Genomic DNA, 137,903 nt, shown 5'->3' on the forward strand with positions numbered 1-137,903 from the left:
TGCACTCCTGGGGCTTAGTGTGACCAGAAGCTCTCAGAGCTCCTGCGGGAGGGCTTGGCCAACTTCGGGAGAGGCGTGGGGTAGGGGCATCACTGGCTCTTAGAGGCCTGACCCCGCCAGGCTCAGGCACGGCTCGACCCAGCGCCTGCACGGAGCAGCTAAGGGTGGAGGTGACAAAAGCGACCACAGTTCCCAGCCTGGCACCAGTGGGATGCCTGGGAGGGAGGAGAGGCCTCGAGGAGTTTGGGACAGGTGTGCACAGGGGCTCCTGGCCTCTCAGGGCACTTGATTCAGGCAACCCCTGAGATGGGGAACCGGAAGGCACATCCCACATTAGTTCTGAGAAAGGTGGGGGGACGGGAGCGCCCCGAGGATGACATCCAAGGCACCAAGAAGGTGATGCAGCCTCCTCCCACCCCTCCCCACAGTTTGTCAAACTGGCCCCTAGGCTGGGGCCAGGTGCAGCAGGGCTGGCTTCAGTATCCTTGGGGGACGTGAGCCCTGCTCTCCAGGTCGGCAGGGGCTTCTGGAGAGTCAATCGTCTGGTAGGCACTGTGATCCTGTGAAGGTCCGAGGAAAGCTAGGGGGCGGGGGAGATGGGGGGAAAGAAAAACTGAAGGGTGAGGACTTAGGACATTCCACAAGGCCAAACCAACATCCCCCTACCCCTTGACCAGAAAGGCCAGAGCTGGGCATCCCAGCACCCAGGAGTGACAGTGGCAGCAGCCCCAGGCATCAAGCCTTTAGCATATATTATTTATTCAATCCTCCTGTAACCCTACAGAGGTTTTTTATTGTCCCCACTTTACAGATGAGGAAACTGAGGGTCACAGAGATGAACTGACTCGCCTGAGATTATAAAGCTTGAAGCAGAGGACACCAGGGTTCAGACCTAAGCAGCACGACCCCAAGGACAGGGCTCGTAGCCATTATGCCTCAGTGGTTCTCTGAGCAGCACATGCTCAGGAATCTGGCCAAGGGACGCCCAGCCCTGGGCCCACAGGCTCCTCTCCGGCTCCTCTCCCGGACAGAGCGGATACAGCGTGACTGTTTCCAGAAGGCCCCAGAGCTGGCACAGATGCAGAGCCCAGAGGGTGCAAGGTAGGCGGTAGGGCTCTCAGTGCCACACCCCTCACTCCCATCTGCACTCTGCACAACTGTCCTGAGCTCCTGAACGGGCCCCAAGGGCCCTGGGCCTCAGTTTCTTCATCTGTCTAATGGAGGAACGTCACTGGCTCCTCCCCGCCCCCGGGCAGGCCTGGGCAGTGCTGAGGTTGCCCAGGGTGGGCAGCCTCGGGCCATTCCGGCCCTTAGCCCAGCAGCTCTCCCAGCGGGTCACGGGCCACTCTGGACCTCTCTTCTCAGAAGTGAAAGGTGGAAGACCACACCTCTCTCCACTTCTCTCAGAGAGAGAGAAAGGAGGTGAGAATGTGCATCAGAGAGGGCAGGGGAAGGGCCACCACGAGAAGGGGTACAGCTCAGAGAGGCCGTGGGAGCGGGCAGCAGGTCTGGGCTAAGGGAAAGCACCTGCAGTTCAGGGCTGGCTTTGGCCGGGGCCCCCACGGCCTAGGCCACAGCACCACCCCTCCCTTGGCCACCCAGACCCCGTATGTGGCAGGAGACGGGGGTTCCAGCAATGGGGCTGGAGGGAGCTGAGAGGGGAAGCTGGCCCTGCAGGTGCCTACAAGCCTCGGGCCACAGACTGCCCAGAACCGCCTGGGGCACTGGATCACGCCCAAAGCTGCACCCATGTCTGAGCTGACAGGGGAACCTAGCACTGTAGCCTGGTGCCAGGGAAAGGTCATAACAGGTGGGGGCGGCCGGGGGCCCCGAAACTTGCACACGGTCCAGCCTGGCTCCCAGAGCCCACGCCAAGCCCCGCCCTGCACCTCGAGCCCTTCTCTCAGGGGGCAAGGTTGGCTCCCTGGGGCCGGGGGCTGGGGGGCGGGCAAGGTGGAGACCAGGGAGAGGTGGGGAGATGGCAGCGTGCCAGCACCTGGGCCAGCGAGAGGGGAGTCGGGGAGCTGGCGGGAGGCGCTGGCCTCACCAGTGTGGAGGAGGTGCTCACCCCTGCGCTCCCGGTGCATTTGGTAGACGAAGCAGCAGGAGACCGGCTTGAGGAGCGCGCTGACGATGGCCATGCCAGCGCTGAAGCGCTCTGTGTCCAAGAGGCTGGTCCTTGGGTAGAAGATGCTGATGTGGATGATGTCCAGGAAGATGGTGACCACCAAGCCACCCAGAAACTGCAAGACAGGCCGGGCGCAGGGCCCAGGGGCGACCACGTGTCATCCGGGTTTACGAGCCCGCTGCCCCCCTGTCCCACCCCCTCACTCTCCCACCATATACACCAGGCCGGAAGCTCCACTTGTGCCCTACTGTGTCCTTGGGGTTTGCTGGACAACAGATCAAGCCAGCAGCCAGGACTCTGTGGATGAGATGCCCGACTGGGGGCTGTGAGGCCGCGAGCAGTGGTGTGGGGCCAGAGCACCTTCCCCCACCTCCTCTCATGCTGAGGCCACGACGAGGTACAAGACTTGGGTCCAGAGCCTCTGAGATGGAAGGTCCCTCAGAATTCACTTGCTCCATCTTCACCACCAGAGAAATCCCTTCTCAGCCATCCCGAGAGGCCGGTCGGGTGCTCACAGCCATCTGGGTCTGAGCGGGTGTCGGGAAGCTCCCCCGTGGGACAGTTCAGCCAGACGGTGTCCACTCTGACCTCACAAGGTGGTGGAGTTCCCTCTTCACAGGCCTCCCGGCCACATCCCTCCCTATTAGGAGGGCCCTAGAGGTGGGTTACTGGCGTGTGCTCCACTGCCCTCGGGGAAGGGCCAGTCTGGGACACCGGTGGGAGCCCACGCCATGCCCCTCTTGGGGAAAAAATGAGCAGACTCCGGGCTCTCTGAGCCAGGCAGGCAGGGAAGCAGGCCAGACTAGTGAAGGTGCACGTGGGCTGGTAGCCTGGGTGGGCTTACTTAGCAGAAAGTGGAAAATGGGGAAAAAAGAAGGGAGAGGAGATTGGACGAGTGAAGGGGAAGACGGAGCCGGGCCCACGATCACCCTCAAGCCAGTTCTCCCCCAGCTCACCATACTTATGGCGTCGATGGAGTCCCGCTGCGCGACGGCCCACACGCCCAAAGCCAGGATGGTGAAGTTGGACCACGCGTAGGCGCCCGGGAACACGATGCAGCCCCTGCGGGAGAAGGAGGCATCTGAGTCAAGTCAGGAGGTGGCCGCCGCACAGGTGCCCACCCCTCCCACAGGTCACCTCCTAAGGCTCTCAGGTCTCAGGGCCCCTACGAGCAGAGGCCACAGTCCATGGCCTTGTTCCTTCCCCCCACGCCCCCATGCTCCAGAAATGTCAGCACTCTGCCTCCGCTCTGCCTCCGCGGAGGCAAATGCCACCGCTCTGCCTCCCAAACGGATCCGGAATCTGGCCACGTCCCTCCAGGTCCAAACCACCATCCTCTCCTACTAGCCTCTCCCCACTGGTCTCCGTACTTCCACTCCTGCCCGCTCCTGGCCATTCATAAACAGCAACCAGTTAGGTAAATCGGGGACGTCACTCTGCTAAAAGTTCTCCAATAGTTCTCTTGGAATAAAATTCAGATTCTTGACCATGGCCTATGGGGCCCTGTGGGATCTGGTGACACAGTCCAGCCTATACCTCCCATTCATTGCCTTGCTGTCCCCTCTACCCTGAACACTCGGTCCCTTTTTGTCATTTTAGCCTCACCTCAACTGTTAACTCCGAGACTCCTTCTCTGACTGCCCCATTTCAAGTACCACCTCACCGCTTTCTAACACAATGCCCACCCTCTTTTATTTTGTAGGGTATTGCTACTAACTCAACTGTTTACTTGTTTGTTAACTCAAAGAAAATAATAGTTAACCCAGAGCCCTTACTAGTACCTGGCACAGTTATAAGTGCTTTAAATTCGCTCATTTATGTGCATTTGTCTTAACAACCCCAGTAAGGAGGCACTATTGCTATCCTCATTTTACAGATGAGGAGAGAGAGGCACAGAGAGGTCAAGTAACTTGCTGAAGGTCACACAGCTGCTAAGTGGCAAAGCTGGGATTTAAACCCAGGCAGTCTGGCTCAAGAGGCTGCGCTCTTATCCACCGTATTCGCTCAGCTTGGATGGCCCCAGCACGCAGTGGGGTGCCTCACGAATTTAAATGGCGTTCCCTGAAGTGTACCGTACAGAAAACATGTGCAAAGTACTTAAGCGTAGGGCACAACGAGGCTTACTCAGAATAAGTAATCTCATTTTTTGGTTCTGGAAAGCAGGCCTCACCAGCTCAATCTTGGGGAGCGTCACTGAGAAATCTGGATTTTGACTCTGCTCCTCGAGGTCATTAACCATGATTATCACTGTTCCCATTATTCACACCCGTTAACGTGTGCACTGCACTTCCACAGCTGCAAAACGCACACGTGAGCTCAATGGTCTCCAGTCTCGGTTTGGCAGACAAATCTCCCCAGAAACTCAACAGCTAAAGCAGACGGTCATGATGAAAATCAATCCTGAGTCCTCAGGCCTCCCTTGGGCAGGCCTGGGCAGTGTCCGGTGAGCAGAGCATCGCCATGCTTCTCTCTCACAGCTCCTGAGTGGCGTGCTTCCTTGTACCCATTTTACAGATGGAAACCAAGGTCCCAAGAAGTGGAGTCACTTGGTCAAGGTGACCTGGCTGGAATATAGCAGAGCCAGGACCTGAACAGGGTCAGTCTGAATCCTGAGCCTGCCGTCTCTGGGCAGGGGGTGTGAAGTGAGAGTGAGGGTCCACCCCTGAGCAAGTGACCTCACCCCTGTGTCAGGCGTCTACTTGCTGAGCAGCTGAGCTAACCCCCAGAAGGCGACCAGCCTGGCAGCTGGCCTCTGGACACCCTCAATGGAGGTTAGCAGTTTTACAGTTTCAGAAGTTACGCTTTCACCTTCCGATGACCTTACAGGACAAGTGGGAGGGTCAGTAATGCTCTCACTTTATAGGTGAGAAAATGACTTAGGGGGTTTAAGTGACTCACCCAAGGTCACAGACACACAGAGCTCTACCTGACATCCACCCCAGCACTGTATAAGAGACCGGCCCCCAGGCTTCAGCACCTCAGACCCCCCAGATGTGAAGGCCTCGGGGAAGAACTAGAGGGGTGACAAGCCCAAAGGGCTCGGGCAGTGTCTGGAGGAAGGTTGAGCGGTTGGTACTGCCCTGGGCTGTTGCCTCCCTGAGGATGAGGGCTCGAAGCTCCTAGGGCAGTGATGGCAAAGGCCTCTGGGTACTGCCTGCCCCTCTGACATCCTTGGAACATGGGGAGCTTGCTGGTGATGTTCCTGACAAGGTGCTATTCAGTCTTGGAACGGGCTGGGAGACGTGGACAAGGCCCGTGAGACACATGGATGCAGACCCAGGACACACATGGACAAGACCCCAAGGAGACACGTGGACCCAGATCCTGGGAGACAGGTGGACACAGAACAGGACACTCAGAGAGTCACTCACCAGATCGCCAGCAGCCAGTGAACCAGGAGGATCGCCTGTGACACACAAAGAAGAGGGAGTGGGTGGAGAGGAGATCTGTGAATGTGACCACCATGGCGGCAGGGGGGTGGGCAAGAAAGCTTATGGAGCCAGAAAACACCGGAAGCCCCCGCCTAGCCCCTAAGAGGGCTTCAGCAGTGTCTGTTGAAATGAAACACCACCAACAGTGACAGAAGAGAAGGTAGAGAAGGAGGAAGAGCACAGGCCAGGCGACGCTGCCACGTTGCCCTCCCCACTCCCTCGGGGCAGCTGACACCTACAGGCCTTCCTGCTTCCAAAGGCGGGAGGCTCCTTTGGGGAACCTGGGAATCTGCTCTGGAATCAGAGGAGCCTCAATGGGAAACTGGGGTGGGGGGGAGCTCAAATGAGGCTGATTTCTTAGGACACTGGAGCTGGGGTGCCGTGTGGGGACGGGGGGATGCCGGGTGCGTCCAGGGAATGGGAGAGCAGCCCAGTGGCAGAAGACCAGAGGGGAGAGGTGGGCCTTGAGGGCCTCCGCAAGGAGCATGGATTTCAGCCCAAGTGCACTGAGGGCTTTTCTGCAGGAAGGTAACACGCTATGATTTGTTAAGAAAAGAAATCCCCCTGGCCTTTTTCTAGAGTTCTGCGCTATCCCACCCTTTTTGTTGCCCCATATGTCCTTCAAAGACAGCCCTCTTTACTGGAGCTGGTCTCTATTCCTGGTAATCCAAAGGGCCCTGATTGCAAAGCAAGTAAAGAAGGAAGGAACAGATGCTACAGGGAGGACAGGGCAGCTGCCAGCTAGAGCTTCCAAAGAAGCAGGGAACTCGGAGCTGGTGCTAAAGGGGACGCAGGGACCAGCCAGGCAAAGGAGAGGGAGAGCGGGGCGTCCCAAAGTGGACACCCGGAAGCACAGGCAGGGACGCGGGACCCAGAGCCCCGAGGAGGGGGGGGCGCTGAGGCTGCGGGAGGCCAAGAGCCCCAAGTCGGGAGCTTCAGTGGGGCCTGGTGGTCGGTGGGGGCCCTTGAGGGGGTTTGCTCCCGGCACTGAGCAGTCAAGTTGGGAAGGGGAAGCCAAGAGCCGGGGGCGGGGACGGCATGCTGGGCCCAGAGAGCAAGGGCGCACGGCCAGGATTGCAGTGGTTTCTGGTCTGGTGCAGTGGTTTCTGGTCTGGTGCAAGGGGCTCTGGCTGCGTTTCTAGAAGGGTTACTATTTATGGCACATTCCAGGTCCTGGGCCCAGCGCCCCACGTGACCTTCTCTGGGCCTCACAACAGCCTCTGGAGCAGATACTAGAATCATTCCCATTTTACAGTCAAGGAAACTAGGCTCAGAGGTAAATTAAGTTGATCGTGATTCCACTGATGGCAAGACTCAAATGAAACTGTAAGTATGACTCCAGAACCAGGGCTCCTCGCCTTCACGCCGGGGGCACGGCCTTCAGCGGAGGGGAGCTATTTGGGCTTGCTTGAGACAGACGCAGACGTTTTCCACATGGGGGGCAGGTGACATCCGGGGCAGACGCCCGGGATACCCCACCTTCACCCCCAGTGCTCAGTGAAGTGAACAAAGCCCAGAGTACGGTCCACGGCGCCCGAAGAATCCCTCTTCCGGCTACAGAGGACTAGATCGATTCTGTAAGGACCAATGCACCTGGCCTTACACAGGTCTTGAGACTCCGAAAAAGTTGAGTCTACATGACAGCAGGCTAGCTCTGGAAGGAATCTTTGCCATCACCTTCCCTCGTTTATGACCGAGTGCCTCCCACGCGTCAGGCAGCATTCTGAGATTTTTGTGCATAGGAACGCATTTCATCCTTACAATCCTCTGAGGTACAATTTTCCCCATTTTACAGTTGAGAAAACTGAGGCTCAGAGGTAAGTACCTTGCCCCAGGTCGCACAGCTGAGCCACGTTTCAAACCTGACTTAGCCAGGTGTTGTCCGACCCAGGGCCTGGGCAGATGTGCCCTCCCGTTACAAAGATGGGGAAACTGAGGCAGAGGAGGCCTAATCTTCTGAGGGTTTCTCTTCCCAGGGGCTGAAGGGGAGGGATCACACAGCGCTAAGTTTCTGAAACACGTACAGTTTAAGCCGGCATCGCTGGCACCTGCTTGGCCTCCACCCTGGGGATTCAAAGGCGAGCAAGGCAGATGCAACACTGGGCTGCCCTCCCAGACCTGACACCTAGGGTGGGCGGGAAACTGTGAACTAGGCCATCACCTTAGGAGTGTGGATTTCCAATGAGACAGCCTGCTGTGAAGGAAGTTACAGCAAAGGAGAAGGAACCTCACCCTGCGTCAAGGGAGAGGCGCTTAGGAGGCTTCTCTGAGGGACGAAGGGGGTGAGCAGGGGTTAACCAGGGGCAGAGGGGAAAGAAGAGCATTTCAAGCGAAGGGACAGCACCTGCAAAGGCTCTGTGGCAGAAGGGAGCATGGAACATTCTGGAAACGGAAAAGAAGCCAGTGTGGCTGGAGTGGAAGAGGAGAGTGGAGAGGAGGGACAGGAAGCTGGGGGTGGGGCAGGGCTGGGCCTGGAGGGTGTGGGGAGAAATCCTGATCTTTATCTTAAGAGCAAAACACTGTCCCCCTCTGTCTAATAGGAAACCCTGCCCGCAGAGGGGAAGGGACCTGTCAGAGGCCATGACACGCGGCCAGCCACGGTGGTCCTGGTGTCGGGTTTTTAACTAAGACAAGACACCAAGGAAGGAGCCACAGGGGAGGCAGCTCACGTCGCCACTCTGGAAAATCAACACCAAATCCAGCCCTCCCTTGACTTCTATTTCAGAAACGGCCTTCATTTCCAAGGGCTCTGGTTCCCACCTCTAGACTGTGCACACTGCAGGTCTTTAATAAAGGGGTGCTCTTGGCCTGCAGAGCCCAGCTTTACCATGGTAAGAGGAAAGGCTGAGACCCAGGGAAGCCTGTGGGGAAACCATTCTGTTTAACCTGTGGGATAAAGTTTTTCCTGGAGCCAGAAAAGCTTGTACTATGGAGTGAGCACCTGCTAAGGTCCAAAACTAGGCCCTCTCTTTTGGGCAGAACAGAGTATAATCTGGAAATCCTGCAGACCTTTAGCAGACACACATCCCCTCGGTGTGACATCACTTTTGTTTTCTAAATATTTAGGAAACATAGCATTAGTGGATCACTTCTCTTCAGCCCTGGGAAAAGAAACCCACAAAGACGAAGCCTCCTCTGCCTCAGTTTCCCCACCTTTGTAATGGGCGGGCGCACCCACCCAGGCCCAGAGGGGTCTAATGTGCAGGAAAACTCCAACAAGAAACCCAGCCAAGATTCTAAAAAAGAGTGGCTATATGTGTATGTATAACTGATTCACTTTGCTGTACACCTGAAACTAACGCAACACTGTAAATCAACTATATGCCAATAAAAATAAAGAAAAGAAAAAGAAACCCAGCCAAGCTGGCTCTGCCCTTCCTGACAGCCCTCATCTCAGCACAAAAGAACTGTCTGCTGACTCTGGGGGAGGTTTCTGGTAACCAAGGGGATACTGGGGATACCCAGGTACTGCCATAGAGAATGAGGGAGGGAGGGGCCTGAGAATGTGCCTGGGCAGCCTGACCGTTCTGACTGGGCAAGAGGAAACAGACTTGAGCTCCTGGACTCTTCCTATAGACTCGGCCCAGGGGGGCTGCCCCGCCCTTTCCACCGCAGAGACAGGCATCTGACGGTCACTGGATGTACCTACTTACTAACCGTAAGTACTGTTATGGAACAGACATCCAGAAACAGTGTCAACCACATCAATCCCTGCTACTGAGGAAGATCTGCCTGTCACGTGTCTACGCTACCCTGAACACTCGGCCCACGTCATCCTTATAACCGTCTGGCGTAGAGTTTTAATCCTGTTTTACTTATGAAGAAACTGAAGCTGTGAGAGATTAAGTAAATTGGCCCAAACGGTAATGCTTATAAACAAGAGAGCCCAGATGCTAATCTCAGGTCTATCTGGTCTGAGTTTTCCTGCTAATAAAAATGTGATGAAGGGGCTTCCCTGGTGGCGCAGTGGTTGAGAGTCCACCTGCCGATGCAGGGGACACAGGTTCGTGCCCTGGTCCGGGAAGATCCCACATGCCGTGGAGCGGCTGGGCCCGTGAGCCATGGCCGCTGAGCCTGCGCGTCCGGAGCCTGTGCTCCGCAACGGGAGAGGCCGCAACAGTGAGAGGCCCGCGTAACGCAAAAAAAAAAAAAAAAAAAGTGATGCTACACCACCTCCAGGACCACTAGATCCTCCCCTTATCACCCTAGAAGGTAGGGTCTAATTTTATGCTCTTTTTATGGTGAGGAAACTGATACTCAGAGAGGTTTAGAAATCTGCTCCAGGTCACACAGCTAGTAAGCAGCAGAGTCTGGCTTTGGACAGAAATCTCTCTGGCCCCAAAGCCTGTGCTCTATCCACTGTGCTGGAAGAGCAAGGGAAGGGTGGATGGAAATGAGGAGGTTTGACCTTGAGAAGAGAAGGCTAAGGGGGAAACCGCAGGGTCCTGCGGACCAGGACTTAGACCCTTCGTTTGCCACTAGAGGGCCCACGGGGGTGGGGGTGGGACTTCCCAGACGGGTGGTAGACAGACCTGAGGTCACCGTACAGTTTTGTATTTTTTCAGCTTGCAGGATTGAACCTGTGCCCTGGGCAGTGAAAGCACTGGGTCCTAACCACTGGACCGCCAGGGAATTCCCAGGAAAAATATATTCTCTATATTAATCTGTATGGAGGGAATTCCCTGGCGGTCCAGTGGTTAGGACTCTGCACTTTCACTGCCGAGGGCGCGGGTTCAATCCCTGGTAAGGGAACTAAGATCCCACAAACCGCACGGCACGACCAAAAAAAACCATAAACAAACAAAAACAAAAACACCCAGAATATATTTTCCTGGTCCTGTGCAAACACTCGGTGGCCTGTTGCACGAGCAGCAAGATCCCCGAGGACCCCCGAGGGCTGAGGCTAGGGGACAGCGCTCAGGGCTGCTGGAGAGCAGAGGCAGAGGCGGGCAGCGGTTAATGGGGTGGGCATTGCAGCCACATATGTGGATTGGACCCCAGCTCTGTGACTCAGAGCTGTGTGACCTTGGGCCGCTCACCTGAGCTCTCAGAACTGCTGCTTGCTCTTCTATAAAGTGGGACTATAATGTTTCACAGGGGTGTTGTGTGGCTACAGAGAGGTGGAGGGATGTGCGAAACATTCAATGCAATGCCTGCCAGGTAGTCAGCCCCCCAGGCGTGGCCATCCTCATTACTACTACACAGCCAGCTTCCAGAGTTCTTAACCCTCATGCTACACTACCCCCTGCACCCTCCTCCAAAGGGCCTTTCTCCCAAGACCTCACGAACCCTAGCCTATTGCCTTCGAAACTTGTCACAGTGACATTCCTCCAGCTCAGGACTTGCCTCACGGGTGGGGCTGGGTTAGCGACTGCCCAGAGGGCCTGGGGCACTTGCTTCTGCTCACCTGGCACCACTGCCCACTCCAGCTGGGCTGGGCACAAGCAGGCATTGAGCCAATGCCCAAGGAATGTGTGAAATAAGGGAGGGGGTAGTGCAGGACCACAGGGGTGCATTGCCCCCGCTCCCAAGGGGCTCTGGTCTCAGAACACCCCACTCAGACGGCGGTGAACAAGCACCAACAGCTCTCTCCACAGGGTGGCCAGGTTTAACAGCAAAAACACAGAGCACCCGGTTAGTTTTCAATTTCAGATAATGAATAATTTGCTAGAATGTCCCAAACATTGCCTGGGATATACTTATACTAAAAAATTATTTATTGTTGATATGAAATTCAAATTCAACTGGATGTCCTGTATGTTACCTAGCAACCCTAGCTGCTCAGGCCCTCCCAGCACTTAGTTGTCTCTGATTGGTATCAGTTAAGACCCTCTGAGATATGATGTTTTATTTCCCAAGTCAAGGGAAGGACCAGACATTTCATTCCGGGCACCCAAAGCCAGCACAGCTCACACCTGGGGTCGTGTGTGGCCTGTCCCACCCATGAAGTTGCTCCAAAAAAAAGCCCCAAACAGACTAAGCCCTCCCCGTGGACAGAAAATGTCAAGGCAGAAGTCAGTCCTAACTAATTGGTGGCCAGGAAAGGACACAGCTTTGAAGTCTGACCCTGATGGATTCAAACCCTGACTCTGCCACTAAATCTCTGTGGGACCTTGGCAAGTTACTTACCTGGTCTGAGCTGAAGTTTGCTCATCTGTCAAAATCTCAGAAGGTTGATGTGATTAAATAAATAACCTGGCACCCCACAGATGCCCCCCAAATGCGGGCTCTCTCCCCTCTCAATTCCTGTGGCTCTGTCCCTCATTTCATTCCCTCTTAGCAATTATTTTAGGCAAATCTCTAATTAGAGAAAAGGCGGTCAACATTAACCCCACACAGGCTGGAACAGAGTATCGACACCAACAAACCTTAGTTGCCCTCATGTAAATTTCTTCCCAGCTAAACCCTCAATCCAAGTCCATTCCCTTGTTCCAGCCAACTCTCCGCCTAGCCGTTGACTGAAAGCTTCGGGGAGGTTTACTGAAGCAAGTATTAAGGAAAGTATCAAGGGACGTCTTCCCACATGAAGTCACAGCACAGACGGTGTCTAATAATCCAAATATGGATAATGTATTGTGCTGTAGTCATCTCTTAGATTCCTTCAGTACCAGACACCACGGGTGCTAAATTCTTTGTCATGCGTGAGTAAAAGGCCATTCCTGGATACTACAGTCTCGAAGGAAACTGCACTGAGACCCAAAATGGCAGGTTTGGTCCAAGGTTCATACGTTCCTGACCAAAGTTAAAGGCTTCAGCCTCTCAGTGGCAAACAGAGCCAAGAAGCACTGGGCTGGTGGGGCGGGGAGGAAAAAAAAGAACAGCCGCTGGCATCCTGACAGCTGAGGACACGGCTCAGGAAATGAAGACACCCCAGGAAGCTCCAGTGTTTCCCTAAATGCGCAAAGTTGGCGTTCTCTGCTTTTAAGTAACTTCTATTGGTGTCTGTGCTGCTTACGAAATAAAGACGTTGAATTCATAAACTTTGAAAAACCACTCGTCCGGGATCACAGCTTCGTCTGCCAACAAAGGAGGCTACCAGGTTGGTGTCGGGGGTGCAGGTGAAAGGTTTAGCCCCTCTCTCGGTGAAGGGGAGGTGGGCCGCCTCTAAGTCCCCCTCGGGCTCTCGGTGGGCCCCCCGCCCCGCGCCTTCCTCTTTCCCCAGGGGAATTCTGGGCGCGCAGGCCAAAGCGAGCCTCGGGGGCCCGGCGCTCCCAGCTGGGCCGGTCTGACTCCGGGAAGAGGGGGCCTCTTCCCTCCCTTCCCTCCTCCAGTTTCCTCTCGGTCTTTCCTGCTGGCCTTCTGTATCCCTCTCCTTGCTACGGTCTATCCACCCACCTCCTTCTCAGCTGGACTCTGTACGTTCTCTTTCTCCCTACCACCCCTCTTTCCCCAAACGCTCGGTCCTCTCACCTCTAAATTCCTACTTTAAAAGCGCAAACGCCCAGCACGCTCGGGGAGACCCGCCCCGCGCCCGCCCGCCCGCCAGCCCGCCAGCCCGCCAACCCCAGCGGCTGGGCCACCCCCGCCCCGCCCCGCCCCGCCTATTGCCACCTTCAGGTTCACGGCGGGCAGCTCCATCTCGACGAAGCTGGAGGGAACCTGCGCGACAACCGCGGGGGCTCCTGGTCTACGAACTCGGGAAACAAACTTGCCCGGCTCCGCCCCGCCCGCGGCCCCGGCTCCACCCCCCCCGGGGGGGATGGGCACGTGGGTTGGGTCACGTGACTGTTGCCCGGTTGCTAGGCGACGGCGTCCGGCTGCTAGCGCCTTAGTCCCGCAACTGCCCAGGTAGTTCCCGGCACCGCTGGAGAACATTCAGATTTGCGTCGCAAAGGGCACAATATCTCGCCGAGTTGAAGTTCCTGCAAGTGGGCTGATGGGAGAACTTGGGAGAACGTCCAGGTACAAACTGCAGATGCGGCAACAGCTGTGTCTCATCCCAGAGGGCACCCTCTCTCCTCCCTCCTTCTCCGGTGAAAGTGGAGACAGTTGCGGACCTCAGAGGATCCTTGTGAGGATAAATGAACTAATTCATGTTGAAGAAAAAATGATTCTGACACTTGCTAAAATGGTAAGGAAAACTTATTCAAGACTACTGGGGCAGGGGTTACACAATAGGGAAGGGAGAGTTCAAGCCCAACTCGGAGAACCCCAAGGATAAGTGGGGGTTTATAGGCAAGCAGCAGAGTGAAGGGTCAGTGGATGGCAAAAGTATTACTACGAAGAAACATCAAGGCTAGGGTGATTCTTGCTAACCTGACCTAACAGGATTCTTGCTAAAGGTAGGCCAAAGGCAGACCTCAAAAGTGGGGAATGGGGAACTTGATCAGATATGGAGGGTGATCAGATATCAAGGGTCGGAGGGATTCTTGCTAAACTGACTTAGCAGGATTCTTGCTAAAACTGGGCTGTGCAGGATGCAGAAGGCTGGGTTGAGGCCTAGTCAAGAAGAGGGCTCAGAGGAGCCTAACTACAGTTTGGTTAAAGATACAGTCTTTGTCCGGACTTCCCTGGTGGTCCAGTGGGTAAGACCCCGTGCTCCCAGTGCAGGGGGCTGGGGTTTGATCCCATGTCAGGGAACCAGATCCCGCAGGCATGCCGCAACTAAGAAGTACTCAGGCCGCAACTAAAAAAAGATCCCACGTGCCACAACTAAGACCCGGTGCAAACAAAATAATAAATAACTCAATAAATATTAAAAAAAAAAAAAAGATAGAGTCTTTGTGAACATAACGTGCCCAGAACAAATGCCTGGCACTTAGTAAGTGGGCAAAATACATAAAATATTGTTCTTATCAATGCACGAGGGGCCTATGGTTGGAGCCTTCTTGAGCTAACATACTTAAAGCTTCAGAAAAATCCACCTGGAAGACCAGCAGAAAACCTATAGTCACACTTGTCTCCAGAAGGAAGAGGACTCGAGAAGATTCTATCAAGACACTGTCTGCCCACCCCTGCTATGAATGGAAGGGATGGAGGGAAGAAAGGGCTCTCCCTCCTGGCATCTCTCTTAAAGATCGTTGCCCTCCAAAGAGTCCCTCCATCCTCCTCCCCAGCCCATCCTCCACCCATAACCAGAGAACACTTTCATTTGGATAACTCCAGCTTTCATTTAGAGGGTCCGCCTGAGTCTGTCTGAGTGTTTATTCTTATTTCCAGGAGGGGAGAGACCACGTGGAAACTTGAAAAACTGCCTGGGTGGGTCCTGAGATCATATCAAGACACATACTCTCTCCAGATACAAAGAAGGACTTTTCTAGTGAGTGTGGGAACTTTTGCAGGGCTGCAGGGTCCGCTGGCCTAATTTAATGCCCCTTTTGGAGACACAGTCATCCAGCCGGGGGGCAGAACAGCACAACATCTGCCAGAGTAACCGAGAGCTGGTAAGCTTTAGAGACCAGACACTGGGTAGGATTGTTCGGGATTCAGAGCCCAGGGGACGAGCTGGACCAGAGTAGCAAGAGTTTGAGTCCTATCCTTGTCCACTTACTGGTTCAACTTGAGTAAGTCACTTTGCCTCTCTATGCTTCAGTTTTCTGATCTGTAAAATGAGGATAATAATAGTATCTTCCTCAACGGGTTGTTAGGATTTGTTAATACACAAAAATGTTTAGAGCATTGCCCGGCAGACAGTAAGCACTCAATCAGGATTTGCTTCTATTTTGTTGTTCATTATTAGTTAATTATCATTAATTATTGCTACCGGCATAGTACCTAGAAAAGAGGAATTCCTCAATAACTGATGGGTATTATCACATTATTATCATATTATTTCCTTCTAAGAGATGTTCCCCATCCACCCCAGATCCTGGAGATGTTTAATCCAGACCTGCAGGTGTGTAACAAAACCGTGATCACCTCGTAAGGAGAAAATGCAAACCAACTCCTGGGATTAGCGCTGACATTTAGTAAGTACTGTTTTGTGGCAGACAGTGTGAAGAGTGCTCATGATAAATGTTCACGACGGCTGTGGCGTGGGTGCCATTCTCCTCCTGATTTACAGTAAGATGACCGAGGCTAAGAGGAGTTAAGACGCTTGCCCAAAGGCACATCACTAGTTGGTATGAAACTGGGCTGGGGACCAAGGAGGTCTGGTTCCACGGCTGTGACATTCAGCCACTCAGCTCCACAGCCCACATCACAGGAAAATACAGCCCAGGCTGAGATGCAAAGGATGAAGCAAGGCAAGGAGGGGAAGACAGATTGGAGCCAGATGAAGCACAAGGCTGGGCCTGTGGAATGTCCCTGCAGCTCACACAGTGACCCTGCATTCACCCCGACCAGCTGGGGCCAGAGGCACTCCGGGACGGGGGTGGGGCAGAGTGCGAGCAGACCCAGCAGGGGTGGGGAGGGAGCCCACAGGGAAAAAGGAAAGTGAAACTGTTCTTAAAGCCAGAGTTCCTGCCATGATGTATCCTGACTGTGGAAAGACAAGGGGACCCCCACAAGGCACATCCCACAAGGCTTTGGGGTCATATTTTTAAGGAGTACACTTCTGGAAGTCAAGTTTAAATTTTTCATGTCCCTCACCAATCCTGTCTGTCTCAGCCGAGTTTTATCTTCATACCTTCAGCAAAGAAAATGACATCACACAACAATGTGAATGTACTTGACATTACTGAACTGTACACTTTAAAATGGTTGGGATGGTAAATTTTATGTTATGTACTTTTTTTTTTACCATAATTGAAAACAAAACAAAAAACTGACATGCAGAATAGATTCATTCATTTATTCATTCAGTCATTAAGGGAATAGTTATTGAACACCTACTTGGGTGAATATCTAGGAATGGAATGGCTGGACCACACGGCACGTGTATACTTAAATTTTTAAGAAATCGTCAAACCGTTTTCCAAGGCCGTGGTGCCGTCCTATTTTTTCTTCGTAGCACTTATCAATCCGTGACGGTGTTGCCCTATCAGTTTACTTGTCACCTTGTTTATTGTCTGTCCCCCCATCTAGACTGCAAGCCCGAGGAGGGGCTTGCAACCTTGACACTCGCCTGGTGCATAGCAGGAGCTCAGGGAATACACCAGCTGAACCAGTAAGTGTGCACCACTTCCTCCCATCACGGGCACCAGGGAAGACCTGCCACCCAACTCTCCGCTTGTCCTCAGGGTGCCACTGATATAGTCCAGGTTCTGCCCTGGAAGCCACTCAGTCAGTGTTGTTGGTTATGCAAATGGCCGATGAAGCAACCACTGCCGTTTCTTCCCCATAGTTGCTTGTGTCCTTCAGATAAAGATATTATTTGGATCCCTGCTCTGCCTCGCCTCCTCCTAGCAGAGTGATCTTAAAGCTCAGGGTGATGGTGGGGATCCTGTGAGATAGTTTACACAGCATGCCTGGCACAGCTCCTGGCACTTTGTAAATGCTCAGTGAGCAAATAGCTGCCCTGCTACTATGAAAAAACCACAGCATCTTCCAGGGTCTCTCGGGATCTCCTGGCCCCTGATAAACGCCTGCTGAATTGGAGCAGCAGAGAAAGGCCCCTTGGATGGGGAGGAGACGCCCATAGCCCTTTCCTATGAGCAAAGCCTGGGAGATGGACCTCAGTGTTTCAGCATGCTGCCGCCTTCCCAACCTTGACCCCCTCAGCACTGCCACTCTGTATCTATGTGACCTTGGGTTAGTTGCTTAATCTCTCTGAATTTTTTTCTGCATCTAGAAAATGGGGACAGTGATAGTCAGTCCCCAGGCAGTGTGAGGCACAAAGGAGGCACTGAATATGAAAAGGCTTTGAAATGATTTCCAACTGTCCTTTGGTCCACAGTGTACTAGACACCCAACAATTCTGATGTGATCCGGCCACTTCCTTCCCTGAGTGGGTACATCAAACTGGAAGAAACAGAGCAGAGAAAATAACCCAAACACCGTCTGAAAGTCACAGGCACCTGTGAGAGAGCAGGCCCTCCATAGGAAGCTCATCAGAGAGGGGCCTAGAAGGCAGAGCCGTGGACCCTGGGTGCCACCAGGATTCATGCTGGATCGGGATTCGATCTGGAGACCTTGCCTCCAGTGCTTCTTGGCTTGACCCAGACACACTGGCTCTGTGTTTCCTGGCCTAAGGTCTGGCAGGATGGGGGAAAGCCCGGGTGTTGTTGGTCAGGGTTGTTCCTTGTATCTGAGGATGTGATCTTTTCTCTTTCTGAGCAAAGACAGCAGGAAAGGAGGAGCAGAAGTGAAGGAACCGAGTGGAACCCTGTAGGGTTAGTGTCGGGGCATCTCTCTTAGGCTCTCAGATCCTGCAGCCCGTTCTCTGGTTGATGCCAAAATTCTGAAAGTATCGGAGATCATTATGACTTGTCAGTAAGATCGGCCGTGTCCACACATCATTCACTCGGAGCCAGGCAAGGGATGTGATCCTGCGGAAGCACATGCCCGGGGGGGCGTTAGGGTGGGCGATTCTGCTCCTTTCCTCTTCCTGGGTTTTCTGGAGGAGCTTGGACATTGCTGGGAGGTGTGAGAGCCCCCTCTCCAGAGAGGCATTTGTTTGTGTGACTGGTCAAAAGCGGGGGGGGGGGGCTGATTCTGAAATACTTGTCCCGCCGGCACAGAATTGGAACTGATGGCAGCGTCCACCGCTGACTTTTATAGGCCACAGTCAGGCTCCTCAAATACTCCTCCTTGAGCCTTAAAACACAGCCAATAATTCCTAATGTTCCTGTTGCTTTGCCGCCTCATCAGGGTCCTATGAAAATCACTGCTGGGTGAGCCCCATCCTGGGACGGCCTCACCGAACACTTAATGATATTACCCTGTCCCTCCAGAGGCCGGTGTGCTCAAGTCAGCCATCAGAGAACCCATCGGAATGCCCTGTGGACCCCTTGGTGAGCGTGGAAAAGGCAGAAAGGAAATTGCCTGTGCCCTGCCGTGTCCCAGGAAACAGTGGTCATGTTAGACACCAGCCAGAAAGAAAGCGATAGAAGTGGATGTTGCCAAGGACAAAGCCAGCCCCCCCGCTGCACTCTAATTCTCTGTCCTGTGGCATTTTCTTCATCCATACTCCAGCAATCCTCTGTATTTTTATTGAAGTATAGTTGATTTACAATGTTGTGTTAATTTCTGCTGTACAGCAAAGTGATTCAATTATATGTTCAATTATACATATATATACACATTCTTTTCCATGTTCTTTTCTATTATGGTTTATCACAGCATGCTGAGTATAGTTGCCTGTGCTCTGCAGCAGGAGCTTCTTGTTCATCCATCCTGTATATAGGGATTTGCATCTGCGGATCCCAAACTCCCAATCCAGCAATGCTCTCATGTCACCGTGTGTATGCATGTGTGTGTGTGCGCGCGCACACGCACGAGTGAGCTCCCAGGCCGTCACTAAATGTGTGTTGACTGCCTCTCGCCTCCGCCTGCCTGTCCCGGTTCTGTCCCTCTGTCCCGGTTCTGTCCCTCTGTCCCGGTTCTGTCCGGAGTTCAGGCTGCTGCCTCCTCTCCTCTGTCGGGCCTCGCATCTCTCCACATGGGTAGGTTGGAATTCCAAAGGAGGCATCTGAGGGCTCCGGCCGCGCCTTAATGATCGCTCAGAAGCCCAGACAAGGCCAGTTATGGCTGCTGAGGCCTGCGGCCCCCAAGATACCTGTCTGCAGTGGGGTTTATCTTGGTGTTTGCTTTCACCCGCTGCCCGCCGCTGGCTCACCGCCGATGGCCTTCAGTCTCTGCGGCAGGCAGGAGAGATAAGAGAAGAATGAGGACGCCGTGGTGGGGCTGGGCAGGGTGCCTCCATGGTTCCACCAGTTGGAAAGCCCCTGGGAGGAATCCCGAACTCTTTCCTCTCTGAAGAGTCCCCCAGGAGGCGGCCTGAAGGTGAGTGCGTGACCTTCGGCTCAGGCAGCCCAGGGCTGGGACCTGCCGGCAAAGCTCCTGCCCACCCCGCCAGATGGCCCTGACAGCAGCCTTGATGGTCCTGGGTGAGCTGCACAGTCCTGTGATGGGCGGAGTGGTGTGGTTGGGGGCAGGGGTGAGGATCGGTGACCCACTCCCAGTAGGTGCTCAGTGAACTGCTGGCCTTTGAGAGGAACGTGGGGTTGGTGAACATAATCAGGTTTCAGACTCACAGAGGCTCGGGCAGGGTCCCTGGCACTGCCACTAAGTAACTGTGTCACTTTGGACAAGTGGCCTTTGTTTCTTAGTGCCTTAGTTTTCCTCCTCTGCAGAATGGGCTCTAACAATTTCTGGCTACACCAGAGGATGGGTGCCCCATGCAGGGGACTCAGCTCAATAAACAGAGGTCGGGGTTTTCTTTGGATGAATGCATTTCCTCTCTAACCCTGGATTTCACTCTGTGCTGGGCGCTGACACAAGGTCAAGGCTGGGAACACAGCGGGACAGTTCGGGACCACAATGTGCAGAACTGACTAACCTGCCCTGCTGCTCTGACCAGTCACCAGTGTGGAAGGAGCCCGGGTGTCCTGAGGCTGGTCCAGTGGCACAAACAGGTGGGTTTTGGGATAAACCATTGTGAGGGGTGTGATGAATGGAAGGGGCGCCTCTGTTAGCCACTTGCTTACATGGGTCCACTCACACCACCCTACCCCGCCCTATGCATCCCGACCAGAACTTCACGTCCAGACACTCCTCCGGGCACAGCAAAGCACCCATGCCCACATACGTGACAGATGGTGGCCGCTGCTGCCACCTGAGGCTGAGGCTAGCAAACAGACTGTGGAAGCCCAGTGCTTCGTGACACCCCACAGACAATGCTACCACACACCCAGGTGTTGTGATCCAGATCTGGAGCTGGGGAGCCCAGCACCAGGAGCCTTCCTGTGATGGTGAGTTTTCTCTGTCAACTTGGCCAGGCTGTCGTACCCAAGGATTTAATCACACACTGATCTGGGTGCTGCCGTGAAGGCATTTTGCAGATGTGGTCAACATCGACAAGCAGTTGACTTCAAGTAAAGGAGATGGACGTGCCAGAATGTGGGTGGGCCTCACCCAATCAGGTGAACGCCATCAGAGCAAAAACTGCGGTCTTAGGGAACAAGAAATGTGACCTTGGGGCTTCCCTGGTGGCGCAGTGGTTGGGAGTCCGCCTGCCGATGCAGGGGACACGGGTTCGTGCCCCGGTCCGGGAAGATCCCACATGCCGCGGAGCGGCTGGGCCCGTGAGCCATGGCCGCTGAACCTGCGCATCCGGAGCCTGTGCTCCGCAGCGGGAGAGGCCACAACGGTGAGAGGCCCGCGTACCAAAAAAAAAAAAGAAAGAAATGTGACCTCAAGTGTGCAACATCAACCTCTGCCTGAGCTTCTGGCCTGCTGGCTGGCCCTGCAGATTTCAGACTTGCTGGCCCTACAATAGCATGAGCCAATTCCTTAAAATATATCTATACAAATACATATATAAAGAAGAGATAAATACATAGACACATAAAGATACATAAATATATTGGGACTTCCCTGGTGGCGCAGTGGTTAAGGATCCACCTGCCAATGCAGGGGACACAGGTTCGAGCCCTGGTTCCAGGAAGATCCCACATGCCACAGAGCAACTAAGTCCGTGCGCCACAACTACTGAGCCTGTGCGCCTAGAGCCCGTGCTCGGCAGCAAGAGAAACCACAGCAATGAGAAGCCCGCACACTGCAACGAAGAGTAACTCCCCATCGCCGCAACTAGAGAAAGCCTGCGAGCGGCAACGAAGACCCAGTGCAGCCAAAAATAAATAAATTTTTAAAAGAAGATACATAAATATAAATATTCTATTTGTTCTGTTTCTCTGGAGAACTCTGAGACACCCCCAATCCAGCCACCTGATCCCCTGAGGGGCAGCACCCACGCTGCCAGGAAAAGCATCAAAGTGACTGTCGCCTCGGGTTCAACAGGTCTTGACTTTTCACTTCAGACTGCTCTGACTCTCGTTAGCAGAAATGGGTTTGAGTTGACATCCCACGACAGAAGGGGTTTTTAGAAGCCCAGCGTGCTTTCTGCAACCACTGACCCCGGGATCAGCAGTATAGACTAGGGGTTGGCAAACTACAGACCGATGGCAGATCCAGGCCGCTGCCCTTTGGTGTAAATAAAGTTTGGTTGGAATACAACCGTGCTCATTCATTTGTGCTCATCTATTTCCGTGTTGTCTATGGGGGCTTTTGCACTACAACGGCCAGGTTGAGCAATTGGGACAGAGAGGGTGCGACTTGCGATGCCTATATGAAGGGGGACCTTCTGGGCTTGATTCCTGAGACCCATCCCCAGTGGGAGGTTTGCCAGCTGCCTGGGGCCTAAGCAGGGAGGAAAGTGAGTTCTCAGGAAGGTTTGGTGCCGTAGTGCTCAGACCTGGGGGATGAGGGGGTGGTTATCAATCATGCAGGTTCCCAAGCCCGCCTCTGGAGATTCTGAGTCAGAGGCCCGGGTAGGCTCAGAAACCTGGGTCTGCTCCCCAGAGGAGCCTGATGCTGGTACCCCAGGCCCGTGTTATAGGAAACCCTGGATTAGGGGGGTTTCCCTGTCCCGGCTGTAGGAGCCAGTCCCTCAGTGGTGCCTGGGCATGGAGATCCCCACAGGTACACTAGGCCTTTAAGGGCTTCCCACACCTTGGTTACCCTGGCCCCCAGGAGAGTCTGGACCCTACCTTGGCTTTAGGATGCAGAGCTGCTGAGAGCCATGACATAGCCTTGCTCTGATCAGATAGGCTTAGGGGGGTCTGGTCTGCAGAGCTGGGTGGTGCTGCCCGGAGCTGCTGGCTGGAGATAAGGGACGTCTTCCCTGGTGCTAAGCCAGGCTGCGCGTCGCCAGTTCACACCCTTTCCCAAGACGGCATCTGAGCCTGCCCAGGCCTGGCCTCAGGCGGTGGTGCTTTGTTCTTCTGCGGTCTGCCCAAGCTGGCATCTGCTTGTCTCTGCAGTCTGCCTGGAATGAGCCTGCCAGCCTTGTATGTGGCCAGCCTTGGAATCTCTTTGGGACCTTAGCTGCCCCAACTCTAAAATGGGAGAGAAAAATATGAAACTCCCACCCAGGAGGTCTGGTTAAAGGACCATGATGCAGTCCAGGTGAGGGCAGAGACCCTGTCTGCCTGTTTACTGCTCAGCCCTGAGCGAATGCTCAATCCAAGGTGTGGAGTGAATGAGTAAGTAGCTGGAGAAATGCCAGGCTCAGAGTCCCCTCCAAACACCCTGACGGTGCTCCCTGCCTGCACATCTCTGGAGGGGCAGAGAGAGACGACACGGCAGCTTATTAATCATCATCTCTTTATTTACAGCTCAAGAGAGCGCATGCAACACGCCATCACAGGACTACAAGGGCATAGCACCTCCCCCCTCCCCTGCTGCCCCAACACCTTAAAGAGGAACGACAGCCCCCCCCCACCCAGGGAAGTTCCCAAGAGTCAGAAAACCCAATGACTGAGGCCCCAGGCCCAGGTGCTTCAATTCATTTCCTCTAAAAGTAAAGGCCAGTTCCAGCGCGGGAGACAGGGCCTCAGAGCCTGCGAGGTGGTCATTGCTGGTTACTAACTAGGCAAACTGGATCTCATATTTGCCAACTCACACCTGAATGCAAACCCCCCAAATCATCCAAATGTCCGTGACCGTCTGACAGTCCTGTCTCCCCCTCTGCATCCTCGGCCAATGTCTCTGAATCTTTATTGTGCACAAGCACGGCCTGGAGAACTTGTGGTTCAGCAGGTCCCGGCGGGACATTTCTGCCAAGCTCCCAGGTCTTCGTTCCTTTTCCCACAAGAATGTGGAATGGACATTGACAGTGGGGAATTGTAATAGGAAAGAGCCTTTTGTATCCTATTACAAGTTAATCACTGAAGGGATGTTGCCTATAAACTCAAATTGTACACAATGGCCCATCTCTGGGAACCCTGCTTCCCAGATAATGTGGATTAAGCTAAAATACCTTTGTTTAGCTCACAAGAAACATTCTGACCAGGCCCATCTGTGAATGACTGCAGGGAGGAAGAAATTAACACATCCCTTCTGGAGGCTGATAGGAACCAGGAAGTGTTTGACTTTACTCGCTCCCCTTTTCATATAAAAGGAGCCTGAATTCTAACTCTGGCAAGATGGTTCTTTGGGGCACGCACTCACCATCTTCTCGTTTGCTGGCTTCTCAATTAAAGTCATTAGTCCTTGCCCCAGCAACAGCAACAACAACAAAAAAGGATGGAGGGACCAGAAAGCCTCTTGCTTCCAGAAGAGGCTGCTTATCCTCCATCAGACTTAGGATTCAGAAAATACACTCCCTGCAATGGAAGCCCCTGGCTCTTCAGATTGGCAAATCCTGTCACCCCTCCCCAGCACACACCCTGTTGTCTCCCATAGGAGTGAAGGTCATCTCAAAGGTCATGGTGCACCTTTCAAGCCCATGAAACCCCCCATGAGTAGCCTAAATGGTTTGATCTTCCTGCCCCTTCCCGCCGTCTCTTCCAGCACGTATTTTTTCCCTGCTGTTCTGTTGTCTTATAAACATGTTCCTTGCAGGTTGCATATATGTTCACTGTCTCTCCAGCTGCAAAGCGGATCCCCTTCCAGGGAGCTGATGCCCACCATCTTGACATCAGATTTTATTGGATGCGTTGCATATGGCTTCCAGTAAGCATCCACTTGCTGCTTCTCAGTGGTGGAAGGGATCGTGGCTTTGGGAGGTGACTCGTGGCTCCGTGACTCCACAAGGGGCAGGTAAAGCTGTCACGTTCCCACGTGGCGTGGCTCTCACGTCCTCTGACCCTTCACTCATTCCCAGCAGGCTCAGGAGCCCCTCTTGGCATTGGCAGACAAATCCCAGAAAGGCAGCCTCATGGGAACGGTGGGTATCTCTGGGGAGTGGCTGGAAGACTCCCGCAGGAGGAATGCAGGGGTCACAGGTGACCGTCCCTGCAGCTATTGGTTTCCACTTGGCCTCCTGCTCGGCTCTGCCCGGCCCCGGGGTGGGGGGTGGGGGGTGGGGTGGGTATTTTTAGAAAGCTCCGATCTTGTTGTTATTGCAAAGCCAGTGACACCTGCAGCTCTGCCTCAGTGGCCAGAATCTGTACATGCTGCCTCGGGCTGAGTCCAGAGCAGTTTTCCAAACCTCTTTGACCCAGAACCCCATCCCCTCTCTCCTAATGGAGCATCTCACGGCCCCCGTGTTCCAGGGGACACGCCTTGGGAAAGGAGCCTGAATGGTGATCTCTGAGTATGTGACGGATTATCTCAAAAAACAGAACACCTACTAAAATCATCCTAAAAAATAAATTAGCTAACACTGAGGGCTTATTACGTGCTGGACACTGTTCTAAGCATGTTACCAGGATTTTGTGTTTACATCTCACAGCACCCCTATGAAGGAAGATTTATTATCCCTATTTTACAGATAAAGAAATCAAGGCACAGAGATCTTAACTAAGTTTCCTAAGGTCACCGAGGTGGCGAGCGGTGTAGTAGGCCGTTTGTCGGCAGCTGTACCTGAGCAGTCAGCAGGGCGAGGGAAGGGTCTCGGGCCCAGTGTACATCAGAGTCACCTGGACGCTTTGCAAACGCACGAAGCCCAGAGACAACCCAGACCGATTAAACCAGCATCTTCGCAGGTGGGCTCGGGCGTTGGTACATTTGCAAGTTCCCCAGACTGTTCTAATGTGCAGCCCAGGTTGAGACCAGCAGATTAGAGCAGCGATCTGCTAACTGTGGCCCGGGGGCCAAATCCAACCCACGGCCTGTTTTTGTGTAGTCTGCAAGTTGAGAGGTTTTTGCATTTTAGAAAATCAAAAGAAGAAGAATGGGTCTGTGACAAGTAACAATTACATGAAATTCTGTGTCCATAAACCATTTCATCGGAACACAGCCTAAAATATTTATCTGGCCCTTTACAGTAACAGTTTGTTGAACCCTGGATTAGAAGAAATTGGCTTATGTCCCAGCAAGAGAAATTTAAGATAGACCAAGGAAGAACTTCCTGGTAGAGAGGTCTGTTAAACACACAGGGGGCTCTGGGATCCCTGACTCTGGATTTATGAGGATTCCACCCACCCTGCCTTTGCAAATGCAAAATGCAAGTAGCTAGGGCAAAGAGATAGGCCTTGACTTTCTAGCTATGGAGCTCCCTTGGTAGTCAGTGGTAGTTCTGTGGGGCCTTTCAGCTTTGTCCTGATCGGTGTTTTCCATCGTTGATGGCCCAGGGCTAGCCTAACCGCTGCCCTCCAGACAAAAGCAATTCTGGGTTCCCCGCCTGCAGCCACCCCTGCTAGGGTTCTATCACTATCTCGAATCTGCCACTCCATGTGAGGCACACAGTGTGGGCCTTGTCTGGTCTTGAACAGACAAAACTGCCAGTGGATTCAGTTTACAAACAGCCGGCTTTGATCTCTTGCAGTCCCCCTTCTCCCCAAGATTCCCATGCCCGTCGAACTTGAATAGGGCAAAAAGAGCCAGTGTATTTGGTTTCTCCTAGATCTGTCTGCTTTCCTTGGTGCCGGACCCTTGACCCCCGACTGATTTTCCCAGTGGAGTAAACAGCCCTGGCATCTTGTGGGCGTGGTCCCCCGGCTGGGGTCCAGGCCAGCAAGGACTCTGGATGGAGAAGGCTTGCAACCGTCTTTGCCCTGGACCTGAAGGTCCTGAGTGAGATGCCAGGTGGGGGGATTTAAGTGGCTCTCCTGAGGTGGTCACTAGAGTCACATCTGCTCAGAGAGGTGTTTGGGGTAGGCATCGTGAGTCTGGCCTGTGGGGAGCTGTTAGGAGAGGTGCCCCAACTCCTCAGTGGGCTCTGCTGCCGAAGTGTAGGCTGGGGGTCCTGGGATGGTCTCTGGGGGGCCTGGGAACCACTAAGACGTATGCAAAGTGGGTGCACACGGGCAATGTGCATACTTTTTGAGTCCATGCTTGCATTAGATTCTCAAAGGACATGAACTACAAAAGCCAAAGAACCCCCCTGGGGTGGCAGCTTTCAGGCAACTCCAAAGTGCATGTCCCAGGACGGGGTGAGCGGGGCCATAGAAATAAGAGACAGCTTTACTGTCTACCCCAAACACTTCATGTCTCAGAATACCAGCTCCCAGAGGGCAGGGGTCAATCTGCCCAAATCATGCCTTATAGGCAAGCAGGTGTTTAATGCACATTTTCTCTTGTTTTTTAAATGATATACCTTTGTCCAGGGAAAGAAGAGAAGAGTCGGTTATTCCAGCCTTCACCACAGTGAAAGGAACAACTAGAGAACACGACTCTCTCACCGAAAGCCGTGGAGAACCTGAAATGCGTCCTTAGTTGTGGAGGAGCAAAGACGTGGGCCTTGGAGCTGGTCGGACCCAGGTTCAGATGCCAGATTCACCCTGACACTTCAGGACCTGGTGTTTTCAGTGGGATCTTGGGTCCAGCAGCATTGGCATGCCCTGAAGCTTGTTAGAAATGCAGAATCGACTGAATTGGAATCTGCATTTTAACCAGATCCCTGGGGATTCTTACACAGGTGAAGGTTTGAGGAGAATTGATGTGGGACCCTGGACAAGTCATAAAACCTTGCCTCAGTTTCCTCCCCTGTAAAATGGTGATTATGCCTACTTTAAAGGGCCATGTGACAAATGAGATAATGTATGCCCTTCATTTAGCACAGTGCCTGGTACATAGGAGGTGCTTCGTACTCGTCTCCCAGGGAGTTTCCATTCTTTCCCAGCTCGAAAACCTCTTCCTTTTTAAACTTGAAACAATTGCAGTGCTGCGGTCGGAGGCTAGAGGGCGCTCTCGACATTGCCATCGCGGAGAACGCGGACACCGGGATGCGCTGGCGGTGTGGGTCTCCCATTGGCCGGGTGGTGGCTGCAGGTGTGCTGCTGCTTGGCTCCTGGGCGGGGGCAGTTCGCCCAGGGCTCCCCTCCTGGGGCTGAGTGTCCTGGGTCTGAGCCTGCAGCCTCAGTCATCTGCCTCCCCAGTTGATCTGCCACCGCGAGTTATAAACAAACTGCCCGGCTTCTCCAAGCCTCCCGCGCTCAGTCCCCTGGCCGGTAGGGAGGCGCCTCACGCGGCCCGCTAGACGTTGATGAAAGATCCCTGGTCGCCGTCGGCCGTTTCGGGCTCCACGCAGCGCCCCTTTCTCCGGGTGACCCTGCGGTTCCGGTGGAATTTGACGTAGCAGCGCAGCCCTGGGTGAAGGGAGGCAAGGGGGTCAGGGATGTGACCAGCCAGACCCCTCCGCGCCCTCTGGAACCCCCTGCATCCTCTCACCACCACCCCCTTCTTTTTTCTGTCCTACAACCAACCCATCCCCCGCAGAGCAGCCTGAATGGGCTTAAAAAAGCGAATCACAGATGGAGAAGGCAAGAGTGAACAGATGGAGCACAGGGGATATTTAGGGCCACGAAACTATTCTGTGTGATACTATAATGGGGGGTACATGTCTGCACATTTGTCAAAACGCATAGAATGTGCAACACGAAGAGTGAACCCCTAATGTAAATTATGGACTTTAGTGAATAATGTATCACTATTGGTTCATCAGTTGTAAAAAGTGCACCACACTAGAGTAGGATAATAGGGGAAACTGTGTGTTTGGGGGGCATGTGAGAACTCTGCTGTTTGGGGGGGCATGTGAGAACTCTGCTGTTTGGGGGGGCATGTGAGAACTCTGCCGTTTGGGGGGCATGTGAGAACTCTGCTGTTTGGGGGGGCATGTGAGAACTCTGCTGTTTGGGGGGCATGTGAGAACTCTGCTGTTTGGGGGGGCATGTGAGAACTCTGCTGTTTGGGGGGCATGTGAGAACTCTGCTGTTGGGGGGGCATGTGAGAACTCTGCTGTTTGGGGGGGCATGTGAGAACTCTGCTGTTTGGGGGGCATGTGAGAACTCTGCTGTTTGGGGGGCATGTGAGAACTCTGCTGTTTGGGGGGGCATGTGAGAACTCTGCTGTTTGGGGGGGCATGTGAGAACTCTGCTGTTTGGGGGGCATGTGAGAACTCTGCTGTTTGGGGGGCATGTGAGAACTCTGCTGTTTGGGGGGGCATGTGAGAACTCTGCTGTTTGGGGGGGCATGTGAGAACTCTGCTGTTTGGGGGGGCATGTGAGAACTCTGCTGTTTGGGGGGGCATGTGAGAACTCTGCTGTTTGGGGGGGCATGTGAGAACTCTGCTGTTTGGGGGGGCATGTGAGAACTCTGCTGTTTGGGGGGGCATGTGAGAACTCTGCTGTTTGGGGGGGCATGTGAGAACTCTGCTGTTTGGGGGGGCATGTGAGAACTCTGCTGTTTGGGGGGCATGTGAGAACTCTGCTGTTTGGGGGGGCATGTGAGAACTCTGCTGTTTGGGGGGGCATGTGAGAACTCTGCTGTTTGGGGGGCATGTGAGAACTCTGCTGTTTGGGGGGGCATGTGAGAACTCTGCTGTTTGGGGGGGCATGTGAGAACTCTGCTGTTTGGGGGGCATGTGAGAACTCTGCTGTTTGGGGGGGCATGTGAGAACTCTGCTGTTTGGGGGGGCATGTGAGAACTCTGCTGTTTGGGGGGCATGTGAGAACTCTGCTGTTTGGGGGGGCATGTGAGAACTCTGCTGTTTGGGGGAGCATGTGAGAACTCTGCTGTTTGGGGGGGCATGTGAGAACTCTGCTGTTTGGGGGCATGTGAGAACTCTGCTGTTTGGGGGGCATGTGAGAACTCTGCTGTTTGGGGGGCATGTGAGAACTCTGCTGTTTGGGGGGGCATGTGAGAACTCTGCATTTTTTGCACGATCTTTCTGTAAACCTAAAACTGCTCTTAAAAAATAGTCCAACATATGGGAACACATGTATAACTGATTCACTTTGTTATAAAGCAGAAACTAACACACCATTGTAAAGCAATTATACCCCAATAAAGATGTTAAAAAAAAATAGTCCATTAAAAACCTTTCGTTAAAGGGATGCAGATTCTGCCCTCCCCTATAAAACCTCCCACGACTCCCCACTGTACTCAAAAGGAGATCCAAACTTCCTACCCTGGCTTATAAGACCCTCTGGGACCTGGACCTGCCTCCTGTCTGCTCTCTTCACCTCCCACTCCCCTCCTCACTCTCTAACTCCAGCCACACCCAGTTTTCTTGCTTTTCCTCATACACCCATTCATTTTTGGCTCCAGGGCCTTTGCACTTGCTGTTCTCACAGCCAGAAATGCCTTCCTGAAGTTCTTGGCATAGCTGGCTCCTTCACAGCCTTCAGGTCTCAAAGGGACCCTCCCTGACCACCCCAATTAAAGTAGTCGTGGCCCTCCTGGCCCACCAGTGGGAGGGGTTCTGTGGCTCTATCGTAACCACATGTCAGGCATCCCCTGACATACATGGGTAGACATGTTTTTCATTTAAGGCCACAGAAGGCCACATCCTCCTGAAGGGGGGTGGGAGGGTTAGGGGAAGAGATTGCTCAGTGTGGCCTGAGCAATCCCTACATTTCAGTTTAGGAGTGACCACAGGGAGACAGGAGGACATCACCTGCTTAAGATCTGCTTACGTCACTGTCAAGAGAATAAAGGAGTTGCTGTGAAGTTTGTGCTTTGGGGTCTAGAATTGACACCTGGATCGCAGCTTTCAGACCTGTGGCCACACAAAATACACTTAGGAGGGGGGCAGTGGATTATAAGCAGGAGTGGTCGGTAGCCACAGAAGCCCTTCTGGAACCCTCCGGAATCCAGGCTGGCCTAGACTGCTGGACTTCATCCCTGGAACCTGAGTTCACCATTCTGGGATTTCTCAGAAGCCCTCAGGACTCTTGGTCCTCAGAGGGTTCCTGACAGCCTCTTCCTGGACCATCTTTAATGAGCTGTCATTTCTACTCAATTTTTTTTTTTTCTGGAGCCTGAGTCTCCACGGAGGAAGCAAGAATTTTGGTGGGACCGACTGGGGTGGGAGAGACCGCGGGAAACGAGAGATGGGCTTTTGCCTGCACACATATCTTTTGGATGCCTGAAAAGCGACCCCCTCCTACCTGAGGCCCTGGGGAGGAAGGAAGGACGCCTTCCTGGGCAGAGGGGCTGGGCACCAGCTGGGTGTGTGAACTCAGTCGGGCCACGTCCCCCTCACGTGGGCAGGATGGACCTGGAGGCCCTGGCGCTATTCCGGGCTTCCTGGACCTCCGGGCCATTCTGCACCTCAGTCTCCTCCTCTGCGAAATGGGCCGCCAGCCCTGCACACGGGTAACAGAAGGCAGCTCCCCGGCATCTCCACCCCTGCCTTCCTCCATCCCCTCACCTCCCAGCTGGTCCTCTGTGTCTCCACTCCTGCCCCCAACAGTACTGCGGCCAGAGTGAGCTGTTACACTCGTAAGTCAGACCAGGTCACTCCCCTGCTTAAAACCTGCCGACACCTTCCCATTATAACTCAAAGTCCTGCACGATCCTCCCCGCCAGCTTCTCCTACTTCCCCTTCTGCCACCTTCCCCGTTGGCTACTGTGTGCCAGGCGCCCTCAAACATGCCAGCCTCATTCCTGCCCGAGGCCCTTGGCTTTGCTCTGCCGCTTGCCTGGGACTCTCTCTCCCTCCCCCCACCCCTCATTTTCAGGTGGCTGGTTCTGCAGTCCGCTCCTGCCCACCCTTTCTAAAACACCTCCCAGACTGCTCACCAGGCCAGTCTGGATTATTTTCTTCACAGCCCCTATCCCTTTCTAAAGACATCTTGTCTACTTATTTGCTTATTGTCGTTCATCTCACTAGAATGGAATCCATGGGCGCAGAACTTGCTGGCTCTCTTTGCTGCTGAATCCCCAATGTCCTCATCAGAGCCCAACACATAGTAGGCACTCAATAAATATTTCTTGACAGACTGGATGAATGAATAATTGGACCTAAGCAGCTTTATCGCTCTCACAGCAGATAATTTTTGAGGCTAATGTGAGAAAAAATTGGGCATGTATCTCAGAATGGTCAACAGAGGGACTGAGACCAAATCCCTTCACTCAGGAAAATGTGAGCCCTGGATGTGGGATGACACTGAGTAATTATTGCGCATTTTTGGTATTTTGTTTTTAAAAGAGCACTTATCTCTTAGATGTGTATACTGAAATATTCACAGATGAAATAGCTACACTTCCAGGAGTGGCTTCAAAATCCTATTGCAGGGACGTCCCTGGCGGTCCAGTGGTTAAGACTCTGCGTTCCCACTGCAGGGGGCGCAGGTTTGATCCCTGGTCGGGGTAAGATCCCACATGCTGCGCAGCGTGGCCAAAAAAAAGATTTAAAAAATCCTATTGCAACGGGGGAATCAGATGGGAGGGGAGACAGCACAGATTGGCCATGAGGGAGCATTACTGAAGCTGGGTGACGGGAAATGGGAGTTCATTATACTATCCTGACGACTTTAATATATGTTTGAAATTTTTCAGAATACAAAATTTAAAATGTTCTCCCACTTTTCTAGCTATGTAGGTTTGGGCAAGTGGCTTAACCTTTCTGTGCCTCAGTTTGCTCTTGGGTAAAATGGGGAGAACAATAGCTCCCTTCCTGGGATGGTTGGGAGGATTACGGAGATAATGGGTAAAGGGCTTAGCACAGAGCCGGGTACACCTGGGCCCACCTGGGCAGGAGGGCACATACCGCTCCACGTGGGAGCTCCGAGGAGTTAAAGAGGGAGCCAGCTGGGCAAGTGCATCCTTCCCTGGGACAGTGCTGGGAAATCCACCCCCCACCCCTTGTTATCACGCTTGGAATGTCTCCCCTGGGATAGAATTCCGGTATGAAAACACCAGGCTTCTCAGGTTTGATCTTATTTTAAAAGATACGCTCCTCTCTCCTCCCCTCTCCCGCCTCCAGATCATGGGAGATCATGCCAGCTTGTATTTCAAGAGGTGAGAAAAGCAAATTTGACCAACGATGCCAGGAATCGAGACTAAATGAGTTCACAGATTGTGGGCGCCGAGCAAAGCTGCCCCTGCTCGTGTCTTCAGCCCCCCGAGGGGTTCTCCCACCCCCTTCTCCGCCCACCCCAGCTTGGAGGAGAAAGGGAGGTTGCGAGGTCTCCGCACCGAGGGAGCCCCCGATGTCGGGCTCACCTTCCACACACATGCAGTCGTCAAAGCATTTGTTGTTCAGGCCTCGGTTGTGGGGCGTGCAGAGGTGCTCCCGGAGGTCGCAGCAGGTCCCTGCCCACACAGCAAAAGCACACGCGGTCAGCCACGCCGAGTGGACCCTCCCTGTGCCCTGCACACGCTCCCACTGGACAAGAGATACATCATCTCCATGGTGGGGCCATCCCGGGCAGGATGGACCATCTGGTGCGCAAGGCTCCCAGCTGGAACCACTGACGAATGTCACGGCCGAGGCCCCTGGGGGTGGGCGGCAGAGACCCCAGACGCCCCAGATGGGCAATTGATTGATCATGGGAGGAGCGAGGGCGCTGTGGGATTCCCTCCCCCCCCCCCCGGTGGAACGGCTGGGGGCTGTCAGGTGTGAAGTTAGCATGGAGCTGGGAGGGGCCTCAGTGATCATGGAGCCAACGTCCTCTTTGGACAGATGGGGAAACAGAAGCCCCCGAGAGGCAGGCCCTAGGCACGGCCTCGCCCACCATGGAGCCAACTCTCAGAGCCACTGTTCAGTTGGCCCAAACTTGAGCCTTTTCTTTCTGCTCAGGGTGACAACAATGGTTTGGAAAGAAAACAGCCTTTCAGGGAGCTGGCAGTCTGGCTTATCCGATGCCAAATGGCTTGTTGGGTTGCTGTTTTGTAGAATATTCTGGTCACTGAATTAACGAGCATCGTGGAGGTGTGCAACTCAGATGTCCCTCCGGAAGGCACTTGCCATCCATCGGCCAGGAGAGCAGTTAGCTGCCAGCCTCCAGCTGTTAACACCTGCAGGAGCCTCCTGAGCCAATGTCACACTGTTCCGGAGCAGAACGGCCCAGGCAGTCACTGGCTCAGCGGGGGTGCCAGGGCCCGGCTACCTGCCCAGCAGGGACCTCTTCTAACAGGGAATCTTTGCTCTGGAGCTCCCCGCTGGGCTGGCAGGCGACTGCATCACAGTCTCCTGTCCATTCCTCCTTCGTTCCACTTTTATCGTTCACAGGCCTTACCCTACCCCCCACCCCCAGAAACCTCCTGCCCTTCTAACTCCCCCTTGCTATCGTCTTCTCAGAAGTTCCGACTGACCCAATCAAGGGCCAGCAGTTTAGACCATCAATCAAAACCCCAGGCCTTAGGGCTTCCCTGGTGGTGCAGTGGTTGAGAGTCCGCCTGCCGATGCAGGGGACAAGTGTTCGTGCCCCGGTCCGGGAAGATCTCACATGCCGCGGAGTGGCTGAGCCAGCGAGCCATGGCCGCTGAGCCTGCGCGTCCGGAGCCTGTGCTCCGCAACGGGAGAGGCCACAACAGTGAGAGGCCCGCGTACCACAAAACAAACAAACAAACAAAACTCCAGGCCTCTGTTTTCAGACTGTCTTAATGGGCTCAGCTGCTGGACAGGTCAGGATGTCATCAAAGTATCCCGAGAAGCCCAGCAGTGTCATGATGGGACAAGGACAGAATTAAGCCCAAAAAGACGTTAGGAGAGAGAAGTCGAGAGAAGGGTCATCATTGATTTAAGGCAGCGTGGGGCAGCGGTTCAGAACCAGGCAGACTCAGGTTTGAGCCACTTCCTAGCTGTGTGACCTCGGCTGAAACACTTAGCCTCTCTGAGCCTCAATTTCCTTGCCTGAAAATGGGGAATGATAGGGTCTCTTTCTCTGGGTTGCTGTGAGGATTAAATAGAACAAAGTATGACAGCAACTCTCAGTAAAGTGGGAGCTGTGGTTGTTATTATTTACCATCCCTAAAGAGTCCTGCTCATGTGTCTGGGAACACCCGCCCCCATCCCTACGCAGGTTCCCCCAGCGCCTGGCCTAGTGCCTTGAACACGATGCTGGTTCGGTACCTGGCAGGCAGTCCTGGTGATGGTCGCAGGGCTCCCCTTCAGCCGGTGATGTTTCATTCCCATCACTGGAGAGTTTGCCCCGGTGTTTCTCTGGGGAAAACAGGATCTGTGGTCAGAGGCTGAGGCCCAGCAGGGCAGAGAGATTAAGCACAGAACACCAGGGTGAGAGCGCTCACACCGCCACTCCCACAGTGTGGCTTGGATAAGACACAATACCTCTCTCTGCCTCAGTTTTCTCTTCTCTAAAGTGGGATCAACAGCAGAACAGACCTAACATTTTTTTTTTTTTTAAGGTTAAGTGAGTAGCTACGTGGAAAGCGTTTGCCGTGCGATGAGCACTTGAGAGCACCAAGTCCATTTCAGCTGTCCGCGCCATTATAGACTCCAGGCCCCCTATCCCACCTTGGACATATGTAGGTCAGGCTGGGGTCACCGAGGCCCCTACCCCAATGGATGGTGGGAGAGGGGAGGGAGCCCAGCAAGGGGGTGGCGGGGTGGGTAGACATACCTTTCTTCTTCGTAGACGGCCAGACCTCAGGCTTTAAGTCTTCATAATCGGTCCAGTCAAACAAGGCCATGTCCAGTGTGGGCATCACCTCCCCGTCGGGCCTGGGATGAGCCTGCAGAAGAGGGTAGAGCGGAGGGAGCTTGAAGAGCCCAACAGGTGAAAGAAGAAACGTGGGGCCCCAGGACCAGAGAGCAAAGGAGGGGCTCCTCAGAGGCCAGCTCACCCTGTGCTGGACAGCCTGCAATCCCAGCCCGGGGGCATCGAGAGGGCCGCCCAGAGCAGCCACCCCCAGTGTGGGACGGTGCCTACAGGCAGCTGATGTAGTCGGGCAAGTGGTCCACCAGGCCCTCTGGGGGAGGCGGGGGGAGGCAGCTGTGTCCGCTCAGGAGGAAGCCCAGCTGCGTGTTCCCCTGCCCCTTCTCTCCCCTGCAGACGGCATCAGCTCTCTGTGGCACTGTTGAGGCCACGGCCGTGGCTCAGTTCCACTCACAGCCCTGGCCACAGTAGGATGTGAACCCACCTTCAAGGGCTGGGTTCTCAACACATGGGCCTCAGGGGCCCTGCGACAGCACGGGTAACCATGAATTCGTCGGAAATGGCCCATAGTCTTATCAGAATCTCAGGGGGGTGTAAGACCCAGAAAGAGAATAAGAAAGATCTACTGCTAAAAAAAAGTTTTATTTCTTCTACACATATATTTATTTTTGATCATTTTTAATGATTTTATTTTGAAACAAATTCCAAAGCCCCAGAAGAGGTGCAGTGATGCACCTCACGTTAATTGCAACAAGTACCCTCCCTCTAGACTCACCAATGGTCGGTGTATTTGCCACGTTTGCTGGCCTGCTCCCTCTCTGTGTATCTTTTTGTTTCTGTTCTTGTTTTCTTTGTCTGTGCCACGCGGCATGTGGGACCTTAGTTCCCCGACCGGGGATCGAACCCACACCCCCTGCAGTGGAAGCGCGGAGTCTTAACCACTGGACCTCCAGGGAAGTCCCTTCCATATATCCTTTTTAAAGGTCTGAAGCAGATGGGTCAAAGTGTTAACTAAAGCTTGTTAATTCTGGATCATGGGGACATGGTTTTAAAGATTATCATTCTCTGTACTTTTCAGCATGTATGAAATTCTTCCCCAAAGGCCCTGCCCTTCCAGATGCAGAGACCAGTGTGCTGAGCCGACACTTGCTTCCTTGGCATTCCCTAGAGTGAGCCCCCAGGACCACTGCCTGGACAGTGGCAGCCCTCCCTGGCCAGTGGGCCCACTGGCCTGAGCTGGGCTGGACGGGCATCGGGAGACCTGGATTCCATCCAGCCCCGCCGGCCTGGACCAGCTCCTTCCTGCCACTGTGCCTCAGTCTCCCTAAATGTACTAAGAGGGCTTTGCATGACATCATCTCAAGGACCCTTCCATCTCCGAGGCCGCCCCGGGCCCCTTACCTGGGGCCACAGGGATGTGACGGGCAGGATCAGGGACTCTTCTGTGGCAGGTGCTGCCTTAAAGGTGGTGAGGTAGAGTATGGTGGGGGCCAGGCTGGTGGAGGATTCCTCCATCGCGGCATCTGGGGCCTGGTCTTCTGACAGCTCCACCTTCTTCATCAGGGAGCTGGGACCTCTGACCAAGGCTCGGCCTGAGACAAGGAGCAGGAAACACAGCAACTGTATCTGCTTGCCACCCACCACCCCGTATCGGCCCACAGCTGGACCCACATTTCCTGCTGCGAACAGGGGGGCGGCAGGAACCATATGACAAGCTATTGGCTCAGCCGACATCGCTGCTGCCCACCCTCCTGCGGGGGTGGAAGCAGGAATCTGGGGGCAGGACGAGGGGGGAAAGTCTTGGATGAATTTGCAGTGTTGCTGGGGAGATGGCCCAGGATTCTTGCTCTAAAGCAATATTCCAGCAAGTTGCAGCCAGCAGTGTAAGTGCAACGAATGGAACTTAGTAGGATTAACCATGGAAGCCTTCCTGGAGGAGAGTAAGTTTGAGTAGGAGATGAGGCCGAGAGGCATTGCAGGGAGGCAGAGGCCTTTGAGAAGGCTGGGAGGTGAGAGCTCCCTACGTGGTGATAATGACCGTTTTATTGAGTACATGCTGTGTGTGCTGGGACCATGTTGTACGCTGGGTCCTGCTTTACAAGCACTATTTCACCTAACCTTTGCAGGAGCTCTGGCAGGGAGGTACTCTTTCAGCCTCATCTACAGGGAAGGAAACTGAAGCACAGAGAAGTTAGGCAACTTGCCTGAGAGCACACAGCTAGTGAGTATCAAAGTCTGAATTCGAACCCAGGTCCATTTGTTGCAAAACCAATACTTTTAACCACTGAAGCTGCCTTCCAAGATATGTGGGCAGGATGGGGTCGGATGAGTGTGAGGGGGGAGAGTGTGCAGGGTTGGGGGGTGGTCGGGAACCAGGGGGCTTCGAGAAAAGCTAGAGGCCCCATGCTCATCCTTGCCTCTTTTTCTCAGGCAAGATCTGACTTTAAGGTTGGTTGGGTCAGTTGGGGCCTCCCCACCATCCAGAGATGAACCCCAGAGAGTAGGAAGGGGACTTGGGGACCACTGAATCTGCTCTATTCATTTTACAGAAGGAAACGGAGGCCCCATCAGGCTGAGACCTTACAGCTGGTCAGCAGGCCTGGGCCTGGACTCCAGACCTCCACTCACCCACTCTCGTGGGAGCGCCCGGCTGGTCCACGGGAGCTGGGGCTGGAGCTGGGCTGGGCTGAGTCCACGCCCCGTGTATGCCTGCTTGCTTGCTGTCAAGGCTGTCACTGCCCCCACCCCACCTGACACGTGATCCCCAGGGGCGGGAGGCTGAGAGTCTAAGCTGGGCAAACTCCCCTGTGTTCTGTCCACCTGGGGGGTCTCAGCGGGCCTGGAAGGGAAGCAAGTCCCAGCTGTTTGCAGGAGAGCCACCACCCCCCTCCTGCAAAGCCCCCCGCCCCCATCCATGCCTGTGGCACTCGGTCTGCCCCTAGAGGCAGTCATGTCACACGTAGAGACTTGGAAGCCGAGGTTGCCTGCCTGGGCTCTGGCCAGGGGAGACTGGGGAGGAACCTGCTGGGTGGGGCTGCTGGGACACGTTTGTCCTGGGGAGGCTGGGACCAGTGGGTGGTTCGGCTCACAGGGGATTTGGGAACGTGGAGGGAACTTAAAGGAAGGTCAGAAAGACGAGGAAGAAACCCCATCAAACAAACAGAGCAGAGGCAGGAGAAATAAGGACGTGACCGCTCTCCTTGGTCAGCCGTGTCCAGGTCGGAGGACGCGACTCAGCACTGAGAGAAAACTGAGAATTAACTAGTAACAACAACTGCCCATTGCCCCTGCCACGTGCCAGACACCATTCTGGGTGCTTCAGATAGCAAGCCGGCTCTGAATCTACCCTGAGGGCAGAAGGGGCCATGACACTCACTTTGCAGAAACTGAGGCACAGAAAGATGACTTGCCAGTAGGTAGTGGAGCCAGAATCAGACCTGGGGCAGATCTGGCTTCAGAGTCTAAGCTCTCGGCCTCTGCTCTGTGCCTCGGAGTTGATTAAGTGATGTGCTTGGAGGGCACCGAACTGTCCCATCTCTATTCAGGACTTACAGTAGGATGGATTTAGGTCAGATACGAGGTAGAACTTCCTGATTTAGGAGGACGATCTACTGATAAGACTGAGCTCCTATGGCCACATGTCCTTCTCTTCCTCCCATGCTCTACGCCCAGGCCTTTCCCAGCGTCCACTTCTTACCAGATCCCTCTGACTTCAGTGAGACCCCTCCCTTCCTCTGGGGGTCCACTACCTGTCCCCTTTGGGGACCCTGGATGTCCTCCCAGGGACCTCACACCATTGACACCGCCGCCCCCCACTTTCCCCCCTCCCCCGCCTCCCTGTCCTGTCCCTGAAGTCCCCTTGGCCCTTTGGATCTGATCCCTCTCCCCCACTCCCCCTCCCCCTTTCGTTGCAGGGCCCCACCCCCTCGAAGACCTGCAGCTACCTCTGTGCAGTTTCAACCTCTCCTTACGTCTCTTGTGCTCCCTGCCTCGTTTCTTCACCCTCTCTGACCCTGGAGACCGGCTCTGCTTCTCGGGGTAGGGCAGTGTCAGCCCCAGGAGCAGATCCTTGTCCTGCAGCAGGCCTGCAGGACTCTGCCCAGGCAGCAGCCCCCCTGCCCCTGGCAGCCTGGAGGCCTGCCTGGTGGTGGCAACCACAGCCCCATCCTGGGCCCGGCCAGGTGTGCCTGGGTCACGCTCCTTCTTGCCCAGGCCCTGCCGGCGGTGGTGGCTGGTCTGGGGCGTCCACAGTGCTGGGCCCGGGAGGTCGATGTGATTCTCCGGGAGGTTCCGAGCAGAGCTTCCGGGTCCCAGGGAGACTGCCAGGCTCAGCTCCAGTAGCAGGAGGAGGGCGAGGAACAGCATGGGGGCAACGTGGGTGGTGGGCCCAGCCATGGGCGTTTCCCTGCAAGAAAAGCAGGACTCTAAGGGGGCAGCCCTCCTCCTCCTGCACGGCCCGGTTCCCCAGTCCCCTCACCCCCACTATTATAGCCTAGTGTTCCTCAACAGGGATGGAGGGGGACTTGGCCCCCTCACCCCTCCAGGTGACATTTGGCAACATCTGGAGACATTTTTGGTGGTCAAAGCTAGGCAGCACCACTGATTTTACTGGGTGGAGGCCAGGGATGCGGCTAAACACCCTACAATGCTCAGGACTCCCCCGTGACAGGGAATCACTGGCCCAGAGAGACCCCAGCGCTGAAGCTGAGAAGCCCTGGTTCCAATAGTTGAAGAAGTGCCCAGGTTCCAGATCAGTCTAGATTCCTCTTTCTCTACAAACCTCTGCCTTTGGCTATGTTCCCCGGAATGAGCTGAGTCCCTCCAAGCTCAGAAATAGGCCGACAGTCCCAGAGACTTGCCTCAAAGCCTACATTCAAACAGATGGAATAATAGCACGTGAGCACGTGCTGTAAGCAAGAATCGTGTTCAGCGCTTGGTGTGAATTTCTATCCCTTGGTCCTTTCACCGAGTCTCTGAAGTAACGCCTATTCTTTTCTGAAGTGGAAATAAAGGCTCAGAGAGGCTGTCACACGGAGTACGTGGCATTTATGCAACTGCTAGGCCTGTGCTCTGAGCTCCCACGTGCTGTCCCAGGACAGCCCAGGCCTTGACTTTTCTTTTCCTCCAAGCTCCAGGCAGGTTCTGACAAGGCAGGCGCTGTCCCTGCTGGGGCTGGGGAGCTTTGGAGGCTGGACTCTGACCCTGCAGGGTGGGGTGAGCTACCTCTGACCTACACTGGGGACAGCCCGTCTTTCTGCACCAGAAGTGGTGTCTCCTCAGGGGACCTCACTGCTCCCCCCTCTGCGCCAGAGGAAGAGTTGGAACCCCCAGATGCTCCAGGAGCACTTGGAGCTAAGGCTCAGGAGCCTTGTGGCTGGGGGACAATGGGAGTGTCCCACCCCCTGGGGCCCCTCCCCCATAGCCCTCCCCCCTACACCAACCTCACTGCATCCGGCTGAGCCAGGCACCAGGTTAGCCAGGCTGATGGAATTTTCATGGCCTCCCTGGGCCCCCTGCATATTCCATTAGGTTCACAAAGGTGCTTACACAACCGTCTCCTTGTGATTTGTGGCCTTGTAATTGCCCAGGGCTGAGGAAAGGCTGGTGGCCTGGGGATGACTGCTGGCTCCCTCCCTCCAGCCCCCTCAGGTCCTGCAGCCCCCGCACTGGCCATCCCACCCCAGGTTCACCGTTAGCCAACGCTGAGTGAGGGGCCCTTGAAGTGGCTGGGGAGGACAGGCTGACCCACCCTGGGAAGAGCGAGGGGTCTGGGGGAGGGAAGCGGCTCCTCCCCAGCTCGCCTGGTCACCAGCCTCCTGTTATCCTGCTGTTCTATCATCCCCCAACTGGCGTTAGTGGTCCCCCGGGAGGTGCGGGCCTCTACTGCCCTGGGCTCTGCCCCACCAGCCTCAGCCCCAGCCTTTCCATAATGAGGGCCCGGGGGGCCGGTGCTCAGGCAAGGCCTGCACTCCTGCGGCAGCCAGGTGGGAGGAGGAGGGGCCCTTCGAGAGGCCTGTCAGTCAAGAATTGTTCTGCCCCCGGGGACCCCTCAAACCCTATTTCCAGGCCTCAGGCAGATGCCAGGCTGCATTTAACAGACTCCACCTCCTCTCCCTGTGGCTGAGAAAGGCTGAGTCTGTGTTGGATGCTACCCTGACCCAGCCCCGCCCTTCTGTCCTGCGGGGACATCACATCGATAACCTGGGAGAAACCCACAGAACACCATCAACACGGGACCTTTGGGACACTGGCCTGGTGAACAGAATCCTTCCACCTTGAGAGTAGAGAGGAGCAAGGTGGGACACCCAGAAAGTGCAGGCAGGGGCTTCCCTGGTGGCGCAGTGGTTGAGAGTCGGCCTGCCGGTGCAGGGGACACGGGTTCGTGCCCCAGTCTGGGAGGATCCCACATGCCGCAGAGCGGCTGGGCCCGTAAGCCGTGGCCGCTGAGCCTGCGCGTCTGGAGCCTGTGCTCCGCAACGGGAGAGGCCACAACAGTGAGAGGACCGCGCACCGCAAAAACAAACAAACAAACAAACAAAAAAACCAGATCTGTTGTGGCTACACAACACTAAGAATGTACTAATGCCACTGAATTATAAAATGGTTAATTTTATATTATGTGAGTTTCATCTTAATTTTAAAAAACATAGAGGGGGCTTCCCTGGTGGCGCAGTGGTTGAGAGTCCGCCTGCCGATGCAGGGGACGCGGGTTCGTGCCCCGGTCCGGGAAGATCCCACATGCCGCGGAGCGGCTGGGCCCGTGAGCCATGGCCACTGAGCCTGCGTGTCCGGAGCCTGTGCTCTGCAACAGGAGAGGCCACAGCAGTGAGAGACCCGCGTACCGCCAAAAAAAAAAAAAAAAAAAGTGCAGGCAAGGGACCAGATGAGGCTTGGCAGAGGGGTGAGGGGTGGGCAGCCCCACAGCGTGTATGGGCAGCGTGCTGTCCCTGTGGACACACATGAGGCCGATCAGTGACCCCGAGCCAGCCTCTGAGCTCGGTGACCAGCCTCGGCACTAGTCCCAGAGGACAGCTCCTCCCCTGCAGAGCCAGGAGCTGAAGCCCAGCCCCATCCCAACCCTACACCCCCATGCATCACGACCCCACCCATACTTGCCATCTCTCCCAATGAAGTCCTCTCACCAAGCCCTTGCCAGTGGCCATGGGTCTGTTCATCATACCCAGGAACCCCAACTTCAGTGCCATCTTTGTTCCCTCCCACCCTTTGCACCCCACAAATCATGTACGCAGCCAGCCTGGGGCAGGGAGCGGGGATTTCAGCGTGCGGGCTGAAGCACCTGACAGGCCATCCCTCTCCTGGATGGATATCAGCCCGTCCAGCCCCCGGACCCAGCCCACACTGCTGCCAAAGTGCTCTGATCCTGACCCTCTCCTGCCCCAAACTGTCCATGGCTCCCTATCCCTTTCCCATTTAACCACAGACTCCCACTTGGGTACTCAAGATCTCGTATAATGTGGGCCCAACCTAACTTTGCAGCCCTGACTTCTATTTCCTCCCCGTCACAGCCAATAGAGACTATGCCCTGGGCCTCGAGCACCTCCCATCTTTCCTGTCTCTCTCTTCTCGCTGAGGCTGTTCCCTCTGCCCAGAACAGCCTCTCCTCTTCACCCTCATCTCTGTCTCTGTGGAACTCCTGCCCATCCTCTGGGACTCGTCCCAAATGTCGCTTCTGGCAGAAAACTCCCCCCTCAGGGCTCCCACACAGCTCTGCCTAGCTCATTTCCTGCTGGGGCAATCAGCCTTTTTTAAAGTCCCCGACTAGGAACCTCCCTGCTGGTCCAGAGGTTAAGGCTCCACGCTCCCAATGCAGCGGGCCCGGGTTCGATCCCTGGTCGGGGAACTAGATCTCACGTGCCACAGACAAAAGATCCCGCTCGCCGCAACTAAAGATCCCGCTCGCCGCAACTAAAGATCCCGCACGCCGCAACTAAGACCCGGCGCAGCCAGATAAGTAAATAAATATTAGAATAAATAAATGAAGTCCCTGAGAAGATCTGGGGAAGATCCCTTTCCCCTCTGTCCCTGTCAGATTTACAAGACCCTGCAAATAACAGGCACTGACAACTACGTATCGGGATGGAATCAAACTGACACCCGAGCAGAAGATCGTAAAGAGTTCCCAGGGAGGGTGTGCGTGTGCGTGTTTGTGTGTGCGACAGAGAGAGAGAGAAGGAGGCAGCTAAGTGAGGGCTGGGGATGCCAGCACCTCTTTGCCCTGAAGACCGCATGGAACCCTGTCCCCAAGCCCACAGCATTTGTACTTGAATCTTGGCACATTCCAGCAGCCAAGATGCCAGCCTGGCAAAGAGCCACTCGGGGAACACGGGCTGCTAGAGAAGCCGCACTGAGGATGCACAGCGATGCGGGCTCCAATCCACTCTGCCCGTCTGGAAGCCAGCTGGAGGCGGCCTCCCAGAGCACCAAGCAGCCGGGAGACAAGGGGCAGCAGGTGCCCCGCGTGCCCCACCCCCATCAGCCTGGGATGGTTCTGCCCAAGGTTTGCGCATAAAGCCTGCTCTTCTGGGCCTGGGTCGCTTTCCCCCAGGATTGGGGACACACAACAGCTTTCAGTCACCCGGGACAAGAGAACCATCCACAGCCCCAAGACAGCTGTCTCACAACAGAGATCTACTAGTGACTCCTTAAAAACTAAACTGAACAAGAGCACTCGTCATCATAGGAGCTGCCACTCCCTGAGCGGTTGCAAAGCCCAGGCTCTTACAAGCCTACTTCATCTGTTTCTTATTGCATCCTCTCAATTGCCCTGCACAGGGCAGGTTGTTCTCCATTCTTTTTAAAATGAGGAAACCCAGGGTCTGGGAGGGTAACCCACAAACACAAGGTGACAGCACTGGTGAGTGACAAAGCCCCCACCTCAAGGCCTGGGTTCTCTCTGCACCCCAACGCCCGTCCACTGAGCTTCGTCGGGGGTCGCCTACCTCCCCCACGTAACTTCCTGCCATTGCTGTGAGTGCAGTCAGGGCCCCGGAGCGGGGACCAGGCAGCTGGGAAGAGGAAACTGACAAAGGAGGGGAAAGGGGCTTGTCTCGCGCCCTTATCCTGTCCCCATACTGTGCAGAGTTGAACTGCCGGCGTGGTCTCCATCCAGAAGCCTGCGGGGAGGCAGTGTTAATGCAAATGAGGGCAGCTGATGGAGCCCGGAGCTCGCTTTGATTCCTGAGCCCCCTCCCCCCTCCCCACAACAGCCTTGCATTTGGGGGCCGGGCGACTAGGGGAGCTCCTGCCCACCTGCCTGGCAGACAACAGTGAGGCCTGAATTCCTCCTTTACTGATCAGCTCACCCGATGCCTGATGGGCTGGACGGGAGAAGGGGGCGGGTAGGGGGGTGGGAGGTGGGAGCAGTGCTGGCTGAAGGGGGTCCGATGGGAATCCTGGGCCAGGAATATCAGTGATGCTCTGATGGAGCCTAGGGATTACGACGCTCAGTCCAGGCTGTAAGCCAGACAACCACCCCACCCCTCCGGGAGAACTTGGCCGTCAACCCCCCTCCCTGACCCTGCGTCTCCTTCTCGCGTGTGAAAGTGACGCATTTGAGCCACCATATTTGGTGGAGATGTTTCAGGGGTTCTCTAAGCATTTGATTCTAACCTCACTTTTAAAAAATATTTGTTAAGCTATTTTGAAAACTGTAGGTAAAAACAACAGACACTCTCAAATGCGACCTCTACACACTTTTAACTCGGGCACATCCCCACAATAACCTGGCCTCCTCCCGGGTCACTGCAGAGTGTTCCAGGGATGCGAGGTGAGCAGTTTAAAAGAACTGTTGCCATTTGCAGCTACTTATTGACATGTTCCAGGATTTTCTGGACACCAACGACCAAAGCCTGTTAGAGGCTCGGTCTCATATCGACAAATGCAACTGACATCCATAGCCTGCTTTTATACCATTGAAGACAGCTTCTTTTTTCTCTTTGACTTACTGTAAAATGGGCAATACTGTACATTGGGGGCATAACAGTGGTCACACGGCATCTCCATGGAGGAGAAGCTGAAGAGTCTGACGGCATGTAGGGCTTGAAACTGTATCTGCACGAAACGGAAAACGTTTTGGTTTGGGGAAGAGATTATTGGTGGATTATTGGTGAGGTGCTACACCGCTCATAAAATGCTGCCTTTATTGATTTTATATGTTGGGATTATGGATAAGATTTCATGGGAAATGATTCGTACTGCGCAAAAAATAATGGGGGGGGCACTAGGGGAAGACCACTGGATCACTGGGTTAGATTAGATGGTCTCGAGGGCTCGGTCTGCCAAGGCAGACTAGGAATTTATGATCTATAGTGACAAAACTCCTCCATCTGTCTGTCTATCCAACTGACAGCCCCCTGTGGGGAGGGACGACACATCATATCCTCCAGGTTCTGGAGTGAGCCCCCAGGGACCAGGGACAGGTATTGGGAAGTAGCATGAACTCAGAGGACATATTTGTGAATGTTCAAAGACAAAGCGTGGGAATGCCCTGGCGGTCCAGTGGTTAGGACTCTGCGCCTTCACTGCCGAGGGCACAGGTTCAATCCCTTGTCGGGGAAGTAAGATCCCGCAAGCAGCTCGGCCAAAAAAAAAAAAAAGACAAAACACAGCCATGCGTGATGATAACAAGCCCATTCCTGGGCCGTCCCTCCCTCTCACTCGCTTTTGGAGGAGCTCTGCCTTGCTTTGGTCACCTCTCTAACCGTGACTGACCCCCAGCACCCAGATGAAACCCTAACCCACCGAGCCGCTGGGACGGGCATCCTGAAGCCAGTACAGGGGTCTCTGGGATGACTGGGACACTTCTGTCTTTCAAAGCCTCTTCAGAAAGGGGTGCACAGTGCTGGGGGTCAGGGATCTGAACAGGAAGGGGCCCTGATTCCTGCCACACCCCTGGCCACAGCTCAGGTCTTGAAAGGACCCTCCACATGGAAACATCCTAACCCTCTTTAGCTCATAAGAAACTGGAAGGTAGCTGCCTTCTGCTAAACCTGGACCAGAAGGGACTTCCACCCCTGAGAGGCCAAGAAACATCTCCAAGGGGATCTTGCTCCCTTAAGAGAACCCAGCCTTCCTCTGGGGCAATCTGGGAGCCAGTATTCTTAGCCACAGGTGATGAGCTCTCCCGGCTCATGGGGGAAGTGGGTCTGGAGTTTTGTGGCTGCTGGGCATCTCTGGGGACCCTGACACTAAGGGCTGAATTCTGTCCTTCACAGTAGCTGCCTCAGGCCAGACTGGGCTCTGTGTAGGTGCCCCCTTATCACAGAACTCTTGCCACATTCCCTGCCATGTTTCCAGTAACACAAACATCCTTCGGTGCTGCTGTCTGCCCAGGCCCCAGCTTATCGTCCAAACATCCTCCACTTCGTGGTCAGAAGAACAAATCGGACACTAGCTTTCCTGCTTAAAACTCTTCAATGGACATTTCTGCAACTCATACAGCAGACAAGAGATTAACTCCTTAATATATAAAGAACTCTCACTCCACTCTCATCCCTGGGAGCCCTGGGGGCAGTGTTTGTATGCCCAGAACCCCAGGTCAGTAGTGCTTAGGACAGATTTTGTGAGATGCAGGAATTCTCTCTGATTTTGTTTCCATACGGCCGTGAAGACTTCAGGAATGCTCTAACTTGTAATGATCTGCCTGACTCTTCCCTCTGGCACCCCCTCATGACTTGACTGGACACTTCCTGGAATGCCTGGAATCAGACAATGGAGGTGGCCATCCCCAGGTACCCTCTTCTGCTCTTAGAACAGTGGACAGTGGGGCCACCTGGTAGTCAGCTCCACAAACCTGGAACTCCAGTTGGGGTCTTAGAGCATCTAAGACAGCAGGTTCCTGTCTTCTTTAGGGGGAGTGGATTCCCCCAGGGCTGGAAAATGAGTAGTTGTAATTGTTCAATCAAAATAGTTATGTCCCATAATTCAAAAAGAGTCATGTACCACAATGTTCATTGCAGCTCTATTTACAATAGCCAGGGCATGGAAGCAACCTAAGTGTCCATCGATAGATGGATGGATAAAGAAGATGTGGCACATATATACAATGGAATATTACTCAGCCATAAAAAGAAACGAAATTGAGTTATTTGTAGTGAGGTGGATGGACCTAGAGACTGTCATACAGAATGAAGTAAGTCAGAAAGAGAAAAACAAATACCGTATGCTAACGCATATATATGGAATCTAAAAAAAGAAAAAAAGGTTCTGAAGAACCTAGGGGCAGGACAGGAATAAAGACGCAGACGTAAAGAATGGTCTTGAGGACACAGGGAGAGGGAAGGGTAAGCTGGGACGAAGTGAGAGAGTGGCATGGACATACATACACTACCAAATGTAAAACAGATACCTAGTGGGAAGCAGCCGCATAGCACAGGGAGATTAGCTCGGTGCTTTGTGACCACCTAGAGGGGTGGGATAGGGAGGGAGGGAGGGAGACGCAAGAGGGAGGAGATATGGGGATGTATGTACATGTATAGCTGATTCACTTTGTTATACAGCAGAAACTAACACACCATTGTAAAGCAATTATATTCCAATAAAGATGTTAAAAAAAACAAAAAACAAAAATGGTTATGTCCTCAATGACAGTGGGGGAGAGGAGGGGGATCCTAAATTCTTGGGCTGGGCTCTTCCCAAGTCAATTTGGGACTAGATTCTGTCTCCCGAGCCCCTCCCACGATCCTCCCACCATCATACCTCATCATGAGTCATAATTTCCCTGTCTGTGAAATGGGATTATTAGCCTGTCATGAGATTTGACTATTTAGGAAATGAGGACTTCTGTGTGATTGGGGAAGGGGAGGTTTCCAGGTATGGAAGGAGCTCAGGCAGTGTAGGTGGGATGGAAGGCAGCAAAGATGAGCTTCCTGGAAGGGGGGAGGGGAGATAAGAGTTGAAACATCTGCCCTGTGGGGTACTCATCGGTGGATTGGCCTTGACAGTCCTGAGCTAGTCCCTACCCATCTCCCCTGCCGCCCTGAGGCTCTGTGCCCCCAAAGTGCCACCTGTCCAATAGGAAGGGGCCTCTCAGCCCCCCCTAGGCCTCAGAACAGCCAGAGCCCCACCTACCCCTCCACATGCCTTTGTGCCAACCTGGCCTCACACAGAGAACTCTGCCTCTTGACCCGTGGAGCCCCAGGGTGGAGACTGCCAGGGACAGTGAACCAGGTAGTCACCACTTGCTGAGCTCCTCTGGGTGCAGGACCTGGATGCCATGCAAGGGAAACTGCTCTAGTCTGAAGACCTTGTCCCTGCTTCTGGAAATTGCCAGTCTGATTGGGGACAATAGCCCTGGCCCTGGGGAGCTCCCACTGTAACAGGGAAGATCTAGGTCTTGCCTTGGAGGACTCTTAGACTGATGAGACGCGGCTCCTGTCCTCAGGGAGCTCTCAGTCTGAGCAAGAAAAGCAGCCCCTGCCCCAGGAAGCCTCCAGTGTAACAGGGGAGACCCTGTTGCCGCCCTTAGGGATTTCCCAGTCTGAAAGGGGAGACACAGCTCTGGCCTTGGACGTTCCCAGAACATGGGGAAAACATACACTTCGCTGGAGGGAGCTTCTATTCTGTGGGCAAAGACACAGTCCTTGCCCTCCAGGTGTCCCCACTCTGATCTGGCAGGGAGGCCACAGACCTAATGAAAGATTGAGGCACAGATGTAATTATTATTGATTCAAACACAAAAATGTCAGCCCAAATCCATTAAGCTGAGCCACGGGAGAGCACCCCCTGACCAGAGCACAAAGAGCTGTGTGACCTTGGGCAAGTCACTTGACCTCTCTGAGCCTCGGTTTCCTCTCCTGTAAAATGCTGGAGGTTGCGAGAATGAGGGGAGGCAAAGGTATACAGAGTGAGTGGTACCCAGTAAGAGTGCAATAAACAGTAGCTGTTGTTATTATGAGGAGGGGAAAGAGCGGGAGTGGGGCTTGGGGGTGGGTTCCTGGAAGTGTTTGTGCATCTGTGCCTGCGTGTGCATGGGGGCAGGCACAGGTGGCCACGTCCTCAGTGCTCGGTGGGGTGATGGATGGCTTCGGTGGGGCAGGTCAACACAGGCCCAGGCCAGCCTGGAGGGGACCATTGTCTTAGCAAATGAGGTTTGCCTTTCCGCAGGGGCAACGCCATCTGCTTTTATTATTTCCAACAGCAGCCTCGGGAATTCCCACCCCCCTGAGGCCTCACACCTCAAAAAAACTGAGGTAGGGCTGTTGTTTTGGGGGGAGGGAGTGGAGTCCTACCTCCTGCTACATTACAGGTACTCGCCACCCCTCCTCCTCTCCTAAGCCATCCTCCTGGCCCCCTATTCTCCAAATGTCATTATCTTGGTTCCCAGACAATTTGGTCGCACCCATCACTTAATCGAGTGACAGAATGCCCACTGTCAGTGCTGGCAGAGGTCAGGGTGGAGTAGAAAGACACCTGGAGTCAGACAAGCCTGGGTGTGAATCCTGGCTCCAGCATTCAATAGCGGTGTGACCCTGGGCAAGTCAATTCACCTCTCCAGGCTTCAATCCCACATCTGAAAAATGAATGTTTGCTTGGGTGTCATTTATAGGGTATCAACTACTCTAGGCTTAGAACTTTATATATTATCTAGTTTATAATTCAGCCCATTGAAGTGGACAATACTTTCCAGGTAATAACAATGGTAACAATGGTTCAACATGGGGACAAAGATTTGAAGGATTTGCTCAAGGTTACACAGTAGAGTGAGTGGTAGAGCTGGGATTTGAACCTGTGGCCACCTGACTCCAAAGGCAGACTCTTTGACCACACCTCATGCTAACTCGGTAACTAATACGAGTACTGACGCTGTGACTTTCAGGGATGACACGTGGTAGGGGCCTTAACCCAGAGCCTGGCACCGAGGGGGCCCCTAAAAACTTGAGGTCTGCAATTACTTTATCCCAACTGCTCTGGATTGTAGCACCGGTACCCCTACACTCACTCAGGGGTGTGTCCCAGACGGTCAATGCCAGGCCATGGTGTTGCGGGGTGCGAGGCCGCCAAAGCTGGGAACTGGTATGAGGGGGGCAGGGCCTCTAGTGGCAGGGTCCTTCCTGGGGAGGCCTGTGTTCCATTGGCTACGGTGGCCCACGTGAGAGGAAGGGCTGGGGTAGGACAAGCAGAGGGCCTGGAACAGCAAGAGAGGCGGATGGCACCTGAATGGGCCAGTGGAGAGATGTTAGTATGACACCTTCCCACCCCAGGAACATGCCCAGCTCGTGCTCTTCCCAGGCTGTGGAGTCAGGGAGGCCAGGATGCAAACCCCAGCTCTGCCACATTTCTGGCCGAGGCAGGTGAAGGTCCAGGTCACGTAGCTGCTAAGCTGGTCTGCTGAACTTGGGCAGTCAGTTCCCTGTCTAGCCGATTTCCTCTGTTCGCATCAGGCACAGAAATCCTCCTCATCTTCTGGAGGCGTGCAGAGCCCCCAGTACCACAGGGACTTTCCAGGAGGCTTGCTCCCCGCTCCACAACCTCACCAGTCTGCCCTAGGGCCAACTCTGCCCCTGGCCTGGCCAGCAGGACCCAGTGGAACCCACAGATAACCTGTGGCTTGCAATTGTCAGTTCATTCCTATCTCCTTGGCCAAGGATTCCATATATTAGAACAAATATGGACAGAGCACGTGCTGTGCTGCTGTGTGCCTGCTGTGTCTCAGGCACTGGGACCCCAAGTGGAACAGGACCCAGCCCCGCCCAGGGAAGTGCAGACCACGGGAGAGACAGGGAGGCAAGGGGGGCAGGAGGGCTCCCCACAGGAGGGGACATCTGACCTTGGCCTGCAAGGGGAGACATTTTAGTTAGAGGGGAGAGCCTAGCAAAAGCTCGGAGGCAGTCAGGGCGTGGAGATGATCGGCCCTCCGTCATGGCTGAAACCCAAGATGCCGACAGGGGGTGTGATGGGAGGCAGGCAGCATAGTTCATTTAGTGGAAACAGGGAGATATGGAGGGATTTAGGGATGCGAAGCAGGGTGAATTGAACGGTGGGAAGGGAGGCAGAGAAAGTGGCAGAAAGGATTGTGAGCAGGAGTCTGGATGGGGTGTGTGTGTGTGTCTGTGTGTGTGTGTGTGTGTGTCTGTGGGTGTTTCCAGTCCCATTCTTGCCTCTCTAAAGAGAAAGGCACTAGTTGCTAGCTCTGGCTGTGGCTGAAAAAAAGCTCAGCTAGGGGAACCCAGAACTTTCCAGCCGGGAGAAGATGTCCCTCTTCCGAAGTTGCCCTCATTATGGCCCTAAGCCCACATCACTGCCCGACTCCTGGGGTGGTGTGTCACCTGTCGCGATGACATAGACGATGGTCAGAGGGTTTGGGTGATTACACAACAGGTGCAGGGTCCAAAAGACAATCCCCCCCAGAGGAAAGGAAATGGCTCGTGAGCGAGAGCCATTAAAAAAGAAATGGGTGCAAGACAGAGATTCAGAATTGGGAATGAGCCACATGGATGCCTCATGATCAATGACCAGCTGTTGGCAACATCGACACAGCCACATTGAGCTCATTTTGAAAGCAGACACTCTTTTCTTTCTGATTTTTAAGCTCCGATTTTAGGACAAGCAGAGAGGAGGAGGGAGAGAAAGAGAGAAGAGTGCCAGTAACAGTGTGTAGGGGGAGGTGACCATGATACGGGAGGGGCCACAGTCAGGTTTCTCTGCAGTGTCTCTAAGCCTGAATTTTTGATCCATTGCCCCCTTTCTGTGGACCCCCTATCCCCACCCCACCCAGGGACTGGGACTGTAGAATCCCCCGTGGCCACCGAGTGTGTGCCTCGCTGGCACCCGACATGTTTTTTTCACTGCTTTCACATATATCCCTATAGGTAGGTGCTATTATCCCCGTTTTATGAAGGGGGCACTGAGGCTCAGAGAAGTGCGTCCCTTTGTCCAAGGTCACTCCCTCAGCCTCCGTCTGCCTGACCCCAGAGGGGTGGTACTGAACCAGTACTGGGACACTTCTTGCATGCCACCAGGCTGGGAGGTGGGCAGCATGGAAGACGGCTCCATGCAAGAGAGACCAGACAGAGGCGAGGGCAGAGGGAGCACGCAGTGCAGTAAGGCAAGACTTGGCGGGAAACCCAAGAAGTCTCACCACTCAAACCTCGGGTCCCGCAGCAGCCTGAGACCCCGGCGTGCGGTTGGAGAAAAGCCAGCAGTGGAGAGGAAGGGAGCCTGAGCCGGGGCCAGAAGAGCGAGGCCAGTGCTGTCGGGGCTGCTAGCGCGAGGAACTGGGCAGTGCTGGCGGGGGGCGCAGCCGGAACCTCCCTCTACCTGCAACACACCCCAGCCCCGTAGGCAGCCTCGAAAGAAGCAGAGGGCACTCCTGCCAGCTCTGTCCGGAGCTTAGGGAATCTTCCAATCTTCTTCAAACGATGTCAGATTGGGGTCCCCAGCCTGAGAGACCACCGGGAGACTCAGAGACAGAGAGACAAAGAGAGACCGGGTCCCAGAGGGAGAAGGCTAGTGCCGAGGAGGAGAGTGGGCGAGAGCCGCGTCCGGAAGAGGGCGGCAAGGGCGCACGCTAGGCAGTGTCAGAACGTGGAAAAGTGAGTGTCCGGCGGAAGGCGGGCTGACGAGGGGCCCAGGAGCAGAGCCAGGAGCCGAGGGGAGACGCGGCGAGGAGCGGAGGCGGTGGACCCACTGACCGACGGGTCCGAGGGCCGGGAGGGCAGGGAGGAAAGCAGCATCCTCACCTCCATCCTCAGTCTCCGGCGCGCCCCGCCCCTGAGCGCTCCAGGTAGCCCACCTTTGTCCTGGCGCGCAGCCAGGTGAGGCGAGAGGGTGGAGCCAGGGGCGGGCCAAGGCCAAGCCTTACCTGTCCAACCGGCGGGGCAGGGGCCGAGAGGCGCGGGGCCGAGCGCCTGCGGGAGCCGAGCGCAGCGGAAGGCCGAGCCGCGAAGCCGGGACCGCGCGGAGAGGTGCGCGGGCGGCAGGAGGATGTGCCGAGGCTGAGCTGGGCTGGAGGGAAGGGGGAGGGGGCGGGCGTGAGGGAAGGGGGCGGGAGCACGCGGAGGGGACGGGGGAGGGGCGGCGGCGAGCGGGCTCCACTGCCCCCAGCCGAGGGGCAGCCCCGGGCCGGGCCGGGCCCCGCGCGCTCCCAGCCAGCGCGCCCTCGCCAGCTGCGCTCGGCGTTCCGGGCCCCCTCCCCAGAGGCCTAGCTGCCGCCGCCGCGAAGGCGCGGGGCAGACAAAGAAGGTAGACAAAGGCGGGCGCAGCCGGGCGGCCGTGCAGGCACCAGGAGAGGCGGGCCCACTTCTCCCGGTGCGGAAGAGCCGCCTCGGCGCGGCCCGGGGCGCGTGGGACGGGCGGGGCGCGGGCAGCGGTGGCGCATCTGGAGCGGCCCAGCAGGGAGCAGGCGACAAAGGGCCGCGGCGGGGGGTCCCTGGCGGACCCCAACAATGGATTGGAGCTGAGCGCTCAGCTGCGGCAGCGTCTGGCAGCGCAGAGGCCGGCGGTTCCCCAAAAGGATTATTCCGCCTAGGCTGTCAAATGGGACGGAAGAAATGCCCTGTGCGAGGGAGGAGGAACGGGGCACCGCGGGGCCTCAGTAGCCTCCGAAAGTGCGCAGAGTTGGGGGCGAGGTTCAGGGAGGGGTCGGTCTTCGACGTGGGGGTCCAGGGGGGTCTTCAAAGCGCTACCAGGTGAGACTGGGGAGCACTGACGGCTGCGCTAGTGTCCGCTCCCCACTCACACACCCTGGGAGGGAAGGGAAAAAGACAATACCCCTACCCAACACACACACACACACACACACACGCGCGCGCGCGCGCGCGCGCGCGCGGTCCGCCTCTCGCCACGCCCCGTCCAAAGTAGGTCCCCAACCCGGCCCAGGCAGGACAAAGCCAGCGCTAGGGGTGGCTCATCCATCACAGAGCAGGGTGCCGCGTCCTGCCGACCCTGGGAGTCCCGGAATGCTGTGTTATGGGTCCCGCGGCCCCCATAACTCACCGCGGGGTCAGGGGGGGCCGCAGGCGCTGCAAAGATCAGAGAGCGGTGGGGCGGGCCCGCGTTCGCGGGAAGCAGCCGTCTTGCCTGGCGCCCGGAGCTGGCCCAGCGGCTTCCATTTCGACTGTTTTCTTCTTTCTCCAGCGTGGCAAATTATGGTTCAGAGTTTTAAGAGCTCCGCTCTGTAGTCGGGTAAGATGCCTGGGCCCCTCTTCTGCTGTCATTCATTCCGCGTATGCTTGGTCAAGGGGCCTAACCTCTCTGAGCTCACTGTTAGCCGTAACTCTCAGGGCTCGAGGATTAAGTGCAGTGGCCTGTGTAAGGAGATAATGTTCCTAAGGTCCTGACCCCACAGGATATGCTCTAGAAAAATTATCTGCTATTGTTATCGTAATATTATCAGCCTGATGGGCAGGCACGAGGATGGATTGGGTTGTGAGCAGAGCAGAGACATCATCTGACTTAGGTTTTAACAAATTCACTCTGATTCCCAAAGTTGAGAATAGACTGCATTTGGCAAGGACAAAAGCAGGGAGACCAGCTAGGAACAGTGGCAGAGAAGAGGTGATGGTGGCTTGGGCCTGGGAGGGGGACAGTGGGTATGATCTTCTCTGTCAAGGATGAAGCTGTGGCCCAGCATTTACTGAACCGGAAGCAAGTTATTGGATCCTCTGGTTCAAGTGCTGTTGCGATGGCTATTCGCCAGTGGGGCGATCTTTCGCCACGCTTGGACTCTCTGTTCTCTGGGTCCTCCCAGAGCAATGCTGCAAGAAAAGGTGGATGTTAGGAGAGAGGTCTGGACTCCCATCCCATCTAGGTTATGGTGACTTTGGGTCTCCGTTTCCCCATGTTTGAATGGCCAAAGTGGAAACAAGTCAAATATCCATCACCTGATGAGTGGATAAACAAAACGTGGTATATTCATACAGCAGAATATTATTCGGCCACAAAAAGGATGGAGTACCAGTACATGCCGCAATTTTGGTGAACCTTGGAAACATGAATGCTACGTGAAACAAACCGGACGTAAAAGGCCACATATTGTATGATTTACATGAAATGTTCAGAATAGGCAAGTTCATAGAGACAGAAAGTAGACTAGTGGTTGGTTGCCAGGGGCTGGCAGAAGGCGAGACTGGGGAAGTGGCTGCCAATGTATGCGGGGGGTTTTCTTTCTGGGATGATGGAAATGTTCTGGAATTAGATAGTGGTGATTGACGCACAACTTTGCGACTATATTAAAAACCACTGAATTGCATGCTTTAAAAGGATGAACTTTATGGTTTGTGAATTATATCTCAATAAAGCAGTTATTTTTAAAAAGTGGCAGTTGAGTTGGATCAAGGGTTCTTACCCTGTGGTTGAGGATGACTTCAGAGGTCCCGGCAACCCCTAAAATTGTGGAAAACATTTAGTGTCTCTGTGCATTTCTGTGGATAAAAGTTCAAAGTTTAAAAAGAGATGACCTGTCAGGTCCCCCTGACCAACAAGGTGTCAATGACACTGCGGAGTCAGCAGAACTTCAGGGACGGAATGGCATGGGGGCTTTGCCCTGGTTGAACTATTGGAAGCCGCCCAGTGTTACTGGCCTAAGGTCAGGGCTCTGACCTGGGTCTGAGGTCAGCAGTGGACCCCAGGATCTGGGGCAGCTGGGCAGGTCGGGCCTCACACCAGAAGACTAGATGAGCGGGGAGAGGAGCTGTCTTCAGCCGCAGCCACTTGTCTTTAGGCATCTCGGGCCATGAGGATGCATGCCCACCTTAAGGGCATCTTGGGGGCTGCCTGCTGCCTTGGGAAATGGAACTGGCAAGAGGGGCACAGCTCCGGATGTTTTGGATGGGGTTTTGAAAGGCATGATGGCTGGTTCAGAGTGTTTGCTCTAGGGGCTTAGATAGTGTGTGTCGCTCTTTTTTTAGAATTTTTATTGGAGTATAGTTGATTTACAAGGTTGTGATAGTTTCAGGTGTACAGCAAGGTGAATCAGTTATACGTACACATATATCCACTCTTTTTTTAGAAAAACGTGGAACGCTTCACAAATTTGCGTGTCGTCCTGGCACAGGGGCCACACTAACCTCTGTATCGTTCCAATTTTTGTACACGTGCTGCCGAAGCTAGCAAGGTGTGTGTCAATCTGAATATCATTGTCATAACAGCCAGTAATTAGGCATTTATGTGCCAGGCATTGTGCACTTTATCGTTTTACAAACATTATCTCACTTACTTCTTACTCAACTCTATGGAATCGGTGCTGCCATGATCCCATTTTACAGATGAGGAAACTGAGAATCAGAGAGGGAAGGCCTCACAGCAGGTTAAGGGGCAGTCGTGGGGAGAGAAGCAGCAGCCCAGTGGGTGTGAGGGGCACCGTAGTGAGTAATCCGCAGCTCTTGCTTCATTTGTGAAAGCAGCTTTTCTCTGCACACCACCACCTAGAGCCCAAGCACTGAAATCAGAGGTCTTTGCCCCTCATCCAGACTAAATGAGGATTCATGTCGGGCAAGTGGCAATGAGACACTGCGCACCATCATTTCATGCCTTCGTTCTTTCATTCGCTCATTGGACACACATTCATTCAGAACCTGGATTTGGCCAGGCACTGGTGAGGTGCTGGACTAAGAGAATGAATGAGGCTGGGCCTCTGCTCAGGGGGCATCCCAGCTGGCTGGGTTCCTGAATATCGTGGTATCAGTGGGATCGTCACCGGGCTATACGTGCTGACTCTGTGGCTCCTCCCACCTCCCTGTGTTTGGTGTCCTGGGAACCTTAGGCAGGGATGGGATGAATAATGTGTCCTGTGATCAGGATGGTGAGAATGGGAGGGACTCTGGAAGCATCTTAGGGGTCTGGACACTTCATTGCTTGTTATTATACCCCATTCACTCATTGTGTGCTGTTCAGTGAACCCCAGGAATCTTCCTTCACCCATGCAGTCTTTGCAAAACTTTCTTGCATCTCACCTTCTCTTAGTTTCAATTTAAATGTCTCTAGGGAGTGATTTGCTCTCCGTTCCCATTGCAGACCCTCAGGAACCTGCTTCAGTTGGCAAATAAGCTCTCTCCCCTCCTAAACATCCATCCTTCCCTCCCAGATGCCCTCCTACACATTGTTGTTATGGTGAAAGATATGCAAATACCTTTGAAAAACAGTCTCCCAGCAAGTGGGTATTCAAAAATGTAATAAATTAACCCCATGATGTAATCTGGGGTTGTAATCTGTAATCTGTAATCCATGACCATCCATCATGCTGATGCGATTAAGAAATGAAAAACCAGATGCCGAATGGATGGAAGTAACAGATGACTTTTCACAGAGCTCCCCCATGGCCCCATGCTGATTCGGCCCCCTACCCCTGTCCCATGCCCAGCTTCTTGGCCCCCGTGGAACCCGAGGCCATCAGAGGTTTAGGGAACATCTGTCCAGCCTGTTCATTTCACAAATGAGATGGAGGCCTTTTGGGGGCTGAGGTCGATCAGTTTGATCCCTCCTCATCTGTCTCCTAGCCCCCCTTCCTCTGTTTATGGCTGGCTCCGAATCCAAAGCCCCGAATGTAGGTGTTTTTATCCAGGTTACAGTTGACAGGGTGGGTGCCCCAGTGTCAAACAAAGGTGTTGGGACCTCAGTGTCCTCACTGGAAAAATGAGAGTTTTGGGGTGTATGTCCACCAAGGTTTCTCTGAAGTTCTTTAGCTCTGTGTGGCAGGAGACCTATGGGTGACTTGCACTGTGTCGTCTCAGGGCGGGGGTGGGGTGGGGGGCTGGGGCTTAGGGCCCATGAAGGAATGCCTGGCATGAGCCCCCAGGTCGCTCACACTGTGCCCCGGAGGCCACAGGAGTAGCTGGGCTTTGAGTTTCTCCACCCTAGACCCCAATCCTAAGGGACCCTTTACAAAGAATTGCCCCCTTAAGACTGCCACTTTCTGTTACCAGTGAAAATGCTGCTTCAGCGGGCTCCAGGGACGGGCAAAGAGGGACCCTCAAATCTCTCCAGTTTCCAAAGCATCCTCAGTGATTAAATCTCAAGGAGCCAGGGGACACCTGTCTACAAGCAAGTGAGCTGCTCAGCTCTTTCCATATGGAAATGGTCCTCTTCTATATGACATGGGCAGGGTCCCCAGGTCTTGGAAAGGATCGCTGTGCCCCAAATGTGCTGCCAGGTGCATCCATTTCTGAAATAAATCATCCATTCCATTGGGTTAAGCATTGCAATTTAATGAAATGCAGACTTTCCCTGGAAAAGCCCAAACCACTGTGGTTGCAATTCCCACACTTTCTTGGGCATCAGGGCCCCTGGGAGCTTGTTAAAGGGCTAGTGCCCTGCTGTGCACCCCAACTGATCTGGTAGGTCCGGGAAGCCCAGGTTCCTGACGTTTAATGGGCTCCCTGGGGATCCTGATGCAGATTTCCTAGGACTGCTTTTGAGAAATGCTCTGCGGGCATTCTTGGCTTAATGGGCTGGGTTAGTTATTCTCTCCCCTGCCCCCACCCCATCAGAAGTGTGTAAATGCCGGTTTGAAAGCATCTGGGGTGAAGGAGGTGCAGGTCTCCAATACTAAGCAGTAAACGGTAAACATTCCTATAGCTATATCTGTGTACCAGCAGATGGGCATGACTCCTAACCAGCTTTTGTGTCCCTGGAGGTCAGAGACAAGATCCCCGGACTTCTGGCCCTGATTTGTTGCCATAACTCCTCAGCCACTTCTCTGAACTTAGTTTTTCCATCTGTAAAATAAAGGGGCTGAAAATAAGGTGAAGCCCTGGAGTTCGAGTAGGAGTCAGAACTGGGTTTGTATTCCAACTGTGTGGTTTTGGCAAATTAGGGAACATCTCTGAGCCTGTTTTACCATCTATAAAGTGGGACTGTAAAATGAAGGCTTAGCTCTTAGGGTTAATGAGAGAATTAAAGAAATCAGTGCTTGAAACATATTAAGTGCTCAATGCATGTTAGTAATTATTTTAATATTAATATTATTATTTCCCAGGGTCCTCTCAGCCCTTCCAGAGTCCATGCCTCTGGGGGACTTCCGAGCTACAAAGTGTAGTGGCAGAAGACAACTATGCCCACCGCCTCCCCCAATAGCTGGGTAACTCGGGCAGGTTACTTCACCCCTCTGAACTTCACTTGGCTCATACGTAAAACGGGGACAATCATGGCAACTGTCGCGTGGAATTGTTTTGAGGATTTAGTGAGCTGATCCACGAACACACTTAGCCCAGTCCCTGGCACATGGCTGGACCTCTATAAATGTCAGCTATTGTTATGATGCACGGCCCGGGAAGTTTTTACCTTCTTGGGAGGTAAAGACTGGCTGCATTTAGGCTCCGGGTGGGGGTGGGGACGGGGACGTCCCCGGTGCTCGCCGGCCTTCCCCTGTCCCCGCCCCGGAGCCGGCGGATTCGCTTTCGGTTGGGCAGCTGAGGTTCCGGGGATGGTGACTGCGGAGCTAGCGGTAGATGTCGCTGTCCATAGTGCCCAGCTGTGATCTCGAGCTGGCTCTCACCAGCAACACGTACGCTACCTCTTCCCGCGCCTCCTAAAGCGAGAGAAATGCCCTGGGGGGAAAATACGTTGCGATCCGATGTGGAGACCAAAGTTGTCTCTTTTCGCGCCCACCTAAAATTGAAAGGAAGAGGCGTGGTGCAGCATCGGCCCTGGGATCACACCGGCGCCCAGGCAGGGCCCCGCCCCTCCCAAGCCCCGCCCCTCTGGCCGTCTCTCCCTCCTGCACCCGTGGTTGGCTGCGCAGGGGGTGGGCGTGGCTGGAAGCCGGCGCTAGGACCCGCCGGAGCGCCGCGGACGTCATGGAGCGGCGCCTGGGCCTCTGGTTGAGCGCGAGGCGCGAGTGATCGGTCGGTGGATTCCCTCGCGGGGGCCTGGCCCCGAGTCCGGAATCGAGGCCGGAGCCGGTACCGGGGAAGAGGAGAAGGGCGGGATTCCCTCAGGGGAAGAATCCAGCCTGGCAGGAGGTGAAGTCTTATTCCAGCCTAGTTTCGCTTTCCGCGTGTCCGGCTTCACGCTACCGGCCCTGCGCATCCAGCTGTACCCTCTGCGGCGGTGCCCTTTATGCGGGCACAGCTCTGGCCTTATCTACTCCCAGGAGACTGCAGGGCGAGGCGGCTAGTGCGCAGAGGCTGATCGCGGCGCAGCTGATGCCTCCGAGCTCTGACGCCAGCGTGGGGGGTCCTTCCCAGCTGCTTCGGTTCTGTGTGAAGGGAGGGGCGGTCCTGCCCAGATTCCCCCCAGACGGAGGAGGGGAGGGGCAGTGGAGGTGGGCGGGCCCTGCGGCTATAGGGGCCTTAGAAACTAGCTCCCGCTGCTGCCCCACCCCCTAGGTATCGGGAAGGATGACCACGCTCACGCGACAGGACCTCAACTTTGGTCAAGGTAGAGAGGCTGGACCTGCGCACCCTGGCGGGGGGCGAGGGAGGGCCTGGGCTGGCGGACTTCCCCGAGCGCACTGGGTTCTGCCCCCTCGCAGTGGTGGCCGACGTGCTCTGCGAGTTCCTGGAGGTGGCGGTGCACCTGATCCTCTACGTGCGTGAGGTTTACCCGGTGGGCATCTTCCAGAAGCGTAAGAAGTACAACGTGCCTGTCCAGGTGAGCCCCACATCCAGACTGGGTGCACTGGGTCACCCCCGTATCACAGAGTGGGTAGAGAGGACATTTTTAACTTTCTTCCTTCTTCAGGCTCAGCCCTCTCAGTTCCCAGCGGCCTGGCCTTGCCTTCTAGTTCCCGGCAGCTGCTGCTAGCCCGACAACCTCCCACCCCTCGCCGCAGTGGCGTTTCCTTCTGTCCCCTCTGAACTGGGAGTTCCCCTTGCTAGAAGTTAGGGACCAGGCCCTCCGATTAGAGCCCCCCAGCCCCCCATCTTTGTATTTTAAAGGTCTCCTGAAGCTGGTGAATGGTTGGTTTGGGGAGGGGATTCCTATAAACCTCAGGCACTCCCCTCTCCCCTCATTTACCCTAATTGTAACGGTTGCTTTAGGTTAAAAGGCAGACAAAGCAGTAAATATATGCTACTCTATCCCCAGCCTCAAGAAGTACCTGTCCCTTAGAAAGCACTCAGTAAATATTAGAATAAATGACCGAATACTGGAAGGTGGTGGAAGCTTAAAAGATATATAGGGGGGAAAAATCCCAAAAAACAAACAAACAAAAAGATATACAAGGAAAAGGAAAAAAGAATCAGCACTTACTGAGCACCCACCGTGTACTAGGTACTTATCTCACTTAATCCTCACTTTTTTAAATGAGATCTTCCACAGATGAAGTAACTAAAGCACAGAGAAGTTAAGCCTGAGGCCACACAACTCCTTAGTTCCAGATTCTTTTTTTTAATAAGTTTATTTATTTATTTATTTATGGCTGCATTGGGTCTTCGCTGCTGCGCGCGGGCTTTCTCTAGTTGGCGGTGAGCAGGGGCTGCTCTTAGTTGCGGTGCGCAGGCTTCTCATTGCGGTGGCTTCCCTTGTTGCGGAGCACCGGCTCTGAAGGCACGCGGGCTTCAGTAGTTGTGGCTCGCGGGCTCTAGAGCGCAGGCTCGATAGTTGTGGCGCACGGGCTTAGTTGCTCCGCAGCATGTGGGATCTTCCCAGACCAGGGCTCTCCCCTGCATTGGCAGGCGGATTCTTAACCACTGCGCACCAAGGGAAGTCTGTTCCAGATTCTTAATGTTCGAAAATGGATTAAATTTCTGGATCCCCTCTCTGGAAAAATGCCTGTATGCTCAAACACTCACAATTTAAAGACTTCTCAGACTCTGGAGGAGCTCAGTGACCCCGCGTTAGGAACTCCTAATGCTATATTAAATGCTAATGTTGAGACTGAATTCTTAGCATCTTCTAACTTCTCTCCCTCTGTGGAGAATTCAGTTCTTAGCCTCGTGATGGGAAGTCTGTCTCTTGGGTGGGGAGCCCTAGGGAACTGCTGCGCCTCTCTCCGAAGGCAGACAGGCCCTTGGGCTGCTGGAGGGGGTCTGCAATGGCTCCCCCATCAGTGCTGCAGCCTCACCAGCCATCATGGGGTTGTGTGCAGATGTCCTGTCACCCGGAGCTGAACCAGTATATCCAGGACACGTTGCACTGCGTCAAGCCGCTGCTGGAGAAGGTGAGGGCACCAGGCCCCTAGCCCACCCCACCCCCAGTGCTCCTCCATGCTCCAGGATGGGGTGATGCTGGGACCATACCGGGTCCCCATGACTCTTAACACCCAGAAGCCTGTGTCCTGCGCTCTGGAGACCACCCCTGCCCAGGGACAGGCCCCAGGGCATGTGGGCACGTTCAGGGCGTGCCGGGCCCGGGAGCCCTGGTTAGTGGAGTTGGCTGACTGGGGCCTGCCCAGAGGGTTTTGGGTCCTTCTCACCTGTTCTTTTCTCCCCCTCTGCCCCCAAGCTCTGTCTGAGCCTGGCCCCTCAGGGCTTCCTTATTCTACCTTGTTCTGCTCCCTGGGACACGCTGGGACCCCTGTGGGGCCCAGGCATCCTCTCCTCTCCGCGGGTACCACTCATGTCTGGGGGCGCCTACTTCAACTTCTCAAACCTCTTTCTGGGCTCTCAGGGACTCTGGGCCTAGAAGCTGAGCAGGGCCGTGAGTGCACCTTTCCCATTCTTCCCTGGGCAGGGAGCAGGGGGCAGGGGCTGGGGGGTGGGGTAAGGGGGAGGCGGGTGTCCAGTTCTGGAATCGGGGCTTCCTGTCCTTGCAGAACGATGTGGAGAAAGTGGTGGTAGTCATCTTGGACAAGGAGCACCGCCCAGTGGAGAAATTCGTCTTCGAAATCACGCAGCCTCCGCTGCTGTCCATCAGGTGCGCTGCCTCGTCCCCCATCCACGTGCTCACGGGTGTGAGGTCCCTAGTAACACGGCCACCCTCACCCCTTTAAGGCAGCCCCTGAATGCCTTGCTAAAGGCCTGAGAGGAGACATGGCAAGGTGTGCTGACCCAACGAGGCCTGTTAGTGTCTGAGTCACAGCCGGCCGCCCAGTGGTCTCTGTGGACATCACACAGGTTACACGGAGACCCTCCAGTATCACACCTGGAAAATCACAACGTTGGTGAATGGCTAGTCCCAACCTCATTTTATAGATGGAGAAACCAGGGTCCCGAGAGATGATCTTGACCTGGTCACCCAGAGCCAGGACACAGACCCAGTTTCCTGACTTCCCAGTCAAGCATCCATCCAGTCCCTAGTCAACCAGATGTTGACCTTGGATGGGCGTGTTGGGCTGGTCAGCTGCCAGCTTCGTGTGGTGAGGTCAGGGCACTAGAATCTGTCCCTACTTGCTATGTGGCCTCGGGCAAACCCTGTCCCTTCCTGGCTTTGTGTCCGGTTCTCAGACTGGGCTGCATATTAGAACCACCTACTGGGGTTCCCTGTGCCCCTTCCCCCCACCGCATTCTGACTTAATTAGCCTGGGATGGGACTCGGCTTTGGTTTTAAACTCCCCAGATGATGTCAACTGTGTAGAGACAGGTAGCCAGGGCCTCAGAAGTCAATACACTCAGAAGCACTAGGGGGACTCCGCACCGCCAGGGCTGCTCCCAGAGTTGCTTGCCTGCTGGTGGGAGGGGGACACCTATGTGCTGGGAGACTCTCCTCTTCTCTGCTTCCCAGCTCAGACTCCCTGCTGTCTCACGTGGAGCAGCTGCTCCGAGCCTTCATCCTGAAGATCAGTGTATGTGATGCTGTCCTGGACCACAACCCCCCAGGTGTGCTCACTCCCACCCCCTCTTCCCTGGGCATTTCCATGGCTACCTGTGTTGGTCTGTGTCCTCAGATCCCTACTTGGCTGCACCAAGCTCCCTCTCTTCCTTCCTGCCTTTTAGAACTCTTCTGAAAGCCCACCTCCTCCAGGAAGCTTCCCTGATGACTCCACCTGGGCTTTAGTCTCCCTGTTGACTGTGACTTTTCTGAACACTGGGTTTACACTCTGCTTTGCGGGGCTGCTGAGCCAGCTAGGGAGGTGGGAAGAGGCTGTGCCACGCGGCAGGCATGGGGTGGCCCAGGCTTGACCAAACTCTGGCCTCTTTAGGCTGTACCTTCACAGTCTTAGTGCACACGAGAGAAGCTGCCACTCGCAACATGGAGAAGATCCAGGTCATCAAGGTGAGATGAGACTGGTGTGGGAGGGTGGGCAGGGAGACCGCTGGGAGGTCTGAAAACCGGAGTTCCATGAGAGCGAGGGCGCTGCCTACGGCAGGGCATTCATTACACTTCTTACGGCAGCGCCTGGCATCGGTAGGCTCTCACTGTGCGCTGGCTCTGTGGCCAGCCGCTTGTCATCGCCCCACCTGGGCACTTGGCGCTGAGAGCAGGGAGAGCCACCAGCTCATTGGGGGTTCTCAAGGGAGGGGATCCTTGATCCAGTTTCAGAACTGGTGTTTGGGGCTTGTTAAATCACTGGGGCTCCCAGCCCAGCTCAGATCTACAGACTCAGCCTCTCTCCGGTGGGGGAACCTAGGAATCTGCACGGCCAGCCATTCCCTGGTGACTCTGATGCTCCCCGAAGTCTGAGGATGCCAGCTCCGGAAGGGGAGAGGGCAGCAAAGTGAGGGCGGGCCATGGACCAGCCCCCTGCCACCCTTCCCTTGTCCCCTCCCTAGGACTTCCCCTGGATCCTGGCAGATGAGCAGGACGTCCACATGCATGACCCCCGACTGATACCCCTGAAAACCATGACATCAGACATCTTAAAGGTAAGCTGCTTGGGCCTGAGTGTGCTTTATTTAGGGTGTGCTGAGGCCCTGTCAGGCGGCTTCTGGATCAAGGCTCGGGGGAGATGACCAGGGCATGCCTGGCTTTATGCTCCCAACTCCCTCTTTCCCTTAAACCCTGGCTGGGGCCACAGAGCCCACCCTTGTCGGAGACCCCGTGGGTTCTCCAGAGTAGCTGCCCTGGCTGTCCACCTGACCATGGTGTTCGTTCCTGTCCATTAGATGCAGCTCTACGTGGAAGAGCGAGCTCATAAAAGCAGCTGAGGGTGTGCCTGCCCACCGTGGATGCCACAACTGTCGGACTTTGGGGGCCCAGCCTAGGGCAGTGCTGCAGGGTCACTCTGATTCCAAGTGCTCTTATTGCCTCTACGTATGGACCACCCACCCTCCAGCCCGGGGCTGCTCAGGCTTGGTTGCCTTCATGGAGGAATCCTCCCCAGGAGGGCAGGGACAGGTGCTGGGACCTCAATTTCTCAGCCTCCTGGGATTCCGCTGGCCAGCGCTGCCTCAAATACTGTGCTGTGAGTTGTTTCAATAAAGAGCCCCCAGGGCTGAGCTGGGCTGTCACTCCCTGGAGGGGAGGGAGGCTGCTTCTCTACCAAAGTGCCGAGGACCTTGTACCCCGACCCCTAGACCCGACCCCAGGCTGGTTTTACTGAAAACATTTATTACAACAAAATGTCAGAGCTACGTGATAATTAAGTTCACAGAATGGTGGGTTTGCCCCAGGTGGGAACTGGGGCAGGGGGCCTCGCTGCCCCCTACAGGCTCATGCCTTGCCTGGAGGGGACCTTTGGCAATCGGCTGGCCCAGATGGAAGACGGATGAATGGCTGTCGGAGGACAGGCTGTCAGGAGGGCCTGTGGAGGGGGAGGGGGGAGGGCAGGCGGGCCACCTCTTCTGGCCCCTGCATGGTCTAGCGCGGAGCCACGGAGGGGGCCGGGCTCCTGGTCACCCTGTGGCTGATGACGATGCTGCTGTTGGTGACGCGGGGACCGTACCAGCCTGCCCAGAACTGGGTGTCCTTGCCCCCGTGCTGGAAGAGGATGTGGCGGACACCTGGAGGGTAATCCGAGAAGGTGTGGGAGACCTGGGGGGAGGAGGGGAAAGGAAGTGACCACCAGGACTGAAGAGGGGATGAGACAGGATGACCACTGAGCTGGAGAGGGGACGGCTGGAGTCAGGTCCTGCAGGGGAGAGCCTCCCGGCCAGAAGGCAGGAACTCCAGACAGAGGACTGGTGCATTCTGGGCCCTGGGGCTGCCCCAGATTTCCTGCCATCCTGGCCTTGGGAGAAGTGGATGGCGAGGGGCAAGCAGGTGAGGCCTCACCTCTGTCCATCTGGCATCGTTCCACTGATGGACGGTCATGGGCGGGGGCTCGAAGGAGGCCAGGACGATGTAGTCGGCCGAGGCCAGCTGTACTCGGATGTGGTAGGTGCAGCCACAGTCCGCTCTGGCGGCGAACCTGGGGGAGGGGAGGGCTTGGGACTGTGCACCCCAGTACAGAGGGGGCCCTGGAGGCCACCATCTCTGGAGGCGGGCAGGCAGCAGGCCCACAAATCGGAGCCCCGAGTCTCATTTCCCTGCTCTGCCCACGAGGCCCAGCCGGCTCCAGGGCTCCCTGTGCCCCACTGTGCCCTGGGGCAAGCAGTCTGTCTGCGCTGGGCCTCAATAATCCCATCTGAGAAAAGAGGCGACCCTCCTGGGTGTTCCAGTGAAGATGTCACCGTAAAAAGCAAAGGCTCTCTACAGAGATAAAGTCCTGGGCTGTAGGATCTGTGTTGCCGCCGGTACATTACAATGGAGGTTCGGGAGGGGTGGCCTGTGTGATGGGGGCTGCACAGGGCTCCCCCTCTGGTCAGCCCTACTGCAGCCCTGCACACCTCTCAAGCCCCAACCCCCCACCCTCAGAGTAGTGGCCCTGGGGCCTGGTGGGCATTAGGGTCCTGCTTCTGCCCTGGGCCAGGCCAGACAAAGTTCTGGGCACAGAGTAGGAGCTTGGGATAGAGTCGTGGGATGAACAGTGAAAGGGGTAGGGGAGGCAGACAGGCATGTGAGTATCTGCGAGGTCCAGGGAGGCTGGGTCCTAGTGTCTCTTGCTCCAGGGCCTGTTAGTGACAACTCATCTGTAGGCCTCAGTCTCCCCATCTGTAAACTGGGGCTAACATCTGCTGATGCAGGGTTGGGGCAGGGGGCAGTGTTGAATAAGTGCTGGGCCTGTCGGTAGGGAGGGGGGCAGCCCTCGCCCCAGGACTCCGCCGGGCTCAGTGGGCACTCCCAAGAGGGGTTCTCAGGAAGAGCAGAGGGAGGGATGCAGAGTGTGGGACTCGGGCGCAGGCCCCACTCACCAGTCCTTAACCACGATGTCCGGCCGGAACTTGTCCAGTAGCTCCTCCCAGTAGCCCTCGGCTTTGAGGTCTATCAGCTGCGACTTGAGACACATCCTGCGGAACAGAGGCGAGGCGTGCGTCCCCAGGCGTGGCCCGGACCCAGGGAGCTGGTGCAGGGGCTGCAGGACAGGACTCTGGCTCCTGCCTCCATGCAGGCCCGCGGGGAACGTGCAGGGAGTTTGACCCACTGGTGCCTGGGTGGCGATCATCCCAGTCCTTAGGCCCAGTGTCCCGGGCACCCAAGGAGGGCGCTTCCGTGAACTCAGGCCCCTAGACTGGGGACAACCTGTACCATCCCTGACTTACCCCAACCACTTAACGGGCTCCCAGCCTCCTCAAACTGCTCGCCTCCCCCACTTGCCTCAACCCAGCCACTGAGTTGCCTCCTGCCCCAGGAAGAGGTAGGTGCTGAGCTGGCTTTGGAACCCCCTTTCTGGAGCTTCACACACAGGCCCTCACTTAGGCCTGGGATTTGGCAAAAGGTTGTCCGGACCCTTTTCCCTCCACACAGCTTCTCAATTCAGTTCGTCTTACTCATAGGACGTGGCAAAGTACTTCTTGACTTTGGGGTCAGGGAAGTCTGTGCCATGCGCCCCGGGGAGGCTCTCCACCTTCCACTGGTCCCCTCCGTTGGAGTCGATTTTCCAGGATCTCATATCCTCTAGGAAAAACAGACGCTGCAGTGAGACCCTCTGGGTGAATGTTCAGCCTGGCCCTCTCCACCTGGTCCTGGGAGGGAGCGGGTAAGGCTCAGATCTCAAGGCATGCACCCCACGGCACCTTGGAGCCGCCCTACAAGCCCCCCTCCCCGCCTTCCCACCTGTGCCCACCACAGCAATCCTGATCTGGGCCCTCTGCCTCCCACTTTGTCCCTGAGCGGGTCAACACTTAACGTGAAGCTGGAAAAAAGAAAAGAGTATGACCAGAAATTCTAAATGAACCTTTCCTCACTTCCACATTGCCCAGGGGCTCTGGAAATACCCAAGTTTCAGTTCTCGAACCATTAAATTATGAAGGGCCTGTGTGGGGAATTCTGGTTTTTTTTTTGGTGGTACGTGGGCCTCTCACTGTTGTGGCCTCTCCCGTTGCGGAGCACAGGCTCCGGACGCGTGGGCTCAGCGGCCATGGCTCACGGGCCTAGCCGCTCCACGGCATATGGGATCTTCCCAGACCGGGGCACGAACCTGTGTCCCCTGCATCGGCAGGCTCTACTCTCAACCACTGAGCCACCAGGGAAGCCCGGTAATTCTGTTCTTAATGGCTAATGTGAGTTTGTCCCAACTCAGACCACTTACTAGACGACTGGCATTCCCCTGACGTCGACGTCCAGGAGGTTAACTACATACTGGGATCTGGGGGGCTTTGCTGGTGGGTCATGGGAACCTGCTGTGCCCACTCGGACCCCCTCTGCCCAGGGCAGGAGGGAGGACTGGGGGCCTGGGCATCCTCTGGGTTGGTGATGTGTAGTAACCCTGTATTGGTGGAAGGGTCCCCACCAGGTTGCCTTGGCAGGTCTGTAGGCGTAAGGCTGTCCCTCCCATCTCCCCCTTCAGACTGAGCTGAGAGGACCTCAGGAAACAGTGCTTCTCTACCCAGGCTTTCCAGAACAATCACCAGGAGAGCTTTTCCAAATTATTCCTTTGCTCCCTCTACTAGGAGCCCACATCTATCCCCCAGGTGCCCCGGGAGCCCCCCAGTAGAGAACCAGAAGAGGAATTCAGAAATCCAGAGCGGGACAGTACCCAGGGCAGGCGCAGGGGGAGAGCTGCGCAAGGCTGGGTGGCCGGCTCTGCAGGGCTGTGTGAGCTGCGCTGATGGCCCGGCCCGGCTGCGCAGCTTCTGAGCAGGATTTGGGGCAGGCCAGGAGACTGAGTGTCTGGGGCACTGTCTGTGGGGCCTCGAAGAGGGGCCTAAGGGCCTTCAGCAGTCAGGACTGGACCCCAGAAGCTGGGCAGTTCTAGATCTTTGAGCAAGACGCTCATCTGGGGGGCCTCATGCTCCCCATCTATAAAATGGAGCCAAACCCTTCTTATCTGGCTAACTCTCAGGATCTTCATGAGGATAAAGAGAGGAAGGGATTCTAAGTGTACAAACTATGCCTCTTCATCAACTGCTGCTATACCTAAACAGGAAGCATGATGCCTGGTACTAAATGAAGATGCTAAATGAAGAAAAAAAAAAGCCTGGCAAATATATGAGAACATAAGCCCAACAGGAGCCTCAAACCATGTGATCGTAGTTGCCTCTGCAGTTCATTTCCTTCCTCGTATCATGGGGTGACGGGAGGATGATGACATTTCTAAGACCTCAGACTAGTGCCTGGCACACGGGAAGCCCTCCCTCAACGTTAGGCAGCACAGACTGAACTAAAGGGGAAGGGGTCTGCAGTGTGCTTATTCATTCAACAAACGTTTCCTGAGCACATGCTATGTGGACACAGGGTGCAGAGTGGCAAGATCTGTCAGGCCCCAGGAACTTGAAATTTGTGGCAGAGAAAAAAAAAAAAGATTCCGTTATTATAGGTTATGACCAGTGCTATGAAGGAAGGAAATGGGGTGATGTGACAGACGTGGGGAGCACTGTTTGCAGACGGGGGATCAGGGCACATCTCTGAACGGAGACCTGAAGAATGAGGAGAGGGACCAAGGGAGCATGACAGGTGTTGGGGGGAGTGGTGGTGATGAGAGAACATTCCAGGTAGTGTGGGAACAGCAAGTACAAAGGCCCTGAGGTTCAGGAAAGGGACAGAACCAGCCGAGCAGCAGGCCCCGGCCCACCTTCGGCACACGGGTTGCGCAGGAGGTTCCTGCGGAGGTTGCACAGAAAGTAGAAGACCTTCCAGTCAGCCACGGACTGGTCCCAGTCCTCAGTGACGTAGCCCTCATGCAGGCATTTGCGCTTCCAGAGGGTCACAAGGTCGATGAGGTCGCGCCAGAGGCTGCAGACAGGGCGGCAGTTCAGCAGCAGCTGGCGAGCGGGCAGGTGCGTGAACACCTCCAGCAGGATGCTCTCGGGCAGCTGGTTGATGCTGACCAGGGCCATGGCCGTGGGGGGGTGAGAAGCATGCACAGGCCTGTGGGGAGCAACAGTGCTCATGAGCTTAGACCAAGGAGGTGGACCCCTTAGACCCCCAGGGACCTGGGCCAGGGAACACTGGAGCCCCTTTCCAGTACATGGTAGACCCTCAAAATAAAGAGTGGCCACATGTTATGCACATTTGAAAGAGTGCAATAAAAATATTGATAAAGTCTTCAGGGACTCAGTTTTTAAGAGACCCCACCCCCCATTAAAAAATTAATTGCTTAATTTTCAGTTGGTGGGCCTGGAGAACTGTAAGATTTGCCAAGGCCATGCTGTTGTCTGTAAGCTCTGCAAAGGTTTTCAGTGATGTTATTTTAATACTATGAATTCACCGTTAGAACACAAAATCTTGGGACTCCCCGGTGGCACAGTGGTTAAGAATCCGCCTGACAATGCAGGGGACATGGGTTTGATCCCTGGTCCTGGAAGATCCCACATGCCGTGGGGCAACTAAGCCCGTGCGCCACAACTACTGAACCCTGCACACCTAGAGCCCAATCTCCACAACAAGAGAAGCCACTGCAATGAGAAGCCCACACACCACAAGGAAAAGTAGCCCCTGCTCGCTGCAACTAGAGAAAGTCCACACACAGCAACAAAGACCCAATGCAGCCAAAAATAAAAATATAATAATTTAAAAAAGTGTGAGGGAAAGAATATACATATTAAAAAAAACGTAAAATCTTTATTACATCCACAGACTAGCTCACAATTTAAGTGATGGGCTGAGAAACAAACTTTCTCTCCCCAAATTGCCCACTTTAGCTGTGATAAAACATCCCAATGAGGAGGCTCCCCACACAGTTCTGGGTTGGGCGTCAGGCCACTCTGAAATGCCCAGAAACGGAAAAGCACGTTGAGGGTGAAGAAGCAAGATCGCTTGGGTTTGAATCCTGGCCTGGAGTGACTCGCTGGGAAGGTAGTCCCCCCCAAAAAAGGTGGTAACTGTCCCGACCTCAGAAGGGCTGGGAGGACTGAGTTAGTACAAGGAAAGCATTTAGCACAGGGCTGGTTGAGAAGTGCTCCACAGCATCATTAACCACACTCCTAGCCTCAGAGCCAAACGACTCTCCAGTAGTTGCAGAGGTACCCGCCCCCAAGAACACATTCCTCCCTCCTACATCTGAATTGCACAGGGTTTTGGGAAAATTACAGTGCCACCACCTTGGCCTGAATCTTGCCTGGGGGGGATCCTGGTTATCCAGCTGTCTAAGGGGATTCCCTCAGTTGGGTGGGAGTGGGCCTGTAGCCACTGTCACTCAAGATGGCTGGAGCAGATAGGCCTTATCTGCTTATGGGTGGGGAAGGGAATATTCTCCTGGGACAGGTAGGGACACTGGGGAGACTTCATTTTTCATTGCGACTTGGCCAAAGAAGCAGTTGTTAACTTAAAACAATAAAACAGCCAGATATTTTACGAGCAAAACAGATTTATTTGGGAGCAGCAAAGAATTGAAATTTGGGACGTGCAACTGGTGAACCACTTGTAAGTCCTGTTAAGCAAAGCAGAAGGAATTCTTTTATAGAAGAGATGGGGAAGTTGGGAGGGACTGTTATAAACAAAAAGTCTGCTAGAGGAAACTGGGAGTTCCAAATATAGTGACTTTTCAATGGCTGAGTTGTGACAGTATACCATTAGCTAAGCTGTTGCCAGGAAAAGAGAAAATCTTTCTTCCTCCTGTTGGCACTAGTAGTGTTACTTCCTGCCAGAGATCTGTATTGATTCTTCCTGTATTGACTGTCAAGTACTCCCCCCTTCTGGCCTCCCGACTCCATTTCAGTGAGGTTTTGCTTCATTAATTTTCACATTTCCCCCTTTTGATCAAGATCTTTCTCCAAAAGCATCACTGATCAAGAGTCAGGGTTTTTGTCTGTTTTTTAAATCAGCATTCAGTGGCCTTTTGTCCCGTGATGCCAGGAAGGATCTTTTCTGGGTGTCCTGTCCCATGTCAGAGGGAAAGTGCACGGATTGGAAACCTATTGTGGTCACATTTGAGTAACAAGGAGGGGTAGGAGGGAGATCTCTCAGGAATTTCCCATCCAAAAGTCTGTATCTTAGAATAGTGAATACAGCAAGGGCACACTCAAAACTGAAGGAATTAAACAAGAATTTTGTAAAGAAGATGTGGTACATATATACAATGGAATATTACTCAGCTATAAAAAGGAACAAAACTGGGTCATTTGTAGAGCTGTGGATGGACCTAGAGACTCATACACAGTGAAGTAAGTCAGAAAGAGACAAACAAATATCGTATATTAACACATATATGTGGAATCTAGAAAAACAGTACAGATGAACCAGCTTGCGAGGCAGAGATAGTGACACAGATGTAGAGAACAAACGTATGGACACCAAGGGGGGAAAGCAGGGGGGGGTGGTGGTGGTGGTGGGATGAATTGGGAGATTGGGATTGACATATATAAACTAATATGTATAAAATAGATAATAAGAACCTCCTGTATAAAAAAAAATTAAATTAAAAAAAGAATTTTGGAATGACACAGTGTAGGAATAAACATGAAGTAATTAAACAGTATTGTTATCTCAAAAGAAACTGGAATCAGATGTTTTATCAATGATACAGACTGTAGGTTGAAAATTCAAGAAACTGAATTTGGATAAGAATCCAGAGTCAGTTTTATAGTCTAGATGAAAGAAAGACACTTCTGTGAATTCTAAACCTTCTAACAGGCCTTGTCTAGACATCTTGGGCAAGCTGTCTCATCAGATGTCATCTGCTTCAAATCCAGGAAATCTTTACCTTCAGGTCACCAGATGGTGTGCAGGTCCAGTTAGGGTCTGGTGCTTTCTTAGATGTGTCACATGAATCCAAGAGTCTGTTCTCTGAAGTTTGGAGGCACAAGGGTAGGTTAGCAGTACCTGATGGGGCCTTTCCAGTGAGGTTGAAGAGAGTCCTTCTCGAGGTGTCTTTTCCAGTACATGAAATCTCCAGGTTGAAAGGTGTGATGCTTAAGGTCTTCGTCTCCCAAGAGCACACTATGAAGAAGATTGCTCTACCAAGCATTGTTATTTTTAATAGACGCAATCAGGCCTTTACAATATTGAAATATATCTCCTTTCATCAGCTCTGGGTCAAAAGTGGGTGGGGCAAGGAACATTGGGTGTCCTGTGACTGCCTCAAAGGGTGAGAGTTTGACTTCTGAAAGGGGTGGATCTGAGATTTAGAAGGACCGATGGCAATGCTTTTTTTGGGGGAGGGTCTCTATGAATTTTGCCCATTAGGTCTTAATATTGCCATTAGAACGTTCCACTAACTGAGGATTGAGGATAGAAAGTACAGTGAAAATGTTGTAAAACCAGTTAAAGAGCACAAACTTGTCGAAGCACCTGACCAGTAAAATGGGTTCCTTGATCACTGTGAAGTTCAAGAGGGGTTGCCCAGGTAGGGATAATCTTTGCTATCAAAATTGTAGCCACAGAAGAAGCAGTGGCCTGTCTGCAAGGGAGGGCTTCAATCCAATGAGAAAACGTACAGACCATGTAATAAAATATATTTATATCCATGAGATGGGGACAGCTATGTGAAATCCATCTACCAAACTTTTATTTTAATTGGAATATAGTTGATTTACGATGTTGCGTTAGTATCAGGTGTACAGCAAAGTGAATCAATTATACATACATGTATATCCACTCTTTTTTAGATTCTTTCCCATATAGGTCATTACAGAGTATTGAGTGGAGTTCGCTGTGCTATACAATAGGTCCTTATTAGTTATCTACTTTATACAGAGTAGTATATATATGTCAATCCCAATCTACTGATTTATCCCTCCCCCACTTTCCCCTCTACATCTACCAAACTTTGAATGGCCCATTACGCAATTCAAAGTGTCTGGGAACAGTGCAAACAGGTTTCCCTGGATTGTATTTTGGACAGGTGGGACAAGAAGGGAGGTACTTTTTGTGGCCTTATTAATATTTCCCCACCAACATTCATTCATGAATGCTATCATTTTGTCACTGGACCAAGAGTTCAATGCATGTACAGTGCTGAGGTGTGGGAATCAGAATTTCTGGGAGGACCAGTTTGTTATTTGGCCCAAACCAGAGTTTTCTCTTTCTACTGAACCAGCAGTTCCTAGATCCCCAATACTGTTTTTCCTTTTCTGGGGCATTGGGCATTTCTAGATGGTTATCTTGGGGAGCATCCTTTTGGATCATACCGGAAGTTTGGTCATTGGTTCCTTCGAGAGCAGCATTTGGGGCAGAAATAGCAGCAAGGTGGTTTCTTTCAGCCTATAGGGACTCAAGCTTGGAATGCCCAGGGATCTTAATAATAGTCAAGGCAGCTGTCAAGAGTATAGCGCCTAACTGATTTTGCATATAAGAGCCATTTTTAATCTTTTCCCCATTAGAGGTAGGGAAACCTTGTTTCCATGTTATTACAAAGTCATGGGTTGCTCCAAAGGAATACTGACTATCAGTATAAATGTTTGCAGTTTTGCCCTTGGCTAAACTACAAACCTCAGTGAGGGCATATAATTCAGCCTGTTGCATAATTAAGCCGTAGGTAAAGGCGCTGCTTCAACAATATCAAAAGGAGTTGCAATGGCATACCCAGCACAATCTTTACCACTTTCTCCCTTTAAATAAGAACCATCAGTAAACCATGAAAAATCTGCATTGGTTAGAGGAGTCTCCTCTAAATTATTACACGGAGTCAAAGGGTGACCAGTAAGGGTCAGGCAGTGGTGAGGGGATTCGTCAGTGAAGGAGAGGAGAAGAGTAGCAGGGTTGAGGTTGGTGCAATGTGAAAGAGCTATGTGAGGAGCAGTTAGCAAAAGGATTTCATAAGAGGTGAGGCAACTGACTGAAAAATGTTGAGTGGACGAGAATTTAGGAGGGCTTCCACTGCATGGAAGCATGCAGTACGAAGATGGGGTACGAAGATGGTTAAAGGGGATCCCATGATTGTCTCTTTGGTGGCCTTAACCAGAAGGACAGTAGAAGGAATGGCTTTGAAGCAAGGGGGATATACCTGTGCCACAGGGTCCAGCTGTTGGCTACAATACCCTACAATACCCTGTTGGCTACAATACCCTCAAAACATTTAGATAACTGGGATCCCATTTTTCAGGGGTTTTTCTCTAGAGCAAAAGAATCATTCTCAAACAGCCCACAGGCCAAATACCAGCACAGTTCCTACAAGCCCCCTGTTTTTGGGCTCCGAGGACATTCCCTGCCTTCTCACATACAAAGAGGGAAAAGGGAAGCTGGTAATTAGGATGCCCAAGGGCAGGTAGTCTCATTAAGCTTTTCCTTAAGTCTTCAAAAGCTGTGTCATCTTGATCTCCCCAATTAATGGGGTCAGATTTGCTGGTTTTTAATAAAGCACGTAGGGGCTGAGCCAGAAGAGAGAAAATTGGACTCCGATTTCAACAGTAGCCAGATAGCCCAAGAAAACCTTCGGAGCTTAGTGTTCGATTCTGGGCAGTTCAGGATGTCATGGAGTCTATCTAGATCCAGTAGTCCCTGTTCTGAGATCACGTGCTCTAAATACTGAACCTGAGTTTGAGCAAAGTGCCATTTTTCTTTGGAGACTTTATGTCCCTTTAAGGCCAAAAATTTTAGCCGGTGGATGCTGTCTTCCTGTGAGGAGGTTTGAGAAGGACAGCATAGGCGCAAATCATCTATATAATGTAACAAAACAGAACCTGCAGAAAACTTTACATCATCCAAATCAGCTTTCAAGATTTGTGAAAAGTAAGGACTTTCTGTGAAACCCTGGGTCACTGCTATACAAGTATATTGTTGTCCGTCCCAGGTGAAGGCAAAAAGGTATTGGCTAGCCTTATCAACTAGAATGAGTTGAAAAATACACTGCATAGATCAGTCACAGTGAAAAACTTGCTTCAAGTGGGAATGGATGTCAGTAGCATGCAGTGGTTAGGAACAACTGGGTGTTGAGAGATAACAATGTTTATTGCTCAGAGGTCCTGGATAAACCTCCATCCTCAGCCCTTGGGTTTTCTCACAGGTATAACAGGTGTATTACAGGGACTAGTGCAAGGGATAGTGAGGCCCTGAGCCTTGAAATCTTCTATCATGGGTTTTCTATCTGAAGGGCTTCTTTACTTACAGGGTACTGATTAATTCTGAAGAGAGTTTAGAGGGATCTATTTGGATCTTAATGGGAGGTACACTGTGAATTTTGCCAATATCAGTTGGAGATTTTTGCCTATAAGGAGGGTGGTGGCTGACTCAATAGGGACAAATGATCAGTGTTTCAAGAATCGGCCCCAGCAGTGCTGGAAACAGAACAAATAAAAGATGTCGAAGGGTCTTTTAATTTACCAAGTTGGCTATTTAGATGGCTACTGTCAAATTCTAGAATTATTTCCCTCTTTTGGGAGAAAGAAATTCGGCATAATACTCTTCCAAGAAGTCTTGGCCTAATGAGTGAATGGAGGGAGACGAGCTAAGGAGAGAAAGTGTGTCTCTCTCAAAGGGCCTAAACAAAAGGGAAAAGGTTCAGAGACAGGAGCCTGTTGAGGAGTATCAGAGATCGCCACTATGGGAACTGTATTAGGGCTCTGCAGTGGGGCTGAGCACCGAGAGTGTGGCCCCGCTGTCAGTAAGGACAGAGATTCCTTCCCAATCTGGAGAGCTGTTTCTTCGAGCTGATTAACAGGGAGGATTGGGAAGAGCCCCTGTAGTTCCTCAGGGCCCCTCACTGGGCATTAGGAGGACACTGGAAAGGCTGAGAGGGCTGAAAACTCCTGGAACGCTTAAATTTGTAAGTCTTTTTTCCGATGTCCTGGCTTTTTGCAATAGCAGAAATTAGGTTTTTGGTTTTGTTTAGGGACCTTCATTTGCTGGAGTTGAAGATTAAGAATTTAGTGGTTTGGGCTTCCCTGGTGGCGCAGTGGTTGAGAGTCCGCCTGCCGATGCAGGGGACACGGGTTCGTGCCCCGGTCCGGGAAGATCCCACATGCCGCGGAGCGGCTGGGCCCGTGAGCCATGGCCGCTGAGCCTGCGCGTCCGGAGCCTGTGCTCCGTAATGGGAGAGGCCACAGCAGTGAGAGGCCCTGGTACCGCAAAAAAACAAACAAACAAACAAAAGAATTTAGTGGTTTTTCTTTTTGGTGACTCATCTAGGGTGCAAGTGAGCTGATCTGCCAAACGAATCTAGAGTGGACACAGTTTCCCATTCCATCCTCGTTCTTTTAAATAAAAGAAAAAGATCCTGGTTCAGCCCATTAATAAACATGGAGGTGACAGTTACCCTAGTGGACTCAACATCTGAAGGAAGACCAGAGTTTTCTTTAAAAATAATCTGAAGTCGATTAGAATAGCCATGAACAGGTTCATCAGATTTTTGTATGCAAGGCTGACCTTTGTTCTGATCAACAGGCTTAGGAGAGGCTACTACAACTGCTCAGTGGAGGTTTTCACTGAGTGTTCTAGCCTCTTGCCAAAAGTTAGGGGATTGCCCTTCTAAATCCCCTCCAGAATGTTCCCATGGGCTAGTTTCATCCAGTGTTTGCTTGACTCTCACCAACAAGCACGTGGACTAACTGATACAAATCTGAGAAACCAGACTGGTAGGTTTGAACAAGTATTAACATCTTCAGCAAACCTAAGGGGGTCCTCAGTCACTTTAGGAAACTCTTGAACTATGGCTCACAATTTGGCTTAGTCCAGGGAACATAAGTAATTTGGGGTTTATTTCAATCCTCAGAAGATTAACTTTAAGGAGGAGGTTCTGATAGGCTCAGAGGAGGGAGCAGGGAGAGTCAGCGGAGCTGTAGGGAAAAAGGGAAGTTCAGCGAGAGAACTAGACTGGGGAGGTGCAGAGGGAAAGGAAGATGGCGCCCGGGATGGGCTTGAGCACAAGACGACTGCCAGTATGCAGAGACAAAGAAGACGGGGTAGGGGAAAAAGAGACCTCAGAAGCCATTTTGTCTTATTTTAATATTTTATTTGCCTCAGTTACTTTAAAAATTTTATATTGCAAAGAGGCAATTTTAGACTCCTGATACGTTTTGGAAGCCTTAAAATACCAATCAAAATTGGTGTCCAATTCAGTTTTGACAACTGCAGACCTGTGGCTGTCTAACACAATTTTAAGAAAGGAAGTTTGGGGAGTTCAGAAGTTCCCCATGCTGGTCACTGATGTTCTAAATTACGTCTGTTTCAATTGGTCCATTTAGTTAAAAATGTATATAAGGAGAGACAGCAGTTTTTAAACATAAAATTGCCCAGGGTCCCTGAAAAGGTGTGTGTGGGGCACCCTCAAAACATTTAGATAACTGGGATCCCATTTTTCAGGGGTTTTTCTCTAGAGCAAAAGAATCATCCTTAAACAGCCCACAGGCCAAATACCAGCACAGTTTCAATAGGAACAGCCTGGTTCCAAAAGTAGTCGGACTGAAAGCTAGCCCAGTTCCTGTTGGAACAGCGTGATTTCAAGAGTGAGGCTAGAGTGCCAACCAAGTACTCACAGACAAACAAGGCCTTAACGAAAAAGGACGAAGCCTTCACACAGATCCCAAAGAAAACCTGGAGAGCTTCAAAACGCGAAAAGAGCGGAGCTCAGATCCAGGAGAAAAACTTACCCTCAAACTGCAAAGTTGGTGAGAAAGCAGTGAGTTCTGTGGGATCTGTGGGTACCAGCACCTGTTTGCTCACCAGCCTCGGAGTTGTTCGGGGTCTTCTCTGGATCTCAGTGAAACCTCCGTGTAATGTTAACCTAAAACAATAAAATAGCCGCTTATTTTACTTGCAAAACAGGTTTATTTGGGAGCAGCAAATAACTGCAAGGCAGGATATGCAACTATGGCGAACCACTTACAAGTCCTCTTAAGCAAAGGAGAAGAGACTCTTTTACAGAGGAGAAGGGAAAATTGGGTGCGGCCGTTATAAACAAAAAGCCCATTGGAAGACACGGGGAGTTGGAAGTATAGTGGCTTTTCATTGGTTGAGTTGTGACAGTCTCTCATTGGCTGAGCTGTTGCCAGGCAAAGAGAAAATCATTTTTTCCTCCTGCTGGCAGTAGTCGTCTCACTTCCTGCCAGGTATGTTAAGTATGCCTCTTGATGTTGGGATTGTACTGACTGTCAAGTGTTCCTCTTCCTCATTTCCTGACTCCATTTTAGTGAGGTTTCCCTTTTTTAATTTTCACACAGCTCACAGTCTTCTCAAAGCTTTCATCCCATTAAAAAAAATGAGGGTGGGCACACACTCTGGCACCTGCCCAGGGAGAAGTATTTTTCCATTATCAGAGAAAAAAACCCAAAAAAACAGATAAATAAGGTACTTGCAGCTTGTGCAAAATGCTATGATGGAAAAATACTCCATGCGGCCAGGTCTTCCCATTTTTCTGGAATTTTAAACATTTTTTAAATACATGAAATCTGTCAAATTTTAAATGTTGGCAACTTCTAAAAGCATTGTCTAGGCCAAATAAAAGTCCCTGGGCTCCAAGTTAGAGGCGTCTTAGGTACAAACACCTGCTCGACCTATCGTCCAAAGTCTGGTCTTTCGCTCTGGTCGCATGTCATCACTAGACTCCATCCCCAAAGCCTGAATGCAGAAGGGCGGAGGGGGTGAAGGTCATCCTGGGGCATTCTGGGGTGGAAACGTCCACATCAGCCCTAAGAAGCCACCTCGCATCGGTTGGGCTTCCCACGTACTAGGCCCAGGGCCACACGCTGGCCTCTTCTCCATAGACCCTCCCTACAACCACTCGAGACACTGTTACTAAGCCCATTTCCGAAAACGGAAACTGCGGCTTGGGGAAGTTAGGCCCCCGTCCCAGGTCCTGCGGCCGTGACGGTGCCGAGTTCCTAGACTGTCCCCTGGCCGGGGCGCTGCACGCGAGGTTAAGCCGGAGTGGCCGCGGACGCCGAGGATACTCCGGGACGGCCAAGCCGGGAAGCGAAGCGTTCCGCGCCGAGCTATCAGACCCTAGAGACTGGCCCCGCCCCGCGCCCCGCCCCGCCCGGAAGCGGCTCCCCCCGGCTCCCCCCGGCTCCCCCCGGCACCCTTCCCGCGGCTGCCGGCTTCCCGGCCGGCCGGAGACAGCGTCTTCGGGCTCGGTTAACGTCCCGACGACCCCCCAGCGCCGAACATCCAAGCCCTCTCCCGCACCTGTCGCCCCCCTACCCGTCCCCTGCCTGGGCCGAGATCTGGGCGCGGGTCGGAGCGCTCGGCGCGACCTGAGCTCGGGGTCTGCCTGGAGCCTACGGCCTCGGCGGCGCCGTCAGCTCTCGCCCCGCCCGGCGCCTGCGTCACGCGCCGCGCTCAGGCCGCCTCCCTCGCGGCCCCAGCCTGCTGCTCCTGCGACTTCGCCCCGCCCCACGCCGGGACCACTTTCCCAGGCGCGAGCAAGGAAATCTGGTGTCCGCAGGGTCGGGGCGGCGTCAGGGGAGCTCCAGACCTCGTTTCCTGAAGCTCAGTCTTTCCTTCCAGGCGGTGGGCGGCTCAGAAGTGGGGACCCAATTTCTCTCTGCTCCCACTTCCCTCCGGTAGGCCGGAGCCTCCTTCTGACCTAGCCCTTCCCCTCTGGGGGCCACTCCTTAGACCTCTATTCCGGTTCCCTGCAGGGAGGGAGGTGGGCCCCCGCCTGGAGGGTGACTGCTGAAACTCTGGCCTTGAGCCTGGTTCGTACCGTCCCTAGGACTTACTCAGAGGTAAAAACCGCTCTGCGTTTTTGCTGGGATTAAGTTCATTAATTCCTTTCTTCATTCCACAAATAATTATCAAGCACCTACTTCAGCCAACCACAAGGGATCATGCAGGGTGTGCACTGCCCAAGGGTGCCTGATCCAGGCCAGGTTGTTAACTCAGGGCTGCATATTCTCCGAGGAAGAGTGTGTTTTGCTAACTTGCCATACAGTTAGTGGGTGGTGGTCCTGAGACAGTCTGGGACCTGGGACCCTTTGCTGCAGTGCTCGCACCTGGACAATCTCCTTGAGCTGACAAGCTACAAAGAAACTATAAGGGACTAAAAATAACTGTGTGCATGTGCAGTTGGGGCAAATTATGGACAACAAGATACAAAAAGACCAAAAACCCAACTGCCGCTTCTGAAGAGCCCAAAAACAGAGCATTGGGAGCAAAAGCAGGGTACTGCACATGCCCGCTGCACACACCACCACCAAAGGGGTGGGCAGACCACCTAAGCCACCCCTCCCCTCACCCTATACAAGGAACCAGCTCCCCCACTCCCCCAGAGTGAGCGAGTGATCCAGCAAGGGAAACTGTTGCTTGATTTCACTCCCTCTTGCTGCAGCAGGGGTCCCAGGAAAGCCTTATCTGAAACTCTTGTCTGGCCTCTTATCAATTTCTATTGATTAAGGAGGCCAAGAACCCTGGTCCTTAACAGTCCTTGCCCTGGTTGAGGCCCTAATCTAGCGCACTGTTGAGTCAGATAATGCAATTTAACAGTAGTTATTGAGCACCTACTGTGTGCCAGGCACCATTATAAATTCTTTGGCTTTGTCTATTATCAGTAAAGCTCTGGGCAGTGAAAAAAACAACACTAAGTAGTGCCTGGGATGGCAAGAGTTGCCCAAGATATCTGCACACTCCACCACCAGCCTGCGGCCAGGCCTCCAGAGGAAGGTGGCGGTACTGGAGGGCTGCTGCGTGCGAGATGTCTGCAGCTTGTCCAGGGGTCTGTCCCAGGACCCTCATTCTTCGAAGTCTGGCTCCTGAAATGTCAACCCCTCTCTGTACCTTGGACAGAGCCATATAAGTTGCAGCTTCTAAGGCAAGGGGCAAGACCTCCCATGAAGTTTGCCTTTTCCCGCAGAAAGCACAGGGCACACGTTGGGCTGGGAACACCTTTTATTTGGCCACATGCATCAGGGGTAGGAGAACTGCTCTCTTTCCAGCAGGAAGGAGAGGCAGAAACGTGGTCTGACAGGGTGGGGAGGTCCTGGGAATGGCAGTTCCAAGGGTAGGGTGGGCGCTTGGAATGCTCTCCAAGCCACAGAGTGCCTGGCCTAGGCATGGAGGTGGACAGGTGGTCCTTGAACCGCCCCCCCATCCCACTCATCCAGGGCTCACACATCCCAGCTCTCAGGGCCTGACCCTGCCCCTCACCTGCCCTGGGTTGCCGTGTGCAGGATTCCAGGGGGATCTTTTGGAGAGCCCTGCCCTCACTTAATACACATGTGGCTTCTGGGGCTTCACTGACAGTGAAGAGAGTCCAGACTTGGCCGGGACCCCACCCCACCCTGGGCCTGCCTATCTCAGACCAGGCCTGAGCCTCTGGACCAAAGCCACCTCCCTAAGCAGGAGGACAGAGTGAGAAAGCCTGGGAGTGGCAGAGAATGGGGCAGAGGATGGGCCAGCAGAGCCATCCTTACACTCCCAGACCTGTCTGAGCTACATCATCGCTCAGCATCTGCATTATGCAGGGCAGCCACAGGCTTGCCAGATGTCCTGACTGTCCCAGGTCTGAGGGCCCTCAAAGAAGACAGTGAGAAATGACCCAGCAAGGGAAGGTAGACACATAGATCTAGGTTACCAGCAGAGCTTGGAGACCCTCCCTCAGAGGCATCTGGGGGAACACCATGCACCCCCCCAACCTCAGGGGCCCCCTCATTCAGGTTGAGACCCCCAGGCAGAGAGCTAGCTACCCATAACATATGAAGGCTGTACAAACGAAGAGGCTCCATGAAGAGGCAACTGGGGGGGGCAAGGATGAACTAGGAAGTCTGGGAGAGCCTGGCCTCTACCTCCCCTTCCCAAGCCCAGCCCATCTCTGACAGCAGTTTATCAGTTGGGGTTAGGTGGCTGGGGGCTCGGGGGCGTCATGGCAGTGGGGGCCCGATGGTGATGCTGCTGTTGGTGACCCTCGGGCCGTACCAGCCGGCCCAGTAGTGAGTGTCCACGCCGCCGTGCTGAAACCAGATGTAGCGGACGCCGGGTGGATAGTTGGAGAACGTGTGGGAGACCTGGGGGGCGGGGGCAGGGGGAGGGAAGGAGAGCGGTCAGGGGAGTTGACCCTGAGCAGGGTACTGCCTGAGGGGGTGAGGGGACCAGGATGGGCTGAGGTCTCAGTGCTCAACCCAGAGTCAGCAGAATGGAATTCTAGTCCTCAGTCTGATTTGGGGCAGACCACCTCCCCTGTCTGTGTCTCCTCAGTTTCCTCATCTGTAAAATGGAGCAAAATCCTGCTGGGTCCACTCCACGGGATTATCTAAGTGCAGATCAAATGAACTGAAGGAAATTTTGCAAGCTGCCAAAGGATGTCCAATACACTCATCACTGAGCACACGTGGCTATTTAAGTTAAAATTAATTAAAGTTGGATAAAATTAAAAATTCAGTTCCTAGTTGTACTATGAACTGGCTCTTATTAAGTTTTCAATTGTCACATGTGGCTCTTGGCTACCAAACTGGACAGGGCAGACAGACCATTTCTTTCTTTCTCTCTCTTTTTTTTTTTTTTTTTTTGGCTGTGCTACACCGCTTGCAGGATCTTAGTTCTCTGACCAGGGACTGAACCTGGGGCCATGGCAGTGAAAGCACCGAGTCCAGACCAGGGAAGTCCCAGACAGACCATTTCTATCACTGCAGAAAGGTCTACTGGAGAGCACCGGTCTGGATCAGAAGTTGGCAAACTATGGTCTAGGGGCCCACTGCCAGTTTTTGTAAATAAAGTTTTATTGGAACACAGTCATGCCCATTTGCTAAAGCTGCTTTCACAACACAACGGCAGAGCTGATGAGCTGAGTAGTTGTGATACAGTAAAACCTGCAAAGCTTAAACTATTTGTATCTGGCCTTTTAAGAAAAAGTTCACTGAACCCTAACCTAGATAATAGTAATAACTGATATTAGTAATTAATAATAGTCAATCTTTTTGAACATGGCTTTACCAGCATCATCTCACTGATAATCTTTGAGAGCTCAGAGCAGCCAAAGCCCAGGTAAGAAGCAGCAGAACTGGGATCTCAACTTGGGCCTGTCTGACTGCAGTCTCAGCCTTGGACAATGTGCCCCCTGTCCCCTTCCCCGCTCACACACCTCCCTCCACTTGGCATCGCTCTTCTGCTGGATGGTTGCTGGGTCTGGCTGGAAGGTCCCCAGAGGCGCATGCGCTGACGACAGGAGCTGAACACACAGCTGGTACTTGGACCCGCAGTCTGGCCTGGCTGCGAACCTGCAGGCGGAGGAAGGGCCCTTCAGGGCCTTGGAGATGGGGGGGCAGGGTGCGGGTGGGGCACCTGAGTGGCAGGGCCCCCCCCAAACCCTCGCCCCAAGCACTCACCAGTCCTTCACCTCGATGTCTGGCCGTGTGGTGTCCATCAGCTCCTCCCAATACCCTTCAGCCTTGAGGTCCACCACCTGGGACTTGAGGCAGGTGCTGGGGGTGGGTGGAGGGGTGGGAGGGGCTGGGGCTCGCCACTAGGGCACTGGGGGGCTAGGACTGCCCCTCCCAGAGCAGGAGAGACCCCAAGGTGCAGTGACTTGGGCTTCCCCCCACCCCGCCCCGAGACCCCTCGGATCTTACTAATAAGAAGTCACGAAGTATTTCTTGACCTGGTCATTGGGGAATTCCTGCCTCTGGTCTCCAGAGAGCTCCTCCACCTTCCACTCATCGCCTCCATTCACGTCCAGGCTCCAGAACTCAAACCCCTCTGGTGGGAAAGCAGAGTTCGTATCAAAGGGAAGCCCCTCAGTGGCCGCCTCCCAAGTGCCCCTTGCTCCTGGCACCTCTCCCTGGATTTCAGCAGCTGCCCTCAAGCCCCGTGCTGGGGAACCCTGCACATCAACAGTGCCTGCCTTGTACTAGGTGCTGCCTGTGTGCCAGGCACCATGGTAACTGATTTCTACTGGGAATCCTGATGATGGGAACAACCAGACTACTTCTGGGATGGAATGCTCTGGTGCCAGTCAGACAGATCTGGGTCTAGTCCCGGCTCCACCAATACTGGGCTCTGTGACCTTAGGCAAGCTGCTTTCTCTCTCTGAGCCTTGGTTTTGTCCTCTGTAAACCGGGGTCAAGAACAGGGGCTGGCAAACTTTTTCCATAAAGGGTCAGAATACTTCAGGTTTTGTGGGCTACATGTTGACTCTATCACATAGTGTCTTGTTTTGTTTGTTTAAGATTTTTTTTTTTTTTTTTTTTTTTTTTGCGGTACGCGGGCCTCTCACTGTTGTGGCCTCTCCCGTTGCGGAGCGCAGGCTCCAGACACGCAGGCTCAGCGGCCATGGCTCACGGGCCCAGCTGCTCCGCAGCATGTGGGATCCTCCTGGACCGGGGCACGAACCCGTGTCCCCTGCATCGGCAGGCGGACTCTCAACCACTGCACCACCAGGGAAGCCCTTTTTGTTTGTTTTCTAAATAACCCTTTAAAACCGTAGAAACTATTCGTAGCTCCTAGGCCAGATTTGGCTTAGGGACCACAGTTTGTCAACACGCTGGTGAAGAACATGGCCGTTGAGGAGTCAAGTGAGGCAGGCATGTGAAAGCTGCGGACAGCTTGGGGTTGTTTTACTATCATTTTGCTCCAGAATTTGGCCACATAATAGAGATTGAGGTTCTCATGCCGTCAAAGTGTCTACTTAGTCATTTACAGCACAGCAAGGGAAAAGAGGGGGCTCTGGATGACCGCAGAAGTTTTGTTTTACCTTTTGTTGGAATGTGCTGGGAAGAAGACCGGATCTCTCATTCTCTCATAAGCAAAGCCCCCTTTGTCTTCTGGGCAGTCCTAGTAGGCCTAGTCCTGGAGTCTGGGAGCCAGGCCAAGAAAATATGGCTCTGACTTCCTGGTCTTGTGTCTTCGGCACAATTCATTCCAACTGGCCAACATTCCCTCTCCTAGAAAAGGTCACTGGGGAAATAACCTTCAGAGTGGAATAAGAGTGGAACAATGCCACTCTTGGCCTCAGTTTTCCCATCTGAAAAATGGGTGCCTAATAGTACCTACCTCTTAGGATTATTGTGAGAAAGGAATTAAACCTCCCAAAGTGCCTGGCTGGCTCATAGTAAGCGCCTAATGAATGTTAGCTGGTATCACGACAGTCTGTGTGTTTGGGGGCACATCATACCCAGTCTGCACCCCACCTTCGGCGCACGGGTTATGCAGGAGGTTCTTGTGGAGGCTGCGGAGGAAGTAGAAGACCTTCCAGTCGGCCACGGGCTGGTCCCAGTCTTTGGTAATGAAGCCCTCACGCAGGCATTTGCGCTTCCAGAGGGTCACGAGGTCGATGAGGTCTCGCCAGAGGCTGCAGACCAGGCGGCAACGCAGCAGCAGCTGGCGGGCAGGCACGTGCGTGAACAACTCCAACAGGATGTTCTCGGGCAACTCGTTGATGTTCCCCACCGCCATGGCTCTCCTGTGGTTGTTGAAAGCTACACTACAGACCTGATCCTCTCCCCAGGACCCAATATTCGCAGCACCCCGTGGTGGTGGAGGTTCCCTCCCGGCACTGCCATTGACTATCTCAGGAAAGTCACTGGGCCTCTCTGAGCCTCAGTTTCCTCCTCTGTAAAATGGGGCCAGGAACAATACTTACCTCCTAGAGGGGGTACAAGGAGCTTGGGACACAGCAGAAGCTCAGTAAAGAAGCTCAGAGCTCTGATTGTTTTTACTGGCAGCTCACAATAGCCTCTAAGGGAGGCTAAGGAGGCAGAAGAGGTATCAGGATCTGCCCAAGGTCACACAGACAGGAACAGAGGGGAAAGGAGCCTGAGCCTTCTCTGAATCTAGAGCCAGCTTTTTTCAATAGGTCGGACGGTCTTTAGCATGGAAATCACAATTCGCAGCCCCGCAGCCTGTCTGGTACCTTCCGCATTCTCTCTCCCATCCTCAAAACGGAGGAGCGGAGATATGGGGGGGGGGGGGCAGGGATAATTATCATTGTCTCCGACCGAGGTCCCAAGGGCCCTAGCCACGTTTTCGAGACCACGGAGTAAATGCTCTGCCTGGCTGGGACTGGAGAAGAGGTGGGCGATGGGGAGCGGGCTTTCCTATACCCCCACCCCCATCCCCGTGGCTGGGCTCCAGCCCCGGGTGTCCCCGCGCGCCTTCGACTTCCCATCCCTCCTCGTGGCTTTCAAATGTTTCCCAAAGTCTAGGCTTGGACCCCTGCGCATCGATGGCGACCCCAGCTCTGGTTCTTGCTCGCGCCGCCTCTCGAGGCCGCGCCGCGCAACCCCGTCGCCTGGGCCTTGTCCGCGCGGGCCTCCCTCGGCGCACTGCTGCTGGGCCCGGAACCGCCGAGCCCGCCCGCCCGCCCGGCCCCCGCACCCCGCGTCCCCGCCCCGGCGTTCCCCGCGCCCACTCCCGCCGGTCACCTGCCCTCTGCCACCGCTGTGCGATCCCGCTCCGTAGCAGGGGCTGAGCCAGCCTCCGCCTGCGGTCGCCGGTGGATACAACCCCGCCCCAGCCCGCAGAGCCCCGCCCCGGCCCCGCCTCCACGGCCCGCTCCGGTCCCCGGCCCGCGGGGAGCACCCGGCTTGGGGTGTAGGAAAAATGTAGGAAAATTACCTGGGGCGGGGCGGTGTCGTGCCGGGAGGAGCCTCTGCCCACACCCTCCGCATGACCCAGACTCTCCCAGCCTCCTCCCAGCAGCCACCCCAGGAGGGTGCTGGGAGACGCCCCGAATCGGACTCCCACCCGCCCCCATTAAAAAAAAAAAAAAAAGAAACGACTCCCGACCTTTCTTGGCCTCCTGGGTCCGCCAAGGAACCGGGAGCCTCAGGCCTCGGGCCGATCGCTCCGGACTGTGGGGCGTCCCGGCGCGGGGCCAAAGGCGGGGCGGGGGCGGAGGCGGGGGCCTTTAAGAGGCGCGTCCGGCCGGGACCCGACCCAGACGTGAGCAGCGCCTGGACTCGCCGCCGCCGCCGCCGCCGCCGCCGCCGCCGCCGCCGCCGCCGCGGGACTCGGACAGCCCGCCCGCAGCGCTCCGGGTCCTCCTCCTCTCGCGACAGCGCTCTGCAGCGATGGACGGAGACGGTGACCCAGGTAGCCGCCGCCGCCGGATCCACTCGCTCAGCCCTGGAGGGGTGACCGGGGCAGGCGGGCGAGTGCTACGGAGAGGGGGCATCAGAGAGCGAGGGGGCCCCGATACACAGAGCGACACACTTTCACCCAAGCAAAGCCCTTGAGACAGTCTCAAAGGAGCACAGTCCTCTGTCTGGTGTCTTGATCTGCTGGAGGCCTTGAGAGATGACAGGCAGAGAGGGAGGACTCCCGGGTCCCATTTACCCGGGAAATAGCGTATGAGTAATCCCACGTTCCCACCTCCTGAGGGTCTATTGGACCCGGGTCTGGTACCTATCTGGGATGGAAGAGGCCACAAGCCTTTTTATTCCATCAGCTTCTTCCATTTGCCAACTCTGGGCCGTGAGATGCCTGAATCTCCATGAATTTCTTGGGGTTACTGGCTTCTCCTCACCCCATCCCAGCCTTCCTCCTGCGATCCCTTGTCTGGAGGGGCTGTCCTTCCTTTGGGTGGCTGGATGCCCAGTGGGAACCAGGCTGGTGGTGAGGGAGAGTTGGGACATCAGCTCTAGCCGATGCTCAGGGCCCTTTGAGACTGCCCAGTCATCTTGTCTGGCACCAAAGGTCCCCCGCTCCCCATCTCTAGAACTCTCCGCTGGGCCTGTAGGGGTTGCCTGCTGAGTCTGGGTGGGAACAAGACCTGCCCCCACCCCTCCCTCACCAGGCCCATCTGAGAGTGGCCAGTTGCTTGGGGAGACAACGGGAAACAGACTGATGCTCACTCAGGCAGCCGAGCTCCCCACCGCGTCCCTCCAGCCCTGAAAATCCTACCTCCTTCCGCTCTTGCCCCCAATCCGTGGCCCCCTTGCCCCACCCTTTATAGGGCCCCAGAATGGGTTCCTGCTTCTTCCCAGGGCCCAGCTATTCCCTGGACTCAGGGGCCCAATCCAGGTGAGTGAATAAGCCTCGGAGGCAGCTTCCAGGGGCCAGATAACTTTCCGAAGGCAACAATGTGGGGAGTTGTGTGTGCTCAAGAGGGGGTGGGGGGGCCTGTAATCAGATCTGGGGCCTTGAGTGCCAGGCCTGGGGCCAGGAGAGGGGACTGGGCGAGGTGCACCTTTCGGGGGAGCATCAGGTGTCCACCAGGGCCAGGGCAGGGCAGGGCAGGGGGAGGGGTGGAGAGGTGAGGGCACTGGGCCCAGCTCCCCAGAGAGCTGTGGGCAGCAAGGTGGGCAGGTGACATGGCTTCAGGGCAGGCATTTTCCTCTCCGCCATCCCACAGTTCTGCGGTGTGACTTGCGAGAAGTCAGTAAGACTCTCTGGGCCTCAGTTTCCTCCTTGCCAAAAGGGAAGTGTGAAGCCCCACATCATAAAGATGTGGCAAAAAAAACAAAACAAAACAAAAAACTAACAATGAAGGGAACTGTGCTGAGTAATAAGATTCACTAAATAAGATCTACTGAGGACTCACTGTGTGCTCTGGGCTCCAAAGACGTAAACCCTGATTGGGCTCTCAGGGGGCTGAGAGTGTGCGCAGTGGGGAAATGCTGCATATGAGGAGGTGAAGGGCTGGCCGCCCAGGTTCTGGCAACACCCAGTCTTGGGTCTAGGCCCTGCTCGTTCCTCCCCTGGTGCCTGGCCTGTTTCCACCACCACCTTGGCTTTCCAGGGCCCAGCACTTAGGACTCCCCCACCCCCACTGTCCTAGGTCTGAGAGCAGTGGCCTCCCCCATCACCCAGAGTGGCTCTGTCACCTCCACACTGTCTTTCCCTCCTCCACTCGGTATCCACTTATTCAAGGCTTCAATGGCCCAGCTGAGGCCAGCCAGGATCCAGGAGACAGTCCAGCCCACAGCTCCTGATATCAGTCCCTCTTCTCATAATTTGGAATGCCCTTGCCCCCTCCTCAGAAGAGTTGAACATCAGATGACTGTCTGATTGGCCTGGGATTACCCCCATTTTACAGACGAGGAAGCTGAGGGCCAGGAATAGGAAAAGGAGTGAAGAAACCTTCTTTCCCGAGCACTTACTACATCTCCCTATTTGATATACATGTTCTCTTTTAACGAGCTTCCCTCCCCCATCCCCAAGCCTCTGTTCTCCCTTCCCTTCAGGCCTCAGATCCCCACATCCCCTGCCTGAATACCAGCAGTGTGACCTTTGGCAGGTCGCTCCCCATCTTTGAACCTGAGCATTTTCATCTGTGAAATCAAAATCATAACCTTCAACTCAACGAATCATTTTCTCAGGGCTGTGATGGTTAAAGGTGGCTCTGGAGCCAGACTGCCTGGGTTCGAATCCAGGCTCCGACCACTCATTTCCTGCATGATCCTGGGTGTTTTTACCTCTCTGTCCCTGTTTCCTCATCAGGGAAATAGGGATGGTGATAGGGACAACCTAGAAGAGATGCTGTGAGGATTTAAAGAGTAAAAATTAAAACGCTCAGAATGGTGCCTAACACTTGCTAAGTGACAGGGAGCCAGGCAGGGCGCCAGATGCCAAACATGGGGGATAAAGCAGTGAGTTTCCCAGACCCGGTTCCTGCCCTCATTCCCTCAGTCTAGTCCCCGGGAAAGGTGTTTATAAACCGTCAAACCCTTGGACAAAAGCTAGGAAGGACGGAACTCCCAGCGGTGAGGTGAGAGGATGCTGTAGTAGGGGAAGTTGGGGAGGGCTCCCCTGAGGAGGTGACCGGAGCAGGGATCTTAGAGGGCCGTTGAGAGGGCTTCATTGTGTCAGGAGTATCATCAGTTCCTGCTGTCGGCTCAGGTATGGGGTTTACTGGCACTGCAGGGGAAACTGAGGCCTCTGAGGCCACTCTTCAGACTTGGAGCTGATCTGTGGCCCCGGGCTCCTGGGCCTCCTCCACAGGGTCCCAGGCTCTGGTCACGGAAACTCCGACGCCCGCTGAGGACTGTCCGAGCGCGGGTGGGGGCGGACGCCTTTCACATCGCGGCCGTGGCGCGCGGCGGGGGCAGTCTGGGGGGAGTCTCAGCCGCGCCCCGCCCGCCCGCCCGCAGAGAGCGTGGGCCAGCCGGAGGAGGCGAGCCCGGAGGAGCAGCAGCAGGAGGCTGGCGCGGAGGAGGCGAGCGGCGGGGAGGAGCGGCCCGAGGACGAGGGGGAGGAGGAGGAGGCCGCGTACCTGGACGAGCTGCCCGAGCCGCTGCTGCTTCGCGTGCTGGCCGAGCTGCCCGCCGCCGAGCTGGTGCAGGCCTGCCGCCTGGTGTGCCTGCGCTGGAAGGAGCTGGTCGACGGCTCTCCCCTGTGGCTGCTCAAGTGTCAGCAAGAGGGTCTGGTACCCGAGGGCGGCCCCGAGGAAGAGCGCGACCACTGGCAGCAGTTCTACTTCCTGAGCAAGAGGCGGCGCAACCTGCTACGCAACCCGTGCGGGGAAGGTGAGGGGTCGCGCCCCGTCAGCCCGGCCTGGGGAGCTCAGCTTCCCCTTCTGTACCATGGGCAGTAACAAGGCCAGCCTGCTTTGAGGGGTGGATGAGATAAGGCGCTTGGCGCAGTGCCCAGCACAGAGTAGCCCCAGTACAGACTGTAGTATTATCCTCCTGTCCTGCTCCGGGGCGGGGGAAGTCGGGGAGGCGGGCGGGAGTTGTCTCTCTCCCAGATCCTTCCACCCCCCAGGGAGCTGGGGCAAGACAGGCCCCGCGGAGGACCCTCCTGGGAGGGAGAGAGAAGCTGGGGACAAACAGGAAGTGCTCACCATTCACGCCCACCATCGTCTGCCCACCGCGACACCATTCAAGGACCACGTTCATCCTCCCCCCCACGATAGGGGCAAGAGCCACCCTGCCACACCCTCGCAGGGGCTGGGTGACCAGCGTGGGGCTGTGGTGTTCCTACAGAGGACTTGGAGGGCTGGTGCGACGTGGAGCACGGTGGGGACGGCTGGAGGGTGGAGGAGCTGCCCGGAGACTGCGGGGTGGAATTCATCCACGACGAGAGTGTCAAGAAGTACTTCGCCTCCTCCTTCGAGTAAGGAGAAGGGGGATGGATGAGAAGGGGGGGGAGGGGACCTCCACTCAGTCCTAACCCCCAGTCTCCCAGGTGGTGTCGCAAAGCGCAGGTCATTGACCTGCAGGCTGAGGGCTACTGGGAGGAGCTGCTGGACACCACTCAGCCGGCCATCGTGGTGAAGGACTGGTGAGCGGCCGTGGGGGAAGGGGAGCGGGGTTGAGGGGCGAACTGGAACCGGCTACTCTGCTTGAGAGACTGCTGCCTCCCTGCTCTAGAGCTTGCAGTCACATGACCATGGGTTTTCAGGAGAAGGTGAAAATCCATCTCCCCTCCTGAGTTTTAAATGTTGGCAATTTTTTTTGTTTTTGTTTTTTAATATCCACCTGCTGTCCCAACAAAAAGTGTCCCTGTGGGTTGGCTTTGGTCCCAACACTGGGTCTGGCCCATCTGGGGTTTAGTCCTTGGGTTTGGGCAAGTCACTTTCTCTCTCCGGCCTCGGTTTCCTCATCTGTAAAATGGGAACATTGGTATTTCCGGTCAGCAGGGTTAACTCCTGTAGAGGGTTGGGCCCAGAGTACCCGCTCAGCAGGGCTGAAGCCTTCCCCGGGCGCTTCCTCCCTCCCTCCCTCGGCGCAGGTACTCGGGCCGCAGAGACGCCGGCTGCCTGTACGAGCTCACGGTGAAGCTGCTGTCAGAGCACGAGGACGTGCTGGCCGAGTTCAACAGCGGGCAGGTGGCAGTGCCACAAGACAGCGACGACGGTGGCTGGATTGAGGTGAGCTTGGAGGCCCGGGGGCGGTGGGGCCGGGCTCGTGAATAGCCCGCCCACGGCCCGTGTGGGCGGGGCGGTGTTGGACTGGCCGAGAGGCTGCGCTGAGAAATCCAGGGGGCTAGATGAGGGTCAGAGCGCCGGGGTGGGGTGGCTGGGGGAAGCCTCGGGACTCCGAGCCTGACCCTCCCTCCCCCTTCCCCCTGACTCCCCACCCACAGATCTCCCACACCTTCACCGACTATGGGCCGGGCGTCCGCTTCGTCCGCTTCGAGCACGGCGGACAGGACTGCGTCTACTGGAAGGGCTGGTTCGGGGCCCGGGTGACCAACAGCAGCGTGTGGGTGGAGCCCTGAGTGACCCCTCCTCCAGCCTCCCCCAGCTGCCTTGGAGGGCCAGAGGCGCGGGGGTAGATAGGGCTTAGTCGGTAGCATCCTGACCTTCCGCACCCGGCGCACTCCTCTCCCGTCCCATGCTCGAAGACCAGCCCCCTCAGAGAGAAAGATGGGTTTTGTTGGTATATATTTGCATCTAGAAAATAAGATGGGTGAGGGCGTGGGCCTACACTGGGCCCGCCGCTGCTGAATCCCCTGCACCTAACACTGTGCCTGCCACAAAAATGGGCGCTCAATAAATATTATTTGTCGGAGGAAGGAATGAATGAACACAGGGATGAATGAACTCCCCTCCCTTTGTTCAGTCTCTGTCTCTTGAGGGCCCCTGGCCCAGCCTGGAAAAATACTTGGTGGGGTTCCAGCTGCTCTGGTTTCCAGGGGCCCTTGGGCGGGTGCAGAGCCAGCCGGGCCTGGTCCCGCCAGACAAAGGCTGGGATTGTGAGGCCAGGGAGCGGGGAGCTGGGCCTGGCGCCCGACTGACACCCAAGCTGCCCAGAAGCCAGAACCGAGTGTGTGTGTGGGCCCCCCCTCCTGGCCTCTCTTGATTCCTCTCCCCGTTTTTTTTTTTTTTTTTTTTTCCTGAAGGCAGGATGGTGGGTGGTGGCAGCATCTCATCTAGGGTACCAATTCTCCTGGGCCCAGGGATGGATGCCAGTGGCTTGAGGTGGGGGATGGGGGGGTGACAGGCTGGGGGGCACAGGAAGGATCAGCTTGGTGTCCCTCTTCAGTTCATGCCCACTTCACGCTGTCCTCCTTGGCTTGGTATTGGATCGGACAAGAGTCATTAGCATCTGGTCTCATTGGTCATTTTCCAAGCCCTGCCCAGAGGCTGGCCCCTGGTACTGGTTTGAGGGGAGGGGTGGAGGGAAGGGTGTGGTGCTAGGCTCTGGACCAGGAACTCCCTTTCTGGCCTCCCCAGCAGCTCTCAAACCCAGCCCCCTCCCCAGGACTCTCAGCTGCTGGTCTTGGGGGTGGATGAGGGTCTGAAACATCTTCTCTCCTCTCCTAAAGGATGACCAATAAAATCTCCATGCCCCTCCAGCTTTCCTTTGATTCTGAGCCCTGATGCCACCTGCTGGTCAGGTGGGCTTGCAGAGTTTAAGCTGGAGCCTGCCTGCATTTGCTCATTGGCTCATTCATTCACTCATGATTCCTGACGCCCCAACCAGGGGCCAGGCCCAGCACAGGGTCCTAAAGTTGCAGGGGTAAGTCAGACACTCCTTGTCCCAGGAAGAGTCACCAGCTTGGCCACATCGAGGATGGGGCCTCTGGGGAAGGGATATATCCAGTGTCACGGGGGCCTCCAGTCTAATGGTGGAGGCATAGCCCCTGCCCTGGGAGCATCCTGTCAGACAAGGAAAGACAAATCCCTGAGGACTCCCGGTCTGAAGGTGGAGACACAGCCCCTTGTTCCATGAGCACCATTGGTCCTTTTAGGGGTTTTCACAGTCCAGTGGGAGGGGCATCCTCCACACCCACCTGAGTGGCCGATCAGACAGGAGAAGCGATGCTTCGCCCTGGGAGCCCAGTTTGATGAGGAGCCATGAAGGAAGTGGGTCACCCCCATGAGCTCCCAGGTTTATGTGCAGGAGTGACAGGCAAAGCAACGCTTTCGGGTGAGGAGGGCCTAGGATGAGCGTGTTGGGAAACAGGTGGGGATGAGTCAGGAGAGGACCAGAGCCCACGCCTGGGCTGAAGGAGGAGGCTGGATGGAGAGGTGCGGTGGATGTGAGAGGCCAGGAGTCTGGGTCCAGGTGTCCAGAGGACTGGATGTCAGGGCGGGAATATGGGAGGCATGAAAGGTGCTGTAGGTGGGGGGAGCTCTCCCCAGGAGGCATTCAGGAAAGAGGGCCATAAGGAATCTGCGGCTCTGGGCTGGAGATAGAGGAGTTGCAGTGTCTGTGGCCAGCAGTCAAAGCCAAGGGCACTGGTGAGAGCTGGGAACAAGTGTGGAGTGAGTCAGGAGAAGGCCCAGGGAAACCTCAGCTTCTGGGGTCACGACGGGGGAGACGCAGCAGCCAGGGAGGTGGGGGGCAAGTGTGTAGGAGGATGCAAGCCCAGCAAGGCCGCCTCCAGCCAGCTGCCGGCTCTCAGAGGAACGAGCCAGGAGGCCAGGGGCCAGACTCTCCCCCGAGGGCATGGGGCCCACAGAGGAGACCTGAGGGGCTTGGATAAGGGGGTGGTGCCGACCGTCCCTGCGTGTCTGTCACTGGAGGCACCGCTGGATCCGCTGGTGATGTTTAGCTTGGGAAGACGAGACAGCTTCTTGTGGGTCATCCGAGGGCTGACGCTGGGGGAAGGGGGGCCCGCAAGGCTCACTGTGCACGGGGTACGTCCTGTCACCCAGTTGAATACGGGGAAGGGGACAAGGGTATGGCTACCCCCTTCTACACACGAGGAGACTGAGGACGAGAGACTTTCCTGGCATGTGACACCCAGAGTAACTGGAGAAGCGCAAGCTCTGATCCAGGTGCGTCTGGCTCCAGAGAGCGTGCTCCAAACCCTTCAGTTTACTGTCCCTACTCTAGAGGCAGAGCCAGGCAGGCGTGGAAACTTGACAGTTACAGGAGGCAGCTATCACCTTCCCTCGAGGAAAAACCTACACGCTGTCCAGCAGGGGGCGCCTCAGGGCCCCGAGGAGTGTGGAAGCCAGAGATGGCAGAGAGGTCGGCCACACGGCTCAAAGGCACCAGAACGTGATTAAGGAGAGAGAGGCCTGCATGGCCCCTAAGATCCTTTCTAATCAACCGATGTTTTTGAGCACCTACTCTCTGCCAGGCAGGGATAAAACAGACGAGGCCTCTGTCCTCCTGGAATATACAGTCTAGATGGAGAAACATAAACACATGCAGTTAAATAAATAGGATAATTACCAACATGATATAGCACTTAATAGACATGCCTGGCACTACTCCAAGACCTTTGTATATATATTGATTCATCATGATAACCTTCTGAAGTGGGAACCATTATTATTTCCATTTTTACAGATGAGAGAACTGAAGCACAGAGAGATAAAGCAAGTTATCTGAGGCCACACAGCTAGGTAGTGGTGGAACTGGAATTCTACCCAGTCACTTAGGCACTTGACCTCTATAGTACAGTCAACAAAGTAGAGAGTGAGGGTGGGACTGCTACTTTGGTCCAGGTGATCAGGGAGGATCTCTCTGAGGACGTGACATTTGAATGATGATGAGAAACCAGATATCTGGCGGAAGAACACTGAAGGAGCAGTAAGTGCAAAGGCCGTGAGGTGGGAATGAACTTACTTATGGATCAGAAAGGCAGCCAGCATGGCTGGAGCTCAGTGAGCAAGTGGGGAAGTGGTTTGACATGAGGTTGGAGATGTAGGCAGGCAATCCTGAGGGTTTCCTGAGCACCAACTGTGTGCTCTGTCTTATAAGATATAAAGACTACAAGAAGCAGATGTGATATCAGTGTCCTTTAAGGAAAAACCTTTATCTAGCAGGAGCTGGGTTGGGGAGTCAGATTTCAGAAGCTTACAGTTTACTTGATGAAACCAAATTTCCCATGAGTAGCAGGATGAACAGGATGATAATGATGATGGCAGTGAGGACGACAGGCGTTTGCTGAGGCCTTACTGGTGCCGATTCCTGTGCTACGCACACAGGCTTATTTAATCTGCTCAACGGCCTCTCTGGTAGATAGAGATATTCCCATTTTATAAATGAAAGAGCTCAGACTTGGATGTTGGGTAACTTGCCCAGGGTCATATGATGAGTAAGTAGTTGAGCTGTCCCTAGCCACTTCTCTGTGGTACAGGGTCAAAGATGGGCACGTGCCAGAGGACAGAGCTAGGGCAGGAGGAATGGAAAGAGTTGGAAATGACAAGGACTGTGGGGCTCCAGGGCTTCTCTGCATATCATTGCCCCAGACAGAAGGAGGAGCTATTTTGATTAAGGGATCAGGGAAGGGAAAATGATTTTCCTTTTATTGATTGATTGATTGCCGTGCGGCTTACAGGTAGTTCCCCCACCAGGGATTGAACCTGAACCACAGAAGTGAAAGGCCGGAATCCTAACCACTGGACCGCCAGGGAATTCCCGAATTTTCTTTTAGACTTCTTGGTGGAAATCTATTTAACCATTCTGAAATGGATAAAAGTCCCTCTTTCCCTTTCTGATCTGTTTACTTTGTAAATCTGGGTTTTTGTATACATGGTACAGCTTATCTGGGGACTTAGGAGGAGGAGGGAGGGAAGGACCAGTTCCTCTAAGCACCACTAGGTGTCAGCATTGTCAAGGGAGTCCCCTGGCAGGGCTGGTTAGGCCCAGTTCTCTGCAGAGGAAGGGGCCTCAGAAGTCGGGATTTGAATCCAAATCCTGATTGCTTTCCATTGACTGGGGCTAGGTCTCGGTCCACAGAAGCTGAGCCCCCTGCCCTGCTTTGGGGCTGCTCTTATGCCAGAGGCTCCTGAGAAACATTTAGGAGGCTAAGTCCTCCGAGGCCTGAGTCCTCTAAGACTGGAAAGGGCTGGTGGTCTCCAGGGATCCAGCCTCAAACGGGTCTGGGGGCCTCACCTCCCCCCCTGAGTCTGTCCCCACCTCCGCAGAACTCTGGGCCTTCCTCGTGGCCCCTTGCCTGCAGTGAACACAGAACACCCAGGCAGATCCAATCCTGATCTGGTGAGTAATGACTTTGCTATTTTTTCCCCCCATAAATTAAACCTAATCTTGTGTTGACTCTGCTGAACAAGGAGAATAATGAAGATTAAGATGAGATGGGGGCTTCCCTGGTGGCGCAGTGGTTGAGAGTCCATCTGCCGATGCAGGGGACACGGGTTCGTGCCCCGGTCCGGGAAGATCCCACATGCCGCAGAGCGGCCGGGCCCGTGAGCCATGGCCGCTGAGCCTGCGCACCCGGAGCCTGTGCTCCACAGCGGGAGAGGCCACAGCAGTGAGAGGCCCGCGTACCGCAAAAAAAAAAAAAAAAAAAAAAAGATGAGATGGTATTCATTCTCCTCCAACAAAAGCCAATTAATTGTCAGCAGGATTACCGCCCTAAGCCAGGAGCCGCCACCAGCTCTGCAGATGGGGTGGGCAGTGCCGGGGGCATCTCCTAGTGCTTCAGCCAGGGTCTGTTGGTGATGCAGCGGGAAAGATTTCTGTTAGATGTAAGGAAGAACTGCCTGGATTAGGGAGGGGGCTGGAGGCAAAGAAGTGGAGATGAAGAGCATGGACCCACCCACCCAGGTGATGTTTGTAAGACACAGAGGGAGGCTCCGGGAATTCCTGACCCCCTACACACACCAGGCATCTGCTCCCTGAGGTCCCAGTGCTCTCTCATCACTCCCCCATCTCCATCCCAGGCCGCCTGGCACCCTCCCCTACTTTTCCTCCCACAGGGGATCTCTCTGTGACCTGTCTCAGCCGTGTGGGCTCCATTCTGGGGTCGCCTTTGATAAATGAACCTGCATGCAGGGGTCTCCAGCCTCCTTCCCACCCTGCTTTCCTTCCTCCCTTCCTCTCCCAGGAATCAGGGAGGCTGCTTGTCCACGGTTAAGAGCATGGATTTGGAGGCAGAAACATTTGGATTTCACCTGACTTTGCCCCTAATCCTTATCTGCAAAGTGGGACTTGCAACCACACCTGCCTACCTGCTTTGCTGCTCCAAGGAGCTAGGTTCCAGGCCCAGCTCCCGGTGCTGCCGAGGTTGCCTGCACAGGGTGGGAGGCCGATGGGATGAGGCTGACTGCTGCGGCTGGGGCTGCTGTTATTGAGAAGCAGGAGGGAACAGCTCCCTCTGCATCTCCTACACTGGCTACGTTATTGGCTCCCCCAGCAAAGCTCCATTTTGTCATCCCAATTTATAGACGGGGAAGCCAAGGCTCTGAGAGGTGGAGCTCATGGTCAAGGTCACAAAGCTGTAAGCTGCAGAGCCAGCTGAGATGAAGCCTGGGTCCAAGGGCCCCCAAGGCTCGTGCCCCTCCCCCCACCATGAGCCTTCAACGCACTTGAAAGGCGTTCGATACACACTTGCTGAATGACTGAAACACCCATCAAGTGCTGTTTCAGGTGCAGTAAGTCCCTGTTTCAGACCCTCCCACATCTCGGTAACTCCCAGAAGCAAATGGATTGCGTGTGCTTTGCAAAATTCTTCTCGGTAATTCTTGGCAACTCACCCGTCTTACTACTACTATTAAGAAAAATCCACCCTTCCATCCAGATCTCAGAGCTTGCTTCATTTACTTGGATTGATAAGGTTTTGTTCTTTTTCTGAGTGTGGCAAAAGTATCCCCAAAGCCCTCATTTGATAGTCCATGATCTTTCACACCTACTGAGTGCTCACTATGTGTGTTCAAAGCGCCGTTGGTGCATGGCTTTATTTAATCCTCCTAGCACGCCTGTGTACTATTTTCATTCCTATTTGAGAGACGGTGACAGAATTGAGGCTCAGAGCAGCGCAGTCTCGCCCAAGGTCACACAGCTGGAATTCAGCTGACATCTGTCTCACTCCAGAGCTGGAATTCTCTCCACACCCAGGGGCTTTCCCACGTGACTTTCACGGGGGATTTCAGTCCTGTAAGTGGTGGGATTGTTGGAGGGCTTGGGGCCTCTGGGTTTAGTGAACCAACGGGGTCCTTGTCCCTTGGGAGCTCACAGACTAAAGGAGGAGACACCTGGATTCCAAGTGCTGGCCATCCCTGCCTGTGTGACCTTGGCCAATCACATAACCAGTCAGTGCTTCAGTTTCTTCGCATGTAAAATGGGGCCAGTCATAGGGTTTCTACCATAGGGTTGTTATGAGGATCAAATGAATTAATATTTGGAAAGCACTTGGGTCAGGGCCTGCACATAGCAAGTGCTATGACAAGTTTGTTAAATAAATAAAATGCACAAGTCTGTTGACTACCATCTAATAATAAAAGGTCTGTGAGGGGGAAGCCCACTGTATTTTGGGAACCCAGAGGAGGGGCGGCTAACTTGGACCTTAATCAGGGGAGGCTTCCTGGAGGAAGCAGTGAGTGGACTCTTGATCTGAGGAGTAGTAGGAAGGTAAATTACTTTCTTAGCCAGCGCTTAGCTTCCTGTCCCATCAGTCGGAGCTGTGGTACTAACTGGTCTTTTCCCCGGGCTTATTGTTATAATTGATCAATGTGCTAAGCACCATAATGTCATCTAAATTCAAAGAGAAACCTCTGTCCTCAGGGACCCATGATTGAGGGGGAGTTGGGCAGAGAGGGAGAAGGGATCCTAGATGGGGTGGGCAGGTGCGGGGAAGTCTCTGGTCGTGTAGGGTGTGGCGAGGCTGAAAACCTGCACAAAGACAAAGATTTTGTTCCTGAAAAAAATAAAAAGGAAAAAAAGAAAGGAGGGGAGAAGCAGGCAGGGAAATGATTTTCTCTGCTGGCGTTTCTCGGGGAATTAAATCTTGTTTTTCGTCACCACCGAGCAGAATAATCCAATATATTAAAGCAGAAGCCCTCCCTCCTATTTATTGCTGTGACTTTGACCTAACAGTCTCAGGGCTGCATTTGGAATCAGATGGTCCTGAGGAAGGAGAAAGGGAGGGAGGCGTCAGCCCCGTGGGTCAATTACTCTCCTCTCCAACACCGGAAAAATGAATTATTCCCCGAAAAGCAGGCTCCTCATCTGATGAATTCTGCACTGCAGAGCTGCTGGATACATGAAATTGAATTTGGTATTTGAGAGACATTTAAAACCAGGTGGAGTGTGTGTGGTGGGGAGTGTCCGACAGCTGTGGGAGGCCTCTGTTGCCTGGCTGGGGAAGCCCCCTGCTTACAGACCTCTGGGGTTGGGGGCAAGAGGCAGCCATCCTGCCTGCCTGAGGGCCACCTGCGGTCTGCAGGGTTGAGACATTTTGTTCCCAGTCTGAGGCTCAGAGAGGTGAGGTTGCTTGTCTGGGACCACACAGTGAGCTGGTAACCATGGCAACCTGTTACCTTTTTGTACCTTGTCCTGCTTAAAATGGCTTCAGAGACTCCCCCAGTCCCCTTCCTCCAGGAACTTCAGGGGGATCAGGTTCCAGCTGGGAGCTTTTCACTCTGGAGTACTGGTTTGGCCCATTCATAGCTGTGTGACCTGGGGCAAGTAGCTTAACCTCTCTGGGCCTAGTTTCCTGATCCAAAAAATGAGGCGCGCTAAAATCCTTGCGCTTGTTGCTACTCTCTCAGCTATAAATCACAGAAATGCAACTCAAAGTGGTTTAATTAAAAAGCAGACTTGGGGGCTCACCTAACAGAAAAGCCCAGGATAGGTTTCTTTCAGGTAAAGCTGGATGCAGAAGCTCCACCAGTATATTCAGAACTCGGTTGTTCTCTCTGTCTCTCAGCTCTATGTGGCTTCATCCCAGGCAGGCTCACCCTGAAAGGGGCTGGGCACCTGCCAGGCCTATGTATTTCCAGCATTAAGTCCAGTGGGTTCACATGTCCGCCTCTGAGCTCGTTACCATGGCATCCTGATGGGAAAGGCCTGGAGTGGAGTCACCCATTGAGAACCACAGGGCTGAGAGGAGGGGGCAGACGCTGTGGGGCTCGAAGATGGAGGCCTGGGCGCTGGGATGAAAGTCTAACTTGGAGTCCCACCCCGAACAGCCTCGGGCAGGGACAAGTGGGTGTCTGGCTCAGTGTCTGGTGCAGGGCAAGCTCTCAGCTGACCACGGCCCTGCTGACAGCAATTGCTTCCAATTTTCATTGAGGGGGACCCAGTGTCCTTTGGGGCAGGATAGGAGGGGCCCTGCAGGGACTCCCTCTGGCTTCCTCATGGTCTTCAGCTCTGTCTGCTCTTCCAGCCCACCCCCAGGCCAGATCCCAGCCTTTAGTCCTCAGCCTGGCCAGGGGTCCCCAGGGAGCAGTGGAGGGATCATTCCTTACCCCACACAGCTCGGGAGCTGCAGAGGCTGCACTTTCGCTAATGATGTGGGGAAGGGAGGAAAAAACTAGCTGAGATGGAGCTATTTTAGCTGAAAAACCCTCCCCCTGGATTTGAGCAGGTTTTTCAGGGCTAATGAGCTGGGGCCAGGGGAGCTGCCAGGATGGGGCCATGTCTGGTCCAGGCTGCGGTTCTGCAGGGGCTGGAGGCCTGGCCGGGGAGAGGGAAGTGGGGCCCTGGGGAGGGGGCCGATGGGGGCTCTCACCCCACAGTAGCTCTGCCCACTCCCCGGGTAACCCTACCCGCCTCATGCCCCACCACAGTCTGATCCACCAATGGCCGAGACAATTTTGCCAAGCTCGATTCTCTCTAGCCTGTGTTGTGAGAACACTGGGTATCTGTTTTATTTCCCCCCAATGTAAAGTCATGTTATAATATTGCAGCTGCCTTTTTATATTACAACCCCACCCCCAAGCTCATCCAGAGAGATCTACTCTGTCAACCAAACATCAGCCCTGGGGATCAAGAAAGGAGGAGGTAGAGGAGGGAGAGGAGGAGAGTCCTGTTTCACACCCACCTCAGTGTTGGCTCCTTCTGTCTTAGGGATTTGCACTCAGGTCACCCCCGCCCCCACACTTCACAATTTTCCAGTTACAGATGAGGAAACTGAGGCCATGTTGGGGGAGGGGATGATGTGCTTCTCTCGAGGGTCAGCCTCCTGGGTCCTGCCACCTCGGTTCTGGGATCAGCTGTGTGCACAGGTGTGGGAAGGGACGTCAGCATCCCCGCCCTGTTGCCTTTGGGTGGAAAGGAAGGGCTGAAAGGAGAGGGCCTAGGCCGGGAAGGGAGTGTGGAAACAGTGGGAAGGCTCTGGAGCCAGGAAGGAAATGAGGTAGGAAGTGGGCAGAGCTGACAGAGACCTGGGTTCTAGGGGTCCTCAAGTGCCTGATTGGACTGCCTGGCCCCTGTCCACCAGGGACATGGGATCTCAGGAGTCAGAAGGAGAGGTGATGATAGACACAGAGCAATGGACTTGGAGTTGGGTTCTGAGAGACAGCAGAGCACCAAGGTCTGCAGCTCAGGCCTGGGTACAGAGTGACCAGCTCCATCCCTTCTTTGCTCTATGATGCTGAGCCAGGCTCCAGACCTCACTGAACTTGTTGCCTCATTTGTCAAATAGGAAGAAACTCTGGGCCAGCGTGTTGGGCAGTCATGAGAATGAAATCGGTTGCTGTATGTAAAGCGCTCAGTGCAGCTCTGGGCAGTTAGTACTCAAAAGAAATATTAGATTTTATTAGTATTTTCCCCTGATACATAAAAGGTACTCCAGGCCTCTGGAAGAGGGGTCAGGGTGAGAGGCTCACAGGGGTTTGGGGAAGGGGCAGCAGGCATGTGGGAGTTGGGAGCACCTGCAGGGCTTATGGACCTAAGGAAGGGTGGGGTAACTGAGGCAGAGCAGAGGCTGGGTCCAGGGCAATTCAGAAGTGCTCTGCCTCCAGGGTACCTTTCCAGAATCCCTTCAGTCCTCTCTGGCCACCCCCATCTCACAGCTACCAGCCTGGAGCAGTGGGCATGGTTGGAAAAAGTACAGGCAGAACCTGAGTTTAAACCTGTTTCTACCACTGGCAAGCTGAGTGGCCTTGGGCAAGTTATTTACCTCTCTGAATCTTGATACAATTTTTTTTCCTTAAATTGACATAATAATGCCCACTCCATAGAGTTAAGTTTATTCTGTGTCAGGCACCGGACACACCACAGGTACTCAGTACCCCACGTATTGATGTGGTTTTGAGGTGCACAGGGAAGGATTCAAGTTCCCTACTGGATTCAGCATATAGTAGATAGGTGTCTCCCTGTATATGGGGCCTTGCTGGTCACAGCTGCCCCTGAAGGCTTGGAGGACAGAGGGCAGAGGCTTCGGTTAGAAATGGTAGAAAGGACAGCAAGAGGGTAAGAGTTGGTGCACTGCCTGCGAAGATGGTGCTGCTGCCTTACCTAAGGCCAGATATGCCCAGTCTTGAAAGTACCGATTGCAGGTGTGCAGGGCTTAGGGGTGTGTGCGTGTGGGTATACACACCCATCTCCCTTCTTTGAGCCTGGCCCTGAATCCCTATAGCTTCAGTCTCAGGCCCCCACATTTTTGCACCAAGAGGGCCTCTGGCCCCCCTGTCTTCTGCCAGCTCCCCTCCCCTTCTGAGTAAGGTGGCCTGGGGCATGAGAATAAGGAGAATGGGGCTTCCCATATCCAGAGTTCAAGTTCACCTGCTGCTGCTTTCTCCCAGGGTGGCCTTGGGCAAGTTACTTCACCTCTCTGAACCTCAGCTTCCTTCCCTGTGAAATGGGAGAATAGTCCTTGGCACATGGGCCTGCTGCCAGAGCTAAGGAGGTGAGTGGTTGAGAAAGTGCTTTGTGAACTTTAACTGCTCTGCAAACAAATTCCTACCAGGGCCAAAAAGTTTTCTCTCTTATAAAACCTTCCCTTGGAGATCCAGCCACGCCCCAAACACATAGCCTTGGGGACACTGTTTTAAGCAGATTCTAGGCTGCAGCCTCATGAGCCCCTCCTCCCCGCCCAATCTCTCATTCTTTGGGAGAACATTCACCTGCTCTGCTGGCCTGGTGTTGACTGGGGAATTAGACCTGACCTGACACAGTGGGTAGATTTCTGGTTTTCTCTGGGCCTGTGTTAGCTGGACTGTACAGTAGGGGTGATACTCTCTGTTTTATCCTCCCCTCGGCCCTAATTCCACCTGATCAGAAGCTGTTCTAGGGCGAGGGAACAGGCAGTGCATGCAAATACACAGTGATCGGCCACTTGCAGCTTCTCCAAAGCCAGCTTCCCCCGATACTGGAACCGGCACACGTTGTGGCCAGAGAAGGCAGCCTGTCTACACCCTGTCCGGAACCCAAAAGGAGAGCAGGGGTCAACCTGGGACCATGAAAGCCTCAGCTACAACGTGATGGAGCCCAGCAGCTGGACTTTTTCTTGGCTGAAGTTGAAGATTTTCTGCGTCAATGGGGGCTGGAGGGCAGGGACCAGACATGTTGTTCCTTTGAGAGCCTCTGCTCCCCAAACTGGATTTTAGCCACTTTGGGATATGGGGAGGCAGAACCTTAGGAGAAGATGTGGACCTTTGCCACTCAGGTCACTTGTGGTAGCGACCTTGGGTGGGGGGAGATTCTCAGAGCAAGCCGACCAGGCTGGAGGAAAGAGGTAACTCACCTGCAACTGAAAGGAAGTGTTAGGTGTGGTTCAGCACCGTGGACAGAGCCTCACCACCATCTAGGCCTGGAGACCCAAGGAACTGACTCGGGAGAGCTCCAAGTTGACGGGTGACAGTCTAAGTAAGGGAAGGAGAGAGGGGAGGCACAAGGATTATTGGGCACTTATATCAGCCAGCACCAGTGCTGGACGCTTTAATACCTAATTCCAGCTTGGTCTCATCTTTATTCTCATTTTACAGCTGAGAAAACTGAGACTCAGCAAAGTTAAGTAAGATGCTCCAGGTCACATAGTGAGTTAGTCGTAGAACACAGACCTCAATCCAAGCCTGTATGGTTCCAGAATCTCTTACTGTTTCTTTGATCAGGTGGGAGAGGCCAAAGGCTTCTGCACACTTGTGGCAATGATGACCCCAAAGCCACTGGATTTGTAGCTGGGAGTCTGGGTCTGTGTATATATGTGTAGCTTTGTGAGTGCCTGTGGGAGTACATGAGGGTGAATTATTCAGTGGGGTGTGACTGTTTGCAGGAGGCTGCATGAGTCCCCATGGGAGCTAGAAGATGAGAGTTGTGTCATATTTCAGAGATACTCCCTCCTCCTGGGAAGGAGACCTAGAATTCACTGTTGGCTTTTTTTTTTTTTTTAAAAAAGCACTTAAAGAACAGACCAGAACTGATAGCTAAATTAAACCTGCTGAGAGTGCCTGTTTAATTGAAAATGCCATCTGTAATTTAAATATCAGAATCAGGATGGTTGTTATGGCCGCCTTGAAGACTGGGGCTCATTTCACAGTTTCAAAACAGACCAAGAAAAGCAGCAAATGGACCGTGGCCTGTGGCGTCTTGGAGCGATTAATAGCTTCCCTAGTCTCGCTGAGATCTGGCTCCCACAGGGGTCCCTACAGAGGGAAAACTGGCTGGGAGCTGGGGGCTGGGGGCTGGGAGCTGGGAGCTGGGGGCTGGGAGCTGGGAGCTGGGAGGTGGGGACTGGGAGCTGGAAGCTGGGAACTGGGGGCTGGGAGCTGGGAACTGGGGGCTGGGAGCTGGGGGCTGGGAGCTGGGGGCTGGGGGCTGGAAGCTGGGGGCTGGGGGCTGGGAACTGGGGGCTGGGGGCTGGGAACTGGGAGCTGGGGGCTGAGGGCTGGGGACTGGGGGCTGGGAGCTGGGGGCTGGAAACTGGGGGCTGGGGGCTGGGGGCTGGAAGCTGGGGGCTGGGAGCTGGGAGCTGGGGGCTGGGGGCTGGTAGCTGGAAACTGGGGGCTGGGGGCTGGGGGCTGGGGGCTGGAAACTGGGGGCTGGGGGCTGGGGGCTGGGGGTTGGGAGCTGGGAACTGGGGGCTGGGAGCTCGGGGCTGGGAGCTGGGAGCTGGGAGCTGGGGGCTGGGGGCTGGAAGCTGGGAGCTGGGAGCTGGGGGCTGGGGGCTGGGAGCTGGAAACTGGGGGCTGGGAGCTGGGGGCTGGGAGCTGGGGGCTGGGGGCTGGGGGCTGGGGGTTGGGAGCTGGGGGCTGGGGGCTGGGAGCTGGGAGCTGGGGGCTGGGGGCTGGGAGCTGGGAACTGGGGGCCGGGAGCTGGGGGCTGAGGGCTGGGAGCTGGGGGTTGGGAGCTGGGGGTTGGGCGCTGGGAGCTGGGGGCTGGGGGCTGGGAGCTGGGGTTGGGGGCTGGGGGCTGGGGGCTGGGGGCTGGGGGTTGGGGGCTGGGGGCTGGGGGCTGGGGGTTGGGGGCTGGGGGCTGGGGCCTGGGAGCTGGGGGCTGGGGGCTGGGGGCTGGGAGCTGGGGGCTGGGGGCTAGGGGCTGGGGGCTGGAAGCTGGGGGCTGGGGGCTGGGGGCTGGGAGCTGGGGTCTGGGAGCTGGGGGTTGGGCGCTGGGAGCTGGGGGCTTGGGCTCTAGGACTCAACCTCCTGCCTCGCCTCCTCTGCACCTCTGCTCTAGCCTCCACTCAAATGCAGGACATTTCCAAAGTGCAAGACTCTTCTTGTCCCTCTTCAGGGTCTCCCTGGCACTTTGGGATGAAATCCCAACCTCTTAGCCTGGCATTCATGGCCTCTGGAAGGCAAGGCCCTGCCCACTTCTCCAGCTTTAGCTCCTGCCAGTGCTTGCTGCAGACATTCTGAATGCCTCCAGGCCTTTGCACAAGGTGAGCCCTCTGCCTGCAAAACTGTGGCTTCCCTTGTCTACCTGGTGAGCACCACTTAGCATGCATGACTCAGCCCTAGTGTCACCACCCCCAGGAAGCCTTCCCCGACTACACCATGCTTCCCCAAAGCACCAAGCCAGTCAAGGTTAAGGGCTTCCTTCCTGGTCTCCCATGACCCCTTTGCTCACCTCTGTAACTAACTTACCACGGGGACTTCTCTGGCAATCCAGTGGTTAGGACTCCATGCTGCCACTGCAGGGGCACGGGTTAGATCCCTGGTCAGGGAACTAAGATCCTGCATTCCACGTGGCACGGCCAAAAAAAAAAATAAAGACTTAGCACGGTGCTGTCTTTTCCCCATTCTCCTTGTACCATGAGCTCCTCAAGGACAGAGACGGTGCCTTGTTCATCTTGAGACCTGGTGCCCTGCCCTGAGCAATCACAACAGCCAACATTATTCGGTTCCTACCATGTATCGAGCACTGTTATCAGTCCCATTTTACAGATGGCAAAACTAAGGCATGGAGAGTCACTTGTTATAAGCCAGACAGCTACCAGTGGCAGAGCTGGGACTTGGATGGAGGCCGTCTGCTTCCAGAGGCCAAGATTTTAGCCACTATGCCATAGTGCCTCATGCCAGGCCCTCAGCTTGGAACACGTTTGATCACGGGGTACATACATTGCTCATCAGGTATGCTCCAGTCTACCTGGGGAGGACAAGCCATAATAAAATGGTTAAGCATGAAGTGCAAAGGGAGTTAAGCCAGCCCTTGTGATAAGCTCAAGCCCTGGTGCTTCCTCCGTGCAGGAGGGGCCTGCAGGAAGGGGTCCTTGGGCCTAAGGCCCTTATGGCTTCCAGGTGGGTGTCCTTGTCCCCTCTTCCACCCCTCCAAAAGCAACTCTCTGCCAGCCCACGCTCTGCCTATGACCCCCAGTTGCATTTAACAAAGGAGTAAGTGCAGTGTGACAACCAGAGTTGATGTCCCAGCCTTCTGTTCACAGCCAGAGAAACTTGGCAGGACATTTCACGTCTCTCACCTCACTGTCTTCATCTGTGAAATGGGGCCATAACAGTACCTAACTCAGATTGTTGAGGATTAAATGAGAGCCTGGAGGTACAATGCTTCTCAGAGGCAGGTAGCAGAGGTCCAATGTATGATAGCCCTCCCTCCCTCCCTATCTTTTTCCCTTCTTTCCTTCCTTCCTTCCTTCCTTCCTCCCTCCCTCCCTCCCTCTCTCTCTCTCTCAGTCCATGTCCAGGGGTAAGAGACAATGCCCGATCTGTGTTCCTGGGCCCCCAACTTCCAGCTTTGGGGGATTTTAAGCTGCTTAGTGGAAAGAGAGTCTCCAAGATCACAGTTTTGTTCTGTGACGGATGCTACCTCCATCATGCTCTCAGCGTGACCCCAGTCTCCCGATCCCCTCCGGCCCCCACCCCACCTTCACATTCCGTCTGCCCTCTGCCCTGCTCTATGCCCTGACCTCTTCTCTGGTGTTGTCTTGCGACCATTTATTCCCTCAGCCGAGAGAAAAACAGAGAAACTCACTCCTAATTCGATGCGTTTCCGTCTCCCCAGGTCTTCACTTCTTGCATGTTCTTGACTTGTCAGAGGAAATCGTATATCGACATTGGTATTGATTTGCATAATTCAGATATAATTAGGAGAAAGACTTGCCAGAGTGGCGGGTAGCGGGGCTGGTGCTACTGTATCCTGCTGACCCCGGGGAGAGTTTGGAACTGGGCCTTTAATCCTCACCAACTTCCTGGCTCCACGGGCACTGTACCCAGAACTTTGCTTCCCCATGAAGTTTCAAGGCAACAGGAAAGCCCTCTGCCATCAAAGTAGCTCCTTGCCTGGCGTAGCATCTGGAATCCTGACTGACCATGAAGGCTATCCCGTGGGGGCCTGCTTAGATGTAGAGAGACATGCTGCTGGCCAGGAGGTCAGTGGACACAGGGGCCAGTTTGCTTATGATGCCCGCCAGGAGGGGGGAAGAGGACTTCAGGGCACTGTCATTTTGACAGCTGGAAGAAAGGAAGAAAAACTAAGCAGCGCTTAAGGTCAGAGCCTAGAAATTAGTGTGACTCAGTGAATTATATGGCTGCCGTGATGAAGTGTGGTGGTGCGTCCTTGAAAAGATTAGGAACATAACGAGGCAGAGAAATAGAAGAAAAATGCACACACATGCCTGTTCTATTCTGTAACCATTTCTTCACGCCTTCATTTATTCATCTATTCGTTCAACATATATTTATTGAGGGGCTATTATGTACCAGACAAATAGTAAAGAATTAGGTGTCAATGCTTGGAAAACAGATGTGATCTCTTACCACTGTACCTGGTGGATTGGGTTCCCACCCACTCCAGCCTAGAAGGGTGGATACTGGTATAGGATTTAGGGCCTGGGGGGGCAGGCTCTGGGAAGGACTAGTGCCCAGAAGACCATATGATGCTTCCTTTGAATTGTGCCTCTATTTCCTGTGAGCTGGTTCTGTCCCAGGAAGGCAAGTGACAGCGCGGGGGTGGGTTGGGGGTACTTCCAATCCAGTGAGAACCTGGGAAGTGACAGCATGGGGGTGGGGTGGTATTCCCAATCAGGTGAGCTTCATGGGAAGCAGGAAGATGGGCAGGGAGTTTCTCTCCATTCCCAACACCTGCCCCCAGTCCTGCCCCAGAGTGACCCCTCCTCCTCCCACGAAGCACCTGCAGAGCAGTTATCACCAGAAGCCACATCCAACTTCCCCAGGGAGCAATCTCCAGGCCGCTGATTTACTCGTTGGCTGTCACCACGGGCACTGAATAATAAGGCCTCTTCCCACGGTAAGGATATTAGAGGCTGCAATGGGAAGGGCTAGGGCAGTATGATATTTATTTCTGGGGCATTTGCTGCAAGGAATCAGAGGGTTGTCTCTAACCTCCTCTCATACGGCACCACAGGCCCATCCGCAGGCCCTCGAGTCCTGGGGGGTCTTGCCCGGTGATCCGTTCCGGAGCCCCATCCAGGATTCAGGCTGCCTGTTGTGCACATGCGTGGACGGAGAGAGGGAGGAGTCTACCATCCTCCACTTGGAGAGGACTCTGTGATGCATTCATTCACTCATTTGGCAAACATTTATTGAACATCTGTGTTTCCTGCTGTGCCCTGGACTGGGGGCTGGGCATACAGGGTGAAACAGACAAGCTGGGTGCCTGTCCTGGGGACCCTAAGTAGTGCTATATTTTCCATCCCTCTGCTACCACGCAGTAAGCAAGACTCTGTACTGAGGCTGGCTGGGGTTGGGAATTGATTCTCCGTTCTCTTTCCTGCCCCCTCCCCTTCAAACCCACCCCACCTCATCTCTGCTCAGATGGTTAAACTAGATATTCAGTCCCTAAATGCTCCAGTAATGTTTCTCAGCTTTGTGCCAGGACTCCTCTGCTTTCCTTGGGTGGGAGAAGGACACCCTTACCTTTTTTTTTTGCGGTACACGGGCCTCTCACTGTTGTGGCCTCTCCCGTTGAAGAGCATAGGCTCCAGATGCGCAGGCTCAGCGGCCATGGCTCACGGGCCCAGCCGCTCCGCGGCATGTGGGATCCTCCCGGACCGGGACATGAACCCGTGTCCCCTGCATCGGCAGGTGGACTCTCAACCACTGCGCCACCAGGGAAGCCCAGGACACCCTTACTTTATCAGCACTAACCTCTGTCAGGCCCTTCCCGATGGTGATGTTACCTACCTGATCTCATTTAATCTTCACTGTGCAGATGGGGAAACTTGCACAGGGTCACACCTAAAGCAATGGTGTGCTGGGCAGACTCACTCCAGCCTGCATCTCTTCTCAACTCAGCCTTCAATGACGTCAGGTTGCTAGTTTGCCCAGGTTAGTTTGCGTTAGTTTGCTAGTTTGCGTCAGGTTGCCCAGGGTGGGGGTATTTATAGCATGGAAGCTGGCAGATGCTGCAAATCAGGGCTTTTCCCTCTTGGAGAGCTGGTTGTTAAGCACACCACTGCACCTAAGCGCTTTGCCCAACACTGTCCTCTGCAGCAGCAGCAAAGGATGGGGGTCATATTGGAGCAGACAAGGATGTTCCTCCTGCTGGTAAGTGGCTGCTTCGTCCTGGGAGAACTGAGGGAGAGCAAAATGCGTTCCCATTGAGGAGAAAGGAGTTGTCAGCCCCTGGCCGCTTTGCAACATCACAGGTCGTTTTGGGAATCAGATGCGGTTCCCGCTACCTTCCCCTCCAACCCCCTGGCTACTGATGGAGTTAAGACCTTGCGGCTAATTGAGGTCTGACTCAAGGTTAACTGGTACTTTTATTGGTGTGAGTGATAGCTTTTTGCAGGGCTCTGAGGACAAAGCAGGAATCTGGTGGGGGGAGTGCACTGAGGACCCTCCTCAGAGATAAACACAGACACATCCTCTAGAAGACCCTTTTTAATGGCTGGGTTTTTCCCCGCCTTTTATCCTTTTGATTGAATCTTAAATGGCCTCTCCTCAAGGAGACCCCGACCATCCTACCTACAGTACGTTTCTCTGCCTCCACAATCTTCTCTTTTAGTTTATTTTCTGTTTACTTCTTTCTTTGTTTCTTTCACTAGAATGCAAGCTCTGTGAAGATGGGAAACCGAGGCAAGTGGTTTTGGATGCTTTTTATTTCTTTTTTTTTTTTTTTTTTGCGGTACGCGGGCCTCTCACTGTTGTGGCCTCTCCCGTTGCAGAGCACAGGTTCCGGACGCGCAGACTCAGCGGCCATGGCTCACGGGCCCAGCCGCTCCGCGGCATGTGGGATCTTCCCGGACCGGGGCACGAACCCGTGTCCCCTGCATTGGCAGGCCGACTCTCAACCACTGCGCCACCAGGGAAGCCCGGTATTGGATGCTTTCATTCTGCATTTCCTGACTGTGGCCTCCTGATTCCTGATCTGGGGCGGACATCGCTCCCAGCTGTTTTCATAACTTAGCTTGGATCCGTGTGAGGTCCCTGGGCTTGGTGGCAGAGCCTTGATTTTGCACCCCGGTTTTGGGGCTGACTAGCTGTGGGCTCATGGGGAAGGAACAGAAAGGACAGCCTGGAACAGAAGCTCTGGGAGCAGAGGAAGCCCACCGCCCTCTGGCCCCCAGCCCAGCACTCTGTGGCTTGATTCTCCCAGGTACAATTTTCCTAGACACTCTAAGACCTTCTCTGCCTTAATCTTTTTCTTTTTTACTTTTGATATGATAAAAATAATGCGTTCCACTGGAGAAAATTTGGAAAATGCAGAATATTAAGACAAAGGAAGAGTCATCTTTTAGGTAAGGGAATTGTGTCAACTTTATTCCCTTCCTTTCCTGAATTAGCCCCGCCCACTTGAGCCCAAGACCCCACCTCCTCCAGCAATTATAAGTAATCTTAAAACTGCCTCTCTCTCTTTTTTTTTAACATCTTTATTGGAGTATAATTGCTTTACAATGGTGTGTTAGTTTCTGCTTTATAACAAAGTGAATCAGTTATACATATACATATGTCCCCATATCTCTTCCCTCTTGCGTCTCCCTCCCTCCCACCCTCCCTATCCCACCCCTCTAGGTGGTCACAAAGCACCGAGCTGATCTCCTTGTGCTCTGCGGCTGCTTCCCACTAGCTATCTACCTTACGTTTGGTAGTGTATATATGTCCATGCCTCTCTCTCACTTCGTCCCAGCTTACCCTTCCCCCTCCCCGTATCCTCTTGAACAAAGTTATTACTTCCAAGAATAATAGTCTCTGTTACTACAAGAAACTAATTAACAGCATGCAATGAGGGGGAAAAATTCAATTCATTAGTGGCTTAATAAGCACTAGTAACGACTCTGGGCTTGGCTTGGGAGCTGGGGTTGGGGGGATGGCGACCCCAAGAGGGCTGGGGGTGGAGGCTTGAGAGGTGGGGATGAGCACGTGGCGGCTGGGGAGTGGGTGAGGTACTGAGGGAGACTGGGAGGCTGCGTGGTCCATGGCGAGCGAGCCCTGTTTCTCATTTCGCAAGAATTTTGCTCCGCCTCCTGGGCTGAGGCGCTGGGTCGCAAGGTAGGGGTAGCGTGTTGGAAAGTTCTTCATCTCGTCCCAGTGTGGTGTTTTGGTGGCTTCAGGGGGAGGTCAGGAAGGAGTTCCCTTCTCTGCCCTGTGGGCCGGGGGTGGGAAAGGCAGCTAGGAACTCGGGGCCCCTCTCCTTGCTCACAGCCCCGCCCCGCCTCCTTGAGTCCTCCCATCCCTCTACCAGAAGCTTGGAGTCACCCGGACATTGCACCTTCCTCAAGCCCCACCTCCAATCTGTCCTGAGGTCTTGCGGCTGCTAGTTTCTAAGTGGTTCTCCCAGCCCAGGCCCCCTATTCCTCTCCCCTCCCCATTGTCCACGTCCTCTTCCTGGGATTCTTTTTTCTTTTTTTTCTGGCTGCCCACGTGGCATGTGGGATCTTAATTCCCCCACTAGGGATCGAACCGGCGCCCCCTGCAGTGGAAGCGAGGAGTCTTAACCACTGGACCGCCAGGGAAACCCCTTCCTGGGATTCTTGAAATAACCTTCCCAGCGTCCAGCTCCCCACCCCTCCAGCCCACTCTCCCCCCAGCAGCTTCACTGTCCTGCTCACCACTGGGGAATCAGATGGGTTCAAGGTCCTGCTTTGAGCTTCAAGGTCCGGCTGGTCCGGCTCCAGCCCCCTGGCCCTCCTCACGCCCCCACCCCTCCTGCAGGCCCTCTGTGCCCCAAGCACCACGCCTGCTTTGAGTTACCTGAATGGAGCCAGTGTGAATGTGCCACAAGCTCTGGCACTGAAGGCTCAGGGTCTTTCTACCGCACAGCTCCCTTCCCTGAGCATCGCGTCCCCACGGTCAAGCATGTGTGTAAAGTCTAGTTAAGAAGCACTCCTACCACCCCCCATGACTCGCCCAAGGCCGTGACATGAAGACACAGGGGCAGGGGTTGACATGCAAGGTGAGCATGTCCTGGGGGTCCTGGCCTGGAAGGTCTGACACATGTGCAGTGGGAAGCAGGTCATTGGATGTGGACGTTTTATTTTTACTTTATGTTTTAAAAATTAAGCATTTTATTTATTTTAAGTTTTATTTTATTTATTTTTGGCCATGGTGTGGCTTGTGGGGATCGAACCAGGGTCCCTGGCAGTGAAAGTGCCAAGTCCCAGCCACTGGACCGCTAGGGAATTCCCTGGATGTGGGCATTTTAAACAGAAGATTTAAAGGTTCTCATCGATGCCTCGTTAAGACAGGAGTTGTCTGCACTCAGGAACACACTTGAGAACATATCATGTACAAGTATAAATGCACTCTGTGTGTGTGTATTTTTTTTTCCAATGGCAATCATGTGAAATGGAATTGATTCTAATTCCTGTGTTTGTAGGTGTATTAGTTTCTTATTCCTGTTGTAACAGACTACCACAAACTTAGTGGCTTCTACAATACAAAATGTGTTATCTTACAGCTCTGAAGATCAGAAGTCCCAAATGGATCTCAAATCAAGGGCTGAGATCAAGGTATGGGCAGGGCTGCATTCCTTTCTGGAGGCCTTCAGGGAAACATCTGTTTCCTTGCTTTTCCAGCTTCTAGGGGCTGCCTGTATTCCTTGGCTTGTGGCCCCTTCCTCCACCTATGCTGGGCCGAATCCTTCTCATGCTGCCATCTCTCTGGTTCTCTCTCTGTCTCCCTCTTCCTTTTTTTTTTCTTTCTTTCTTTTTTTTTTTTTTTTTTTTGCGGTACGCGGGCCTCTCACTGCTGTGGTCTCTCCTGTTGTGGAGCACAGGCTCCGGACGCGCAGGCTCAGCGGCCATGGCTCATGGGCCCAGCCGCTCTGCGGCATGTGGGATCTTCCCAGACCGGGACACGAACCCGTGTCCCCTGCATCGGCAGGCGGACTCTCAACCACTGCGCCACCAGGGAAGCCCTCCCTTTTCCATTTTTAAGGACCCTTGTGATTACATTGGGCCCACCCGGATCATCCAGGACAGTCTCTTTATTTTAGGTCAGCTGATCAGCAACTTTAATTCCATCTGCGACCTTAGTTCCCATTTTCCACGTAACTGAACGTGTTCACTGATTATGGAGATTAGGGCATAGACATCTTTGGGGGACCATTATTCTGCAGGCCACAGTAGGGCATAAACCTGAAGCAGCTCTACAGACAATGAGTGTGTCCGTGTGTGAAGCCATGTGTTTCATGCATCCCATATAACAAAATATATTTATTATACATATATATAAATTAATATACCTATATGTGTTTTATGTGTGGGTGTATTTCATTCAACCATGCTAAAGGAATTATCTATCTTCTCTCTAGAAAATATTACAAAATCTTGACATACGAAGAGGGAATACAACAGTTTGTAGCCAAAAATGTAAGAAGAAACTATTATAGAGGCGCTAGGCAGGTAATAAAGATGCATAATTTTTTCCTGGATTTTGGAATGTTTGTGGTCTTTGTCAGCTTTAAAAACTGTGTAAGTTGTGCTTCTTCATTCTAAATAAACATTATTTCATGATAAACTTTATTTAGAGCTTTATTTCATTGTAAATAAACATTAACTTTCACACCTAAATTTGCATTCTTTTGAATTCACTCTTTTGAATGATGAATGCAATTTTGCATTCTTTTTTTTCTTAAAAAAAGCCCCCACTTCCCACCCAAGTTGTATAAACTTCAGGTCCCACAAAACTAGGATCCCCTGCTGCTCCCACCCGAAGACATTTGCACATTCTCCGCCCTGCACTGAGAGCTCTTTACGCCTCCCCCCCCCCACCTTGGCTCATCCTTCAGACCTCAGCTCAAGCTGAGGTCATTTCATGGGTGCCCACGTGGTGGGTGGCAGAGGCATGTGTCAGCAAATTCTAAGGTGGGAAGTTGGTGAAGAGCCAGGCTGCATTAGACTGTGGGGGTAATAGGGAGCCACTGCTGGTTCTGGAGCACTACTGGCTGTCATGGTCTGCCCTTGTGGGAGGTTCTCTGGAGAAGAGTCCCCTGGCCTGGCCCCATTAGCTCGGTGGGCAACTGTGTTAGAGTCTGCAACCCCACCTGCAGCCCGCCTGGTTGCACTGACCCATCTTCCCACAGTACCTCGATTATGCCTATCAAAGCCGGCCGCTGTGGGCCAGCCGTTTCCAGAGGGAGGCCGGTAAGGCATTTATTGAATTTATGATTTTAATTTATGACAATTCTAATCCCATTATGTGTTCCCTTTTGTCTGCAGCCGGCGCGGTGGTGGAGTTTAATTACGGCCAAGCAAGATTTCCCCGGCGCGGGGTGGACCTTTCCTGCCGGTCCCGGAGGCTCACCCCCCGCTGCCTGAGGGCATTTAGTGGTCTGGTGGGGGAGAGGTTCCCCGGTCTGCGGGAGTGACGGGCTGTGCAACAGTCCCCGCGGTTGGCAGCTGCACCGTGCAGGACGTGTGGTGTTGCCTAGTGAGAGACAATTAGGACGGCAGCCTGTGGGTGTGTGCGGGGGTGTGTAGACAGTGCCCAGCCGCACAGCTGTCTGGGCATTGCTGGGGGGCTCCGGAGTCAGGCAGAGGAAGAGGCAGCAGAATCTCAAGGATCTGCCAGGGCTTGTGTGTCAAAGGCTCCGAGAAAATGATTATCCTGGGGGGGGGGGGCGGGTCCAAGACTCCACCGCCAACCCCAGAGATGGGGACGTCTCCCTCCCAAGTGGTGAGGGTCCCGGGAGGGAGGGCCAAGCCGGGGGAACGATCACAGTGATAACAGGCAGAGGCCCTTCTCAGCTTCTGTGGAGGGTCGTGCAGCGTGGAGAGGGGAGCGTGGTAAAACAGGGGCTGGTCCCAGTTCCGCGGCAGCAGCTGTGACCTCGAGTCACATTTAGCCTCTCTCTATGATGCTCCTTCTCCAGCTGGGAACTCAGGGGCAGAATCAGGCCCCGCCTGAGCCTGGGAAAAGAATATAGCCGGGCGGGCTGTAAATGGCGGAGGCCGAATGGAGGGCCCAAATACAGGGTCAGTGGGAGCTCCAGGCTCGAGACCCCTGAGGCCCAGGTGAAGGCGAGGGGGGCCTGGACCTGGTCCTAGAGCTCAGGAACTACCAGGAGAGTCAAGGGTGACGAGGTGGAAAACAGCCTTGGCTGGGTGGCAAGGGAGACCTGGCACATGAGAGTAGCCTCGTATATTGCAAAGAGGGACCCAGAGTCTTGCCTCAGTTCCTTCACCTGTAAAATAAGCATGGGAACAACGCCAGACCTGTTTCCTGCCTTGGGGAGGAATGGGAGTTGTGACCGTGTTGGTGGGACGGGGCTGGATGTCTGGGCGAGCGTGGAGCAGAATTTCATGGCTCTCTGCATCCCAGTCTCTCATCTGTAAGTGATGAGTTAGGACCAGATGATCTGCAAGAATCCTCTTAGCTCAGGCCCTGCAGAGTTGATGATTAAACAAGGAAGGCTTCCTGGAGGAGTCTGTCTGAAGCAAGGGGAAGGGTGGAACTTTTTTCAGATCTTCAGGTCTCAGATCCTGATTCTTTACGAATCGGATGAGGGTGGAGGAGGCAGTGTGGTATAGGGGTTGAAACCCAGACACCTTCAGGGATGGAGCAAGTGACTTAAATGAGCCAGGCATACACGGTGTGAAAATAGGGGGCGGTGGGGACTGTGGCAAAGTGGAATGTGCACGTCCCAACTCAAGGGGCAGCCGTTTCTCTGCTCCAGGGATCATTGTCACGCGAGGATGCTGATCTTGGGTTGTCAGATGGTCTCAGTCTCTGCAAGTGCCCCATCTGTAAAATGGCACAATGACATTATCTGTCTCACGGAGCTGGAATGAGGATGAAATGAGCTAGTATACGCAACGTGCTTAGAGCAGCGCCTGGCACATAGTAAGTGACGTTGACAATTACTATGATTATTGTTGTCATTTTCTGTCTGCACAAGAGAACAGCTGTCTCACTCCTCTGACCCCCAACACACTCTGGGTGGGAAGGTCGGGGGAGTCTATTCATTGTGGCCTTGTTATTCGGGGTCTTTGGGGCAATAAGCTTCCCTGGCCAAGATGGACTTGGCCTGAACGGTTACTGTAGACAAGAAATGTTTGTGATGTGGGGAGGAAGCCGTTGCTCTTAATGCTGCTGTGAGCAGAACCCGTTAAGTTATCCGGAGTCACTTCATACATGTTTTAATTTTACTTTGGGAGGTTGTGCTGAGCCTGAGATGTACACGTTTGCAGGAAGGATCTGTCAGGCTTCGCTGGGCCAAGAGGGCTGTGACAGAAAATCGTGGGGAGGGGGGAGTCACGTGGGGAGGGGGAGTCACGTGGGGAGGTGCAAAAACAGTGCCAGCTGGAGAAGGGGCTGAATTGTGAATCTAAAAGAGGTTCCCCCAAAATAAACAAAAATAAAAGAGATTCCCAACTGTGTCCAAGGACAAGGAGGGAGACATTAGGAGCGGGAGTGAAAGGTGATTGTCTAGCCAGTCCTCAACTCTGCATGCATTGTTAATTCTGCCTGGGCTGGCAGAAAGGGCGGTGTGAACACATGTGTGTGCATACGAGTGTGCACATTGGCACTGTGTGTCTCTCTACCAGCTGCTCCACCTCCTTCAACACCCTCTCCGTGGTTCACCCCAGCTGGCCTGGATTACACTTCATCCCTTTTCTCCATTTCCAGTCCTGGATCTTTGAATGACCAGCTGCCTGTCCTTGGGTGAGTCACTTACCTTGCTGTGCCTCAGTTTACCAATCTGGAGAGAACATTCATCATTCTGGCCCTACCTGTTCAAAGGTATCATGAGGCAGCAGGCTGATGGCAGGGTCCTCAAACGGCTGCCTTTGGGTTTGGACACGCCTCCTCTCCTCTGCAACGTCCTTTTCCAGTTTCCAGGCTCTTTACAGCATCATCACATCTGATTCCTGCCGAGACCCTGTGAGGCAGAGTGGGCGGATGCAACCCCAGGTTACAAATGGGGAAGCTGAGGTTCAGAGAGTGTTTTTTTTTTTTTTTTTTTTTTGCGGTACGCGGGCCTCTCACTGTTGTGGCCTCTCCCGTTGCGGAGCACAGGCTCCGGACGCGCAGGCTCAGCGGCCATGGCTCACGGGCCCAGCCGCTCCGCGGCATGTGGGATCTTCCCGGACCGGGGCACGAACCCGTGTCCCCTGCATCGGCAGGCGGACTCTCAACCACTGCACCACCAGGGAAGCCCCAGAGAGTGTTTTAAAGTAGAGTTGTATCATTATTTAGGTGGTGAGACCAGGAGATCATGAGGCAACTGCCACTGAAAACATAGTTTGTTGCTCACAGATCCAAGAGACGATCAGGGGGATGAGAATGCTGGGCTGCCTGGTCCAGTCACACACCCTTCACGTGTGCGTGTGTGTGTGTGTGTGCATGTGTGTGTGCGTGTGCGCGTGTGTGCGTGTGTGCGTGTGTGTGCATGTGTGTGTGCGTGTGTGTGTGCGTGTGCGCGTGTGTGTGCGTGTGTGTGCGCGCGTGTGCGCGTGTGTGTGCGTGTGTGTGTGCGCGCGTGTGCGCGTGTGTGCGTGTGTGTGCGTGTGTGTGTGTGTGCGTGTGTGCGTGTGTGTGCGTGTGCGTGTGTGTGAATATGCTGCACAGAGCACTGTGACCAGGCTCCATCTGGACCACATGGAAGGGGGACAGATAGGCAGAAACAGGCACTGTCTGTCCCCAGTTCAATGCTCTTCATTTCCATCCAACAGTTCTCTGTGAAGGTCTCACTCTTTCATGGCCTCCAGCCCTGAGCTAGAAGGACTTCCCTGCTGTTCCCACAGATGGCCTAGAAGAGCAGGCATCCTGATCTGGGAGCCAGGACACCAGGGTCTGAGTCAGATCACCATCACTGAGTCACTCTGTGACTCAGGACAAGCACCATAAGCCTCAGTTTTCCCATCTGTACGATGGGTGGGCTGGGCTAGTGGGTCCTTAAGACGCCCCCAGATTTGACCCTCTGTGTATGAAGTGCTCTGACCAGTGGTTCCCAAGCCCACTCTCCAGAGTGAGCTGAGTGGGAACAAGAGGCTTTTCAAATCCAGATTCCTGGGCCCTCTCCTTGACCTGCCAGATCATACTGTCTTGAGAGTGGGGCCTGAGAAGCTGTATTTAAAAAATATTTATTTATTTATTTGGCTGCGCAGGGACTTAGCTGGGACATGCAGGATCTTTGTTGTGGCATGCGGGATCTTTTAGTTGCGGCATGTGGGCTCTTAGCTGTGGCATGCGGGCTCTAGTTCCCTGACCAGGGATTGAACCCGGGCCCCCTGCGTTGGGAACGTGGAGTCTTAACCACCAGACCACCAGGGAAGTCCCATGAGAAGCTGTATTTTTGAGATGCGATCCTGATGTTGTTGATTCATAAGCTGACATTTGGGCACCACTGCCTAAGAAATCTGGTTCCTCAAAAGGGACAATGAACTGATTCCCGTTTGCGGCATCGTTTGCCTCCTGTGTTAGCCTGAGGGCCAGCGGGGCGCGTCTCACGTGCAGTCGGAAGAGACAGTGGCTGCCGAGCCAGGCCACGTCTAAGCTTCCTGGTGGTGACTGTTCTGTGTCCACAGGTGGTAGGCGGCCCATGCGGGGACTCGGCCCTGCTACGTGATGGAGCATCTTGGAGCTGGGAGCTCTCCCTGGAGCTTCATCTGGACGTATTACTCCATGCCAGTGCCTGGGATGAGGATGCAGGGAAGAGATGAGGGTGCCAGCTTGGGGTGGGCACCAGGAGGCTGTGGAACAGGCTGCTGGAGACCAGCGGGCAGTGGGAGGAGCCTGTGACCTTGGGCAGGTCAGGTCATCCCCTCTGGGGCCTTGGTCTCCCCACCTGTAGAATGGGCGTAGGAGTGGATGAGATGGCTTGCCAGATCTTTAGAGCTGGGACATGCTGCGTCTAGTCTAAGCCCTAGAGAGGGCTCAGCTGGGGAGGGGGGCCATTGAGGGCAGCTGGTGTTGGAGCAGGGAGGAGGGCTCAGCCTGCAGGAGCCTGTGGGCACCCATCTGGCAGGGTGGGGGCAGGGGAGCTAGAACTCAGGAGGGGAGGGAGGGGGTGATGAGGCAGAAATGCTTCTGATGGGCAGCCTGGGAGAAGCCGCAGGACGACTCCAGGGTTCCCTTGTCCCTGCCACGGAGGGGAAGGAGCTAAAAGCACAGACTCCAGAGCTTCTTTTTCTGGATTCAAATCCCAGCTCAGCCTCCTCCCAGCTGTGTGACCTTGGGGAAGCCACTCTACCTCTCTGTGCCCTTGTTTCCTCACCTATACAATGAGGGATGGTAATAGCACCTCCCTTGGGGGTCCTTATGAAGACTGAGGGCTTAAAACTGTGCTAAATGAGCATATAGCTATTGTTGGCATTACTGTTATTAATATTAGAGGACAGTGTCCCCTAGTGGTTATGAGCAGGCCTCTGGAGGCTAAGCCACTGACTGGCTGGCTGTGTGACTTTGTTGCCTGACCTCCCCATACTTCGGTTTCCCCACCTCTAAAAGGAGGAGAATGGTGTCTATTTCATTATTGTGGGTTAACCCAGGTGAAAGCTTTAGCATTGGGTCCAGTACATAGAAACGCTCTAAAAAGAGCAACTCTTATTGTAGGTACCACTAATCCAGTTGGACTGAGCTGATTATGTCAATGATGTTTCTGACTTGTTTTCTCCAAGCTCCAGGGGTGGAGGTGGGGCCCGGACCTCTAGGCAGCCCAAGGCCCAGACGCTGCCCTCCAGGGCTTCATTTGAACTCAGTGTGTTTTGGTTTGATCAGCATCGTTCCTGACGTTTGTGCCCTGGTGTGAGGCAAGAGCTGAACTTTGAGTCCAAGGCCTGGGTTCAAGTCCCAGCCTCGGCCCTGGCCAGGATTTGCCCTTGGCTAATCTGAGCTCATCTGTGAAGTGTGATGATGATGCCTATTTTACCAGGATGCTGGGAGGTTTTAGAGCAAGCAGAGCAGGGAACCAACCCAGCAGAGCCAGCTGTGCAAACGGAAGGGTTGATGGCCGTGGTGGCTCCGCCCAGCATGCCGCCAAAGGGACTTGACTTCGCCTTGCAGACCCGCCACTCACGAGCTGGGTGACCCTGCGGCAGGTCCCTCCACCTCTCTGAGCCTCACCTCCTCACCTGTACAAAAATTGGGGCTATTTCGTGAAGCTTGCGGGTTATAATGAAGTTAAAAATGAGATTTCATTTGCCAAGCGTCCAGCACACAGGATGCAGGACAGGGTGGCCAGGAGGGATGAGCCACAGGCTGGACCTCAGTCTGGGGGGAAGGACAGGACAGCTTTCTCCTCTTCCTCCCCTCCTGCCTCCAAGCCTCCCTCCCCAAGCCTCTAATCTTTTTTTTTTTTTTTTTTGCGGTACGCGGGCCTCTCACTGCTGTGGCCTCTCCCGTTGCGGAGCACAGGCTCCGGACGCGCAGGCTCAGCGGCCATGGCTCATGGGCCCAGCCGCTCCGCGGCACGTGGGATCTTCCCGGACCGGGGCACGAACCCGTGTCCTCTGCATCGGCAGGCAGACTCTCAACCACTACGCCACCAGGGAAGCCCCCCCCCCCCCGCCTTGTAGTTTTTAAGATTAGACTTTAGTGCTCGTGTCTTGAGGACATGGATGGGACACGCTGGTGTCTTTGCAGATTTCTCCTCTGCCAGCCTCAGCCCCGGAAGTGACAGCAAGCACCGGATCCTCTCACTGCAGTAGACGCAGAGGCCGGCTGCTGCTCCTTACCCAGCTGTGCAGACCTGCAGTTACACGGGAGGGATTTTCTTCCTTTTGATTTGTACTTCTTGCCTCCTTATCCCCTGTGCTAGATGTGGTCTCTCCCCTTTTCGCGTGATGTTCAAGATTCTAATTAAGTGGAAAAGGCTTTTACTCCTTGCAATTCTCCGGTTATGACTAATGATACTGGCTCATAAGTGAAAGCTGATTTTCTGTTGAAATTCTCTGTGTGTTTTTGTTTAAAAAAAGAAGGTAGGAAACCAGGGCTCTTGGGGTCATTTGCAAGTTATTAATTTCAAGAGGAGCTCTTAGCTAGCTTATTAACGGTGAGGGTATTACAGCTGAGTTAAATGGCTGCGATATTAATTAACTTGCAGGCTTTTATGTATGGAGAAATGGCTTATTTCCATGTTGCTGGGTGGTCTAGGTGGAACTCCCCTTCTGAGAGGCATGAGAGGAAGCGAGTCCTGGTGAGATGCTCCTTAGGTAAATACTGGGTCCCAAGAATTGTTGCTGGGAATGTTTCCCTGGGTTCTGGGGCAAGGTGTCTGGACATGCCATGGTGCTGGGGCCAAGTGTCTCAAAGACAGATGCAAGTGGGGGAATGGACATGTCTTCCCAACACACAGGACTGTGTCCCCTTGGCCTTCACCTCCACTGAAGACAGGCCAAGTAGAGGTTGACTGACATGGCGGCAGGAGACATTTCAATGAGTCCAGTGTTTCTAAAATCTCAGTCATTTCATCTGTTTTGGCTATATCGACCTACCGCCTGTTCTATTATTTACTTACTATATTTATTTCCATTGACTTACTTAAAAAAAACTTAAAGGGAAACTTTATATCACCACCATAAATGGGAAACCAGCATCACTAGTCACAAATTCAAAGCAACATAAAAGTGAATGCATGACTATTAAAATAAAAAATGGCCATTCGGTACCACCTGAAGCGAGTCCCACATGGGCAGTGGTGCATTGACCACCTGGCGGGAAACCTGGACTTCTTGACCCATGGCACGTGTGGCCCCAGGTTGGGGGTTGGGAGACACATGAAGGGGAAAGGTGACGAGCCAGCAGAAGCAGTGCTCTCTGGGGTCCTTCCACACGATGCAGCTAAAGCCAGGAGGCTGTATGGGAAAAGGCAGTTCTAAGGAATTTCTATATATTTTGAACTTCAGGGAACAGCATGTAAATGACATGCAAATCCCATGCCAGCAGCATTTTTTCCGGGGGCCTATTACTCAGGTGTGTTAGGTTGGCAGTGTGGCTCACCTGCTTGGGGCTCCTGCTCTCATCTGGTCCCTGCATTCCCAGGAGCCATGGCAGGAGCAAGGGGATTGTCCAGAGAGCACTGGCCTGGGAGTCAGGATGGAAGCAGCCAGGCCCTGCTGCTACATTGCTCTGTGACCTTGGACAGACCACTGGGCCTTTCTGGACCTCTGTTTCTTCGTCTGTACATGAGGGTGTTCAAAGAGATGCATCTGGGGATGATGCTCTGGTGGTTTATTTTAGGTGTCAGTTTGGCTGGGCCATGGTGTCCAGATACATGGCCAGACATTGTTATGGATGTTTCTGTGAGGGTGTTTTTGGATGAGATTAACATTTAAATCAGTGGACTTTGAGCAAAGCAAATTGCCCTCCATAATGTGGGTGGACCTCATCCAATTAGCTGAAGGCATGAATAGAACAAAAGACTGACCTCCCCTGAACAAACAGGAGTCCTGCAGCAGAGGCCTTCGGATTTGAGCTGCAGCATCAGCTCTTCTCTGGGTCTCCAGTGGTAAGTCAACCTCCAGGGTTATTTGACTCAGCAGCTCAAGAAGTATCACCAGTTGTCCAATTAGTTTCCCATCTCTCCACTCTTTTCCATTCCGGGTGTTAGTTTTGACAGGAGAATGGCTCCCCTCATGGTGGCAAAATGGCTGCACAGTTCCAGCCACACCTCCTAGAACAGAAGGAGAGAGATGTCCGTCCAGAATCCCAGCCAAAGTCCTCAGCGGAGGTGGGCTGACTGGCCCACTTCAGAGCCAATGCCTGTGCCAGAGGAATGACATGAACGGATCAGTTCAGACCTGGTTTATCTAAACCAACTACTGTGGCAAGGGGCATGGGACTACCATGAGACAAGGGGGATTGGGGCTAGACTGGGGTTAGCCTCATGCCAACAGGGTTTTTGGGGAGGGCATGTAGGGATGCTGAGCTCAGAGTTTCAGCACTGTGTGGTCCAGGTGCCACTCCCTTCCCTTTTTCCCCTGCACTTCCTTCTCTTCTCTCCCCTCCTCTCCTATTCCTCAACCCCCTTACATCTCCTTCCCTCTCCTCTCCCCTACCCTTTCCTCCCCTGTGGTCACAGGCTGCATCCTCGCCCTGGAAACTGCCCTGTCCCCCTTCTGGGAATCCCTGACTATCCAAAATATCCCTATTGTTTGTATCTGCCCAGCATCAGTTCCTCCTCTTATGGTAACAGAAGCCCCCTCCTTTAGGGGAACAACCCTCCTGTCCATTCTGTTTGGTTGTGGGGAGCTCTTCATCACTGGACCCCTTCCAACTTACACAAGTGGCCATGAGATCCAGGCAGGGCCAATCAGAGCTCTTCTCTGGGATTTTATAGCCCCTCTTTCCTCTGAAGTCACTAGTTGGGATGATGTAAGCTGGAGTTGTCTGTAGCCTCACTCTCTCCCTACCAAGTGGAGGAAGCTGTGTGCAGAAGAGAATGAGAGAGAGAGAGAGAGAGAATGCTAAGAGGTCGAAGGACACTGTTTAGTGTCTGGACCCAGCTGTGTCCAAAGCTAGCTCTGTCATGCCTGGACTTCTCAGTTACTGGAGCTGCTAAATACCCTTTCCCTACGAACTAGCTTGGGTTGAGGTTTTGTGGCTTGTGACTGAAAGCACCCGACTGGCACGCCAGCTTTATTAACTTTAATTATTAACTTAGCATGCATTCACCACTTCCTTTGGGCCAGGTAATTCTGGAAGATAGGCACTATTATTTCATAGGTGGGGAACAGAGGCATGGAGAATTTAAGCAACTTCTTCAAGGTAACGGTGGAGCTGGGATTTGAACTTGGCTTTGCCTGTTTCCAAACAGTCAGCTCTAGCCAGGAGCTGCTATGAAGCCATCCATATGGGGTCTGACAGAGATGAGAGGCCAGCTTTCAATTAGACACAAATAATAATAATAAGAACAACAACAGTAGTGGCAGCAGCGGCAACAACAATAACATGTAATGGAAACTCACCACGTACCAGGCGGTATCCCAAACAGTTTCCATGGACAATGCTCTTGAGGGGGGCATATTTATTTTATCTCCATTTTACAGATAAAAAACCTCTGAATTCAGAAAGATGAAGTACCTTGCCAAAGATCATGCAAGTTGGAAGTGATGGGGCCCAAATTTTCTCATGGCGACAATATCCACTTGAGGTCAGGCCCAGGGCTGGGATTGGATCTCTTCTGTTCCAGAGGGAGGGAAGAGCCCCCCAGGCCATTCGTGGCGATAAGCACTGAAGTTAGTGCCCATGGGCCCATGCCTCCTTCCCTGGCATTCAGCCCCCTGGGCCAGGGGCCTGACCCATTTCCCAGAAGCCGAGTCGGTCATGCAGAGTAAAAGTGGCCTTGGCCTGTAAAAATAAAAGTGTCCAATGAACCTGACCTCAGACAGCGTTGGTGGGGTGGAAGTGGGAGTGGGGGGTGGGGGAAGATGCAGAGGGGCTGGTGCTCTGGAATCCAGCTCTGCTCCAGGCTGGGGGCCAAGTGGTAAGTTGGGTCTTTGGTGGCAGACACTCTTGGCGATGGCCCATCACCCCCAGTTCTCCAGGGTCCTGGCCTTCCTGCTGTGTTGAGGGAGTGGTGGGAGGCTAATCTTAGCGTCAACACTCTCTCCCTCTCAGTAAGAACTGTGCATTATAACAGAGGCTTCTAGAGCCAAGGTTTTACTCCAAAGGAGAGGTAGAGCTGAAGCCACTAGAATAACTGATTCATCTTCCTGGGGGTCCCCACGGGGGCCAGATCCATGGACGACCCCATAGAAATTGGGCAGTTTTTGCTGGATCGTGCGGGAGTTCCCCCCTCTCATCTCCTCCCCATGCTGCTTCCTCCCTACCTTCGCCTGGTCTGGGTGAGACACTCGGGATGAAACCTGCTGCCTCGTCTGGGATGCCTTCTTGGATGGGTCCAGTCTGCCTTGCTCTCCACCCACCTGGACTGGTCGCAGCCACAACTGTCAACGTTGTACACATTCGGTATGGTTATATTCAGTTCAGTGCTTGGTTAAGCACTGTTATTTACTTTTTCTTAAATTGCCTTATCTTTTCCACCTGATTTCAACCCCTACCTCCTGTGCTGGGACCATCCACTTGGTTGCATTCCACAAGTACTTTTGGGGTCCCTCCTATGTACCTGGCCCCAAGCTGCTTGGGCATGGAAGGGTCCAAACTAAACCTTTGAAGGGTTGGCTTGAACGACGTCTCTTCCACTGTCAGCCCCGGGCTCAATGCTGCCCTGCCCTTGGGCTGGGGGGCAGGCTGGGAGAAAACTGGCTGACCATCTGAGAGGCATCACACGGGGTGGGGTGGGTTGGGTTGTGCTGTGATAAGAGCCTCAGCATCTCAGTGGGTTACCAGCACAAGGGTGTGTTTCTCACTCACTAACCATCCATCGTGGGCGCATGGGGGGCATGCTCCTGTCTTCTCCCCGCCGGGACCCAGTTGGTGGAGCTGCCACCATCCTTTCTTTTTTTTTTTTGGCCAGCATGTGGGATCTTAGTTCCCTGACCAGTGATTGAACTTGCAGCCCCCTGCAGTGGAAGCACAGAGTCTTAACCACTGGACCGCCGGGGAAGTCCCCGACCACCATCTTAAGTGTTGTCATCAACCTCGACCAGAGAGAGCCCTGGAAGGTCTGGGATGCACTTCATTTCAGCCTGCAACTCACTGACCAGAACTGGCCGCAAGACCCACCTCACCCCATGGGGGCTGGAAGAGAAGGGCTGGGACTACGTGGGGAGCAGCAGTGATGACACCCTAGAACCCAGAACCTAAGAATGTACAGCAGAAGCCTGCTTATCCCCCAACCCACCTCCCACCCACATGCTGAGGCCCAAACCAGGAGTCACCCTGATCACTCTTTCCCTCCTTCCCAACCAGCCAGCTGGGGTGCAAGCAGAGGGACCTTCCCATTGTCACGTGGGCGCCGTCCCAGGATGACCGCAGTGTCACCTACTTCCCTGCCTGCGTCCTGTTCCCTCCCAGCTGCTTACTCTCTAGAGCAGCCAAAAGGATCTTGTCTTTTTTTTTCTTTAGATATAATTCATACAACATAAAGATCACTATTTTAAAGTGTATAATTTAGTGGATTTTAGATTTTAGTATAGTCACTCTGTGGTACAACCATCACCACTAATTCCAGAACATTCCATCCCCCAGAAAGTAACCCTGTAACCCATCAGCAGTCAGTCCCAATTCTCCCCTCCCCCCGGCCCTTGATAACCATGAATCTGCTTTCTGCCTCTATGGATTGCCTCTTCTGGATATATTTCACATAAATGGGATCACACAGTGTATGGCCCTTTATGGCTGGTATCTTTCACTTGGTGTGTTCTCAAGGTTCATCCAATACGTAGTGTGTATCAGTACTTCATTGCTGTTTATGGCTAATATTCCATTGTGTGGCAGACCACGTGGTGTTGATCAAAGGACCTTAGAGACATGGATAAGATCCTACCGCATCCCTGCCCACAGCTCTCTAAGGGGTCCTTCAGCAATTAGAGTACACCCCACATTGCTTCACTGGCACCAAGGCTCTGCCTGGTCAGGCCCCTCCTATGTCTCTGACCACATCTGACTTTCCCACCACCAGCCGCCATGCTCCAACCACATTGGCCTCCTTGAGCTGGCCAAGGTCAACCAGCCTCAGGGCCTTCGTAACGGCTGATAACTTCTGCCTAGAAAGTTCTCACCCCAAATGCTGTTTTGTTTGTTTTTACTTTTTATTATGGAAAGTTTTCAAACAAATACAACAGGAAAGACAATATAGTAATGAACCTTTCCTCTAGTCATCATCTAGATCCAATAATTATTAATTCACAACCAATCAGTCTTGGTTTATTTATAGCTCTACCCACTTCCCCCACCATATTATTGAGAAGCAAAATCCAGACGTGTCATTTCATCCGTAGCTATTTTAGCATTATCTCTAACAGAGAAAGAGACTCTTTGCAAACACATAACCACAATACTATTATCACATCTAAGAAATAAACTACATTCCCTCCATATCATTCAACATCGAGTCAGTGTTCACAGATCCCCCATTGGCCCATACTTATATTTTTTAAAAGCAACGTTTCAATTTATTTTCGTTGAGTTTTCACTTGGAACGTCGTTGGTTCCTGCCTACCTCCAGATTCAGGTGGCTTCTTAATTCAGCTAAGCATTCTTTTATTCTACCCTTTTAAAAAAAATTAATTAATTAATTTTATTTATTTATTTTTGGCCGTGTTGGGTCTTCGTTGCTGCGCGCGGGCTTTCTCTAGTTGCAGCGAGCGGGGACTACTCTTTGTTGCCGCGCGTGGGCTTCTTATTGTGGTGGCTTCTCTTGTTGCAGAACACAGGCTCTAGGCGTGCGGGCTTCAGTAGTTGTGGCACGCGGGCTCAGTAGTTGTGGTGCATGGGCTTAGTTGCTCCACGGCATGTGGGATCTTCCCGGACCAGGACTCGAACCTGTGTCCCCAGCATTGGCAGGCGGATTCTCAACCATTGCGCCACCAGGGAAGCCCTTATTTTACCCTTGATCATGACTTCAGCCCCATTTGTTCTGTTTTCCTTGAGAACACATGTTATATTTAGGATGAAGTCTTCATGATTTCTGCAATTGCTCCCTTTCTCATTATTCTCTTCCTGACTGTTTTCTTCCGCATGCTAGAAGGATCTTCTCCAGAGCTTGATTCTTCATTGCCAATTTTGTTTCCCATACTGGCCAGTCTGCTGTCATACATCTTTTAAAAGTTTGTAAATAGTTTGTACAATAGTTTAATAGGATAATCTGAATGTTGCCATTTGTTGATATGTCTCTTAAGTCTTAATTAATCTGTAGGTTAACCTGTCATCTCTCTCTCTCTCTGTCCTTGCAATTGATGTGGTGAAGAAACCAAGTTGTATCTATTTTAGAGTTTCCTGCTGTCTGGAGTTTGCTGGTTGCATCTTTCATGGTGTCACTGAACATGTTCCCTTGTCCCTTGTCTCTACAAGATCTAGATCTAGAGGCTTGAACAGCATTAGGCGAGATAATTTAGCAAGAATACGTCAAAGGTAATGCTGTGTATTTTCACCGGGGGGCCCACAACCGCACATTTTCTCTCTTGTGAGTTTCACCGCCACCAATGATCATGGCACAGATGTGTTCACTCATTAGGCTGGTATTCTGGTATTTGAATCCAGGGGTCCTCAGCCGGGGGTGGTTTTGCACCTGAGGGACATTTATCAATGGCTGGAAACATTTCTGCTCATCACAAATGGGGAGATGCTACTGGCTTCTGGTGGGTAGAGGCCAGGGATGCTGTGCAACATTCTGTGATGCCCAGGACAGCCTTCCCAGCAGTTTTCCAACCCAAACGTCAGTATTCCCAAGACTGAGAAGCCCTCTCCTAATCTAGCACCTTCTTTGTGGAGAGTGAATTTTTGCTCCCAATTCTTCATTTTTCTTCACTAAACGTATGTGTCCCACAGGCTGAGTGGGACTTGTGGTGAGTGGAGAGGACTTCCTGCCCATCGACTTTGGGCTTGTTGGGGCCGATGGGGTGCTCGCAGACCTGATGTGAGCAAAGATTTGAACTGTTCCCTTCCGGTGCTTATGTATTTTCAAAATGTAAGCCTGCAGTTTCTTAGATAAGTAGCAGCATGTTGTACACATCTTTTTCCACTCCGACTTCCCACTCAATAATATATCCTTAATGATAAGTCACTGAGTAGCGGTGTCTAGCGAGCCTTCTCATTCCTTCTTACAGCTGAGTCCCCGCCATCCCGTGGCTGTGACATCGCCATTCAATCCCCGCTCCCCCCCGCCGTCCACTGATGTTATCTGGGTCATTTCCAGTCTTGCTTTTACAAACAGAGCTTCAGTGAATAACTTGTGCAAACTCCTTTTCATATTTTTGCCAGTGTATCTTTGTTACTGCAGATTTTTTTCTCGACCATCTTCTTACCATCCAGGATTCAGTTTAAATAAATGTCACCTCCTCAGAGTGGTCCTCCTTGATCACACTGGCCAAAGTGTCCACCCCCATCCCCAAGTCACTCTTTTTTTTTTTAATTAATTAATTAATTTTTATGTTTTATTTTTTGACTGTGTTGGGTCTTCGTTTCTGTGCGAGGGCTTTCTCTAGTTGTGGCAAGCGGGGGCCACTCTTCATCGTGGTGCGCGGGCCTCTCACCATCATGGCCTCTCTTGTTGCGGAGCACAGGCTCCAGCTGCGCAGGCTCAGTAGTTGTGGCTCATGGGCCTAGTTGCTCCGCGGCATGTGGGATCTTCCCGGACCAGGGCTCAAACCCGTGTCCCCTGCATTAGCAGGCAGATTCTCAACTACTGTGCCACCAGGGAAGCCCCCCAAGTCACTCTTACACCTACCCATTACCCCCAGTTATTTTCTTCTGCCTGTGCTGGTGTGTGTATTTTCTCTCTTCAATCCCGTGTAAGCTCTTTAGGGCAGGGGCTTTGTTTTACTACCCCTGTAGGTTCACAGCTCAGCACCTGGCTGAGGGACTAAGGGTGGTCCCAGGGCACAGGACTTGCTGTCTTAAGGCCTTGGGCACACTGAGACAATATGGGTACCCTGTCTGTCACGTAGTGGGTGCTCATTAAATATTTATTGAATACATTTTTGTAAACTGGGGTAAGTATGTCTTGTTTCATCTACACAGCACCCAATTAAGTGTATTTTAATTATATAACTTTTACAAAGCAAAGTATTTCATATCAAAATCTGGAAAAAATCAGATGACCTCACAACATGGGGCCTGTATTCCTGCAGGGCAGCTGTCAACTGGAACTTAATTGGGGCCAAGTGTATAGATGGGGCGTGCGCTTGTCAGATCCCTACAGCACCCACTGCTTGCGTTCGCTCACCTCCGACCCGCTCAGCCCTGGCAAGCCTTTGTGGTTTTGGGGGCCCGATGGCCTCGTGGTTGGCTGCACAAACTTTTGAACCAGATGGACTTGGATTCAGGTGGGGGCCAGGACACCTACTAGTTCTGCCACTTTGGGGGGTTCCCCCAGCTTTCTGGCCTCAGTTTCCTCCACTTCACCTCCTTCTCTTGTCCTTAGGGTTAAGGCGTTGACACTCCCGTTACAAAGTGAAGGTCTTACCAGGTTGGAAGATGTATTAACCCATCATTCCTCCCCTCCTGTCCACCCCCCTCAAACCAGAGAGCTGGGCCCTGGAGGGTCTAGTGTCCCTCGTTCCCCCCCTTGCCTTGTGGGGTCACCGGGCTCAGTGCCAGCTCAGCCCAGGCTTGGGGTGCTGTGTAAGACCCAGTGTGCTCCTGGCTAGTACTGGGGGGCAGGAGCCAGGGTGAGGGTTACCATGGTGATCACCCCCAAAAGATGAGCAGCCAGGAGCTGAGTCTGGAGACCAGAGTGGGTAAAGGAAAGGGACAGGTTTGAGGCAAAGGCTCATCGAGGGGTGGAGGATGGAAAGCAGGCTGAGGCAGGGAATGGGTCTTTCTGTTCCAGGAGCCCTGATCCCTCTTAAAATGCAAATCCCCTGGGAGGACCAGTTTCTCCTTTCTTCTGCTGCCGTGGAAAGTGGAAGATTTGAGGCCCTGGCAGCCTGAAATCGGGGCTCAGAGTTGTTCTGGCAGCCTCCCTCTCATCCTGGAGATGCTGCAGCTAGAGGCAAGCATCAGGGGTCTGGTTCTTCCCCCAACTCTGCTCGTCAGGAGCTGGTTCTGCCTGCCCTGGGCTCTGATGTTGCCGAATCATGTATCTCATCCCTCTCTCTAGGCTCCTCTCAGAATCCCCTCCTCCCTGCCCAGCTGAGCTGTCCCCTCTTCCAGGAAGTCTTCCGGAACACTCGCTCCCCAGTCCTAGTGAGGCAGACCCACTGGGCCACCTGGCAGCCTGTATTTCCTCCATCAGAGCTTTGGGTCATTCTCTGTGACTGCCGTACTTGTCTACGTCTCCAGTACGTTGCGAATTCCAAGGGCGCAGGGGCTGTGATTTGCTGGTGCCCCGCAGCGGGCCTTCCACCTAGTAAATGTGAATAGATGTGCGTGAGTGGATAGAGGAAGACACGGTTCACTGTCACAGAGTTTAGATGGGGCTGCGGGGGACGCGAGAAGGGCGTGCGGATGATTGAGGGAGAGCTCAGAGAGGAAGAGAGCTCCCTCCAGCTTGGATGGGGACTTGCTTGCAGAAGCCCATCCCCTTGGCAGCCGGGTGTGTGTGTAGCTGAGGCCACTGTCCCACATGTCATGGGTCGTTCAGGACCCGATCACGGTACCCCTCATGAGGGGACAAGTCTGCCAGGGCATCCTTTCCTCTCCTCTTCCCCTGGGCATGTCCCAGTCTCTTCGGCTTTTTCTCCAAACCTCCTTAACTTGGGTAGAGGCCACTGCTGAGCTGGCATCATCCAGCCTCACTGGCAGAGGAGGCACTGGACCCAGGCACCTTTACCCAGCAAAGCTCCCTTCAGGTGGGGGCTGGGCAGTGGGAGGGGTTTCCCTATTCTGGGGTCCTCTCCCTGAGGTCTAACCCAGATCACTTACATTGCACGTACCAGCACTTCCCTGGGGAGCTTGCCCTTGTGCAGTCCTGTCCTGCCCAGACGGGCCCCTGTCAGCTGGCCGACTGTACAGGGGAAATATTGTAGCCTTTTCCCCTTTCTTTTCCCCCTTTCTCTCCATTCAATCGAAAAAGGGAGGTCATGAATGTGGCAGGTTCACTAACTAGAAAATATACTCCAAACCACACAAATGAAATTCAAGCGACTGGCCAAACAACATTTTTTATTGCTTTGCTCTTCATGGGTGAGAGGGATGTCTTTGTATCTGTCTTCGTGTGGTTCTGAGCATTTCTGCACCGCGAGGCTGGCAGCCCTGTGGGGCTTGGCCTTAACTAAGTACAGTTCTAAAATGTCGATCCCGGAGATGGGTCAGCATTGCAGGGTTCATCGATGGCTGGCAGGGCCCCCAGAGAGCAGGATGGGGAAACTGAGGCCCAGAGAGGTTTGGTCCCTTTCTCAATCAAGGTCACGCTAGCTCTTTGGAACTACAAGCTTTTAAGGAACCTGCAAAAATATCTGAGACCTTAAAATATTTATTGGCTATAAAATGGGGGGAAAAAAACCTGTGAAATCGAAATTAATAAATGTTAAATGTCTACCAAATGTAACATTAGGTCAACGGCATTAATTACTGCATTTGGTATTCATAAAAGTGTCATTACACATGAAAACAATTTGTCACCTACATTTTCTCAATCAGTAAGAGATCCTGGGTAGACAAGAGGTTGGATGGGAAGGCATAGCCACCGCCAATTAAATCAGTGCCCGGCAGCCAAAGAAGTCCAAGAGCAACATTACAAAAATCCTTAAAAAAATCGTGGCGAAACTGTTCTATTTAATATGATCTGTTGGTGCCCTTTGCTCTGATGGAAGAGAGGGCATTAGGAATCCTCTTGTCTCGGGCTTGTCCCAGGTTGGGGACCTGCCCTTGGCATTTGTGAGATCTCAGCCAGAGCCCTTCTGGCAACTTCACTGCCAGTAACCCCTCACTGCGAGAAGGAGGGAGGGCTCTCAGAGGACACGGGAAGGACCCGGAGGAGGCCCTCCTGTCCCTCTGATTCCATCGCCAAGTTCTCTCTGCAGGGCTGTCTGCCACCTCCCTGTGAAGAAGAGCTCCTAGGAGTCTGGGAACACAGTTGCAAACCCACAGCAGGGACAATGTTGGGATTCAAGCCACAGGCTTTTTGGGGAGAAGCGGGTCTTGGGAAAAGCCGGAGGGTTGGGTCTGGCTTGGCGCCAGCTGGGCAGCGGTGTCTCAGAACTGGCCGATGGAAGAACGCTTATGACTGGACTGGTGGCCCATGTCTGGTCCAGCACCAGATCTTAGCCTGGCTCTGCCACAAAGAGCTATGTGACCTTGAGTGAGACATTTTTGCTCTCTGGGCCTCAGTCCTTCACTTGACAACTAAGGGTATTAGACCATCCCTTTGAAATTTGAGAGCAAAAAGAGGTCTGCTAATGAAATCTCCCCATTTTACAGCTGGAAAGAATGAGTCCTAGAGGAGGGCAGGGAAGACAGTATGGTACTGGCACGAAAACAGAAATATAGATCAATGATTCAGGATAGAAAGCCCAGAGATAAACCCACGCACATATGGTCACCTAATTTACGGCAAAGGAGGCAAGAATATACAATGGAGAAAAGACAGCCTCTTCAATAAGTGGTGCTGGGAAAACTGGACAGCTACATGTAAAAGAATGAAATTAGAACACTCCCTAACACCATAAACAAAAATAAACTCAAAATGGATTAAAGGCCTAAATGTAAGACAGGACATTATAAAACTCTTAGACAAAAACATAGGAGAAACACTCTTTTTTTTTTTTTTGGCGATATGTGGGCCTCTCACTGTTGTGGCCTCTCCTGTTGCAGAGCACAGGCTCCGGACACGGAGGCTCAGCAGCTATGGCCCACGGGCCCAGCCGCTCCGTGGCATGTGGGATCTTCCCGGACCGGGGCACGAACCCACGTCCCCTTCATCGGCAGGCGGACTCTCAACCACTGCGCCACCAGGGAAGCCCGAGAAACACTCTTTGACATAAACCACAGCAAGATCTTTTTTGACCCACCTCCTAGAGTAATGAAAATAAAAACTAAAATGAACAAATGGGACCTAATTAAACTTAAAAGCTTTTGTACAGAAAAGGAAACCATGAACAAGACGAAAAGACAACCCTCAGAATGGGAGAAAATATTTGCAAATGAAACAATGGACAAAGGATTAATCTCCAAAATATACAAACAGCTCATGGAGCTCAATATCAAAAAAACAAACAACCCAATTAAAAACTGGGCGGAAGACCTGAATAGACATTTCACCAAAGAAGACATACAGATGGGCAAGAAGCACATGAAAAGATGCTCAACATCGCTAATTATTAGAGAAATGCAAATCAAAACTACAATGAGGTATCATCTCACACTGGTCAGAAAGGCCATTATCAAAAAATCTAGAAACAATAAATGCTGGAGAGGGTGTGGTGAAAAGGGAATGTTGGTGGGAATGTAAATTGATACAACCACTATGGAGAACAGTATGGAGGTTCCTTAAAAAACTAAAAATAGAACTACTATATGACCCAGCAATCCCACTACTGGGCATATACCCTGAGAAAACCACAATTCAAAAAGAGACACGTACCACAATGTTCATTGCAGCTCTATTTACAATAGCCAGGACAAGGAAGCAACCTAAATGTCCATTGACAGATTAATGATTAAAGAAGATGTGGCACATATATACAATGGAATATTACTCAGCCATAAAAAAAAACAAAATTGAGCTATTTGTAGTGAGGTGGATGGACCTAGAGTCTGTCATACAGAGTGAAGTAAGTCAGAAAGAGAAAAACAAATACCGTATGTTAGCGCATACATATGGAATCTAAAAAAAATGGTACTGATGAACCTAGTGACAGGGCAGGAATAAAGACGCAGACATAGAGAATGGACTTGAGGACACAGGGCGTGGGCAGGGGGAACCTGAGGCAAAGTGAGAGTAGCATTGACATATATATGCTACCAAATGTAAAATAGCTAGTGGGAAGCTGCTAAAAAGCACAGGGAGATCAGCTCGGTGCTTTGCGAAGACCTCGAGGGGTGGGATAGGGACGGTGGGAGGGAGGCTCAAGAAGGAGGGGATATGGGATATATGCACGCATATGGCTGATTCACTTTGTTGTACACCAGAAACTAACACAGCATTGTGAAGCAATTATACTCCAATAAAGAGGTATTTAAAAAAAAATACAAGAAGAAAAAAAAAGAAGAGGTCTGTTAATGAAATCTCCCCATTTTACAGCTGGAAAGAATGAGTCTCAGAGGATGGAAGGGATCCATCCAAGGTCACACGGGGAGCTAGGATGGAAGTGAAGCCAGCGCCCCCTCTGATTCCCACCATGCCATCCCACTTGGGTCTCCACTGCCCCACCACAGGGCCTTCCTGCAGGGACCCAGCCCCTGTAGGGAAAGTACCCAGAGCCCTAGGTTGCTGGGAGCAGGTGACCTCATATCATTCCCCCAAGAGACTCTTTCTCCATCCCTTCCCCCATCCCTGAGAGCACGCTGGATTTGGAGTCAGAAAGCTGGGCTTCCTAACCTCCTCCCCACGTAACAGATGTGTGACCTTGGGCGAGGCACTCAATCTCACTGATTCTCAGTTTTTGAATCTATAAAATGGAGCAGAGATGGGCTCTGCCCACCTGGTGGGGTGGCAACAGTTGCCAACAGCCTTTTGCTCTGGAGGAAGCGACCCCCGCCCACCCAGGAAACATGTCATTAGATCTATAAGTTGTCACATAAACGCCACTTCCTCTGGAGCCAGGAGGAAGAATCTGTTCCTTTCAGAGGCTGGGGAGGGAGGGGCCGGCCTGGTGCCAGGAGCTACAAATACTATCCCCCAGGACCCCTCCCTCTCCCAGGGGCCTAGGGGGACCCAGGGGGACCCAGGCTCGAGGTGGCAATGCTGCTGCTGGTAACTGGCTGAGCTCTGGCTCCCTCCTGTCTCCTCCCACCCTCGGTCTCCTCCCGCTCTGATCAGAAAGCCGGAAGGGTCCAGAGTCCCTGAAAGTTGCCAGGAGCCTCCTGTTTGGGGTCTTTGCTGGAGTGAGGTCCTGGGTCCCCGGCGGAGGGGACGCGGAGGGGTGGGGCTTCCGGGCCTATGCCCAGGACCTTCCTGGTCCTAT

At 53.7% G+C, this 137,903-nt stretch overlaps 6 protein-coding genes and 1 non-coding gene across 20 annotated transcripts in view; 2 read left to right on the plus strand and 5 right to left on the minus strand.

Annotated features, from left to right (window-relative positions):
• The window catches only part of AGTRAP (angiotensin II receptor associated protein), a 14,543-nt gene extending 1,312 nt beyond the window's left edge, over nt 1–13,231 (minus strand). The window contains exons 1-5 of the mRNA XM_030878403.2: nt 13,111–13,231; nt 5,500–5,534; nt 3,085–3,190; nt 2,069–2,243; nt 1–580 (exon numbers count right to left, since the gene is read on the minus strand). The exon at nt 1–580 is cut by the window's left edge and continues 1,312 nt beyond it. Of these exons, the coding sequence (XP_030734263.1) occupies nt 477–580; nt 2,069–2,243; nt 3,085–3,190; nt 5,500–5,534; nt 13,111–13,137 (447 nt within the window). The 5' untranslated portion in view covers nt 13,138–13,231 and the 3' untranslated portion in view covers nt 1–476. The remainder of the gene's footprint in view (nt 581–2,068; nt 2,244–3,084; nt 3,191–5,499; nt 5,535–13,110) is intronic.
• Nucleotides 13,232–22,883: 9,652 nt separating this feature from the next.
• Nucleotides 22,884–52,833, minus strand: DRAXIN (dorsal inhibitory axon guidance protein). 2 transcript variants are annotated; one of them, XM_060311105.1, is made up of 7 exons: nt 52,711–52,833; nt 38,861–39,294; nt 36,291–36,481; nt 34,854–34,965; nt 34,346–34,435; nt 32,494–32,583; nt 22,884–27,632 (listed from the first exon to the last, which is right to left on the minus strand). In XM_060311105.1, the coding sequence occupies exons 2-7, from the start codon at nt 39,282–39,284 to the stop codon at nt 27,520–27,522; spliced, it is 1,020 nt and encodes a 339-aa protein (XP_060167088.1). In that variant the 5' UTR covers nt 39,285–39,294; nt 52,711–52,833; the 3' UTR covers nt 22,884–27,519. The 2 variants fall into 2 exon arrangements, with proteins under 2 accessions (XP_060167088.1, XP_030721602.2); XM_030865742.2 differs by having other exon boundaries at nt 38,834–39,294.
• MAD2L2 (mitotic arrest deficient 2 like 2) lies at nt 52,726–65,217 on the plus strand. 3 transcript variants are annotated; one of them, XM_060311203.2, is made up of 9 exons: nt 52,726–52,813; nt 60,173–60,224; nt 60,319–60,437; nt 61,876–61,947; nt 62,542–62,642; nt 63,450–63,544; nt 63,868–63,941; nt 64,439–64,531; nt 64,772–65,217. In XM_060311203.2, the coding sequence occupies exons 2-9, from the start codon at nt 60,185–60,187 to the stop codon at nt 64,811–64,813; spliced, it is 636 nt and encodes a 211-aa protein (XP_060167186.1). In that variant the 5' UTR covers nt 52,726–52,813; nt 60,173–60,184; the 3' UTR covers nt 64,814–65,217. The 3 variants fall into 3 exon arrangements, with proteins under 3 accessions (XP_060167186.1, XP_030734328.1, XP_030734336.1); XM_030878468.3 differs by lacking the exon at nt 52,726–52,813 and adding an exon at nt 59,607–59,806 and having other exon boundaries at nt 64,772–65,216; XM_030878476.3 differs by lacking the exon at nt 52,726–52,813 and adding an exon at nt 59,645–59,746.
• On the minus strand, nt 55,858–55,961 carry LOC115867256 (U6 spliceosomal RNA). Its single transcript, XR_004045029.1, has one exon. It is a non-coding gene; the product is annotated as a U6 spliceosomal RNA (small nuclear RNA).
• Nucleotides 64,541–80,511, minus strand: FBXO6 (F-box protein 6). Of its 8 annotated transcripts, XM_070046007.1 has the most exons (8): nt 80,142–80,275; nt 78,608–78,741; nt 72,787–72,869; nt 69,718–70,013; nt 67,475–67,601; nt 66,899–66,994; nt 65,880–66,015; nt 64,541–65,639 (listed from the first exon to the last, which is right to left on the minus strand). In XM_070046007.1, the coding sequence occupies exons 4-8, from the start codon at nt 69,980–69,982 to the stop codon at nt 65,466–65,468; spliced, it is 798 nt and encodes a 265-aa protein (XP_069902108.1). In that variant the 5' UTR covers nt 69,983–70,013; nt 72,787–72,869; nt 78,608–78,741; nt 80,142–80,275; the 3' UTR covers nt 64,541–65,465. The 8 variants fall into 8 exon arrangements, with proteins under 8 accessions (XP_069902108.1, XP_030734311.1, XP_069902111.1 ...); XM_030878451.3 differs by lacking the exons at nt 72,787–72,869; nt 80,142–80,275 and adding an exon at nt 80,431–80,511; XM_070046010.1 differs by lacking the exon at nt 72,787–72,869 and having other exon boundaries at nt 80,168–80,280.
• A 1,313-nt stretch (nt 80,512–81,824) lies between these two features.
• On the minus strand, nt 81,825–91,248 carry FBXO44 (F-box protein 44). 4 transcript variants are annotated; one of them, XM_060311135.2, is made up of 7 exons: nt 90,977–91,248; nt 87,672–87,977; nt 86,075–86,346; nt 84,518–84,644; nt 84,275–84,370; nt 84,031–84,166; nt 81,825–82,957 (listed from the first exon to the last, which is right to left on the minus strand). In XM_060311135.2, exons 3-7 carry the CDS (start codon nt 86,337–86,339, stop codon nt 82,814–82,816), a joined length of 768 nt encoding a protein of 255 aa, XP_060167118.1. In that variant the 5' UTR covers nt 86,340–86,346; nt 87,672–87,977; nt 90,977–91,248; the 3' UTR covers nt 81,825–82,813. The 4 variants fall into 4 exon arrangements, with proteins under 4 accessions (XP_060167118.1, XP_060167111.1, XP_030734344.1 ...); XM_060311128.1 differs by lacking the exons at nt 87,672–87,977; nt 90,977–91,248 and adding an exon at nt 87,501–87,629; XM_030878484.2 differs by lacking the exons at nt 87,672–87,977; nt 90,977–91,248 and adding an exon at nt 87,308–87,398.
• FBXO2 (F-box protein 2) lies at nt 87,669–93,356 on the plus strand. The gene is made up of 6 exons (XM_030878502.3): nt 87,669–87,977; nt 90,977–91,351; nt 91,811–91,940; nt 92,013–92,108; nt 92,559–92,697; nt 92,913–93,356. Exons 1-6 carry the CDS (start codon nt 87,956–87,958, stop codon nt 93,045–93,047), a joined length of 897 nt encoding a protein of 298 aa, XP_030734362.1. The 5' UTR covers nt 87,669–87,955; the 3' UTR covers nt 93,048–93,356.
• The last annotated feature ends 44,547 nt before the right edge of the window (nt 93,357–137,903 follow it).

The sequence above is a fragment of the Globicephala melas genome, chromosome 1 (assembly GCF_963455315.2).
Source record: "Globicephala melas chromosome 1, mGloMel1.2, whole genome shotgun sequence".
NCBI lineage: Eukaryota > Metazoa > Chordata > Mammalia > Artiodactyla > Delphinidae > Globicephala > Globicephala melas.

Bases quoted from the DNA above. Each gene is read 5' to 3' on its own strand.
- FBXO2 (XM_030878502.3), top strand. From the start codon at position 87,956: ATGGACGGAGACGGTGACCCAG. The intron at 91,352-91,810 runs GTGAGGGGTCGC...GTGTTCCTACAG, and splicing joins ACGCAACCCGTGCGGGGAAG to AGGACTTGGAGGGCTGGTGC. The intron at 92,109-92,558 runs GTGAGCGGCCGT...CCCTCGGCGCAG, and splicing joins GCCATCGTGGTGAAGGACTG to GTACTCGGGCCGCAGAGACG.
- MAD2L2 (XM_060311203.2), top strand. From the start codon at position 60,185: ATGACCACGCTCACGCGACAGGACCTCAACTTTGGTCAAG. The intron at 60,438-61,875 runs GTGAGCCCCACA...GGTTGTGTGCAG, and splicing joins AGTACAACGTGCCTGTCCAG to ATGTCCTGTCACCCGGAGCT. The intron at 62,643-63,449 runs GTGCGCTGCCTC...TCTGCTTCCCAG, and splicing joins CCTCCGCTGCTGTCCATCAG to CTCAGACTCCCTGCTGTCTC.
- FBXO6 (XM_030878451.3), bottom strand. From the start codon at position 69,982: ATGGCCCTGGTCAGCATCAACCAGCTGCCCGAGAGCATCCTGCTGGAG. The intron at 66,995-67,474 runs GTAAGACGAACT...TCTGTTCCGCAG, and splicing joins TACTTTGCCACGTCCTATGA to GATGTGTCTCAAGTCGCAGC. The intron at 65,640-65,879 runs GTGAGGCCTCAC...TCCTCCCCCCAG, and splicing joins ACGATGCCAGATGGACAGAG to GTCTCCCACACCTTCTCGGA.
- FBXO44 (XM_060311128.1), bottom strand. From the start codon at position 87,553: ATGCGGAGGGTGTGGGCAGAGGCTCCTCCCGGCACGACACCGCCCCGC. The intron at 86,347-87,500 runs GTAATTTTCCTA...CAACAACCACAG, and splicing joins ACGACACCGCCCCGCCCCAG to GAGAGCCATGGCGGTGGGGA. The intron at 82,958-84,030 runs GTGTGTGAGCGG...CCCGCCCCCCAG, and splicing joins GCGATGCCAAGTGGAGGGAG to GTCTCCCACACGTTCTCCAA.
- DRAXIN (XM_030865742.2), bottom strand. From the start codon at position 39,284: ATGGCTGGGCCCACCACCCACGTTGCCCCCATGCTGTTCCTCGCCCTC. The intron at 36,482-38,833 runs GTAGCTGCAGGT...TCCTTGTCTCAG, and splicing joins GAGGTTGAAACTGCACAGAG to GCCGAGCCTTGGTCAGAGGT. The intron at 27,633-32,493 runs GTGAGCCCGACA...CCCTTCACCCAG, and splicing joins CGACTGCATGTGTGTGGAAG to GGCTGCGCTGCTACGTCAAA.